At 32.0% G+C, this 144,179-nt stretch overlaps 4 protein-coding genes and 1 long non-coding RNA gene across 8 annotated transcripts in view; 4 read left to right on the forward strand and 1 right to left on the reverse strand.

The window, feature by feature from the left end:
* Nucleotides 1–21,551: 21,551 nt before the first annotated feature.
* Nucleotides 21,552–37,906, forward strand: LOC134232976 (protein Wnt-9a-like). The gene is made up of 4 exons (XM_062714967.1): nt 21,552–22,336; nt 26,435–26,712; nt 31,539–31,807; nt 36,806–37,906. The coding sequence occupies exons 1-4, from the start codon at nt 22,257–22,259 to the stop codon at nt 37,277–37,279; spliced, it is 1,101 nt and encodes a 366-aa protein (XP_062570951.1). The 5' UTR covers nt 21,552–22,256; the 3' UTR covers nt 37,280–37,906.
* Nucleotides 37,907–60,538: 22,632 nt separating this feature from the next.
* On the forward strand, nt 60,539–78,711 carry LOC134232979 (protein Wnt-1-like). Of its 2 annotated transcripts, XM_062714968.1 has the most exons (6): nt 60,541–62,724; nt 64,810–65,066; nt 72,376–72,641; nt 76,733–76,883; nt 77,153–77,176; nt 78,030–78,711. In XM_062714968.1, the coding sequence occupies exons 1-6, from the start codon at nt 62,630–62,632 to the stop codon at nt 78,371–78,373; spliced, it is 1,137 nt and encodes a 378-aa protein (XP_062570952.1). In that variant the 5' UTR covers nt 60,541–62,629; the 3' UTR covers nt 78,374–78,711. The 2 variants fall into 2 exon arrangements, with proteins under 2 accessions (XP_062570953.1, XP_062570952.1); XM_062714969.1 differs by lacking the exon at nt 77,153–77,176 and having other exon boundaries at nt 60,539–62,724.
* Nucleotides 78,712–90,368: 11,657 nt separating this feature from the next.
* Nucleotides 90,369–118,636, reverse strand: LOC134232987 (protein Wnt-6-like). 2 transcript variants are annotated; one of them, XM_062714982.1, is made up of 5 exons: nt 118,343–118,636; nt 101,112–101,953; nt 97,400–97,620; nt 94,118–94,392; nt 90,369–92,484 (listed from the first exon to the last, which is right to left on the reverse strand). In XM_062714982.1, exons 2-5 carry the CDS (start codon nt 101,189–101,191, stop codon nt 92,017–92,019), a joined length of 1,044 nt encoding a protein of 347 aa, XP_062570966.1. In that variant the 5' UTR covers nt 101,192–101,953; nt 118,343–118,636; the 3' UTR covers nt 90,369–92,016. The 2 variants fall into 2 exon arrangements, with proteins under 2 accessions (XP_062570966.1, XP_062570967.1); XM_062714983.1 differs by lacking the exon at nt 118,343–118,636 and adding an exon at nt 102,451–102,562.
* LOC134232988 (uncharacterized) lies at nt 96,667–104,977 on the forward strand. The gene is made up of 2 exons (XR_009984887.1): nt 96,667–96,869; nt 104,884–104,977. It is a non-coding gene; the product is annotated as an uncharacterized LOC134232988 (long non-coding RNA).
* Nucleotides 118,637–136,278: 17,642 nt separating the features above from the next.
* Nucleotides 136,279–144,179, forward strand: part of LOC134232986 (protein Wnt-10a-like) — a 17,224-nt gene continuing 9,323 nt past the window's right edge. The window contains exon 1 of one of the 2 annotated variants that reach the window (XM_062714981.1): nt 136,279–136,718. The gene's annotated coding sequence lies outside the window, so the exon portion shown is untranslated. The remainder of the gene's footprint in view (nt 136,719–144,179) is intronic. The other variant, XM_062714978.1, reaches the window with a different exon arrangement.

Below are 144,179 nucleotides of genomic sequence, written 5' to 3' on the forward strand. Positions count from 1 at the left end.
CTTGGAATACTTCTGTCACTCCCCACAACATAATGGCAGGATTCAAAGCATGTGGTATCTATCCTTTAAGCAAATCTGCTATACCTGATGAAGCATTCCTCACCAGTGTACCCTTTGACCAGCCTGTACCTGAGCCTACACCTCCTGATGTCACTTTCTCGTTGTCATCTACCATAGATTCTGAAGTAATTGTTACTGTACCACCTGTGACTTCTTCATCTTCAAGTCAGCAAATTTCGGACACAGCTTTGGCTTTCTCCTCAGCAGATCCTTTCCTGAGCTCTTCATCTTCGAACCCTCCTACAGATGCACCATCAGCTAGAGCAAGCTTTTCACACCCGACTGTGGCCAATGATGATTTTGGGACTGTGTTAGCAGAGGTCGCTCTTGAAAATGCTAACCCAGATCTGGTCACTCAAGGGGATTTCACTCTGGCATCTCAAGATGATCTGTTACATCTTGCAACGGTGTTAAACGTAGATCTTTCTTCCTTTGCGAAAAAATCAACAAAATATTTTCTCCAAAAGCCGACGCAAGTTCCAATGAGGATATTTCTAAGAAGAAAAAAAAGAAGCTAACATGTCATAGGTTACTAATATCAGATGATATTTTGAGGGAGAAAAAATGTGCCTTAGAGGAAAAAGAAAGAAAAGAAAAGAGGAGACAAAAAAGAGAAGAGAAAAAACAACAGAAAGAAAAACTAACCAAGAACAAAGAAAACAGAAAACCTAAAACAAAAAAAAGTCTTATATGTTGTGTGTGCATGCAAGAGAATGATATTGGGGAGAAAGGTGAACAGGTGGCATGGGTTCAGTGTGATAGCTGTGCATCTTGGGTGCACATTAAATGTGTACGATCTAGAATCTTGAATGTCTTAAATGAAAACAGAGCCTTCTTTTGTCCAAGATGTCAGTGGGATGAATGAATGAATGTTGTATTCCGAAAAAATTATTTTGCAAATTTTATTAAATTGAATTATCTTACAAATTTCACAAATATCTTTTCTTTCCTTTACTTACATTTATTTATTATTTCTATTAATATTTTTTTTTTCATTAATGTTTGATATTATTTTTTGGTAAATCATTAAACTCGTAGAAATAAAAACACATATAAGATTAGACAGGTTTAACTACATTAATTAGATAAGTACCCCTTAGGATATCCAATGTTAATGAATTCATAATTGGATGAAAAGGTAATTTAATTGGATACCTTGCAAAAATGTGGATTTCTCAAAAGCTTTTAGGAAATGATCCCCCATGTAATAAAAATACCGTTTTTGTTGTAGACCCTATTTGGTCATTTAAAAACCCCTTATTATTATTGTTTTAATTGTCAGAAAGTTATCAAATTAAATATTTCCTTGTACATTTACCAGCTGTCCATCCCAAACATAGAAAAAAATATGGATCCGCACTCAAAAGTCACAGTTTCCAAAACGAAAGTACAAATGCAGAGTTTATTTTTAAGTCAGCATGAACAGATATACTACAGTCAGGTCATTATGTTATTTTTTAAAAGTTTTTAAGTTATATTTACCTATCGTCTGAGGTTAGAACACCATGTGTCCGAAATTACAACGCCCGCGTCCGAAGTGACAACATGACAACCCCTTACGTTCTCTTGCCGTTTGTGTTCAGTCTGCCGAGGTAAACCGAAATGTATTCCGGAAATGTCATTCTATCGATTGATATGTCATATGTACCTATGACTAGGCTGAATGCCGAGGAAAACCACGTTACAGTGCAATCGCAACTTCTCGGGCCTTTCCGACTAGCGGAAAAAACGACCTCGAATGTACTAGGAAGACGCCATTACAACTCCCCCTTTTTACGATCTTTGAAATAAATGCATGGAGACCTTTCATCTGTGGAATATGGACTTCAACTTTATTCAATGTAATGATGTTACCTAAGACATACCATAGAAGGAACTTCTATCTCCGTCTACACTATATTTGAATAAACAGGAAGATGTAGGCCTATAAATTTTTAAAATCCGGTGATGTTAATACATTCGAGGTTGTTTTTCCGACCTCTGACGGAAAGACCCGAGATGATGCGATTGGTTACAGTGTTAACTGTCCGAAATATCAACACTTTCCCCTAGTGCATTGATTTTTGATTTCGATGAACGGTGTTGCCGTGGTTACTAAAAATAGAATTTTCTGTGACATTCCTTTAAAACGCTACTCCTCCTACAGTTTCCGTCTGATTTAAATATAACTTGGCACACAAGTAAACTACACTCAGATACTTTATATAGGGCATCAGTTTTTGATTTCGATGAACGGTGTTGACATGGTTGCTAAAAATAGAAATTTCTGTGAAATTCCTTTAAAATGCTCCTCCTCCTACAGTTTTGGTCTGATTTCAGTGTAACTTAGCACACAAGTACACTACACTAAGATACATAATCTGGTGCATCGGTTTTTGATTTCAATGAATGGTGTTGCCATGGTTATTAAAAATAGAATTTTCTGTGAAATTCCTGTAAAACGCTGTTCTTCCTACAATTTTCGTCTGATTTCAATATAACTTGGCACATAAGAAGACTATACTAAGATACATGATAGAGTGCATCGGATTTTGATTTCGATGAACGGTGTTGTCGTGGTTACTTAAAATAGAAATTTCTGTGAAATTCCTTTAAAATGCTACTCCTTCAACAGTTGTGGTCTGATTTCAATATTACTTGGCACACAAGAAGACCACACTGTGATACATAATTTAGTGCATCGGTTTTTGATTTCGATAAACGGTGTTGTCGTGGTTACTAAAATTATACATTTCTGTGAAATTCCTTTAAAACGCTACTCCTCCTACAATTTTGATCTGATGGCAATGCCTTTTTTTCTCATCCTTTGTTAAAAGTACAAACCAGTAGAGTACAGTCTCGACAGAGACTTCTGGTTTATCTTGAGCCATTGCAATTTGCCAAAACCTAAGGTGATGAGATACGATTTTTAGGTCACCTGAGTAGTAAACTCTGGTGACCTATTGGTATCTGTTTTCGTCCGTCGTCGTACGTCGTTCGTAACCTTTTGAACATTTTTAGCTTCTTCTCTGGAACCACTGAACCAATTCAACTAAATTTGGTATACAGCATCTATGGGAAGAGGGGAACAAAAATTGTGAATTTCATGGTCCCTGCCCCCCCCCCCCCCCCCGCTGGGGCCTGATGGGTGGGGCCAAAACCTCTAAAATTAATCTTTAAAAATCTTTTTCTTTACTCCTGGATATCATGCAGTCAAACTGTTGGCATGATTGTAATCAGCATTGAGTCCTCTACCAAAATTGTGAAATTCATGGCCCTTGGTCAGGGGTTCTGGTGTTAGGGTAGGGCTATATAGATCATATAGTAAAAGTGCATTATTTCTTTGAAGATTTTCTCCTCTGCTTTTGAGTATTAAACTAATAAACCAAGTACATAGTTATGATGACCAAGAGTGCCTCTTCGAAAATTGTGAATTTCATGGGCCCTGGGTCAGGGGCTCTGGTGTTAGGGCGGGTCTCTTTTGATTATATAGTCATGCATTAATTCTGGGTATTAAACAAATAAACTAAGTACATAGTTATGATGACAAAGAATGCCTCTTCGCTTCGAAAATTGGGAATTTCATGGCCCCTGGGTCAGGGGTTAGTGTGGGGCGTTTTTGATTATATAGTGAAAATACATTAATTCTTTGAAAATCTTCTTCTCTGCTCTTAGGTATTAAACAAACGAACCAAGTATATAGCTATGATGACCAAGAATGCCTCTTCGAAAATTGTGAATTTTATGGCCCCTGGGTCAGAGGCTCTGGTGTTAGGGCGCGTCTCTATTGATTATATAGTCATGCATTCATTCTTTTTAAAATCACCTCCCCTGCTCTTGGGTATAAAATAAACTAACTTGTCATACAGTTACTATGAGCAAGAGGTGCCTCAACCATATTTATGAATTGCATGGCCCCTAGATCAGGGGTTTTGGTGAAAAGGGAGGGGGGGGGCGTTTTTGATTATATAGTGAAAATACATTAATTCTTTAAAAATCTTCTTTGCTCCTCGATATTAAACAAACTAACTAAGTATATAGTTATGATGAGCAAGAAAGCTACTTCCAAAATTGTGAATTTTATGGCCCCTGGATAGGGGGTTGTGGTGTTAAGGCGGGGCTCTTTTGATTATATAGTGAAAATACATTGATTCGTTAACAATCATCTTCACTGCTCCTGGGTACTAAACCAATAAACTATGAACATAGTTGTGATGAGGAAGGCTTCCTCTTTCAAAATCGTAAATTTCATGGCCCCTGGGTCAGGTGTTCTGGTGTTAGGGCGGGGCACTTATGATTACAGAGTGAAAATGCATGAATTCTTTGAAAATCTTTTCCTTTGCTCCTAGGTATTATGTCGATGATATAAGTATATATATTTATGATGAAGAAAGGTGCATCTAGCAAAATAGTTAATTTCATGCCCCCTGGATCAGTGGTATCCGGGGGGGGGGGGGTGTTACATAGTCTGAAAATAAATTAATGCTTTGAAATCTGTTCTTTGGTATTAATAAAGCATTGTAATGAAATGAAGTTTATGTTAACATTTCCAAAATTTTGAAATATGTGGCCATAGGGTCAGTGGTTCCTATGGGGTCAGTTACACAATTGATTATAAAGTGGAAATGCATTTTCTCTTTGTTACTCTGACCTACCTGGGTATTAAGTAACTAGAGTAAGCATGCTAAGTATATAATTATGTTAAGCAATGGTGCCTCTTTTAAAATTGTGAATTTCATGGCCTCTGGTTCAAAACACAAACCAAATTCAATTGTTTGAAAGTTGTTACATGATACTCCCCATCAAGTGACCTATAAGGCCCGTGGGCCTCTTGTTGTTGTAGAACGTCATTTGATTGTTTAAAAGATTTCGTATTGTTATACCCCTACTAAACAGTCCCTATATTATTTCTTACTTTCTTATTCCAACAGTTCGACTGTTTTCCCCGACTGTCGGTCTAAGAACTTAAAAAGACCGTTCCCGCTAACGTCAAATGGCGCAATATTATTTCTTACTTTCTTACTCCAACAGTTCCGACTGTTTTCCCGACTGTCGGTCTAGGAACTGTTAAAAAGACCGTACCCGCTAACGTCAAATGGCGCTATACTGAGTTATTAGTGTTTATCTCAAAAGGATAAACCAGGTTATTTAAAGCAGTAATTTTTTGTGCACAATTTTCTAATGGGCAAAGGGCAGTAACTCTTATTATTAAGTCAATTGTAGTTTCCCTGTCGTGTTCCCCTTTTTCTATATTTGGTGAGCATGCGCGTTCAACTCTTCCTTTTTCTTCATCAACCCTCTGAGCAAAGGACACGAAATCCCTCCCACCCACCTCCAAAAAAATATTTAAATTCTAACAGTTATAAATTCTGAAAATGGTATTTTCTGCTTTTTCAATTTTTTTTTCAGCGTCATGACCAAGACTTATTCACAAGGGATGTCAGTGTCAGCGCCGATTGGTAACCATGTGACGATCTTTGCGTCTAATGGACAGTTTTCTGTCTACTTGACATGGCATAATTTTGCATAGAATACCGTCTCCGGGGGGTACTGTTGTCTCAAGACTCCTTGGATCCAGGTGGTATTTCTTTTGCCGTCTTATCTATATTTATGCTGCCATACAATTGTAATCGGCGCATATATTTGTGAATTATATATTAAAATGTATATTTAATAAAAGATCAGGACAAGCACGCCAAACACAATTAAATGTTTTTATTTCGAATGTTGTTGAGGCCAGGTTCATGGGATGGTGTTTCTTTTTAATTTTTAAGGTAAAAAAGGGTTGAATTTATAGTCACTAAATAACTTTAAATATGGTAAAGGAGTATAACAAAACAGTTGTTGACAGGAGTCTCGGGAAACAGTCAACTTGTTGGACCAGAGTGCAAACAGTTACCCAAGGCCTTGGGCAACAGCTTGCACTCCGGTCCAATAGATAGACTGTTTCCCTCTACCCCAGTCAACTGTAAACTATTGTATAACACAAGTCGCCATGCAAGTACAAGTACGTCAAAAACGAATATTACTCTGCTTAACGTGACATCAAAAATATTCTCAATGAAAATTCATTTTTGATTAATTTAATTATGTTTGTATTCTCGCCTTTCTTGGTTAATTTCCAAAAAGAACGCAAATTATTTCTGTACTATATAACCTGCTTTCGTATGGGGACAAAGCCCCTTGACAACCAGCTGAATCATCTGTATCCATGCAATCCTCTCATCATTTCCAGTCCTCGGGATTCTGCAAAATTCCAGATTTAATAATTAAATGCACCTTTAAATTCAAACAGTAACTCGATCTTACCACATGTTAACAAACATCATGGCTGCTAGGTCTTTAAATCATTTATTAACTCCCCTTGTTTCCGATCACCTCCGTTACTACGGCTGTATTATTGGGCGGCAAATTTGAACCCTTAAAGAAGCAACGCAATTTTACACCCACAGTTGTTTAATGATTTTAAAATTAAATTTTAAGGAATGGCTCGAATTCTTGGCCAAATTGTTCGAGTATAATCTGGTTTGGGTCAGTTTACGCTGTATTAACCGTTGTTGACCAAGAATTAGTCATTCCTTAAAGGGAATACTGTATTGTCTACACTGAATAATTTCAATAGCTACCCGAGTTATACTGACATAACTTTGGTTGGAACAGTTTACACGTTAATATATAAGCCACTCCACGGTTATAATGCGTAAACTGTCCCAGTCCATGTTAAACAGAATAACTTGAGTAGCTATTAAGTCGTTTTTACCGCGAGTATGTACGTCCGACATCTTCACCATCAAGTTTTGTTGTAGTGATAATTGTTACATCACACGAATTGTTATGTTTAAGTGGGGTCTGCCCACTAGTGCGAAGGTTCTCTAGTCCGGCGGCCCACTAGTCCGATTGAGAACCAGAAGTCTCTGTCGAGACTTTAGCTCTACTGGTTTGTACTTATAACAAATGATGAGAAAAGAAGCCATTGCCATCAGACCAAAACTGTAGAAGGAGTAGCGTTTTAAAGGAATTTCACAGACATTTCTATTTTTAGTAACAATGGCAACACCGTTCATCGAAATCAAAAACCCATGCACTATCTTATGTATCTTAGTGTAGTCTACTCGTGTGCAAAGTTATATTAAAATCAGACCAAAACTGTAGAAGGAGTAGCGTTTTAAAGGAATTTCACAGAAAATTCTATTTTTAGTAACCATGGCAACACCGTTTATCGAAATCTAAATTCGATGCACTATTTTATAAGGTCACCTGAGTAACTCAGGTGACCTATTGCTACATGTATCCGTTTTCGTCCGTCGTCGTGCGTCGTGTGTTAACATTTGAACATTTTCAGCTTCTTCTCTGCAACCACTCAACCAATTTCCACCAAATTTTACACAAAGCATTTATGGGTGAAGGGAAACAAAAATTGTGAATTTCATGGTCCCTACCCCCCTGGGGCCTGTGGGGTGGGGCCAAAACCACTAAAATTAATGCAATCTTTAAAAATCTTCTTCTTTACTCCTGGACATCAAGCAGTCAAACTGTTAGCATGAATGTAATGACCATTGAGTCCTCTACCAAAATTGTGAAATTCATGGCCCCAGGGTCAGGGGTTGTAGTGCTAGGGCGGGGCTCTATTGATTATATAGTGAAAATGCATTATTTCTTTAAAAATCTTCTTCTCTGCTACTGGGTATTAAATAAACTAACTAAAGACATAATTATGATGAGAAAGAATGCCTTTTGCAAAATTGTGAATTTCATGGCCCCAGGGTCAGGGGTTCTAGTGTAAGGGCGGGGCTCTATTGATTATATAGAGAAAATGCAGAATTTTTTTGAAAATCTTCTTCTCTGCTCCTGGGTATTCAAAGAATTAACTAAGTATATAGTTATGATGAGCAAGTATGCCTCTTCCAAAATTGTGAATTTTATGGCCCCAGGGTCAGGGGTTCTTGTGTTAGGGCGGGGCTCTATTGATTATATAGAGAAAATGCAGATATTGTTTGAAAATCTTCTTCCATGCTACTTGGTATTCAACGAATTAACTAAGTATATAGTTATGATGAGCAAGAATGCTTCTTCCAAAATTGTGAATTATATGGCCCCAGGGTCAGGGGTTCTGGTGTTAGGGTGCGGCAAACTATTGATTATATAGTGAAAGTACATTAATTCTTTGAAAATCTCCTTCTCTACTCCTGAGTATTGAATAAATTAACAAAGTATATAGTTATGATGAGGAAGAATGCCTCTTCCAAAATTGTGAATTTTTATGGCCCCAGGGTCAGGGGTTCTGGTGTTAGGTGGGGCTCTATTGATTATATAGAGAAAATACATTATTTCTTTAAAAATCTTCTTCTCTGTTCCTGAATGTTAAATAAACTCGGTAAGTACATAGTCATGATGAGGAAGAATGCCTTTGTGAATTTTATGGCCCCAGGGTCAGGGGTTCTATTGTTAGGGCGGGGCTCTATTGGTTTTAAAGAGAAAATGCAGATATTGTTTGAAAATCTTCTTCTCTGCTCCTGGGGATTAAGCAGATGAACTACCTATATAGCTATGATGAGCAAGGGCCATTCTTCCTGAATTGTGAATTTCCACACCCCTGGGTCAGGGGTACCATAGAGGGGGGTGGGGGCTCTACTTATATACTGGAAATGAATTAATTGATTGAAACCTTCTACTTTGTATTAATCAAATATTTTTGATAAGCAAGGGTGCCTTTTCCAAAATTGTGAAATGTGTGGACCAAGGGTCAGGGGTTCATGTATGGTAGTGGCACTATATTGATTATTGCTGAATATTACTGATTAGTCGAAATGCATTTTTTGTTCCCCTACTCTGTCTGTGGGTATTAAGTAACCAAACTAAACATGCTAAGTGTATAGTTACGATGTCTTTTTCAAAATTGTGAATGCCATGGTGTCTAGTTTAAAACATGAACCAATGTCGGTCATTGTAAAGTTGTTGCATGATGCTCAGGTGACCTATGAGGCCCATGGGCCTCTTGTGTATCTAAGTGTAGTCTATTTGTGTGCCAAGTTATATTGAAATCAGATCAAAACTGTAGGAGGAGCAGCGTTTTAAAGGAATTTCACATAAAGTTCTATTTTTAGTAACCATGGCAACACCGTTCATCGAAATCAAAATCCGATGCACTTATTCAGGTATCTCTATGTAGTCTTCTTGTGTGCCAAGTTATATTGAAATCAGACCAAAACTGTAGAAGGAGTAGCGTTTTAAAAGAATTTCACAGAAAATTCTATTTTTAGTAACCACGGCAACACCGTTCATCAAAATCATAATCCGATGCACTATTTTATGTATCTTAGTGTCTACTTGTGTGCTAAGTTATATTGAAATCAGACCAAAACTGTAGGAGGAGTAGCGTTTTGAAAAATTGTTTACAGACAGACGGACGGACAGACAGACAGACAGACGGACGACGGACACCTTACTATCGCACAAGCTCTTCTGAAAAGGTACGAACTTTGTTTTTACATATTATAACGAGGAGCACTAAGTATTGCGTTTTATGAAACATATAAGAAGAGGAAAACATTCGTTGATTATCATTATGAAATATTACACACTATGAAAACACATCGGGATCGGTAATCTACAATTGATGGTGTAGACGGAAAATATGCAGTAAAAACAGACTGCAATCTTTAGAGTGATCGGGAGGCCCGGGTTCGATTCTCGTTCGCGGCGCCGCGTCAAACCAAAAATGTAAACAAAGGGAGTGACTGTTCCTTCGCCAAGCGCTCGGCACTAGAAGTGAAAGTCACCGGTCTTTCGGATATGACCTTAAAACGTAGGTCCCGTGTCACGGTAGGCGTTGGCACGATAAAGAACCCTCACTGCCCAATGGCCCTGAGTGCCGAGTATAGATCTAAATTTGAAGCCCTTCACCGTCATACGGTGACGTCTCCGTATGAGTGAAAAATTCTTGAGAAGGACGTTAAACAATATACAATCAATCAATCAATCTTTAGAGGATTGTTGGAAGCACCGACACGTATTAAATAAAATGATAAATAGTGATTTCAAATATTTTTTATTTTATTATTCATTTGAGAGTTAGAGAACCATATTCTGTTTTATTGACAGATTCTGTTGCAGTCTTATATAATGTTCTGTTCTACACTATCCACAGATGCCATTTTTTTGCGGGCAAAATGCACGAACTGAAATACGTATAGTAAAGAAGGTGACCACGCTTAAGATTTATTTACATCTTTAATGAAGCTACAAAGCAGGCGACACATGCGTTCCTTGGAACACTCTAGTTCTTGTCATACTTACGGAGCAGTCACATTATTTCCTATCGACACCGATGACTTGGATGAATAACACAAAAAATCTTTTTTCTTTAGAAATCAGCAATATTTTTTCATAGATCTATATTCAGATAGGGGACGTGAGTAATGTTTGCAAGGCAAAGTGGCAGAATCTTATAAAATTGTGACTCAATGTTGAAAATGTGTTCAAAAGTATGAATTGCATAAAAACGACAAAATATCTAAGCAGCAAAGAATACTTAAGATTACTTTATATCTTACAGATTAATTATTTATATTATTTCCGTTCAAAAAATTTATATCAATCCACGCATCAAAATTTTGTTTGTGTTATGTATCCTTAATAGGTTAAATATTCACCTGTGGCTACAGTTTGATTTTAACCGTCGGCCGAAATTTTCAACACCCTTATTGTCCAACGACGGACGGCCGACTTAATAAACTGACCGCCGATGGTCGGAAGATGATCGAAGGTTGGTCGACGGATAACTGCAGTTGAAGAAATCGGCCACCGACGCATGAAAAATTATAACTTGAACCGATGGACACAAAATTGGTCGGCCGACAAAAAAATAAGTCAAAATCGGCCAAGATAAATTTGTGAAGAATCCCATTTTTGCTTCAAAACCCGTCGGCCGTTGGTCGTTTTGGAAATGTGACTGGGGTTTTACACAGACAATAATACCCGGGGTAAGTTTATGAAAGAATTTCAACTTCTCTGATGATTTCAATTGAATTGGGTATACACTGATCACCTGTGGTCAGATGTTCATGTGGAACCTCTTTCTTTTGTAATGGATCTTCCAATTACAATAAAGGAAAGCAAGACAATAGAAACGAATTTTGGATATGCTTTGATCCATTTTGTACAACCCGAGTTATTTCTCTTTGGGTAGTGTCTCGAATGTGTTGCCAAAAAAAATCATAATTTTGTCAACATTAAAAAATAATTAAAAATAGAGTGGGAGAGAAGAATTTGTATTGATTTGATAGTTTTTATGTTTTTTTAAATCTTATAATACAACTTATTTCATATATTGGGCCATCTTTAAAATAATGCTTGCTTGCCCTCTTCCGATTCCGGGTAAAATTATTTGGTCGGTAGATACATGAAGTTAAGTAATTTTTTCCAGAACATTTCGGCATATTTGTTGACGGAATACTAGTACGAGGAATAAAAAGAAATAATAAATTTTGTGTCCTGAAATGTATCAGTCGGTAGGGAGAGGGCAACCAAACTTTGAGAGCATTGAAGATTCATTTTATAAAAAGAATTGCTGAGGACTAAACTAAAGTCTGTAATAGAGGACATTTGTGATAAATTAATATTTTTTCCGATTTCATGAATTATTTCCTTGTAGAACAGTTATGTACACTTAATCAACGAACCTTCTGTTTCAAAAGAATTGCTCATTTATTCAACATAGTTACCTAACCTATTGATCACCCATATCTTGACTTTAAATCTAGAGAAAATTTTAACAGCGTTCACATCTTGTTTAATACATGTATAGTTTTTTCATATATACCTAATTGAAATTCTCTCAGTTTGCGTATCTTTTACCATGATGTTGAGAATGATCACAATTTTATAAAATACTTATATATTTTAACCTATTTTTAAAATACTTCCCCTTTAGTATGGATAGTTGAAGTTCGGGCGTTGTGTACCTTATTTTTATTTTATTGTCAGATTGGGGGGGGGGGGTCTCAAAACATCTGCATTTTAACCCGGTGCTTATTCTGAATTGCCAAAATTCCAGTTGATAGGAAAGCAGTCTAACTTTTCACCGTGATCAAATACATGGATGAAATAAAAAGGAGAAGATTTTACAATGATAACTTAGGATATTGAGTACAAGAAGAAGAAAAGATCATGGAAAGTAATATGATGTAGAAAAAACACACGAGAACTATATAAAAATCTCTCAGGGTTCTATTTATAAGGTTCGTGATTTGTCTGTAGATTCCGGTAGATTTTTTGAAGGTGATATTTTTTTAATTTGAAAAAAAAAAAAGTTTTTGATACAGGAAACGTTTCGCAAAATAGTAATCTGTTAATTTAGATTTCAATAAACATTCAGCACAAACATGTCTACAAAACATAACCTCATATATTTTAACTTGACATATTCTTGGACAGAATCTTCTGATTTTGATTTAAGAGGTTAATTCTAATTTTCTAACTTCGCCAAGGCTTTTGCTTGAACTGAATTTAAAAGAAACAGAAAAATTAATATGATACGACAAAGACAAGATCTTACGAAAAAGAAAAAAATCTATATATATAATTTCAAAAATTAAATTCGACGCAATAAATCCTTTGCCTTGTCTTATCATGCAAGAGAAGTGTTGTTAAATTTAAAGAAATGTTAAGGTTTTCCTTAAGTTTTTGTCGTTGTATGTTTTCTTGGGAAAAAGTATTTTAGTACGATTACTGTGTTTATTGACTAGTTCTCAATTGTACCTTCATTTGATCGAGATCATCAGTATTAGCTCTTTTCAACGTCGATTTATATATTTTAAATAAAGCGAAAAATAATGAAACATGAACATCCCAAAAAATTAAAGTCATTAATCTTAGGTATAGTACTTAATGTCCACTTTTATCATTATACAAACGTGTTGATCAAGATAATATCATTAATTAATAAAGTGCTTAGTTTTTTCGTAAACATTCTCTTCTGTGGAACCTTTGAGAAAAATCAAATGAATAACATTTAGTTACACAATTATCTTAAATCTCATTGTTTAGACGACCGTCAGATTAAATTCAAATTAATTGAGAACGTTTTCCTAAACAATGTGGTCCCCACCGAATTGATACATAAACATTTGACCAAACAATACTTAAGGAGCGACAAATATTTGTTGAAGGCAGAGTTGTATTGCATCCACCTTTCTGCTCGATGATGACTCGAGGCTCGACCTGTATTGTTGACCTTTTTCACTCCACAGGACAGTTAAAGGAAAGTTGGCAAATAAATAAATCCCCTGCAAGGATGAAAATAGTTCTTCACTCTGTAAAATTGTCACCACCTAGACCTTTTAGAGATTACCAAAACTGGATGTATAAACCTACAGAAATGTGTGTATTAAATAATTTCAGCAAGAGCATTATTTGGTATGAAATTTTTTGAAGTTGAAGAAAACACAATGCTTTTTCATCAATTGAAAAAGTCTTTTTCACCGCTCTGGTACAACGTATTCACAACGTATTTTCCTTTTTTTTCCCCCTTTTCTTTCTGAACCCGTAGCTCTTGGATTTTGACAATTGTTGAAAAAGATCAATTGTAATTTCTTCATCTATGAACAGATATGAAGTCATTTGAAGTTGTATTAAAAAGTACATGTACACCATCACTGTGTATTTCATAATTAAGAATAACATCTGTCGTCCGCGTGGCGCAGGGGTTACAGCGTTTGATCGAGGGTCGCGGTGCAAAGGAGTTGACCCTTATGTAGAATAATAACTTATATAGAAACAAGGAAGCAACTTTTTCACATATAAAAAAAAACCTTTTTCGTTTGGCATTACGTTCTGAAAGTAGGATGCGCACAATTACACTGAAAAGCCAAGAAATGCTTAAGAAAATCTCATTTCTGCTGTATTTTGATCTGTATTGTCTATAATACATATATGTAGGTCTATTAACCTGAGGCAGGGGCTTTGTGGAAGCTTTTAAAGCGATACAAAAATAATCTTTCTGCGGTTTTTTTGGTAATTTAGAAGCGTTAAAGTTTATTTGTGGATTCATCAATAGATTCGATGTCCTGTTAATTCGACTTCTATAAACATTTTCCATGTGAGGAAATGACACCAAACGGATGTGTCTTGTCGATTTCAGCGTGTCGCCGAAAAACGATAACTCGTGAATGAAACTTAAACCGCGCCTAATTTCATTGGGCAATTGATTACCATTGTCTTGCGTTGAACAAGTGTTTTCCTTTTTCAGGACAATTATCACACAACTACTTCGGTTTGTTTTTACCTCGTGAATTTCGTAAGAATAAATGTTTATTCATTTCAGGCCAAACTTTTACATTTATATCCGAAAGGTGAAATAAAAACCGCTTTTCAAGCAATGTCCTTCAGACCGGAAGTATCGTAGGAGTCTTGCACTTTGGGAAATTTATAAATGACACTGAGGCAGAAAGAGTTCCAACTTTTGCTATACTTGAACTTTCGCAAAACTTGTTCGAAAGAAAAGACAAATTCATAATGACGTTACACTAAGGTAATATGATACACTTTCATTCTAAAGCTTTTGATACTGGTCTGCATATCAATTGCAGCGAAGAATCTGCAAGATCTAATCTCGTAGGAATCAATTAAGCCTCTGTCTTCCCGAAACAAACGATTAAAGAAATTTAACCTCTTCGCCATGAGGCCCAATTAAAATTCAAATAGAATACTAGAAAGCATGTAGGACCGAAATTCGAGGGATTAAAGAAATGAAAGCAACTTTTGAAGAATTTTGTCCGTGGTCCTCATACTTATCAGCTAATTATCAAAATTGTTAATCAAAGAGATCGTATGTTATTAACATCTTTGACGTGATTTCTTCGTTGGAGACGAGTTTTTATTTATTCATCAAGGTTATAGGACAAATGCTCAAATTAGTACCGAAATACAGTGAATCATTGTAGTACTCAAAATCAGAGGATACCGGTCTTTAACACAATGTTAATCTTTTTTGAAACTGCAGCTCCCACTTAAAAATATACAAACTTTTTTGTTTCAGAAGATTATAAAAAAATTATACAGTAACACGCACAAAAAAATTTGCTTTCCTTGTTTTTGTTTTCTTTTTTACACAACTACTCTTCTTTTTATTAAATTAAGGTTGACTATCACTATAATTCAAATATTTTACGTGGCGAGTGTAATGAAGGATGATATTAGGTATATATCACTGCAACTGAAACTGGTTTGTAAGTATAAATAAGTAAATGAATTACAACGTTCTAGGTTCTTGACACTAAAATCGAGGGTCCGCCGCCCCATAACGTAAACTTGGTGCCTAGTGCCTTGTCATTTTCTACTTCCATACTGACATACATGATAAATCTGAATAGGTTCCGAAAGGTTTTGATACATACTCATTCAGTGTTTTCTTCGGCTCATTTGTTTCGACGACGAAAGTCAGAAAGTCGCACGCGAGAAATGCAACTGTTTTGAAATCAACATGCTTGCGGATGGGAGGGAGGAAGTTTTTTCCCCAATTGTAACTCCCACGTTTTGTGATTAGCAAGGATAGGAAAAATATTACCAATGATCGAATAAAAAATCATTTGCAAGTTTATATAATACATTGCACATCTATAAATTTTATTACGGTTAAAATAAATTGAGAAAAAAGTTTTAACATGAATATATTCTTCATGGTTTCGTTTACTTTATTTTAAGTGAAGTTAGTAATTTGAAAAAAAGAAAAACATATTCACACATGCAAAACTACAATTAGCATTCTTCACAATCAAAATTGCAGTTATTTCAGTGAATTCTTGTGAGGCCCGAAATCAGATAAAAAATATTTGGACGTGAGAATATTCAATTGTTATCACTGTATTTGTGTAGAAGAAATTAAAGGAATTCTTCAAATCCAAGATGTTTTATAGAATTGGCTTGTGACTTCAGTAGGGAGTAAAATTCCATAAAGATATGATCTTAATGGATCTTGTTTGAAAAAGATAATTAACATTTTTATACTCTAAAAACTTTTATCCCAATTAGAAATTTTATTTTAAATTCAAACTTCCAATCTTTTCGTTATCCAATAAAATAAACATCAAATGACAGAATTCCATTGCTCCAAAAATGTTCTCCACCTGCATGTCTTAGATGCTCAACCAAAAGTTGGAAATTTTCTCATTTAACCTCATTTAACTTGGTGGATGAGCCTTTGATTAAATTGATCATCGTTTTCATAAAGATATCGATTTTCACACTAAATAGATAGGTATAGCATGATAGTTCAATATTACTTGTACTTGCAAAGACGAATAGTCGAAACAGCGTGTAGGAGTTACCTAATTTGTTATCGAAAGAGGGTTGAACATTTTAATTAAGTTTACAAAGGACTGAACGTAATGTATCCATGTTAAGTCGGAGGCCTTCAATTAGCTTCTGAACTACACCGCTGTAAATCTTCTCACGTAATGGCCAGCCCACATTTTCTCGACACCAAAAACCGAGTCATTGATGTTTTCTATTGATATATTATTAAGTGCAACAAGTGGCCAATATTTAGAAGTGGACCCAAGAATAGCAGAATCTGATGTCTTTCTAACGTTAGCAATTCACTGCAAAACAAAACTTTTTAGTAGCCATTCTCTTTTGAAGTATAAAAAAAGAACTATAAATTGTAGAAATGAAACATTATACTTTTGATGAAATTGGGGCAAATGTCACAATATTGCAAATACGGAAAAAACTTCAAAAAAGTATCTCCTGAGTACGAACAAATTAATTATAAAAAATGTTTTGTTTTTTTTTAAATAAAAACTTACAACAAGGAAAAATATTTCAGACGTACACACAAACAAGAGTGGGGAAGACAAAATTAATATCTTTTTATCCATTTTTCCTTATTCCATAGGATATAATTGTGTCATTTTATGTACCATTTTATAGATTAACTGAACAAGAATTTCATGTACAAATATAGATATTGTCAGTCGAGAACAACAAGAGAACATCTACTGCATTATTTCAGTCTACAGTCAGGAATAGTTGAAAGAAAAGTTGCATAAAGACTCTTCAATCCTAAAGGGAGCAACCCAGAAACTCGGGGATTGAACCAAGGGCAGATAAATCAGAACGGCATACCTCCTGCTCATACTTTGCTGGAGGTGTTGAGGAGTGATTTTTCAGCTGTCAAGGAGAGTGAGATACAATCTATGACAGTTTTGTCTCGGTACAAAAAGAACCGTTCATAAACTTCCTATAAATATAGTCTCTCCCTCAGCATTTTATCTCAATTTCAGAGTTATTATAGGGAATACCCACTTTTTCGGTTTAACACTTCTAAAACCTGGTACACTGTGTCACAAAAGATTCCCGTAAAATGCATTCCTTTGGTAATAAATGCCTCCAACTTCGTCCCCCATCTGTTTAAAATAAACGAGCTATTTATGTTAGAAGAAAAATAAAAGTCACACGAATACATTTGAAAGGTATTTATTGACTTCTTTGCCATTGAAACATGTCTTTCTTACAGAGCAGTTATTTTCGTATAACTTTATGCCAATTATCAAGGTCTCAGAGCTAACACGAGGTATCTGAAATGAAATAGAAGGAAATGTTCGTTTGAATTAAAAAGTCAAAATCTACTTTGATTCTTACCAATGTCGAAAAGAACCCAGCATCTCATCCATAGACTTCCTCATAAAGAAGGGGTTAAAATTCATTATTTCTTGGACTCACTTTCGATTACAAGAATGACACATAAAAAAATAACTATACATTGAGTATATATTTTGTTCCTTGGGAAGTATTCGACAATGACTGTTAATCAAAAAATGAGCATGCTAATAACAGTAAAAAAAAATTACTAGTGACTATAAATAATTTTAACTGTTTTTTTATGTGCAGATATCATAAATTCCCTCACAACACTACAATACAGTAGAACTTTGGCATCTTGAACACTGATATCTCGTATACCATGGGTATATAGCATTAATCCAAAGTCCGTATTTTTGGACTTTGCTTTGTCCTTGATATCTCAATTTTCCAGATATCTTCAACTGTTTATCAGTTAACATATTCCTTATACATATGCCGATACTTTTTTATGTTCCTGAAATGATACCTCTATGGCTAAAATAATCAATGGTTAAATGGTAGCAATTCTAAAGGTTAGAGCCAAATGTAACCGTTTCATATTACATGTTTACCCTGAATGATAAGTATACAAACGAATTTATTGATGTTTTTGTTTGTTTTTAAGTTTTAGTTCTCTCTTCCGATTTTTCTGTTGGAAGCAAATCTCAGGGATTGATCAATATCTGAAGGTTCAATCAAATATATAAATGTATATTATGCAATATGATAAGTTCATTCCGTCGGCCCTATATTTAGAAAAAAGATAAAATTAACAAGGAGCAGTTCGATCTACATAATTCCTGTACCTCAAGTGCTCGTGTATGGCAAGTCACGACGTGAAAATTACTGAAGTACCGCTGTAGGCGGAAGGAAGATAAGATGTGTAGGTTCTGATTTGTCTTTTGTCGAAATAATACATGTGCACTTATTTATAATATGTTTCTCTTGTTCTTTCTTCAGTTTTTCTTACTAAATTCATAATTTTTCTTGCTAAATATTAAAAGTAGGTAAAAGTTAATAGCTGTATTAATGTGTAGATATTTATATTGTGAAATTTGAAATAATTATTTTTTTGTTAAATATATAATAATGAGTCATTTGATTTAATTCCGATTGAAAAGTATAATTTTCAGACACGCTCAGATTCAGTTTAAATTTAAGAATCGTTAACGTAGGTGTGTTTTAGTTCTCATATGAAGGTCAGTTGAGGTCAGCAAACAACACAACTAAACTGTCCTGTAACATCTTGTAGTGATGACGTATCGAACATGTTACTGAAGCGATGCACATTTCATGGCGACAGAAACAGATGTCGATGATGTTTCTACACCTTAGCAGCAGACAAGCAACGGTCGATATTGTAACGCAAATTTTAAATGGGGTCATGATCTCCTGCTTTGGGGTCAAGGGTTAAATGATTTTTTTAAGTCAAGGCTATTCTGTTTTACTAAGTTAACGTTAATTTGATGCGTGTTTCGTCTAGGTGGGAACAAATTTAAATGAATCACATACACCTTAGAACAATAAACCCATTAATTAACTTTTACTTCTATTTTTTTAGTTCGAATGTAGTACATTAAATTATCTACTTGTTAAGTAGTATAAATTCAATATTTAATAATTTGCATGTATTTACTAAAAATAAAATGAAGTATTTTTTTTTCATTTATTTCAAATTTTAATAATATATAATCACTATGAATAAAATGTAGTATTTTTGAAAAAAAATATATTTCAAATTTTATTTAAAATAATGCATTAAAACATTACTGATGATGTTTTCATAACCGATTTCAAATTATTCCAAATTAATCTGTGATCGGAAATTGAGTAATTAGAAATATATTTACAAACCATTCTTCATATTCATCGTATCTGAATGAACCGCATTCGGCATAATTAGAATTTTACATGTAACCACGATTGGAATGTACATAGATTTGATCATTTCGTCGTTTTACACTTCTGCGTGTATTAAACCTTCCCTTTTTTACGTTCTCACTAAAAATACTCCATTAATTGATTAGATATTTACTCGTTACGGAATTGATCAACGATACAACAAGAATGCGCCCACAGCAACTTCGGAAGGAAAGCTGTGTACACCACGTACATTTTTTTGTCGTGTGTTTGAATTATATTTGTTGGGACAGGAAGAAAAAAAAAACTGTGTGAAAATCAACCTATATCCATCGTTTTCTTTCGGAAATGTCGGAATTCCGATTATATAAAATGGTTGAAGGTCTCTGTGTATCATTCAGAGATTTTTCTTAATTTGTCGTGTCATAATCCTTCATTTAAAAGAAATACATGCATACTTCGGGTCGTAAACTTTAGAAAACGGTTCCAAATGCACCGTTGTTAATATATGTTAATATAGAATGTTAAGTCTATCAGAAAATAGAAATTGGTAGCACCATTATCATGTTAGAATTGTATTCACCTTGTATACAGAATCAAAATACATTTTCTTCGTAGTTTCTTGAGCAAGTGCAATCCATCATTCCAAATGTTGAGATATTCCGTAACATCAGAAATTATTAAAAATGATTTTATAGACCTCCAAAATAATTTTACAAGACAAATGGAAAAATAAACGAAACATAATATATTTACTGCAGACCATAAAACCGTCATTCTTGTAATAAGTCACAGAAGGTTATGATAAAATTCCTTTTTCAACACCTAATAAAACCGTGTGTCTGCAAATGAATTATGATTTAATTTCAGACGACCGAAATATGAATTAACACAGGAACAGACGAGAGATATTAAATACAACGTTTATCGCAGAAAAACATAGACTTGTCAGCGGTTGCACTAATTACCCATAAAGCAGTATATTGTTTCTCTGAAATTGTTTTGACACAAAATATTTTGCTAATTCACCTTGTCGCCATTGATAGGAAAACAAAGGTCGGGATAAGTGAAAATATTTTCATGATCTGTAACTCGTACGATCATTGCGCTATACACTAAATAATTGAAGAAAATGTTTATAAAATACTCCATAACTCAAATCAATGTTAAATTATGTTTTGTTGATTGAAGTTATGCTTTTTTTTTCGATACAGATCTCTTCTGCATAGTATTGTTATTTCTTTCAATTTTATACCGCATTTCCAATACATTTGTGGGAAAGAAAACTCTTTCCCAAAAAGTCCTTTTATCACCTGGAGAGTTAGGTGGGGACTGCATGATCCCTATTTAATGACAAATTCATGTTGAATGCGGGAGGATTTCGCGAAGAGAAAAGTAAATGAATTGCCGTATAATGTATTGATCAGCGCGGAATTTAGCATCTAAACAGAAATTAATGATGGGTCAGCGCATAGATCATTATACGGTCAATGGAGGCGTTTTGGGGACAATATCAGCATGACATAATGCGGTTACACTATCTCCCTCCAACATATTTATCATAGCTTTCTTTAACTGCCCTAGCATTGTCTTCAAGGGCTATCTCAGGGGCTGTCCTTTTATTTTGTCGCAGTGTGCGGCTGGGTCCATTTAGAAATTTTAGGAATTGAATTGGCTACATTGAGGCACAATTAATCTATTTTATCGTTTATTTATGGATTAAAGTGTTTCCATATCTGTCACGAAAATCGGATTATTTTTCATGTAAAGTCGGAGGAATCACACCTTTGCTGAGTTTGTCCCGCTGGGCAGCCCGTCTTTAGAGGATAAAGGGTCGGGAAACAAAAAAAATCAACTAAAAGTATTTTTTCTAATAAGAATTGTATTTGAAGGGGCGTTTTTAGGAAGGGAATCACGAATATATTTTTTCGTACATCGTTTACAAATCTATGTGTCAGTCATATGGTTTTTGCCGGAGGAAAGCAATGTCTACGTAACAAGTGCGCAAGACACATAGATAATGGTGATACATAAATGAAAACACGTTGAGGATTACGAAAAATAGCTATTACTTCAAATTCAATCAGACCTACGAATTTGTTGAAATGCTGCATATTTTGAATCAGATCGAGTCTCCAAAATAATTTACCAAACGACAAAAAGGCACAATAACTGACGTCGTAACATAAAAGTGAACGATTAGAGAGTATATTCAGCACTATACACATACACCTTCTGTTTTTATCTATGAGCAATCGAAGAAGGTGTCCAGTAAACGGCGAGCGTCGGGTTATGGGAGTAATGCGCTAACTACTGCTGCATAAATTTTCTCCCAGTGTATTTTGTACTTTTTGGCTCGCGTGCCATCCTTCAGATCTCTCATCGTCTGCCAGTGACACTACGGAAACTTCTTGCAGGATGCTGACGAAAGGAACCAGATTATTTTAGACCACTGGTCGCGCGTCATATAATTGCATAATTACCTAATTGGTAGATTGAATTTCATTGGTAGTATTTGTGAGAAAAACTTTTCAGATTCCAATTTTATTTCACTTTGTGATTCTTCGTTTTGGACAACTGATTCTAATCGGAGTACTTTAAAGGAAAAAAAACACTTGGTGCTGATTTGTTGAAGTCAAAATTGGTCAATTTCTAGTAGGAGTTAAAAGGAATTGCCTGGAATATGAATGAACATTCGGACTTTTTCTTCGAAAAAAGATGCATGCATGTGAAAAATGCCAAATTTTAAGCCCGTAACTTTGGGGATCATCAGTTTTGTGCTCTTCGGAATTTCCTCATCTGTTGCTTACTTTGGGTGAGTAATATTTAGTCATGCAGTTTTAAAATCATTTTATAAAATATAAAGTTTATATAATTTATTTATCTTTTAAAAAATGAAATTAATTTATAATTGTTAAGCATTTTAGCATCAGGAAATTGTCGAAAACGTGATTGTTTTGTTAGTTATGAGAAGAAAATTGGCTCTCTCAAGATGAAAAACCACGTGGATGTTTCACTGCCTCTCGAATTTTCTCTAATGCACAAGTATAAAGAACAAACATGCGGTCGACAAGAAATAGTTCTCAACTAAACAGATGATTAAATAATTACTGAGGATGCAAAAAAAAACTTGAATTAAATTGAACCTTAATTAAGCTTTGCAAGATATCTTCCCCTGTAATTTGTTTCCTCTTGGATTTGAAATATCATGGAGGGGAAATACGGCACAGAAACTTTCGTTTAAATGGAAACAAATGGCTAACAGCCGTGAGCAGACTCAATTATCTAACTACTATTACGGGATTTAACACGACAAAGATATACTATTTTCAGATCTATTGGAAAAATATCTTAAATAGGGTACTCGAATTTCTTTACTTTATGTCAACCCGCCCGGAATAAGTACTTTTCATTCAAAAGAAAATACATTTATAGAAAAAAATCTCTTTGAGGTCCAGACGATCAGTACTTAAAAAAAAAACTTTGAAAGAATATTTTACAGCGATCTAAGAAGATGATGTTAAAAAAACAAATCACTTTTAAATCTTGTTTAATATTTTAATCACGGCTACTTCAATAGATAAGAGCCCATGAAACAACTGTGCCCGTAATGATTTTCTCTTTAAGAAGTCCAGATTCTTAGCTTCTGAACCTCTTGGTTGTTCATCGTCAATTATCGGCTATTAAATCACAGATAAGCCGCAATTACACATAACTATAAACCAGCAAAAAAGGGTTGCAATGAAGTGCACGGCAATAAGACGAAAATACGCCAAAGAATTATTGTACAACTGTTCATCAGGCTATAACTTCTAAAGACTTGATCCTTAAAATAAAGGCGCGTCCATTAAGATGTGATCTTGACTTTATCAATATTGAGGAAAGAACGTCAAATCTCTTTGAGTACGAGAGGAAATTCTCTTTGAGCGAGAGATGAATGGACATCATGTATTCTATAATATCTTCTTTACGCAACTGTTACCAGCATGGGGAATGTCATTGAATGCTATGATCACCCTTTCCGCCAACACAATCTTGCAGCGTTTAGCCGTATACTCTTGCTAGTCCTAGCACTGATGAAGCCTGGCAGTTATAGAGCAAAATCGGAATACTAAAAGCCAACATACTTTCCTCGAGTTGCCAATTCCACATTTATCGCAGGAATCGGCCTTTACCTACCGAATCTAAGAGATAATGTAATGATGGCTTCAGACGGTTTCTGTAAATTTTTTTTGTGATTAAACAACATCCTGCAGTTCTATATATTATACAAGAGTTCGTAATCGACTTCCAAAAATTTCGATTAATTACCTGTTTAATATCATATTTTATAGAGTTTTTTAGTGAAATTATTTTTTTAAATTTCTTCAAGGTGCAATACATGTGTTTTTGTTGACTGGTTCATTTATTTTAAAAAGTGACTAATTTTATGTAAATTTCTTAATTGGTCTGGATTTATCAAGACAATTAATTAAATCTGCAACATATACAGATATAAATGGCCCTGTCATTGGATCGAGTGCAAGATGACCTACGATAATGTAGAAATACGTGCTATATTCACATGTAAAATTTGAGTATGAACGAAACCAATTTCTTCACATGTAATGAAACCATTAAAAGACAATATATGTATATATTTTTATAAACTATCATAAGTCTTGTATTAAAATACTTCACACCCTTAAAGCTAAAATTAGCGCTTTCTTAATAAACGTCCTTTAGGATGTGCTTTGAAATTTGTTTTGACACAAATTTTGTGCACTTCTTTTGGCTTTCAGCAATAAATGACGATATCAAGTTTGTCATTCTCAAAAAAGCTCTGTCACCTCATCCCTTGTCTACAAAGAAACTTAGTGATTCACAGGGGCATCTTCTTTTGGTGGGGGTCAAACCAAGGGGAGATAATGACTGCCTCCCACACAGGATTTTAACCCCCAGGTCTTGCCATCTGGCACTTTATTAAGATTCACTTATGCGGTAATTAATTAATTGCAACCACCGACGCAAAGATTTTTTTTCCTTCAAAATATGCACATCAGTGGTAGGAGATAAGATAAACCAGATGTTTAAAAAACATTTCTGTTGTTTCATTTTTTTTTTCGAAAATGCAAACTAATTAATTCAGAAATTAATTTAGAACTCCCTTTTTCATTACAAAAAGAAAAACCTTGTAATATTTCACAAAAAAGTTTACGTATCAGATTAATGTATAATACAGGTTCAGCTTAGCCATACAATGTATATACATGTATATATTTACTCACATAGAGCATAATATTAAATATCATCGCACTCACTAACAGAAAATTACGGCATTAAACCAATTATGATGCGTTGAAACACTGTGCCTGTAAAATAGGGGTTGTTTAAATTTTTTTAAGTTAATAGATTAATTTTAACTTCATGACAAACCACTAAATATTTACCAAAATAGTATTGATGCAAATTTATTTCTTGTACTTAAGGAGACCGAATGGCTGCAGAAATGACCAAAAATTGGTAAACAACTATTTGACAGGAATGAAAATTTCCGTTAATAACTATTTCTTGTTAAGATTACAAATCTTTTCAATGAACTACATGCCCATTTATAAATATGCGGTTAACCTTCAAAATATTCTTAGATTAATGGCTATGTCCAAAGTGGTTGTAATTGGTTTTCTTATCATTCAAGTCTTTTGTTCCAAATGCGAACAATGGATAAGAACATGTGTAGAGGAAATTCAGCCGTTTGAAATCCATTTTCTTTGATTTCCGACAACCAGAACTCGGTCATTGCTTCACATTGACCTAACAGTGACCTTGGCGACCTCATTTTTAAAAAAAAATTCAATCAGAGTAAATTGAAGGTATTGGATAAGATAATACGAACTCCATGATTTTTATAAACAATAGTGTCGGAGTTAGAGGGGACAGGGACCCCCCTTTATAAGAATATGTTCAAAAGATCGTTTTTGTTTTTATGTCATTTATTATGCATAAAGTATAGCTTACATAAGTCATTAAACTGTTCTGTAAAACTCCTAAAACCTGGCGCTTCCCTACACCCCGAACCTACCCTTGTACATGTATTTACCTTCAATTCACTGGGGACCTTAACGTGTCCCCACACCTGTCGTCCCCTCTCCTCTTTTAAAGAATCCTTGATCATCCACTGATCATTTTTTCCTAATTTATTTAATTTGCATATGTTTGATTTGTTTCAATTATTCACACATCTTACTACGAATCCTTTATTACTAAAAATCAATTCTTTCAATCAAACTCCCGCATTTTATATTTAAAATTTCATCTATTGTTATATTACTGTTTAAATAACATTTCTCAGCTCTAATAGGTGTCCTTAAGACTTGTCCAAATATTCTTTTTGTGCCCAGCGACTTTTATTCATTAAGCAAATCAGTAATAATTCTTGTCAAAAATTTTTATCACTTCATTCGTCAGCATTGACTTATATACCTGTGTAACAAAGGCTAATAAACAGGAATAACACGATTAATGGGTTTATTCGATAGAGAAGTGTAAAACTATCAATTAGTTTCACAGCAAACAATGTCTTTTTACTGTATCGGTTATGGAAATTAAACAGAGTAATATTATTAGTACGTTTCAAAGGAGCTCATAACTCTAAATCGCTTCACGGTCTCCCGTCCCAATCTTTCAGAACGGGTTTACGTAGTAATTTAGCTATATTTAGAAATGCATGTACGTTTAGATGCAGAGCATCAGTTTCCAAACAAAATTCAAACGTTGTACTGTAATAAAAATAATATTTATAAAATGTGACCATTTTCATATTAAAAGTCCATGAATAATTGACAATTAAGGTTAACATCATATACATGTATTTACATTTGATAAACAGATCATACTGAGTTGTTAATTATGATTTGTTAATATTTACTTATAGGTTAACGTCAACTGAAGTGTTAACCCTAACTCTGGATCACCCAGCATTCCGTGACAATCGTATCCCCGGAGTCTCTCGAACTTTTTCGCCGTCAAAGTTATGTGAAATGATGAAGCTGTATCGAAAACAAAAGAAAATGTGTCGAAGAGGACGAGGGACTGCGCATGTGCTAATGGAAGCTATTCATACTTCCGTTCTTGAATGCCAGTACCAATTTCAGCATGAACGATGGAATTGCTCCATAGATGAGCCCTACAGACAAAACATGTTGAAGAAAGGTATTTTAACCTGTCATTTCCTTGATTATATGCTTATGCTTATATATTAGATTAGGAATTTTGTCAGATGGCAATTAAATAAGCATCAACGTTAACGCTAGGTTAAATTTGCGAAATTACATGTACTTTGCAAAAAAAAAATCCTTCCTTACCTTTTTTATCACTAATAAATAAGTAATCGTTGTACTTAAAATTCTTAAGGTTTTTGGTGGTCTGTTTATCGCTTTATAACGAACGACTATGAAACTAAAACAATAGCATTATTTTATCATATTTTAAGAATAAAAAAAAATACATTAAGACATGCATGTCATTCAAACAAAGCACCTCTCTCTCCCCCTCTCTCTGTGAAAAAAATTTAAATCTACTTATAAGATGTTACAAAACATTTGAAAATTTCTTTAAATAAGGTCAGCTGTACAGATAACCTTGACCTTGAGTTACAACCAATTGTCAGATTAGAAAACCAAATACTGTGTAGTTGTGAATTAGAGAAAACGCCTATCAACCTACTATTATAGAATTAATAATTTCTATAAAAAGCACGATGATTTAAAGTTTTTTGCGTTAGAAGATAATTTGCTTAACCCCAAAAGTCAATTGGCAGTTAATTTGCTGCCTTTGAAATGACAAAGTATTAGGCATGATTGATATGCGGTGGTTGGAGTTAAATACTGGAGTACTTCAGTATTAAGGACAAGTTCTTATATTTCATTCATATATCAATAAAAAGGGGTTGTAGATTCTCTTTATAAAAGAGCTCTATCAACATTGCTAAAAAGTCGTGTCAAAATCTGTTCTTTACCATTTTTTGACAAAGGATATCATTTTACTGATATTTTAATTAATGTATTTTTAAGTCATTAACAAAAGTAAGAGTGCTTTGGTTCTTTTGATTTTAGGCTTATGGAAAAAACCTATCATTTTCTAAATATATGAATTTCAATAAAACCAAATTATATCTTTATCACAATGATGTTTGATATATAGCGTATATTTGAAGAAATTGTCTAACATTTAACGAAAACTGATTTTATCGCTATGTCACTATCAAAGCGTTTGTTCGATGCAGACCACAGACTCACAAAAAAGGAGAAAAATTGAGTTATCATTCGTTTTGCAAAGAATTTCTGTTTGGCAAATGAGATGCGATAAAAAAGCAATGAAAGCGTTTGATAGCCTGGACATTTGTTGTCCTACACTTATCACATTGGTGAAAAAGCATCCATTACTATCGAACGATGTTTTGTATGTGATCTATCACAAAGTAATAGATTATAATCAATGATGATCGATAACAGCGGGAAATTCGTCCCGAGGAGTCCCGATAATCCAAGACGCAGACGGTCACAGCATTCGAGTCGCTTAGGTTGTTTGCTCATGTGGCAAACTTCAAACGATAAATATCACGATGTAACCATGTCTAAGATTTACTCGGATTTAAATCAGGAACTTGGCGACATTTTTAAGGACACATACATTTCACACCATACCCAACCAGATTAGGTAATCTTCAATGCTAAGTTATTGGACATTCTTAGGTTGTGACGATAAATGTGCTCCACTTGGTCTTGTACTGAATACTTAAGACGTATTTTCTTTCAGTATGCATTAAAAAGCATAAATTTAACAGTATTCTTGGCTTAAATGCATTAAATGATGAAAAAGTGAAGATTTTAAAGAATTTTTTGATTACATATCTTCGCTTTCAAATGGGCTGCACACCTGTTATAGGTAAATATGAACTATGCGCTCATGTTTTAGAAACGATTTTCCTGTTTGTATTCAAAGAAAATCGGTTACATTTTTTTGGGCAAGAAATTATTGATTCCGTTTCTATTTTAGAGGAACAACGTACTGTTGAGTTATTATTGAAAGTCTTTACAAATGTGTCAATTTTTTTAAACACCAATCTGAAAAATGTATAGCAGATTTTTTTTTTATTGGCTGGTAAAGGAACCCATTTAATGACCAAAAGTTCTTATTCAATATATGCCCTTTGTGTACTCAACACTCAAACAGGTCATGTTAATTACGGAAGCAGTTTATATGTTTTACAATATTTAATCAATTATGTACTCGTTTCATCTTGCATATCGTAACTGACTTGGTTCTACCAAGCAATTGAAACTAGATCTTTGGAATTAAATTCATTTTGGAAGAAAAAACAGGAAATTAGATTCTCTCATTAACAAGGTCTTGATCACTCATAAAACTGTTGTTTAATATTTTCTTCTTCTATGATAAAGATTACAGGACAATTTGATAAAGTAACTGAAAACCACATAAATAATATTTTATAGACTTGTGTTGCGGATTATTAGGCTATAAACTAACGCCACATAAAAACCTATAGCCATAAAATAACCTAAAAAATAAATGTCCAACCTGTTACAATTTACATCGAGAAGTGCAATTCATGATTACAAAAAAGTGTTAGTGATTATCAAAAACTTGTACGCCATATTTTTTATGCGATTGTTCTTTCCTCGCACACATATACAAACCCATAACACGTGATTTAGGTGAATACTACTCTTTAAGTTCACAATGCCTTAAATCGACGGACAACCTTTAAGCATTTTGGTAGAACATCATTTCTCTTTTGACAGATGTCATGTTACGAAATAGAATTCTTCCACGCGACACAAGTTTTCTGTAGACAGTTAGTTGTTGGAGAAACATTAACCTCGTAACCTTTTGTTTTCTTGGTAGCAGATTCTACATTTTTAGCCATGTTTATCGTAAAAAACAGGACTAGTAGGTGGACTACTGACTAGAATTATATATGTGGTTACTTCTTTATCCCTGTCAAATTCTCTGCCTTGAAGTAACTTATTTTATTTGAAAAAAAAAAACCGTATATTTTTATTTAAGATCCTCAGGAAAGTGTCTGAATTTTTTAAAAAAAAAAAACTTTTTTATGTAGTCAACTCAATCAGAAAATCGATGTGTCTATTTTGAATTACATTCATATCTGGATGAGTATACGAGTAAAAGCATGTAATATTGGATATGTACAGTTGCATGAAAAAAGTTCCTGTTTATTTTAAGTGTCAGAGAAATAAATTGTCATGATTATCTTTTTTTCCAGACAAATTCAACTATCGTTAACACAAACAATCTCTACTTCTTAAAACAGCACCCTAAAAACAAAACTAATTCGCATCATTAAAACATCCTCTTAGTACATAAACACAATATTGACAAATTTGTCATCCACTAGCTTTTCATGTTGAGTGGACAAACAGCTTTATAGGAATGTCCGATACCCACTACCGGCCCCCTTGGTGTTAATTATTAAACACTACCTGTATTATCATCCCTGGTATTTACGGATGAGAACAACAAAATGACATGCACTGTGGGAAAAGCAAACGTACCTGGATTCGATTCCATCATGAGGTCCCTCTGGAATCTTCACAGGTCATCAAAGGTCAAATCAATTGTTTACCCAAATTGCACTTTTAATTTTTTTTATTCCTAAAATATATAGATGGAGAACCAACTTTGTGAATTAAAAATAAACTCTTGATTCACACTTTAAGACTTAGTGTTTATAATGTTCGTTTGAATTTTTTAAAACAATGATATAAAGAAAATGCTTACATACAATTTTCCGCCTAAAATCAAAAGAGCTTGTGAGAGATACAAGAAGACGTTTTATAAGAATTAAACATAAAAGTCAAATGCAAGATTTTTTTCCTATTGAATCCGACACTTATGTAGTTTACTAAAAGAGAAATTAAGTTATTTTCGTAAGGATCAAGGAAACACATTGTCGTTCAAGGTAATCTGAACTCTCTTGGAAGATTTCAAGATTTTTGTATATTTAAATAAATGCTCCACATATTTCAACTTCTAAACATTTGTAAATACAGTATACACACGCTGACGATCGAGCAGGTGATGTAACAGCTAGACTGTTTTAACTTGAGATATACCATTCATTTCAAAGATGTTCCGATAAGAATAATTTCAAAATTGTATCATTTTTATGAGCTATATATAATTTCTGTGTAACGAAATTTCACCACAAATTCTCTCCATCGATTTATAACTAATACCAATTATAATGTCACCCCTTAAATCAGAATATTAAGTAAATATGCTACATATTCATTTAAAATCTTATTCTTAATATCTTGAACATTTTGTTTAGTTGACATTTTATATGCATAAACACTTTGTAACTGTTTAAAAGCCTTAATTCATGAGTGAGAATTGGTCCAGTGTGCAAACTCAAATCGTCATTTTATGTCTCAATTTCTACACCATTACTTTTCCCGATCAAAGAATGTCTCATCCTTCGGGGTGGTCGTACAAGGATGAAATTAATTCAAATTTACAGACTCATCGAAATCTCGTTAGCATAAATTGTAGTCCAAACTTAAATAGGAGTTATTGTTGATACCTTTTATAACACTACATTGGCGCAAGGATACAGGTCTAATTACTCCAGGATTACTGCGCGTCACCTCCCACCAGCAGAAAGCAGGTGGCAACGGGATGGTGAGATACTAACAGCAATTTACGCAAAAAGAAACCGCATTTTTTACTTTCAAGTGCCCCATTAAAATACTGCAAAATACCTGAGCAAGATACCAAAATTACAATTTAATGAATGTTTTTCGAACTCCCTCGAATTGCATTCGAAGCCACCACCTTGATAAACATTTCGAATCAAATTGGCTCGCAATTAAGAAAAAATAACCTTTTTTCTATTGCAAATGTAATGAAGTTAAAAAGTATTGAATTTTGATTTGATTTTTGGAAAATTTTGTGAGTTAATATCTAGATATCTTTATTTTTAATCAACTTTTCAGGTTACAAAGAAACGTCATTCCTTTACGCAGTGTCGTCTGCAAGTCTCGTGCACACGTTTGCGCGAGGCTGTCGGAGTGGACAAATAGACAGATGTACATGCGACGAATCCAAACATTTGAATAATGTAGAAGCTTGGAAGTGGGGAGGTTGTGGTGATAATATCAAATTTGCTCTTAAATTCACAAGACGATTTCTCCGACGAGCAAAGACACGAGGCAAAGATGTAGCTGCAAAAGTTAACCAACATAATAGCCGTGTTGGAATAAAGGTAGGCTTTCAACATCCCGGATGTAATAATTTGTCTGTGTAACTACAATTCAACAAACAACTTCAACAAACTGTAAACAGTATATAATTCAAACTTTAGAATTCGTTATCTTGAGGGCACTGTTTTTCTTTTAAAACATAAACTCATATCCCAGTTGTATTTTCCAGTGATGTATTTGCACCCTATACAAAAGCTAAGCATGCTCATAGATACCAACTTGTCAGCACAAATACATTGATCATTCAGATTTACCAACAAAAGCCTTTAAAGCTACTTCTCTTATCAAAACCACTTAATACCGACCGACAGGACAAGATAACTGTGTGTATTCACTGAAGATCACATTCAACAGTAATTGTGTATATCATGTTGTTGAGAACAACCCCTTGTTTCCCCTTAACCTATACACTGATCAGGGATTGGGAGATACAGAAAGTCATAACTTGTAGTTTAATAATGGCCAAACAATGTTGTTGGGTGCGGATTTTGTCCGTTTGTCCATTTGCTTTGCTTCCAACCTTTGAATCTGTTGTATTTACTTAATATCTACTTTGAGAGATAAGATTTATTGAAAGTTTAAAAAAATCTTAAGTAAAACAAAATGTAGTTTCATCAATCAAGTCAACTTTTTCTTCACCTATATATCGTACAAGCATCTTGAAGTTTTGCAAGCCAAAGAACAAATGCTTTAACCGCCACTGAAATTGGAATACTTATCTTTGAAATCAGTGTGTTACACAGTGTTGTCCGCATTTCACAAGGAAATGGCAAGTTCAGGGGTAACAAATGTAGAAAAGTTATTTCAGGTGAAATTCTTTTTCTCTACTTTAGAGACTGAAGGTCTTTTAACTTAACTCACTTCGATGAACTTTGAAATTTACAGATCACATGCTCAATTACCTGCACGAGGATGCGTTGTTATTCTGTTTACCTATGTACTTTCTACTGTTTTGGCTAACTTAAACGAGGAGCGAGAAATGTAAGGCGAATGTCAGAAAAAAAATTAGAACAAATGATCTAGCGGTCACCAGCTGGTGAATGTCCAGACAACTCAAAACGAGGCTGAGCAGTATCGTTTGTCTCTATTAGTTCTACACCTTAAAAAAAATTAGTGGGGGGCCAGGTGCCATGTTTATTTGATAGTCATTTGGATGTTTATAGAAAATCACGATTTTGGCAGTTTGTAATATCATCTGTCCCTGAACCTGGGCTATGTTTTTTTCACAAACTGTTCTATTATTCCGAGGACACCATTTATCCGGAACATCGCTTATGGTCTTGGAGATTGTATTCGACAATCGATTGCAGAATCGATAATCTTGCGATGAAGTTTTCCAATTTAAGGATCGTTAACATACTATTAAGAGAGATAACTCTTACTAGTAATTGATAATGGAAAAAATTAACCATTCCTTCGTTCAAGTTTTTTTTTTTGAACAATTTTCCTCTGTAAGATGCTCAAATTGTTTGCATACATGTAGTTATAAAATATAAATCTTTTTGGAAGCTTTTAACCAACAACATGTTTGAAAACAAAGAGCTATCTTAGTATAAATTTCAATATATTTTAAAAAATTCTCAAACAACATACTGTTTTTAAAATTGATTATCAGATTCATAGTACATTTATGCCTATCCATAAAAATGTTATGGAGAATAGGACAACAAATAAGTTCAGTTTGTTTTATGTCCCTTTGGAGAATTTTTCACTAATGTGAAGACACTACTACTTACTCTACAGCACCAAACGTTATAAAAGGCCAGTAACGATATTAGCTGCCGCTAAATAATTTCTAGGTAACCTTGACTTCATTTGAACCAAGATCATGATTTCTCTGCCAAATGTATAATCGCATTTCATCAATCAATGAAATTTGTACGCGCGTTGAAAATATAGACCACCCTATTCATTTTAATAGGCTACAATAATGTACATATGCTATTCGAACACTTCGTAGTGGTGGGTCCTAAGATTTTTGCCCCTCTTCAAAGAGCTTGATACAAAGTAACTTGACTGTTTGACATTTCAAAAGGCAATTTTTCTAATGAATTCCATGTTATTTGCACTATTTGCCATGATAATGTCGTACTGGTGTGAACCTGCTACTCGATTTAAGGTTGGTTTGACTTTATGTCACTATTTGGGCTTGAGAAAGCCGCACAGACAAATAGAAAAACTGGGATTAAATGTTCATTAATCTGTGTCAGTTTATATGAAAATGTTAATTGAGATATTTTGTTGAAGATTTTTTTTATTATAAAGAATGCATTAAATATGATGAGTAGCTTTTAAACCCAGAAAATGTTATTTGTCATATTCATAAGTTTATTTTGATGACTGTGGGGAGTATATCATTTTGACTTAAAAGAAATTCCTAGGATGGTTTCTCAAAAAAAATGACATTATTTAATAATTTTGAATATTCCTTAACATTGAAACAATTTGTTAAAAACAACAACAACAAAAACCCCTTCTAAAGTTCGAATTTTTCTTCCTTTCAAAAAACCTTCCTGTGGCTATTTTTAATATAAATAATGTTTTAAAATTTTCAGAATAGGTCTTATATAAATACCAATATTTTGAGTTACTTCTTGCATGACTTAATTAGTTTTGTTTTCTTTGTACAGTGTAGGAAATAGATTAATTTTATATGTAACATTTACTTATATATATTTTGAACATTCAACCCCAGTTGCAAGTTCTTTGACTTTGACATAGACATACACAAGCTGACATAAACACAGACAGAGAAGATTAATATGTTAACAGACTTGATTAATATACTATTACCTGGATTGTTTAAAAAATATAAACTTCATTAATTCTTTTTACTTTTGTAAAACATTTTTGATTGTTGAAATACCCAGCTTCTACTGGTTTGTACTTATAGCAAAGGAAGAGGAAAGTACTTAAGCAGTTGGGAATTGAAAATTTGCACAGGCAAAAAAGAGAATAATGATCCTTGAATAAGTCTCTTTATGTTCTTAGTGTAGTCTACTTGCAAGCCACATTATATTATAATCAGACTAAAACTGTATTTGAAGTAGCAAATTTGAGAGTAACAGAAATTGCTATCTTTATCAACCAAGGTAATAATGCATTGAAGTCAAAAACACAGTCTACTTGAGTGCCAAGTTATATTGAAATCATACCAAAACTGTAGGAGGAATAGCATTTTGAAAGAATTTCACAGAAATTTCTATTTTTGGTAACAACGCCAACACCGTTCTCGAAATCAAAAACCGATATACAGAATATATCTTATTACCTACTTGTGTGCCAAGTTATATTGAAATTAAATTTGTAGTAGCAGAGAATTTCAAAGAAATTTCTATTTTTAGTAACAACGCCAACATCATTCGTTGAAATCAAAAACCGATACACAGAATTATTCTACTTGTGTGCCAAGTTATATTGAAGTCAGACCAAAACTGTAGGAGGAGTAGCATTTTGAAAGAATTTCACAGAAATTTCTATTTTTAGTAACAACGCCAACACCGTTCGTCGAAATCAAAAACCGATACACAGAATTATGTATCTTAGTGTAATCTACTTATATGCCAAGTTATATTGAAATCAGATCAAAACTGTAGGAGGAGTAGCATTTTGAAAAATTGTTTGAGCTCTTCTGGTCTCTGAATAAAAACACGTTGTAGATGTTATGCATACATGTACAATCATTCTTTTCATGACTTCCTTCCCAAGATATTTTAGTCATCCAAATAGCCTTTGTTTTGTTCGTTTAACGTCCCTTCACGATATGGAGACGTCACCACTTAACGGTGGAAGGCGGCAAATTTCGACCTGTACTCTGTACTTATTGCCTTTGAGCAGTAAGGGATTTTTGTGTCAGCACCTACTGTGATGCTGAACCTCAGTTTAAACAAAGAACTGATCTCCATGTCTAAAACTGAGATTCGAACCAGCGAGGTATGGATCAACTCCTTACTCCAGACGAACGCTAGATAACCGATCGCCGAGTGGGCGGAATATGGTCTTTCAAACGACATCATGACTATTGCGTTGTCAATCAAGTCCTCTTCGATTGTATTGCATATGGTACATTTGTGTTTCTAATTGGTAACGGCATTGGAATAATTTATTATGTAATGCGTGGATATATCGATGACATCTACAATTACTCTTGATTCACGGATCCTTGGCTTTGTTTAAATCATTGCCTTGACTCATATCGTTCATGTAATCCAAATGTTTCTTTTTTCGTATTTTACAGATATATGTGTTATTGAAAGAAAAATTAAGAAATTGATTAAAATTAAAAATAATTCATATAGAAGTCGCATGCAGGGCATCTCTAGAGCGTCTGCTTTAGAACTGCGGAGTAAGGAGTTGATTCTTACGTGGCAGGTTCGAAACCCACTGCGGGAAGTGGAGACTGGTCCTTTGATGACACCGTTTAAATCTCGTGCCGCAGTAGGTGCTGGCACAAAAAAGATTTTACCGCTCAATGGCTTTGAGCATATATGTAGGTCTAACTTTGAAGCCCTCTATCGGCAAGGGGTAAATCGGCAGACTCCGCTACGCTACACTCCATACAAACCTCGACGTTAGTGTGCGAAGTACGAGCCACCCGAGGAGCTCCGCGTGGCAAGTGATATGTAAAAGAGTGAAAATTTTCGAGAAGGGCGTTAAACAACAACTAAAATTCACATGTAACAATTTTCATAATTTTTTGGCCTTTGATAATTAGAACAAATCTTAAAATTGATTTGCGCTTTTATCGTGGTCTATTGTATCATTCATAAATTGTTGCAGAGAGTTTAAGGAAACCCATGAAATATGATCTCTTTAAAAGCAGATTAATCCAGAGTGTTTGATTTCTTTTGTATTTCGAAAAAAATCATTTTGAAAGGTCGTTTCCTCATTTGATGATGTATGAAAAATTGGGAAGATTCTGTAAGAGTTCTAAAGTAACTCTTCTAAGGGTTAAATTCATTTTGGTTCAATTACTCATTAATTGTGTTATTTTTTTGTAGGTTGTGAAAAGTCACGTAGAAACTAAATGCAAATGTCATGGTGTGTCCGGAACTTGCACTGTAAAGACATGCTGGCGCCAGTTAGCCCCCTTTCACGAAATAGGACAAGTTTTAAAACGGAAGTACGATCAAGCGTACAAAGTGGACACTAACACAAACAATGCTAATGGCAAGTTTTCTTTATCCATAAGAAGAGACGAATCCACTGTAGATCCAAAAAATTCCACACCTAGATCTGTAGACATGGTTTATATAGAAAGTTCTCCAAGTTTCTGCAGCAAAAGCAGTTTTTCCAAAGGAACGACGGGTCGTGAATGCAATAAAAATTCTACATGTCATTCATTATGTTGTGGGCGTGGTTATAATGTCATGACCCGGAAGACGTATGAAAGGTGTCAGTGTCAAGTTGTTTGGTGCTGCAAGTTTAATTGCAAAAGATGCCTGACAGATCAAGAGGTATATACTTGCAAATAAACGCTGACTGCAGGAATAATGATACATTGCTTTGAATTTCTGGATGTCAAACAAACTCAAACCTGTGATAGATGGCTATGTGATAGATAGCTCTCAGTATATTTCATGCTGAAATCTTGAATCCAAAAATCTTACCGAATTTTATGATTTCTAATGATTATGTATTTTTTTTTCATGTTGTATAGTTGCATTAATATTAATATTATCGTTATATTTTTATTGACTACAATTGTGAAAAATGAATCTCATCTATTGTTTGTTACGTGTACTTGCTTTTAGATCAGTGTACCTTTTGCTTTAAGTATAGTTATTTTGTATTTATATTTCACCATCATATCAAAAATGTGAAGTTAACATAGCTTTTTTCCATTTTAACAAAATCGAATTAGAGCTCATTTTAAATCAATGAAAACTGTTTTTGTTGTTTGTATGTTTAAAAATGAATAAATGCTTTAGATTTGAATGTATCCCCAAAGATTAAGTTAAGATTGTTAATTTTTTTAACTCGTATTATTAGAAAATGAGGATAAAAGTAAATTATGCAGCTATTATACAGTATATCAAATTTTTTTTAGAGTACCCCTTTTCACCAAGTTTAGTCTTTTAAGCAATTTGCTATCATACAGCATTTTTATACCATATATAACTTACATTAACTTCAGTGTACATGCAAAAGACTGAATTCAAAGAATTTAGTTAGGATTATATAAGAAAATAATTTTTACTTTAAAGAAAATCAAATTTCAGTTTTGTATACAATATATGTAAGAAACACAAAATACACTAATCAAAATGCAAAAAATTAGCAAATTTTACTATTTTTATAGGTATTACAAAATATGACGTACACATTGGGGAGAAAATCATGTTTTTTTTTTGTTTTGTTTAAAGCTCAGAATATAATTAAAAAACAATCATCTGTAATTTCTTAATGTTGTTTAATTTTAAAAATCAAACGAAAAAAGTTGCATTACAGTCGGCCCCCTTAAGCAATTTGCTATCATACAGCATTGTTTCTATCTACGGTAAAGACTGAATTCAAAGAAATAGTTGAATAAGTAATACTTAGAAAATATCACCCACAAAACATTATAAAATAAAATTTGCCTAGTAAATTCTTATTGTATAAGAATTATTGAATGTACATTTTATTTTGATTAGGTCAATATTTATTTACCTGAAAGTGTTAAGTGTTGTTAAGCACTCTTTTAAGAATTGTCAATTAATAAAATGTAAGAAACAGATGTAGATGTATGTATATGTATTTTTCATGATTATACATATGTTGCTGCTTATTTATAAGATGAATCTTGAACAATGGACCATGTCTAATTTGTTAACACTGTTCTCTTTGTAAAATGTGATTGGAATTTTTTGTTTGTTTGTTTGGAAAAGCTTTGGACAAAGTACTATTGTACAGATCATTAACTAATAAAACTGGTTTTACTGTTTTCATAATATGCTTGCATTTATTTTGCATATACAATGTAGATTGGCAAATTTTGAGATTCAATCATTATCAAGTTATCAACTCTAAAATTCATTTAGCATTCCAGTTATTGTTACATATTTGTATGCTTTTTAGTCATATAGAATGAACAGAAGGGTTGGGAATTGTTATTCAAAATTCATTAAAAAGGGGGAAAAAGTTTAATAAGGAAATTCATGCATGTATTTTGTACTTGAGCTGATCTCTGTAGCCTCATAATTTTTTTGGCACACATCGTCTTAAATTATGATAAAACTCAGCTCATTGCCATAGCTTACACCAAAAACAGATCAAAACAAATTGCGGTTGCTTTTGTGTCGATCTTGGTTGTCATGGTAACAGCTAGAAATTTTTAAATCTTTTTAATAAAGCTTTATTAAGACTTAGAAACATTTAGAAACACTTTACTAAGACTTCTCTAAGAAAAAATAAGTATACCTTGTTGGCATTTTCCTATGAAGAAATTATTAGAATAAGAATCTAAGTTAGTGGTAACCATGAAGGATATGGTGATAACGAACAGTATTCAATCTCAAAGTCCATAAAACAATACAAAATAAGAGCAGAGCAAACACGGACCTCCGAAACATCAGAGGTGGGATCAGGTGCCATGGAGGAGTAAGCATCCCCTGCTGACCGGTCACCCGCTGTGTGCTCCTTGTCATAATCAGGAAATAACGGAAAATCGTCAATTCAGTGTACAAATAATGGACTAACAATAAGTATGAAAAACGTCAGTCAGCATTTGACTCAATGATAAATTGTATTTGCTGACAAGGTCATTGTATCGACCATAGAACTTACGAAATGATGACTTTAAACGAGACGGCTGATATTCTTGTTTCATCAATCTGCTTGTCAATAATTTACCTCGTTTTAGAAATTGTTCATACGTAGAGCAAACTCTTGCGTATCGAATTAACTGAGATATATACACTCCGTATGCAGGTGACGAAGGTATATTGCTGCATAAGTAAGGGAAGCTGATGATAGAAAAAAAGTCATCACGTTTATCATATAGCTTGGTTGTTAGATTACCATTAATGTCTTTTTCAAGTAAAATGTCCAAGTATGAAACAGATGTGTCAGACTCTGTGGTATCTTTCATCTCCAGCTCACCAGGATACATCGTATCGACGAAGGGATACATTTTGACATTCTAAATGCTTTAAAAGCTAAATATTCTTAGTATTCACTTATGAAAGGTTATATATAAATAAATTCAATTATTAAGAAGTAAAATAAGAAAAAATATTTGACTTTACATATAAAAATATATTAATGTTACATCTGTGTTCTAAAAATAACTAAATAGTTGTCATGGTAACACATTGTATCCACACAAAATTTGTTTTGATTAATGTTGCTTTCTTAAAGAAAAAAGCACATACGTCACAAATGCTCCTTCAGACCTTGATACATTAGAAAAAATCTGGTTTTGATAATACACAGTGGTGTTACCATGGTAACAACATACCAATTTATAGCAAAAATTGTTGATGCCTTAAAGATTTAGTTCCTTTTTTATTAGCATGTTAAATATTTGACTAACCTAATATTTTACAAGTTTTACTCAGACAAAAGTTGAATATCATATATCACTTCATATAACACTATCATATAACTTTTATGAAAAATACCACTGTAGCTGAGGTTAATGATTCAGTTCAGCTAACTTCAAAAACTGTTGAACCCAAAGTGAAAGCCTTTGTCATCCAGAATGAGACTGTGTGGCAATCGAAATTGAAAGTCATGTTAGTTGTTTAAAAACAGTGAAAAATGTCCATCAAAAAACAAAACAAAACTTATCCTAGGAAACACAAATTTTTGTACAGTTTTATTTTCTTATAAATCCAATCTAAAATTGCTTTTAATCAATGACTTCATTAAAAAAATAATTTCTTTCAAATACTTTGCTTTAAAAAAAAAGGTATGTAATTAAAGTTAATTCCCCAACTAATTTCAATCATGCATTTTCGATATGGTGTTGTTTTTTTTTTTTTCATCACGACAGGGGATGATTCATTAAAATATTAAGTAAATTTCAAGCTGATTTCCAAAATTCATCGAATTGAGGTCTACATAATTTTACAGGAAATACACATAACTTTCAGTATACTTATAGAATAAGAAATATAAATGATCTAAACTCTAATGGCTTAATACATCCTTTTATTTTGTGAATTTTTGTTGGAAACAATTACTTTATTTGATTTCTCAAGTGCAAATGAAATTGAAAACAGATAGAATGATTTATTTATTCTCAAGTTTATGACTATAACAGATATCAAATTTTTGGAAAACGTTTGATATTTTGTAAAGATCATAATGTTTGTTCGAAATTCAAAAGAAACAGGATGTCGTTTATTTACCAATGTTTGTGTTTCCTTAAAATTCGAAGTGGATCTGCTTTGCTGGAAAAATCCCTTTAATAAACTTAATTAGTTCTCTCATTCGGCTCCTGGTACATCTAAACAAGTGTTATCTTTTGTTATGGACAACACATTAGAAGTTGGAGCTTGTAAAAATGGCTGCCAAAATTTTGTTTATAGTTTTCACCTTCAGTATATGAACTCGAAAAACTTGATGATAGATGAGGAAAATAGGTTTTTATGAAACTGTTCAAACATTCTCGATTTTCGGATAAAAAACAAGAAAGAAAGTTTACTTTGTAATTGATTAAACATTACAAAAAATACTTTGATGAACTTGCTGAATTTGTCAAAAAACAGAGGCATTATGACACTCATACAATAACAATTGTCTATTATATATTTTATCAAGTGCAACCAATGGAGAGTTGCTCTTTAAAGAGCCAAGACTACTTTCGTCTATGATTCTTCAAACACTGGAAAAATAAAATCAAGGAATAAAGTATGTACGTGTTCGTATACCAGTAAGTGATTTCTACGATACATAAATGAGAAAGAGCAAGGAATATTGAATAATTCCTTAAAATGTTAACATTTGATTCACAATTTTACGGAGGCCTTTCCAGACATACCACCAAAGTTCTGACAGACATTAATTTCATAAAAATGACAAGATATTAATTTTTCATATTTATTTTGAAATCTTTACAGTCATTTAATGACAATGTTCTGTGTTTTCTTGGCATTTACGATTGTGTTCTCTGGAAGCCTGCACTTTAAAACATCCGTTTATGGTATCTTCAGTTACTTTTTTCAGAGAATTCCTATTCCGTGACGTTTTGGTTCCCTCTGGTACACCCCTCTGGTACACACCTTTTAAATCTTAATTTAGTATGTCAATGTACGGAATTGGTAATAAATTTTTGAATTTTGAACATTTTATAGTTATTTTTTAGAACAATTTTTTCTTTATAAATTTTACGACCATTGTTCTTTCTTTAACTCAAGAATATACTGTTTAAACCTAAACAAATATAATTTCTAAGAAATAGAACTATGAAAAAAAAGAGCTGAGTAAAAATAATGAAAAATCACCTCCTGCCGTAATGATGATTACATCTCACCGTTTTTATACAGAGAACTAGAAAAAGTTGATGATTATGGTATATATAAACAATTACATAGTGAGTGTTATTAGTTATGACAAGCAATGTTCGTCTGACTTAGCAAGGTGAAGGAATGGGTAAATAAAACAATCCGAAGTAAATCTTCTCCGTGGTAATTATGACCAGCATCATCAAATGATACCCAGGGAAAATGTCAAAAGTTCTCATCCATGACTCAGTTGCAAAACATTCGATATGGTTATATAATTTTGTTTTTAGAAGACCACTGAATGATATACAGTGTAGATTCAGGTATAATACCTGAAGAAGTACATGTTCTAACTTTGAATATTTCAAATCTGAAGAGAATTAGTCGATGAAAAAATATTGTTGATAAATATACGTATTGGCTTATATGTAAGTACAGAGAAACGTTAAACAATGATAATCAATCATTTTGATTTGCTCAATTTGCTTAAGAAACATTTCAAGAAAAAAAATGTATGGTTTCTTTTGATAAAAAAAAAAAAAAATTGAATCAAAATTAAAATTATGCTTTAATCTTCAAAGAATATCTGACATAACCTTGATGGATATTGATTTAATTTGACGTGTATTATAAAGAAAATATCTTTGAAAAAAAATTCCAGAAAATAATCTATTCAAGTTTTTAATTCGAGAAATTTTCAGAATGTCTTGCTTTAATAAAAAACATTAAATCTTAAGTTGTAAAAATATGAAATTTGTTACAAATGTTCCATGTTCTTCGCGTCTTTATCACTGTGAACTACAAAAACGAAGCAGGCGAAAGAAATTGTTGATAAATGAAATTTTGACAGCTACAGTCGACATTCACGCCGTGGCCTAATTTGTTAAATGTAGCGAATCTTTGAAGATGCATGGCCCTCATTTTTTAAATCTGCCACCAACATAGTGTTTCTGCATGTATTCATCTCGGAATCAGTTGTGTAGTTTTTTCCTTTTCTTAACACTGTTTTTCCAGTGAGAACTTGAATTTTAAAAGAGTCTTTTTCTTCAATACAGGTGCCGTAATCGATATCCACTCTTTTGTAATCCATTATTGGTTTCTCCCTTTTCAAACTTTTCTTTTAGATAGGATTGAAATAGCACTCTATATTAAGATAGGGAAGGTAAATACATTTTTCTCTCATTTGCGTTTTAAAAAAATGACACTGTCTTTGGTATAGAGTCAATAAATGTTAATAAGAATGATTAATGCATTTGACTCTTCTATTCCATGTTATTACAAGTACATATTTTAAATACTTTTTTTTTTATTTTTCCCGAATTTTCAAGGAACAAATATATGCATGAAACAAGCAAATAATTTTTATATCATAAAAGCCCAGATGAATACATGTACATGTATACAGTGATAGAACTTAACAAATGTATTAAAAACGTTGCAAACCAAACAATCATAATATATATTTATTTATGCATATGTAGGAAACATGCTGGTAATTAAGCTCTCAGACTGATATTTTTGCATGCATATGCTAACAGGGATCAAAGAAGAAAAATTTTATTATTCGAGCTACTATTGAAGATTTTTTTATGGAATGAAATAAAAATAAAGTGTCTTATGTTTAACAAACGTATTTTTGGACTTGGAGGGCTTCATCCTGATAGTAACAATAGCAGCAGAGTCAAAGATCTACAAATCAACATCGTATTATTTGCGCATTAGACGATCAAGATATAATGCAGACCATCTTTTCTTTGCATTTTCTTTCACCATGTCACGTTTTTTGATATTTTACTTTGAGTATTTGAATTGACAAATACTCAATTCCATATCAGAAACTCCATCAATAAAGTTGGTTTTTTAAATGTCATCTTCATTGTTTTTACTCCTGGAGTCACCGGCAACTCTGTAAAAACCGATTCATATTAGCAACTGGTAACAAATGAAGATGTTTTTTTATTGAGCAAAACTCATTGCGAGCTTACACGTTTGAGTATAGCCTTTCCCCTGCCTAGTCACTGCTGTTTAAGACGATTCCGAAGTTGTCATGAAACATACAGCTATCAAAGACACAAATTCAAAGAATCTTGGCAAGTCTTCTGGAATGTGTCTAACGGGACCTCTTAACGAATTAATCACTGACAGTACACTAATGAAGCCATGTACTCCATGGAATCATCATAAAAATAGTCAGAGTTATAGAAGCAGTAATATATTTCTATTCAAAGTGTCCAATACTGTAATGCAAATTAGGTTAACACACTGAAAAGAAACTTCAGATGCTGAACACTTAACATGGTTACACATACATATAACAGTGATATATCTATAGGACTTCTGAAACGTTGTTAAAGGCATTTTCATATATTAAAAATAAACCTACACTGATAAAAATTCTGAATATTCAATTTTCAATGGGAAAATGACAAACAATATATATGTACAAATAACATTTATGTTGTGACTGCAAATGATCATGAAACGGCAAAAATATGAGCTTAAAAATGCACAGAACAAATCTTTATATTCATGTATATACGTACTAGGATACAAAACACATACTTCTTTTCCACTATATACATGTACATATACGCAGTTTAAAAAAGAAATACTTTATGCATGCAAAGAAATTCTGCGTTTTGATTGAACCAGAATCTAGCGTTCCAATGGCATGCCCCACATGGGTATCCAAAAGTTTGGAGCATGTGTCACGTAATATAAAAGACACAGCCCATCCACAAATGTTGAGACAAATTCTAATAAAAACAGTGGAATAGGTGTCTGTCCTTCCCTGACTAATATTTCTCCCCTTCTTATCAACGACATACATGTAACAATGTTTCTAAAAAAGATGGAACACCACGTCGCGTATGATCTGATTCTATGGATGATGAAAGGGGAGACTATATTTCAGTCGACGTTTGGATGGGATAAGATACATTGGAATGCAATATCTTCAGTGTTCATCTCGTGTATTTCAAACGCATTGTTAAAGAGGATTAGCGACTTTTGAAGAAAAGTGCCGTCTAGGTGTTGGTGTCAGGGAATGTATTTTACATTACTCATTCTCTAAGCTGTTAGTTTTGTATAATCCACTGACCAAATATGTACACTTTAATACATTTTCAAATCTTAAACTTAGTTTTAATTCCATTGTTTATTAAACATACAATTAAGGACCAACATAAAACATTTCACTGCAACAAAATAAATATGTAATAAGCTTGCATGGAAAAAACTGGAATCCAAGTATATCAATACTGTTAATATTTCAAACCTCCTTTAAGGATATATAACCCAACCTTTTACATATATTAACAATATTTCTCATAGATTAACATTTAAAATGGTAACCTGAATAATATTTACCAAGTAATATGGGAGAATTTCATAAGATTTTATCATAAGGTTAAAAATTTGCGCAAAATTTTGTATAGAAATAAATAGAAAGCAAAACAAAGTCTCATATCTAAGCACCAATTTAAGGAATTCCTACAATTTCTTATTTTTCAGGGATTTATTATTGATGTCATTTCAAATCAAAATCAGTCAAAAAATATATACATGTATCATTCCATGCATCAATTTGTTGTTTGTATTAAGTTCCCTTAATTAAGATAATTTTTCTCATTATACATTTTGGAAGTATATCAATATCTTGAATATTTTCAAACTCAATGCTTTCCTGAATTTCTGATTTGAATGCATTTACGTTTTTTTAGTGGATACTTAATCGAATAGTTACATACGTAAATGGTGTCGATTAAACCAAATCTCTAAAAGTAAATCACTCATACGATAGTTTCAAGAACATATATAGCTTATCTTAGGCCTAAAATTAACCAGAAATCTCTGACAAGACTTTAGCTTTACCAGTTTTAACTTATAACAAATGAGAGAAAAAAATGGCACTTTGACTTAAATCTTTGCAACAGCAATATAGTAATGATCCTTGATTTATTCTCTTTTTGTGGAAAAAAAATATTGCTAATAGAAAAAAGTGTAGGAGGAGTAGCCTAAAGAATTTAACATTTTATTTTATTTTAGTAACTATGAGTAACCATAGCAACATAATTCATCAAAATTTAAAAAAAAAATCGTAAAGTCAATTACGTATCTACATAAGGCTACTTGAAGTCATAGTAAAATATTTAAAATCAGACTACATGTAAAACGTAGGATGAGAAGAGAAGCATTTTGAATGCATTTTCCAGAAAGTTCTCTATTACTTAAACAATACATCACTGTTCAAAAATCGAAACCAATAAAAATTTATGTATCTTAATGTATCTTAACTCGTGTGCCAAATTATATTTAATCGGACCAAAGCTGTAGGGGAAGTACGTTTAGAAAGTAATTCACAGAATTGCATATTTTTAGTAACCAAGGCAACATTTTTTATTGAAATATAAAAACGTATAAACAGCATTGTGTATAGTATTATTGAAATTAAATTATTTAAAAACTGTAGGAGGAGTAGCATTTTGAAAAATGGTTCACAGATAGACACCTTAATATCGCATTAACTCTTCTAGTCTCTAACCCGTAGAGCTAAAAAAAAAAAAAGAATTGTGGCAATGTACATATTATTGAGCAACTGCAAAATACTAGTACATTAGACCTTTTTGCACTTAGATGCAAACATTTTATTTTAATCACTTTGATCTCAATTATATTTTAGTGGTTTGAAATGATTTATTGGCGTGAAATTTAATAAATGGGACCAGGCAAAAGTTCCTCAAAAGTTAACATACCCTTTCCCTTACAAGTGAATTATTATCAATCATTTTTTACAAATTTTGGTGAAAGTTTAAAAATGATATAGCACAAAAATTTACAACAATCAGAGGATCAAATAACCTATAAAATACCTATATCAGTTACACACAAACTGAATGGAAATCATTAAAAAATAAGTATTGCATCAATCAAAACACGACATATAGATATTTTTGTGTGCGGGAGTACAATATTATTTAAATATATCATTTATGTTAACTTTTTGGCTTCTGTATATTTTCTACATAAAAAAAGATGTAATATTTATGTACTCGACACTCTTTCGCAGTAGCAAAAGAGACTAATTTTTTTTTTACATACATGTATGTTACGGTCATTATAAAAGCACAAGTTTGTGCCTAGGCCTTGTATGTTATATATACATACTTATCTCGTACATTTATCTAATCTTAATCTACATGTAGTTCTGTTTTATGTAAGATAGTTTTTTTTTAAATTTAGAATTGAATAGATAAGTTTCAAAAGCACTGTTCAAGTGTGACATTACTGAACGGAAAAAATATATTCCAGGTATTCAAAATTTCCCCCCAAAATATCAATTTCATGATTTTTCTTTTTTTTATTTTACCATATATCATTTTAATAAATTCAATGCTAAACGGTAAGAAATAAAGTTTAATTTAAAAAAAATAACAAAAGTTGAGGCAAGTGAGAAATTTTTCTATATTGGTCAAATATTATGCAAGTTAATTTATGTTGACTCATTTTATTTGCAAATCATGTTAAGATTAGTATAAAATTGGTCTTAAAAATATCATTGACAACTTGCATTTAATATCTGTAGCAGACAAATCACGTGTCAGTGCTTAGGAATAGTAGTGTTTTTAGCATTTTAGATCATCGTTTGCCTTGAGGAGTAAATTTAAAGGCATCGTAAGTTATCCAGCCAATAAACATTGCCAACAAACAAGTTCAAGAAAGACAACTACTTTACGACTTCATTATTTATAACTGTTTACCTTTCTTGTTCTCCAATTATCATAAGATTTGTAATAAAAGCAAGAAAAAGTGTTATGGGCTTTTTTTGTATGCTAAATCAAGATAATACCTCATATTCCATTCTTTTCATCTTAGGAAAACAAAATAAACACGAGTACAAAAAAGAAAAGACGCGAACATAAAGAGAAACATCTTCATCTGAACAACTTCTTTCCTTTGATACGAAGCCTCTTTGAAAAAACAATAAAACGACCGATATATGCTCTACTTTTAGGAAAATGAGAAGTTGTAACTGTATAAAAGAAACATAAGGTTCCTTTTATTACTAATCTGCCAATCCTCTATTTCTTTGGAAAGAAAAAATATCTTATTTTTTATCAATAAATAATCAATTTTCATCCTAGTGGAAGATATAATTTATCACATATATTAAAAAAGTGACAATTTATATAAAGTATCTTTTGACAGATTGATGATTGTTTAACGTCCCTCTCGAGAATTATTCATTCATATGGAGACGCCACCACTTGCCGATGGAATGCTGCAAATTTTGTCCTATACTCGGTACTAAGGGCCGTTGAGCAGGAAGGGATCTTTTTCGTGCCAGCACCTACTGCGACACGGACCTCGGTTTATACGTTCTCATCCGAAGGACCGGTCACCAAGTCCCACAGTGGGATTTGAACCCACGACGTAAGGATCAACTCCTTACTTCGCGACTCTAAAGCAGACGCTCTAAACATTGCTCCACGCGGGCGACAAATATCTTTAGAAAGAGAGCATACAACTTGTCAAAATTATAGAACATCTCAGTACGTGTTCATGTTTAATGACACACAACTATATATGTCATAATTGAAGAGGCACGTGTAATTACCTGTAGGAGTTATTCATACGTCGCGCGTTCGAATCCACTGCAGGATGTTGAGACCGGTTCTTATGAGAAGTCCGTATTAACTGTGTCGCAGAAGGTGCTACAAGTAGCATGAAAAAGATATCTCACTGCTAATTTACCTTAAGTGTCGAATACAAATTTGCAGTTTTCCAACGCTGCACGTAGTGGCATCTCTATACTGGTGAAACATTCTTGAAAGGACGTTTAAAAACAAAAATAATCGTAAAAGCACCTAAAAGAAATACTTTTCTTATCTTGAAGCTCTTTTTACATGTTAACAGGCATAGAAAGAAAGAAGATGAAACAACATGTCATAATTTGTCAGTCGAAATAAAATTTTCATGATAAAGTTGTAAATTAAACTCAATTTTTATTTTGTACCTGAAGTTTGAGGTATGAAAATTAATTTAAAGCATTCAAAGCAGTTTTAAAAATTAAATCCATATTTTCTGGATTTAAAAGTTAAGCTTATCCTCAAATGTGAGATGATAAAATTAATTAATATGTACCTGTATTCCATCTGCATATAATTTTGTATTGACATGAAAAATTTCGACTAAAAGTTTCTTTAAAAAGTATGAAAATAACATTCAACTATTTATAAAAAAAAGAAATTAATATTTTATTGCCGTGTTGATTAATTCTATTTATTCAAACATCGCAATAACGGCTTATAAAGCGATTAAAAATGATACAGATTCGTAAGAGAAAAGGAAGGGTTTAAAACATAAAGTAGAAATTTTATCAATTTATTTCATTTAAAATGTAAAATGCATTATTTATTAGCAAAGTACAGCAGTGAATCTTTCTTTCTATATAATATCTGTCGCAAAGTGCGTAATGTTGAGATAGGAATATGTTAATTCTCAATATTCCCGCGGATGCCTTTACAAATTCTTGTTAAAAAATAATCACGACTTGAAGATTTACAAATTGTAGAAACAGAAGTCTCATTTACAGAAAAAGGACTGTTGAATTTAAGATTAAGGGACCAATGATTAAAATCTGAAATGTGATATGACTAACTTAAAAATTCATTTTATTGCAATTTTCTTATCTAATTTGGTACGTGAAAATATTTCATCATTTTATCAGTAAATAAAACATATCGTATAAAAGTGGATGACTGGATTAGTATTGTATATTGGACATACTTAAGTTATGACTTGTGTATTAAATTTTTTAATTTGTATAAATTTGCACTGCATCAATTGTTATCTATAAGGTTCAAAATTCCACCTTTTTGTAGTCATCCTTATTAATATATAGAACCTTTAGTAAATTCTAATTACATTCTGAAACTTGGAATTAGAAATTCAAATCAATGCGGGTACACTTATTAGATAACTTTTATAGACATGACTTAAATTGTTATTTATGATTTTGAAGGGAAAAATGTTTGCATCATCTTCTTAAGAAAAATGCTGAGAAAAAAAATTGAAAACAAAAATTTTAAATATTCCATTGACTGGCTGAGAAACACCCTTTTTCATTTTGAAATTTAAATCTATATTCCTTGTAAGGAAGAACATGTTACATCCTACGTGATTGATAGAGAAATAAGTGAATTGAAATTAGAAAATTAAACTGAATGTAAAATCTGCATGGTGATTAACAAAACTTTGATCTACAATTATGAAATGTATGTTGACTATTTATTTTGAATGATTAATTCTGTTTGTTTGCTTTTCGTCCCATGCGGGAATTTTTCACTTCATTTTGTGACGACACAACTAAGAGTTTCAAACTTAGACCTATATTCGGCACTCATGGTTATTGAGCGGTAAAGGATATTTTTCGTGCCAGCACATACTGCGACAATTAAGGGACTTCGGTTTAAACTGTCTTGTCTGAAGTACAGGTCTCAACTTCCGCAGTTAAGTCGAACTTGCGCCGCAAGGATGAACACCTTAATTTGCGACTCTAGAGCAAAAGCACTAACCACTGCGCCATGCGGGCGAAAATTCATTCGTAGTTCAAACAAAATAGTTTTTTGTTTCATCAAATGAAACATACATTTATCAGTGTCCTATAAATGTTACGAAAAAAAAAATTACAACCTTACTTATCAGTTGAATATACATTTATTACACACTTAGTAATAAGTATAGGATTTTTGCATATGCGATATGCCTGACGTCACAATAGCCGTATCAGCCCTGCAGGGCTGATATCACACCCTCGTTGAAACCACAAAACAGTACTTGTGATCATACACAATTTTTTGGTGGGTTCATATTCTCTTAATTTTAACTTCTTGAAAATAAGGATAATCTAATTTACAAATAATAGATTAATTTTAAATTACGGATCGAGTGCATTGAATAGAAGTAGTAACAAACCCAAACCGTATGAGAAAATAGATTATGCACATGTATGTAAGAAGTTCATACATGATTATGTACTTATTTTCTTCTCAACTTAATGCGTGCTGTATTTTATTACTAAGTATGTAATAAACATAATAATACATACCCTTTTCCACATCACATCATGTATCAGCCCGAGACACCAATATCAGCCAGAGGCCGAGGCCCTCTGGCTGATATTGGTGTCTCGGGCTGATACAGGATGTGATATGGAAAAGGGTATTATTAGTTACATAGTCTTTTAGTGACAGGGTATGGGATGATACCTGGTTAGTAAATTTCATACCTGGCGAGGCGGAGCTGAGTTAGTAAATTTCATACCTGGCGAGGCGGAGCCGAGTCAGGTATGAAATTTACTAACCAGGTATCATCCCATACCCTGTCACTAAAAGACTATGTAACGAATTTACCCCACCGATGAAACATTTACGTTTTATCTGTGGTTTATAAATGATTTTCTCTGCTAAATGCTTCATCACGCTTATACTGTGCCTTTTATGACGTCACGTCATGTTTGTTACGTAATACATCGACCGGGTATAGATTTACAACTGACCGGGCGACCGAGTATAAGTAATCCAACGCTTTCACGTGACAGACTTTAACCAATCGTAAGCCAGGATTTCACGGAAAAATCAACAGAGGTGGGGTAAGTAATATTCTCTATGTATGTACATACATGTATGTATTGTCACCTCACCTGTCCTCTTCGTGCCCGCTGGCACATAAGGCCCCAATACACAGTCTCCACCTTCCTCTGTCTTTGGCTGCTGCTCTCACTGACGCCCAGCTTTTCCGTCCCAGTTAAAGCCTCTCTTGCTCCGTGGTCCTCCTCCAAGTTGTTTTTTGACGGCCTACTTTTCTCTTTCCTTCTGGATGCCACTTCAATACAGTGGTACATATCCTGTTGTTACCCATCCGAAGTACATGGCCAATCCAATTCCATTTCCTGAGGGGTATTATTCATTTGCTCCAGCTGTCTTTGTTCTATGATGGAGTTCTTCGTTTGAAATTTTCTCAGTGCACCTTACTCTCAGGATCTTTCTAAGGCAAGGTGTTTAAGGTGTCTGGAAGGTGTCCATTTTCCTCTCGTCTCTCTCCATCGTTTTCCATGTTTCACTTCCGTACATTAGAACTGACAGGACCAAGCTGTTAAATAAGTTAACTTTTGTTCAGATGGAAAATTTTACTAGCTCCAGATTTTTCTGAGCCTTCCAAACTGAGACTTAGCTTTTCCCAGTCTGTTAGTAATGTCCTCGTCAGATCCTCCCTTTGTTGTTATCACACCTCCAAGGTAAGTAAATGTTTCTACATCCTCCAGGTCTTGCCCGTCAATCTTGACTGCCTCTTTTATGTCAGTGCTGAGCTTCATCACTTTGGCTTCTTTTCAATATTTATTCTGCGGTCAGTTTTTCTAGCAATTTCATCAAGTCTTTGTGTCTTTTGCTGAATGTCTTGAAATTTTTAGGAAAGTAAGGCAAGATTATCTGCGAAGTCTAGATCTTTTGAGTTTTGTTGTGAAATTCCACCTTATTCCTGTTGGTTCTCTTTCTGTAGTTTTTTTTCATTACGTAATCTATAACCAACAGAAATAGGAATCCAGACACAGTGCAACCCTGCTTCATTCCTGTTGTTACCCGGAACCAGTATGTTTCTTCTCTTTCTTCTAGGACTGCACATTGGAATGATTCATATAGGAGTTTCACCATTCTGAACAGTTTGTCATGATAGACCAAAGGTTGTCTCTGTGAATGGAATCAAATGCCTTTTCAAAATCGACATAATTTACAAACAACGTTGAATACCATTTGGTACATTTTCTATGTTACGTAGTGTAAATGGCTGTTCTGTTGTACTCCTCCCTCTTCTGAAGCCGGCTTGTTTCTTGTATCTACGCTTAATACTTCACACCTTTATCACTTGCATACGGAGTTTACACATCTCAATTGATTCGATACACAAGAGTATGATCTTCGTATAAACAGTTTCTAAAACGAAGTACATGTCAATTATTTATAAACAAGTTGATGAAACAAGAAAATCGGCAGTCTCCATTAAAATCATTATTTCGCAAGTTCTATGGTCGATACAATGACCTTGTCAGCAAATACAATTTATCATTGAGTCAAATGCTGACTTGCGTTTTTCATACTTATTGTTGATCTATTATTTATACGCTGTATTGACGACGGATTTTGGATTTTTCCATCATTTCCCGATCATGACAAGGAGCACACGGCGGGTGTGACAGGTCGGCAGGGGATGCTCACTCCTCCATGTCACCTGATCCCAACACTGATGTTTTGGATGTCTGTGTTTTCTCTGCTCCTATTGTACATGGTTTTATGGACTTTTGATTTTGATCGTAGCATTTTTGTTTTCTCCATATGTTTCATTTAACTCCACAATTATAATTTTCTAATCAAAAATTTTACCGATTTACATTATTTATACTGACTGTACGCGTTTCCTCTACATCTGTCCATTTTTGAATAAAATTGTTGTAAAAAAAAATCATGATAACGTTTGTTGTTGCAAAACCATATAAATTGTAAATCGACTAGAATTTTAAGCAAATTTCATGCGATCCTGTACACAAGTGCATATAAGTCAGCATGTTTTCACTCTTATTTAAGTAAAAACGTTCTTTTGATTTAAAGGAGATGGGTGAACTTAACGTGCAAAAAACCCACAAGCTTCAGATAAATAAAATCATATTCAAATTGTGATTTTATAGTGTTTAGAGTAAAGTTCTCATCACTGAATTTTGTAAAATCATGATAAACAAAAAGTTTTGAGGAAAATTTTTCGCTAAAACTTATTCTTTTATAAAGAAAAAAAATGTGATATCCATTGGGTTCGAACCCTGGCAATAAAAATTATTTAAGGAAATACGCTAAAACGCTACACAAGTCTGATGAATTGTGCATTTAAATCATGTTTGTGATATGACCATTGAAAACTTAAACTCGAAAAGTTATGTCATCTTATATTTTTAAGGTATAGTGGGTCTTGCTCCATAATTTTGGAAACCAAAATATGTATGTTTTTATGCCAACTTTGAGGGTTACCTTTTGGAGAGAAGACCCACTCATAACGAAAAATAGTGTTTTGAAAAAAACGTGTGTGTATAAACATAGGCAAATAACTTCAATTTTCATGAGATTTTTGCAAGTTGTAGAGGTTTTACATAAAGTATACTCTAATGTTAGGTGAAATATTAAGGAAAATTTTGATAAAATTGAGATTTAATTTTTCACCTTCATGTTTGTCGCACTATGGGCTTATCTCTCGTCATGTTCACCCATCTCCTTTGTAAAATAAACTCTTTTCTTGTCCGAGAGTTTCATTTTAAAACAACTTCATTTTAAACCGGTGTTTAGAATGCATGTTTCTCAACAAAAAAAAGCCAATTAAAACCGTTTAAGAAACACTGATACTCTGATAAGAGAGATAACTCTTAATGACACAAATGTCTATTATTCCTTTATAAATTTGTCAAGTTTAAGTGCCTTTTTTGTCAAATTTTGCCCGCAAGCCATGCTATAGTTGTTTGTATTTTATGCAGCATATATATTTTCTATGGAAAATCATAAAAGTTAAAGAAAAATTTCATATGAGTGAGCAGAGGGTTTATGAACCTTAATTCCAGGTATAAAATTTCTTCAAAAATCGTTTAATTATATTATCTTATTTGCAAGCATGAAAATTGATTGATTGTTGTTAAACGCCTCCTCGAGAATTTGTCACTCACATGGAGACGCCACCTTTTGCCGGTGGAGAGCTGCAAAGTTTTATCCTATATACTCGGCAAACAAGGCCATTGAGCAGTTACGGATATATTTGCGTGCGACATGGGACTCAGCCGGTTTGTATGGTTTCATCCGAAAGCATAAAGAAGATAGAAAATGTTCAAGCATAAAGGGGGCCTAAAACCAGGGAAACTTTATGAAAGTATATTGTATGGTACTTTCAAGGTTAATGATTTAGATATAATGATCCTAGATTTTGATCACAATGGCCAAAGCTTTAGAAAAGAATAGTTACATGGAATACTTCTTTTTAGCATTAAATTTAAAACTAATTATAATTATCTTAATTTAAATTAAATGTACTTGTTTAACTTTACATTTACATGTAACGCAAAAAAAATACACATGCCTCAAAATCTACACTTTCCGACACGATTTCCTACAAGTTTCCGGACTTGCTACAAAGAGAAAATATGTCAAGCATTACTCTGGATGAGCTGAATACTCGGGAATCTGAAATTTTTCTACCTCTTTTGATTATATATGTAATTTATATGGTCATTGGAACACTTGGGAATGGAATGGTTCTATTTGTTCATCCAAAGCTGAAACACTCCGAAGGACGATATTTCATCCCGTGTCTCGCCGTAGTCAACCTTGCATCTAGTCTCATCGGATCCTGTTTTTCCATTATGTTAATTATGTTTCGAGTTAATTTTTACTCTCAGAGTATGTGTCGTTTTGGATGGTATATTGTTACTTTAACACAGACCTTTGCTTCATTCACTCTAGTAATTATTGCAGCAGACCATTATCGACGGATTTGCAAACCCCACTCAAAACAGATGACCAAAAGAATAAGGATATGTGTTCTTTTGTCGGCATTTTTCTTGGCTGATATTTTAGCCATTCCACTACCGTTTCAATACAAAGTGGCAGAAATTTACAAATCGGAGTACAATTTGACAACATACTCATGTCACAGAAGTGCAAGCAGTAATCCTACCGGGGATTCCCTATACGCCAGTGTTCTTATGTTTGCAGGATGTTGCAGTACTGCCGCAATATTTGTTTTGTATTGTAAAGTTGGACATGATTTGCGCAGATTTGTCGAAAGGCGAGAACAAAATGAAATTTCAATGATCAGTTTGGACAGTAAGGCCAAAGGAGGGATTGACAACAAAGGATTTGAAGAACATTCATCTACAACCAATACAACGGCGCCATCTAGCGACGCACAGACGAAAAGGGCCGAAATAGAGACTGGAAAGAAAGTTGTGAATCATCGTAAACATGTATTGACTCACTTTGTGAAAATGTTTATCATGATTTCTTTGAATTACTTGCTAACATTAATCCCTTCAGCAGTAATTGTTCTACATCAGAGTATTTCGATCACATTTTGGAGTTCACTTAGTGATGCCGCGGAAGTTGGTCTTACCTTCTTCTCTACTTTATACATAGCTCATAATATAATTAATCCCTTCATATTCGCCTTCATGGATCATGAATTCCGAGCAAAACTTCGATATATTGTTGCTCGCGTAAAATGTAGACAATAGTTCAAAAATTGCATTTAAAACATTCTTAAATTTTGTCCAACTTTTGATTCTGAATGCACATGTAACACTTTTCTACATACAGATGTAATAATCATATTAAGGGAAATACAAACTAATGCTCGATGTTTGTTTTGTAAATGTCCTTCAAAAATATTTAGACACTAGAAAAAATTGTTTGTTTTTTAACGACCCTTTCACAATAATTATTAAGACGCGACTATCTGTACTAGGAACTCCGAGACTTTTAGCACTAGGGGATCCTTTATTTTTTTTTTTTGCCATCACCTATTGCGACAGGGGAACTCGGTTTACACGGTATCATCTGAAGGACCGATCTCCACGTCTCGCAGTTAAACCTGCTTCCCCTGCGACTTAAGAGCAAACACTCCAACCACTGTACCACGCGGGCGACCACTACATGTAGCAAAGATATTACGATGCAACCCATAAAATCATTTTATGATGTAGTCCGAAATATTTGACGTATTCCAGGCTCTTTTTTCGATTTTGATATATTAAGTGTCAGGAGAATGTCAGAACGGGCGCCATGCATTACGAAAAAGGGAAATTGCCGCCTCGAACCGAGTTGATTTTAGATACTTGCGAACCGAATTAAATTTCAAAGTCACAAGTTATCAAACGTACAATACTTTTTTCACTTACTAGTATGTTTTTTGAAGTTAATTTATAAAAGTATACAATCCGTTGACAACATTTTATCAGATTGTCAATATTTGTCTTCATTTCGTGCATTTTAAAATCTTGCAAGTCCTAGAACGAAATGTGGAGTGATCTTTTCTTTTCATCGACATTGGTAAGTACTAGAGGCATTTTTATCTTTGGTTGGAAATGGTGAAATTTCCAGTTTTCGTTATGGCTCCGGTTCTGACGTGTAAACTAAAATATTAAAATCGTTAAAAATGCCTGGAAAACGTGAGATTTTTCGGACTTTGTATGATGAGGCAAAAACAACAATAATAAACGTGCTAACAAAAGACAAGGATCTACCATGTAGATGTTTGATTATAACATTTGTGATCAAAATGTTAGATGAGGCTGAGAGAAAACATCTACAGGTAGATTCAAAAAAATTCTGATAGAGATTTATAAATATGAATATTTTAATATATCACAATTTATTTCAAGCAGTCATGAATATTCAGCATACATATTGTGACCAATGTTTTGTTAGATTTATAACGTATCCTAAGATTTCCTTCAACAGAGAAGATATTGAAGGTTAAATAAGCAATGACAAACATTATCTAATCACTTGTTCGCGAGGAATAAATAAGATGTTGCGTGGATTGTCTAATTAGTGACTGACATCCGGCGAAATGTTAAACTGGAGGACATATTTTATACAATCGGATGGTATATCTTAGACTGATTAAAAAATATCTTGCATCTTAATGAGTTACGTCACTGTCAAATTTGACAAAAGACGATCCAACCGATAGGGGGCATGGTCTATTTTACTGTCTGAATTACTCCTGCCCAAAGTCGGTAAACAAATTTTAACAGACACTTAGTAAATTGTTCAAAGACCCGTGCCATTTTTAAATGAAAGTTAATTTTTTTCTTTGATTTAATTTATGAACATGGTAACAAAAAGATCTAAGGATATCGAATCCTTTTAATATCGATGTGGGAAAGGAAGTTTTATAGTTTTTACACAACGCTATAGAATTATAATTTGAAATAAAATAAATTCTTAATTAAATTTTGGACATGGGAACATTTTTTACTAGAGATTAAACGGGAAAGGTGACGTAAACACTACCGCGTGCAGTTACTTCAATGACATTTTTCTTACATTTACGTTTGGCTGTTACGCCAAATTAACTTTAGGTGTTAAAAGTGTTAATTTGTTTGGGAATAAAGAAAAAACTTCCACATTGCAAAAATTAAATTTAAATGCTGCACATCGATGACATGCAAAATTTGAACGACTCACTGGCTGTGAATATGAAATATGCAACAAAATCTGCTTAATATGTGTATTAAGTTTCAATCAATAAACAACATCTTGTTTTGTTTAAGTAATACATGTATGTATTATCAAATATCCCAAACAAAGCTTGAAAGAGAGAGAGAGGAAACCAACATCCTCTGGAAAAATGTTAATTTTTTAAACAAGTTTTAATTTCTTCTGCGGTGAAAAAAGATATTCATCACATTGTACTTACTCCCTTAGAAAATATTTAAATCGAAGTATTTACAATATTATAAAGTCATAAATGATCTGTCATTTTTTTTCTTCCGTAAAAATTTCTGAAACGTTAGTCAGACTCAGACTATTGGTGTACAATGTGCATTTGCACTCTTTGTCAGGTCTATTATATAATTATCTAAAAAATATATTTATGATGAAAATTCATTGAATTTCAATAACAATTTTTTTTTTGACGAAATGAAAAAAAAAATCACAAATCAGCTGCTTAAATTAATCCACAATAAAAGTGCAACTAAATAACATCAAATTAAACAATATGTATATACATGTATATATACGTATCAATTAAAAAAAAATGAAAATAATAAGCATTTTTATTGAATGGAACCAAATTCGAAAATTTCATAACTTTCTATGGTTGATTTTATTTCAATTAAGTTTTAAAAATAAAGCATGAAAAAAGTAAGACAAAGGAAATGTTGGGGACTACAATATAATGAATTCCTCTATTTCATCTACATGTAAATGTATTTATTTTAATTCATAAGAATAATTATATATGTTAAACATAAGATTATTTTTGTAATAAAATTATGTAGGTTCTATACGTAATGTCACAGATGTTATAAATCTTTTAATTATTTGAAATAAACACTCTTTCTAAATAGACACACTTCAAGGATATCTGATTACGTAAACTATCGAGGTTGACATTACCTAATTGACACAGTTCTTGTAAGTGTGGGGGTAAATTGTAAGCTTGATTTGTTAATTAGCAAAGATATATTAAATAAATCGTGTTATGATTTTTATCAAATTAGGGCTCTGTTTCGCTCTGAAAGCTGATAAAATCCTTGTAAACATAAGTTTAAATATATATTTAAAGTACTTATAGAATACGATACTCTAAATAATAGCAATTCAATCCACTCGAGTTCCCACAAACTGACCAAGATTAGCCAGTTTCTAAGAGGGCAAGGAATATGCACGTGACAACAAAGAAAATGATCTATTAATGTAATTAACTTGTTATCTCTTTAAAATGTTTGTGAAAGAAAGACGTTCAGCTTTTGGAACAAGACGAGCGAATACGATATCAATGGATTACGTCAAACATATTTCTCGTCGAAGTTGAACTAGTACAGAAAAATGGTAAACTTTGGGTCTTGTAAAGATAACCGCCAATAGGGTAACCACGGAAAAGACTTTCACAGCCGCCATAAGTATTATCATGAAACTTCAACAACTTCCGTATTCTTTGGATGCGTTTTATCATGGCATCGGTCCTCTTGTAAACCGGCTTCCGGCATATGGGAGAGCTTTTGTAATCGGTGGCTCACTTCAACTACATAGATAAGATATAAGTAGTATCTATTTTGTATATCTGAATTTCCAAACCGTCACTCCGACGCAACAGTTGTCTTCTGGGGTAATACGGAGTCTGAAAATAGCTCGCCTACACGCTGGAGGAAAGACCAAAAGGAAAGAAAATCGCAGGATGTAATTTTTTTCCTAAAAACATATTTAATATCCCGGAGAATAATGTTGCTTGAGTTTATCAGATCATACGTATACGACTAAAACACTAGTTTATTTGAGTTTTACGAGCCAAAAAAACCCACCCTTTTAGTGTATCATGCACAACCGACAGCGAGATATTATCGCTGAAATTGAAACTATATAAAAATGCTTACACCTTTTTTCGAACACGTACTTCTTTGGAAGGAAACAAATAGGGTTCTGTGCATATAACAAACGATACCAAAGTCTACATTCGTAGTTGTTAAAATTAAATGCTAAATGGAGTGATACTCTTAACGAAGAAAAGAGCAAAAAGCTTATTAAAAAAAGTCCCGACCTTGTAAAATGATTCGTGGTTAAGTTACAGTTTAAACTCCTTGTCTTTTTTCAGTAGTAGCACGGGCAATTCATTCAGGAAAATTTCGAAGGTCAGAGGTTCTTACTGAAAATGCTTAGAGATCGTAATTATTCAATCCAATCCGAAAAAAATAATACTGTTGAAACGACAAGACAGTCTCACAACTGTTTGAAAGACATAAACATACTTGTGGTTTAATTAAAGACCGAAGATGTCTTGAAATCGAATATACGTAAAAGGAACTGAGATGGACAAATAAGTGTAGAGCCGACGCACTTAACAGTTGCTTGGAAGGCAAGGGTCTATCTTTATTTGTCATCGAAATGAACTTTAACCTAAATCGGATTTATCATATTTAAAATTCGTTCAAATGTGATATGATGATTTCTTCAGATGTTCTTTGACTTGGGATTTTCGGCTTATGGTCAGTATTGTTGTTTTCCGGTGAATCAGATATTAAATTAAATTGTGAAATGATCACTAATTTGGATTGATTTAAATGTGTTCACTTCCATTTATTTGTGACACAGGAGGAAGAATATGTAGGAGAAAATATTTCTTCTACAAGCAACATTACTGTATAGAGAATCTAACCACAGGAAATGCCTGACTGCCATCACAAATAAAATGACCAAAAAATTTAACTCGTCGTTGATGGAAAATAAGAGTGTAAATTAATTCTTCCATTTTAGTGGAAAGCCATAAAGGGAAAATTGGCAACTAGGTGGTATTGGGACCCACGCAGAATTAACGCTTAAGATTGACTTTCCTACATTTAAACAGTAATAAAATTCGTCCACCATTACACTAAGGGTGGGTAGAAAAATTAGTGAGAGAAATCGTACTTTCAGATTATCAGATAGGAAATCAATTTTACCTATTCAACGGTGATAAAAGATTTAAGAGGCTAAATTTAATAGCCAGTAAGAACCACTAATTTGTGAAAAGAACTGACCAAAAGCACATGTCATCACTATTGAAAAGCAATGGTCAGAATTTCACTGAAGTGTAACGGAAAGAGATATAAAAATCAGTCATAATGTTTAATGAAGAATCTCCTATCTGATTAAATTTGACTTTCCTTGTGACATTACTGTCGAATTAGTCACATGGTTGACTAGTCTCCCATAGCTCTTCTGCTCTTTTAAGACATTTATCAACTGTATCTAAAAAGAGTTCCAGTGATTGGTGGTTGAAATGATAAAATTATCCCGAAAACTATATTTTAAAGCCTAATTTGTGATAATTTGCCAGTTTTACCACGCGTGGATGGAATTCATTACAACATTTCACTGCCTTTTCACTTTTTACGGTATGTTTGCAAAATCGGTTCGGTTGATGAGGTACAAGAAACACACAACTGACATTTGACTCCAGAGCACGATTTTTGTACATTTCTGGGTATTTATTGAGAGCCTTGCCGTCTGTCACCAAAAGTATGCCTGATGTTGAGTTGTTTTCTGTCAGAAGTATTTTTGGATAGAGGATACATCCACGCTTGATTTCATATTAATAACGCAATAATCAAAATAAGATTTAAAAATATACAATGAGATAAGTTGACAACATTCTGGAGGAAAAGTTTTGTGTGTCATCTTGTTGGTTACTCGAGAGTCGCAAAGTCAAAATCAATTGACATTTTTGGTGATTTTGATAACTGGAATCTTTGTTACCCTGAAAATTTATAGGAAAGTTTGACCATTCAATTGGATACACTGAGTGATGTAACAAGTTGTACACTTTGATGTTGATCGTCTGCAACAGTTTAGAAGTAAACAAGAAGACCCGAGACCAATAAAACAAAATTAAGGAGAAAACTCTTTTAAAATTTTCAAATTGCATCACCTGTTTGCAACAGGAAATTGGGAAATGCAGCACGAGAGATGATCCAGAGCCAAAAATTCTTTTAAAAATGAAGATTCCAAAATAGGAAGAAGAAATTTAAACAAAAGAAGGAGAAATGGTAGAACAATTCATAGGAATGAAAGAAAACTGTTATTCTAAATCTAACACCACGTGACTATGATGCGGAATCTGAGCTGTTTTCTGGTCATGTTAGTTTTGCTTATTTTGTATGGAGAGGGAAAGAAGACCAAATTAAAAGGAATCCGATGGTGGTAAGTTTTTTTTTTTTTAAAAATTAAATAATTAATAATTAGAATTAAATTATGAAAGTCAAATAAGATGTCCAGTTAGAAATATTTTTTTTTTGGATATTATTTCTATGTAATACTAGAAAAATGATATGGGTTTTTTTTTCTCTTCAAAATATAGAATTGAGAACCCCGCATTACGCATTTATCAACTATCTTGAAATGTTAAATTTTGCATCAATCCTAAATGAACATGGAGATATACAATGCTGATTTATCTTTATCTCGGCCTTTCATGAAGTAAGATGTAGAACAAATTAATACTCATTTTTGAGAAATTTAGAAAAATAATCATAAACAATTTCCTTCTATGAAAAAAGGAACATAGAAAAGCACAATAATAATCAGTTTTGATATGCTTTAAAAATTTCTTTGGGAATAAAATAACTTGTAAATTATATTGTATTAAAAGCTTAATTATTTATCAAAATCGTTGCAAGCGACAAATTTTTGGTAAAACACTTCGTGAATTATCATGCAAAAGCCGATATTATTACTACGGTTAAGGAATTGTGAATAAATGATATAAGAAAAATAATTAAGTCTGCTGAATTTTAAATCCATTACGAACATTTTTACTCATTTACTATCTCCCAAAAAGCAGGTTTATCTGAGTTTGGAATGCAGAATAAAGGAATTCTAGATATTGGAGACAAAGGGAATAATTAGTCTTTAAAAGGTGTCTCGGTGTTGAAAAATCCCACTTGGCCCATCTTAAGAATGCAGGGGTCACGCCCCTACGTCCCTCGATCCCCCATGCCCACTGCTTCCCTCCTTTTATGTTTTAATACACATGCACTGAGATACCTAATCAACACACCTGTTGTCGTGTGAAAATTATGCCACTTATCGGTAAAAATGAATGATTTTTTTGCTATCTTTCATGCATTAAAACAGAAATCAAACAAAGATTTAAATATCTTATCAGTGCAAAACTACATGGTTATTGACACATGCAAAATACTACATATAGAAACCTTTTTTTAAGCCTTTCTGTCCAGATTTTTAATTGGTATTGGAAGGCCCTCAGAAATATCCATAGACTTCACAACATATCCAGAATGAAAAAAAACCCACAAATTTTAAACCACTCTTCAGAAAATTTACACGATACTTATATAATGTCTATTTCACAGAAAAACTAGCCATGGGTTAAGAGTACAATCCAGAAATTATTTTTTACATATTTTTAATGTCTGAAAAATGTTTGTTCTCGGTCGAAACCACGAAGATTCTGGGGGTGGACGGGGGATTGCGCATCATTTTATTGATAAATATCATATTATCATTCAAATAAAAAAACTTCAAAAATAAATATTGTCTTTTGATGGTGTCTAAACATTACTGAACTGCTCATTCGAAGAGAACCTGGAAGCCCTGCTTTAAGATCGCGGTTCCTGTGTACAATTAGCTTCACTCCAAAGATAAAAGGAAGAACACGGGGTCCTTTTAACATAATCTACATTTCGTAAGTCAAGATTAAAAGAAATATCTCCTTTTATATTTGTACACATCTAAAAGATTGATTTTAAATGTTACTCTAACGATTTCTAAGTAGAGAGTATAAAGGCAAGTTAGTCGTTTGATCTGACGAATTTGGTGTGAAACAACTGATCCTCGTGTTCGAAAGGATTCATGGTTTTTCATCCGATCATGAAAAATACGCTCCCAAATTTATAGAATTGAACTTTTGTATTTTCTTGATTAAAGGCTCAATTGTGGTTTTTGCACAACACATGGATCAAACGTTGGCCATTTAGAAAAAAAGGCGAAAGTTTTAAAAAGATCAAATAACTTTGATTATCTTTAATTATTATTATTTCACAAATTATCCTGTTCAATCGAAATGCTTCAAAATTTGAAAGGTTCATTCACTTGTGAAAGTTAATTCAAAAATATATTCCAGTTCATAATGCTTTTTCTTTAAGCAATTTCAAATCAAAGTTGGACAGTATTTTTTAATTGCTTATTTACATGGTTTTTTTTTTTTTAAAATAGATATTTCTTAAATGAAGACTTATTGATTTATTTCTCTGTTTTTTTTTTCAGGACACTTGCAAATATTGGAAAACCATCGAATGACTTAAGATCAAATACACAGCTTTATAACAGTCCAAGTCTTTTACCATTAACAAAAAAGCAACGAAAACTTGTGACAAAAAATCCAGGAACAATTTTAGCTTTAACTAATGGAGCCAGAATGGCAATTGACGAATGCAAGTTTCAGTTTCGAAACAGGCGTTGGAATTGTCCAACGCAAGATGTGGGGAATGGTGGACCAATCTTTGGAAAAATTTTAGAGAAAGGTTTGTACTTTCGTTCGGGAAACTACGATGTGGATATGTTTTATATTCAAATACAGAAATAGAAGCTCCAATAATGAGCATGGTATAATTGAATTCCCCCCCCCCAAACAGATCAAGTCTATCAGGTACAAGAAAGTTCTTTTCAACCAGATTATGAAGAAAGAAAATTTGTAAACCACACACATAACTCTTTAAAAAAAGACATGCAGAATTTTTTCCGGTGTATCAAATAGGCAGACTTTTCCTGACTTACAGGTAGTTATGGGATCATTTTGATGCCATTTATATATATAGTAATATACATGAGCTGCTTTCATAGAATCCAGCAAACGCATTGTGAATATCTTAATGTTGTTAACAGTATCAGCGGATGCTTTCTTCTATTGGCACGTGATCCCACTTCTATTGTATTCAAAGGTTGGTGTTTGCTCTTCTCAAAATTTAATTACTTCAATGAACTTTCAAGTCTTTCTATTTCATTATTTAAAATGTGTCTTGTGAAAGCAATCTATATTTTTAATATACAAACAAGGGTTTTGAAAATAACGCTAACTTGTGTATTTGACACAATCAAGATCCCTTCGAATTTTTGATGACATGTGATCGAGTGGCGATAAACAGGAGGCTTGAGGGGAATAGTTTGTAGTGGCGAGGGATCATATCACGAAAACTGTGAACTGACGCGCCTTCCGGCTAACATCACATCTAGTAATCTATGCTCGAAACACAAAATTGTTCATGCGATTAATACTCTGTGTGATATCAATAGGAAGATGCGCTAGGGTCTTCATTATTTTTTACTGAAAAATTTACCTACTGCATCCGAAACTAATAATCATTATTAAGTATTTTCAAGTGATGATCTAGTCAACATTTAATTTCCTCAAAGGAATGTGCAAAAACATCGTCAATTCTTTCATTATTTTCCTCTTTCTTTTGCTCTGGTCCAGAGGATCTGAATCAAAATGAAATAGACCAGAGAATGTGTTTGTTAGAGATATGAAAATTATCGACAATAAATATATAATTTGTTGTGGCAGTTTGGCTCTAAAATATTTGCAAAATATTTTCAAAACTGGTGTCAAAAATCAATGCCTTATAATGATTTAGAGTCAAATATGTTGATGGCATATTGATATGAGTAATATATGGGGAATGATACACAGTGATACAAAGTTTGATTGGATTTGGATATGAACCCCTGCACGTCAACAATTTCTTGATTTAAATCAAAAAAGTACATCCAACCCTACTCATGTGTTAAAATTTTATTCACATTACTAATGTATCACATATTTTTAAATTGTAAAGTAATTCAATTAAAAAAAGAAGTTTTACAGATGATTATCGAAGTTTTATGAGATATTTCAAAATATCGTATCGCAATGTGAAATATCGATATAGCAATATACTTAAATTAAGGAATTTTGTCATTAAATATCACAGAAGTTGTTTTTGTGGGAACATTTTAACTCAAATGAAATCAACACAATTATCATAGTTAGGTACATTCTGCATGTAAATTAAAGAAGCCATTTTTACAGCAATACGAAATCTCGGGCCAATACCCAGCCCTACATGTAAGTCACTTATGGAAGTACAGCCATAATGGTTCTGTTAAAGCATCATTCCACAAATAAACAGGCACATGTATTCTTCATAGTAATATTTTTTTCCTTTTTCCATCAAATATTTTTTTTACCTAATCAAAATAAAAGAATATTATTAATTTCTCAATTGTTTGGTAAGGATTTTTATCACTTAAAAGATGACCTAGGTCATCAGATATATTAATTACTTATTTTCATGGTGGCTTGTCCAAATCTGGCACATAACAATCTGTTAAAACCTAAAAATAGTTTTAACGCGGAATCGGTCAACATCTTGCACGACTGTAATTTATGAAGTACCCCTAATTGTTTTCCATGTTTTATTGCAATACGTAACAGATAACCTTATGTAATTATATTTTAAAAACCAGAGAATCAGATAAGTTAGGCAATTAATCTAGATGCTAAATCTAAACCTTATTTCTTTATGTAAATTTTTTTAAATGTACTTGTATTTAAATATAAAATAAATTGAAAATAATGAAAAGGTGAACTTTTGAATTTTTGGTTTATATTTGAAATAAAAGATTTCCATAATTGAAAAAAAAAATTGGAATTGCATGTAGGCTGGGTCATATATTTCCTTGTAATAAGAAATACACCTGACTTAAATACACAACATTTCTCAATCAAGTACAATTGAAGTTTATCTTTTCATGACAGCATGCGACCCCCGGTGGTACATTTTATGAGAGCGAAGAATCGAACTTTATTTGATTAGTTTGAAATGAAAGGTTTCGTCTCACTGAAATGCTTAAATTTCATTTATTTCATTCTTTAAACTGAACAGCTTGTTACAAATCAAGTAACGTTACAAATATGAAGCAAATAATATCAATTTACGAGGAGACCTGTCGAAAGCCCATTCATAAAATCCTCGTTTAATATGCAAATACGAGATTAAGGTAAACTTGTATCCAGACAAGATTTTTTCTTTATGAGTATGTAAATTTTCTCACAATACGACCCATTCTTACTTGGTATATACATATGCAATAAAGCTGACTACAGTACACGCCTTAGCGCCAATTGGGTTGGGGGAAATGATTAAATTGCAATAACTTTACTTTTTGACGATTGTTTGGATCTCCATTAAACATGAAAATATGCACCTGAAATATAATTTCAACATTTGAGAAATGTTAAAATGATACATTCCATAAGAATTTGAGGTCCTGGGAGAAAATGAACTCTTTATTAATGAATAGCCTAGAAAATTTACAGGAAAACATCAAATTTAGATTATTTTTTCCTTTCCTTTCGACGGTTTTATACCGAAGTCTCCTAAGAATTCCCATTGCTTAATATTTTATGATTTCGAATTGAATTTAATACTACGAAAAAATCTCTTTGTACAAAACTCAACGACTCAACTTGCGTGCTAAGGCCACACATGAAACAAACAAATTAGGAGATTAATAGTTAAATTGTATCATGTTCTTAAAAGTGAAATTAGTGGCCAAACACCATAATTAAGCCCGATCATGATTTATCGAAATCATGGTCTCTTTTGGGGGCACTTATGCCGATGATCACTTGTGGAGGCAAAACAGCGCTTTGTTCTGATGGGTAGAAATACTCAGATACCATCTTCAAGAAAATCTATCACCAAGAATATTTCAGAAGATGAAAAGGACCATATGACTAAAGACTTCCTTTTATTTGCCAATAACACGCTACTTTAGAAGTCCTTGATCGAACCAATTGAAAATCGGTGTCACTCACATACAAGCTACAGATAAAATAATTGAAAATATATGATGACCCTTCTGAAATAGATACAGGTATTTTACACAGCAATCAGTTGGGTCATCGGTGGGTGCACACATATTACTTTTAAACAAATAAAAGTATTCAAGCTACTGTGTTGTGTTTCAGGAACCATGACATTTGTTTAAATCGAGTATACAACCCATTGCTATTTGATTACAGGAGTTAAGAAACAATTAAGATATATCCCCTTTAGGGGCGCGGTGTTCTTCGATCTTGTTTTCAATGAACATGATTTAAGGCCGAGTTTATATTTCAAATTCATGCTTTTAACATGAAAAAAAATGTGATAAAGATGAAATATCTTCTCATCACATTTACTTTGTTATTTGGCGATTATAAACCTTTAATGAAAAAGAAAACACAGCGGAAAAACTTTATGGATGACTTGCAAGTGTTACTCTTTTTTTCACACCTGTATATTTTATAAAAGCCCAGGTGTTGAAATGCACAAATTGACATTGTTGGAGTGCATTTGAACGCCTTCATTTCCAGCTAAGTTTTGATAATGGGTCCCCAAATTGTTCGGTCTTTCTTTGTTTCTCAATTCCGCATGTAATAACTCTGTGGAATGTGCATTCACAGAATCCTATTTGTCTTCCGTTTTTTTCAATCTCCAGGGTAAAGTTGACAGTCCAAAACTATCTGCGACTTTGCTTCTCCACGTGGGTTCAATTATAACAAATTCACAGCAAAGAAATCAAAGATTTCCCCCAGTTAAGTAACACCTGGCTTTACAGATTGTTCAGATAGGTTTATTGCAATATGCTTTTAATATTTCATATTGGTATGAATAGGTTTAATGGAATACGAATTTGAAATGCGAATTTCAGTTTGATATTGTAAAGACATAAATAATTTTAAAAATCTTAAAGAGGGAGGAAGTTTCAAAATGCCTTTTAACATATTGCACACATATTTATACGAATACCGGTAATTCAATATTCGGAGAATTCTGTGAAAGGAGAAACAAAATTATAACATTTATTCAATTCAATTATAACAGAGCAACAAAACTTAACAATTACATCTTCCGCGCAGACTCTGAAGTGATTGTTCCGGCGATTTACGACTGTTCACCCTCCGCTAATTGCATCATATTACAACTTCTAATGGTAGTCTTTAAAACAAGAAAGCAGTATCTGGTAATGTCGTTGGGTGTACATTCCCTTGGCCCCCATCATTAGCTTATAACACAATAACCGAGACGTTAGGTCATTGATAAATACTTTCATTACAGGTTGGGAAGCGGCATTTAGGGTACTTGGGTGGTATATTACTATCATTATCTTTATCTGTTTTGATGGTTTGAAGGACTGTCAAAATGAATCATTTCTTCACTCTTAGACAAAATGACTTTTAGTCATCGCTTAACTATACATGTTTAAATGATCGTAACACCTGTTGCTGCCTACTTATTTAAATCAGTTAAAACGTTAATTTTACTCCACAAAAATGAATTGCCTTGAAGATTTTAACCATGATATTTTGTATTTCCATGTAAGACACAGTAATTGAAGGAAGCATTTAAAATTCCAGAGCTAAAATTGAGATACATGCTAGGGCTATGAACGGGGATCAGATGTTTCAAGTAGGTTAACTCTGATCTTGTAGTAAAATGTATTTAATTTATTTGTGTTTGAAGTTTTAGAGCTGAAGACCCCCTAGCCCCTCCCTTCTCTGCATCAATGTGTTTGGTATATTAAAAGAAGTTATCTGTTTAATATTTTATTATCTTTTCTTGATATTAAGCACTTTGAAAGTTGAGAAATTCAGTATATTTAACTACGTGTTCACATTGATTATCTGAACATTGTTAATTTTAATTAGATTTGATGTTCCTGTTTATTTTCTCTATATTCAAGTGTAAGAAGCACTGACCAAAACCATAAATAATTTGGTTATTATTCAAAACACAGTTTACTTAACTCATACATTTAAAATTTATTTTATATTAATGTAAATAATGACAAATCGCTTTTCTCCTAGTTATTTGGTCAAATTTACCTTGTTCATTTCGAAAAATAATCTACATGTAGGTTTGAATGACTACCTAATTGTGACTTTGGTCATTTAAAGTGGATCCATTGTACTGACCGGAGCATATCGAATTTGACCATCTTTTGGTCATCTTTGGCAGATGTCTGGTCGTAAAAGTTTTACAAACTGTTAATGGAATGTATAAAATTCGCCATCTTTTCTGATTGAATTCGTGAATTCCGTAAGTGACCTTTGTCAAAAGTTTTAAAATAAAAATGTCTTCAATCAGATTTCGTGCCACCCATTAGTTTGACAGTTAATGGAACCATCTCGTTACATTTTTTAGTAGTTTTTTCGCTTTTCCATTTTTGACACACAAACGTCTGGGGAAAAGGGTTCATCAAAATCTATATGTGTCTGGAATACAAAATGCACCGAAATATTGACAGTTGTCGTACGAATTTTTTCACCGTAAGATCGTAAATAATGATGACAGTAAACCAAGTAGAACCAGATTTTCGATAAAAATAAAGACCCATAGGCGAAATAGATCAATCTCGCCATTTTATGTACAATACATAATTCAGATATCAGTGAAAGTTTTCGCTCTTCTCTAAGGTGAATTGACACTTGGTATGTAGGGGCCGTTTGTCTACCAACCACAGTACCAATAAAAAAATTCAACGCAGAATGAATCAATGTATACATGTAATATATTAAAATACATGTATAAAATATTACGCTTTAAAATGTCTGTACTCATATTTATTTCTTAAGATGTGAACAAACTCTTTACATGAAACTACATGAAATGTACATTGTACATGTAAACCTCGCAATATGATTGTATACTAGTAGTATAACAGTACGTAGCTCATTAAATTGGTATTATTTTCATAACATAGTGAGTTCCAAACAATATTCTTCAATTTTTATATTTGCATCTTTAATCAAATTTTTTTCTTGACAACGTGTATATTTGTAAAGATAATGATCCCGAAAGGCCAATCAGCAGTCTTAAGAACTGTGTTCTCTATTAATTCATACCTACAACTGTGTATCACAATCTTTGACTTTTTGACCCAAGAAGTAATAGGCTTCTCTTCTGTAATTTGATTGAAAAGTCACGTGCCACTTACGTTCCCTAACGTGGTTTTTACTGTAGTTTTACTGCAGTTTCTGACAAATAAAACAATTTTTTTTTCAGTTTCATGATTACTTAATCTATTAGAGCATGTTTGATTTTTTTTCAGTTTCACCTATAATCTAAAAGCATGTTTGAGACAAGTTGGAAATGTTAGTCTATTTGTTTTGTCCACAAAACTGTTTCGAGGACATCCTAACTTTGATCGTGAACTATGACCCATTGATCTTTAAATAATAAGAAACATATAATGCTTCGTCTTACTTTACAGCAAATTTGATACTAAGAAGTGAAAACATTATGAAGGACATACGTTAGAATACAAACACTCAGGACCACATGGCTTTCTTTTAAATTGATATAAAGATACACCATACATCTTTTTTTTTTAAAAGAAGGGCGTTCATTCGATATAGATGGCATAGCCAGCATGCAGTATTATTAACTATGTTTTAAAAACTGTTACTTTAATGTGTTACTAGTATATTGTACATGTATGTTTTAAATTGCCTGTAATTTCTTGCTTTCTTTTTGAGGGAAAATACACATCTAGCAATATATTAAAGATATTTTTTCAACGGTACATCTACTTTCAAACTTATAGATAGTTCAAATTACATTGATTGATACTGTGAAATATGAATATGCATACTAGGGAAGGAAAGGGTGTTATAAAATTTTTTATATAATTATGAATCATGATCAAATATGGAGCTTGAAAAGACATGGATGGATTTTGTAACTCGGATATCATATATAAACAATTTTAAGACAGCATATAATTATATCTTTTTTGTTTTTTCAGGCAATCGAGAGACTGCTTTCATATATGCAATCACTAGTGCTGCAGTTACCCATTCTATTGCCCGTGCTTGCGCGGAAGGGAGCATATACACGTGTTCATGTGACTATAACCTCAATCAACAAAGTGGAAAAGACTGGGAGTGGGGAGGGTGTAGTGATAATGCCAAATTTGGTCATCGGTTTTCTCGGAAATTTGTGGACGTTTTAGAAAAAGGCCGAGATTTCCGATACATGATGAATTTGCATAACAACGAAGCAGGTCGAGTGGTGAGCTGACAAGTTTTGCTTTCTTTAGCATGGACCATAGATGTGGCATTTCATTTAAAAATATCATTTAAAATAAAAAAAACACTTTTAAGTTATCATGAATTTCATAGACATATGCTTTCAGAAAATTCCAGCAGTATAGTCACACGAGAGAACGATTTTGAATTCTTGTACAGCAATCCTTGACATTTACTTAGCTTCACTTGGTCATAAACCAAAAGAGCGTATTGCGATAGTACTTGGCAACTATTGTCCATTTGATCAGCTGTACTCTTTCTATAATTTTTTTTCAGAAACATACTCCTCCTTCCTTGCATGTTGATCCGATTTCAAAAAAAAACAAAACAAAAAAAAAACACACACACAAGAAGACTTTATAATATAAAAAAAATTAAACACAAGACTTTATAATATACATTATTATACTTCTGTTAAAATATGTCCTATATAAAGTTCAGAAGGTAAAATAACTATCTTTTAGAGTTCACGCATAGCAAAGCTATACCCCGGGGTATAATTTTTGCTATCCACCTTCGGAAAAGTTTCATGCAATATTTGCCGCCAGTATTGATTTCCAGCGATAAATATAAATATCATAATGACTTTCATTATGACGTCATAGGTTTTGCAGTATTTTCTTACTCCGAAAAAGAAATTTCAAAAATTATAATACATCAACAACTTATCCACTGTTTGTGAGTGGGATAAATTCAAACCCTTCTACACGGGCAAGTACGGGTTTTCTAAGTCACAAACAGTGGAAATTTTATGTACGATGGTTTACTATTTCAACGATACATGTAGGTATTGCTATTGTCACTCAAAATATCATTTTAATGATAGGTATTGTCATAGTTTAATACTCACATCCTTTTTCTGAAATTCATTCTACACGTACTCCTAAGTAAATTTTATGCCGGACTTTCATGAAACTTAGTACACATATAGAGTACAGCGGTAATTAAGTTATAACGAAGGAAAATATCTGTATCTTCCAAAACATTGCCCTTTGTACTAAATTGGACCCATTTCAATAAATCTTGGCAAACAATTAGACTACTACAAAGCAGTAAATTTTGTTAAGATGAATTAGAAAATTTCACCATAAATGATGAAAATATAAATTGCAGGAAGTAGAAAAACATTATTCCTCCTAAAGTTAAACTAGAAATACAATGAGATACAAAATGCTGTAAATTTTTAACTAAAAAGTACCTCAAGTCAAAATACGAATGTCCAAATCCATTTTAATGATCTAGTTTATAAATCATGAAACGTTACCTCTGTTTTAAAGCTAATTTTTTTTCTATGTTCATCTTTTTTTCTCTTATATATCAAGATAAGAAATAATTTAATTCATAAATTATTTAAACGGGAATATAGATAATTGCTTTACTTGGTTTTGTGAGGTCATGATTGCAAGAAAATGTCATACATCTCCATGTATTTCATTTGAATGGTTAGAAAATTTTAAGAAACGTTTTTTCTCTCTCTCAATAACAACAGGTGTCTAAACTTTATAAAAGAAATTTATATTGATTTACAACTTAAAGAGTTTTTAAACATTTCCTAAATTAACACCTGCATGTTAAGGGAGAAAAGAAAATGGCAAAAAAGCAATGCAACAACTAATCTATGGTATAGATTTTAATTTACTCTTTAGAAATATTTGTAATAAAAGGGAATTAAATGTTAACATATACACATCCACTGACTATTAAGCTAAATAAACATTAAAAATACATGTAATTTTCGTGAAATTGATAGAATTTTTTTTCTCAATAAAATGGACACGGTTTTATGCACTAAACACGAGAGAAAATTGATATGTATCGAATTTTCGCAAAATATTCATTAATTGAACGTTTTTATTGCCTGACAATGCGTTCGGAGGTATTATTCCTATTGTTATACCGTAACTGGCAGATCACCCGCTAGTTTATCGTAACATGGCCTACCCTTAATTATACATCTCTGTCAGCGGCCTAGGAATTTGATACCCCATTTAAAAAGGGGATAACATAGGTGCTGAAGATGTAAATAACATGTTTCTGTTCAGCTGTTAAATATCACGCGAGGTTCATCTTCGGAAGATGGTTTAATTTTTTATACTAAATGCCACACAAAGTTTAGTTTGTAGACCCTCTCCCCCCTTATGAGAAGTTCTTTTTGAGAAAAGGACTAATCAGATTTTAATATGACATTTTAATATTCTTTAATCAATTTTTTGAATTAAAAAAAAATGTAGACCCTGTCATAAATTACATGAAGAATTATATAAATATTTAAATTCAATTTCTATCAACGAACAATCCCCTGTTTTCTCCATTGATAAATGAATATTTCCCATATCAAGCCAAATTGCGGACCAATCATTTAATATCGAGTGAGAGGAATATTTTTAAGATAATTAAATTTGATTACTACCCAGGAAATAAAATACATTTTAACCTTTTCACCCACGAAAAAGATTATTTCTAACTGAAATAGATCCGATTTTAATCTTTCAGCGGTTATCAAAAATATCAAGTCTTAAGAACGAGCTTTTACAAATCATGCTTTCAAACTTTCAAATTTAAGCTTGGAAGGAGATAAATTTAAAAATAGATTTGAAATGTCATCTAACTAATAGCTATCTTTATCATCAGGTCCTCTTCAACAGACAGTTAAATCGTATTGACGATGTTTGTGAACGAAAATCCATTATCTTGATAGGGGTAGTCGTAAGGTATATTGTGAAAATGATATTTAAACAGGCGTTTGAACAAATTAAATTATTTAAAGGAATTTTTGCTTTTATGGATAGGTTGAAGTATAAAGAGGCATTTTACTGTACCAGATATGCATTTAATGATAGAAAACATGGTCTTAAAAGTTAGTTTAACTGGGGCTTAGTCACTCATCCACTATTTGGGGGAATTTGTAAAGAATTTCTCACGTAAATGTGGAAAAAGTAATGAAATTTAGACAGCTTAATTTAAACTGATAAATGACAAGAGGGAATATTTTATGAGCGATTCGTAGATACCCAGGTGGGATTTTATGGGAATGGATAAGATGGCAGTTCGTTATTTCTGTAAAATAACGATTTATCGATGTGCAACGCCTGACTTCCCATTTATATCTTATTTACCAATTTGTAAATATGGCGCAGAAGTAATTATATTTAAATGATGGACTCTTGAGCTGATAAACATCGCATACTATTAACCTTACTTGTCCCCTATAAACCTTAAATTGAAATATTTTAATTTAAAAATTTAAATAATGAAAACATATGATTTATGGAAATTCTATTGTCGTGTGTCATTTGCGAAGTAAATTCTTTATTCCAAACAATTTTTTAGGACCGATTTTTTTTTATTTGAATATATTTTATTGCAAAAATATACTATGGGATTGGATTCTAAACTCTCCCTACATGAAATATAAAAAAAATGAATTAGACGTGTCTATTAATTAGTATTTTATTATGAAAATTCGGTTTATATGATTGGATTGGACATCGGGCATGGCTTATGCTTATAGTACTCTCCAAACGTGTGGAACAGTTTGTACAGAATAAATTAGCTCACAACTTAGAAATCTATATATACTGCTACAATATTGTCTATAAACATTATAAATATAAGACCAATCAACTAATGTATCGATTTGATTGTTCTTAATTGTAAAGATCAATTTGAAAATTTGTATTGAGATAAAGAATATAAAATACATGTATTTTTCATTTCTTTAAAATCATAATATTTTACTGTTGAGGATACACTCGAGTTTTTGTAAAAATATTTCCCAATATTACCATAAAAATTTTCTTGCTATATTGAGAAATATAATTTACATTTATGCATACAGTTGAAATATTGATTTCTGCAGAATAAAATGTGCAGCATTTTCCACATATCAGAATGATTAAGAGAGTGCTCTACTTGGTTCTACTACTAAAATACCAATGTTCCCCCTACAAAAAAAAAAATACTAGGAAGGTTCAGTCTTTCAGTCACACAAAAAAATCTCCCCAAACTGAAGTGAAAGCCCTATAAATAAAAGGCATGGATTTTCTACTCACAAAGTTTTTTCTGTCTTTGTAGCATGTTTCTAAAGAGTTGAAGAGGGAGTGCAAATGTCACGGTATGTCCGGAAGTTGTACAATAAAAACCTGTTGGATGCGACTTCCTTCTTTCCGAGATGTTGGGAACAGACTAAAAGACAGATTTGATGGAGCCTCGCAGGTTATTTCAGGTAATATCTATTGTCCACATTAGCCGATTTGAACATTAATCATACATGCACTGCTATGTCTTACAAATTGATGTACGGGATTGTTATGCATTTACAATTCACCAAATAAAACATATAAATCAAAAATGTATAAAGATGAAGAAAAGTTGAGTACTAAAAAAAGCTTTTGAAGGAAAAGAAGTTTTTTTTAACAATCTTCAACAGTACTTAATTATAACAAAGACTGAGAAACAATATTTATACGATATTTATTATCTAAATTTTGCCAGGAAATGATGGAAGCCGCATTTTAGGTTCGTATTGCATGGGTGTTACCATGGTTGTTCTGTGTAATTGTCAACTCTGTGTGCATAGCTTGCTAGTATGTGGGAAATCTACATATATGTTATATATTTGTGTTAAGATTGGAATCAGAACATTAATCATATAGCTTCTCCATATCATTGATTATATGATATTTTAAAAACTACTTATAATTGACTCCTGGATTTGGCTATATTGTGACTTAAACATACATGTACTTCTATATAAATACTTTATGACAAGTCTTTAATTTGTATATGTGATAGGTGTTTTTTAAGTGCTGAGATTTAACAAGAAATATGCTTAATTAAAAATCACATAAAATCTGTAAAATTCAAAATAAAATTGTACAAAATACCCCTGCAGTTGTTAATGCTACACTGTTACGTCTTGGCACAATATATTCATATATTTCATACAAAATGTGCACGTACAGTTTGTTATTATTCATGTAAGTCTTTCTATGTATTCAGATTCTGTTCTGCATGCTTAATTAATAACATGTATTAAAGGCTGTGTCGCTTTCACTCCCAAACAAACTTTGTAATCTCTCTTTATATGTAACATTTGATCTTTCTTCTGAATCGGTTCTCTGCTAAGCAAAAAGGAAATGTCTTTCAAATAACTATGATGTTCAGAATCTGAAAAAAATATTTAAAGTTAACAAACGCTTTTTTTTTTACATTTGAAATTATGATAGTTCATAAGCTCACTAATACCTCGGCGTACAAATTCTTTATTGCATACATGAAAGAATGAATACAAATTTTGTTTGCCGAGTGAAAACAAAGTTTAATAATCAAAAGTAACATTTGACTTGAAATATTTTTTTCTCTTTTCCAGGAAACAGACCAAATGGTGGTAGAAAAAGGAAAAGGTACAAGTCGTTCCATTTTGCTCCAGTTAATCCAAATCACAAGAAGCCTGGAAGACGAGATCTCGTCTACTTCGAATCCTCTCCTACATACTGTGAGAAAGATCCTTCTATAGACTTTCCTGGAACATATGGTCGCGAGTGTAACGCGTCATCCATAGGGATTGACGGATGTGACCTCCTGTGTTGTGGAAGAGGGTATATTTCAAAAACTTACACGGTTCGTGAGAGGTGTAGTTGTATATTTCGTTGGTGTTGTGACGTAGAGTGTGAAATTTGCACTCGGACTAAAGTGCAACACACATGCAAATAGTATGTACGTTCAATATTTATCGACTTACCTGGAATAACATTGATATATGTGAACAGTTCAGCAGAACATTGCTTCTTTGAAATATGAGAATCTAATGAATTGTGCTTATGTTTTTTATGATTAGTATATACATGTATAAATATTGACTTGAAGTACAGTACTGTACTTTCATTGATCCTTTTTTATTTATGACGTCATTAAATGACCATATAGGTGCTATATTTCATCATTTCTAATTTAAAGCAGTGTTTTGCATATACCATATTAAAAACACGAAAAAATACATGTATTTACATACCTTTTATCTTTTGTAAAATTGTTTATTAGTATTAGTTGTGTTTTCTGACTTCGTGGTTGGCCATTAAGTTAAATACATGTATATGCCTATTTCTTTATTGCCAGTATTGTATATGTTACATATATTTGGACAGTTAACTTCTGAATTCTACATTTTTATCATTTAAAACTCATTTCATTCTGTTTATTATTGCAAAGTTTCATAAAAAAGAATGCTTTGTGGACGATATATGACTGTACAATGTTTTATACATCATTTTTTAGACATTAAACTTCATTTTTTTGTAAAAAAAAAATCTCTAAATTTCTGTTCTAATAAACTTTAAAAATGTTGCTGTTTTTTTTTTATTTCAAAAGGTCTCGTATTAAATTCAGTGTCTTCCGTATACTGCATTGTAAACAAGAAACGCTACAATGTCTTAATATTTAAATCAATTATGTTATCTCCAATTACTTACCAAGAAGAAAGAAAAAAATACACGAAAAAATGTAATAAAAAAAAAAATAATAATAATAAGATAAAATAAATTTTATTAAATACCATAAAAATAATAAAACCCTAAACGCCTAGAATGAAATCTTACATAATGATGAGTACCGCGAGCTGTTACATGTACAACACCTTGAAGAAGAGAAAATTCGAACTACTACACAAAATAGGAGCAGAGCAAACACGGACCTCCAAAATGTTAAGTGGGATTAGGTGCCATGGAGGAGTGAACATTCCGTGCCGACCGGTTACTTTTTTCACCTTAAAGATTTTGAACAAATTCTGCTTCATACGAATACAAAACAAGCCTGCTAATTAATAACGGAGCGCAATTGTTACCCATAGGAATTCCAATAGATTGTTCGAAGACCTGATCTAAAAAAACGTTAGATATTATCAATGAAACACCAGAGCATCTTTTTGATAACTACTCCAGAGTACTTGTATGTACAATCAAATTATTCTTAACAAAGTAATTTTGCAAATTACCAATGACAAGGTAAGTAAATTTACGAGTTCCATTTTCATTGAAAAAAAAAAGTTGTCAATGATATCAATAAGCCCGGACTTTAATTATATCGTGGGGGAGTGGTTGTGTATAAAGTTAAAAAGTCGTAATTTTTAAGCTGTTGATTTTGATAAAATTCTAAGATTTTAAATGTTCCAAAGGTTCCTTGGAATTTTTCAGTATCCACATCTGATTTGCAGCACTTCAAGAATAAACTGTTGCACAGTACTCTTGGATTTCTCCTTCAGTACTGTTTATATCTTAGTGACAAGGAAAGAAAGAGGCTTGGTAGAACACTACAGGACCCCGATATGTGTCTTTGTTTGTAAGGATTTTTATAAAGTTTCGGAATTCAATATACTAGTAGATATGATTATTCAAATTCATTTTGGTTGTTGGAAATATTAAAAATCTACGTCAGGAAATCCAACAAAAATACTCCCAGTTTATTTTCTAAGTAAGACATTCTTCAAATCGCATTTCAGTGAGTTCGATGAACCCTACCTCCACTTGATTCCTTAACTTAAAAAAATCCTTACAAACAAATATACATTGCTGTGTCCAGCAAATGCTTTATCAAGCTTCTTACAAAAAACTGTCATATAAGAGAAACTTCAGACTTACTATGCTACAACATAGTATAGATGAAGTCTAATCAGATGTGGATCCTCAAAAAACTCTAAGCAATACTTAAACTTTAAAATCGCCATAGTCTATACATGTAACAACACTTTCATACAACAATTCCTAGCGATACTCTTTTGATATCATAGAAAACTGCTTCATCAGTAAAAATTAAGTCTTAAAGTTTTACATCCTGTAATTGGTCAACAGCAAAATTAATATTTCGTTAAAAATCCTTTTGCCGTACACACAAGTACTCTGAAGCTGATATTGAAGGGATTCTGGAGTTCTTCGTTCACAACATTTATGTAGTCTCCGACTACTAGTAATCCTCGAAAACCAAGTTTTCCAACAAACTGTTTGAATTCCGTTTTTTTTTTCTTATTCCTTTGAAGCTGAATTTATAAATGGAATTCTACACGAGAAGAAAAAAAAACCCCACTTGCATCAATTTGGATTTTAATTCGACATTCAGATACATCGATGATATTTGATCGATTCACAATAGTTATTTACATTCAAATTTCGCCACGAAATATCACAGTGAACTTCAAATTAATGCAAGACACCACAGAGTCTGCAACACCTGTTTTACATATATACGTATTTGGATGTTTGACTGATTAAAGATGATAAGCGCCAACTAAGATCTAAATTGTATGGGAAATGAAATTACTATTTTGTAAAAAAAAAGTTCGTTACTTATCATATGTAGTTTTATTCCACTATCATCTGAGTATGGGGTTTTTGTCTCCCTACGTATTCGCAACACAAGAGCTTGAGCGGTGTACCATCATTTTTAGAAGCGAGACATGCTACTCATTGATAATCTAATGTTCCAGGGATTTCAACAACCTCGTTTTTAGTAGGCATTTCTAATTAAATTCTACAATCGTTAAAAGGATCTTATTAGCAAATATGATGAAATATATGGAGATAACAACAGTATTCAAGCTCAAAAGTCCAGCAAACAATATAAAATAGGAGAAGAGCAAACACGAACCTCCGAAACATCAGAGGTGGGATCAGGTGCCATGGAGGAATCCCCTGCCGACCGGTCACACCCGCCGTGTGCTCCTTGTCATAAACGGGAAAAAACGGAAAGGCCGTCGTCAATTCACTGTGTAAATAATGGACTAATAATTAGTATGAAAAACGCCAGTCAGCATTTAACTCAATGATAAATTGTATTTGCTGACAAGGTCATTATATCTATCGACCATAGAACATACGAAATGATGACTTTAATCGAAACTGCTTATATTCTAGTTTCATCAATTTGTTTGTCAATCTTTTAACTCAAGCTCCCCGGGATATATCGTATCGACATAAGAATAGAAATATGACATATGATTTTTTTTTTAATTTCTTCTTTATAAAGAAAACTGGGAACTATGGGTATAAATTGGATTATCACTTGTAGACTTCTTATATACAATTTATATATAATGAGCTTTGCAAACGGATACAATGCTGTTGTCTGTTACCTGCTTTGTTAGTAGGGACCAGTACGTACTAATCATGTAATCTATGTAATTCTTTTTTCACTAGTGAATAATTTTGAACAAAAAGTGTATACTTAAATTTTTTGGGAAAAATATTCGCTCTTATAGATTTCATAAAGGAAATACAACTAATATTCATGTTTTTGACGTCACGGCCGGTCTATACCTTAAGAATAAAGAGGCGAATCTAAGCTGATAATATTAGAATCTTCAACTGCCCTAACCCGAACGGTTGGACTCTCAACATATTTATCAAGAAGTCGGTGATTTACATGGTTTTGTATATATAATTAAAAGAATTTCTTGGACAGACACGAATCAAAGTCATTGGACTGTATATGCTATTGACCAGAGTGTCATGAGTATTTTGGATTAACACACAAAGATACAGCACAACAGCTCATAAAAAATAAGAAAAATCACATGTACGTTCTATTTGAGGAATTTAAGTTTAATACAGGACCCACTGGCATAAGCATAGTGTTAAGTTAATAAGCATACTGTTAAGTTAGAGTTATCTAACATTGCTCATTTGACGACCCAGAAAATTATTCCATTACCTTGAAATGCTGAGACAGAGAAACCATTCTTACATCATAAGAGAAAGAGAGAGAGTTATTTACATACCGTATTACTTGTATTCCTACACAGCTCTTGATAAGGCAATTTTAAAACATGAATTTGAATATTTCAATGTGAAATGAATCTTATATTTTAATTTTATAATATTATTTCTCGTCTCTGAAAAATTATGTTCATCATGCTGATTTTTGATTTAAGTCTATGATTACATAAAATGGTTTGGTGGACTAAATGTGTTATGAATTTTTTTCTAATTACATGTATGCTTAATTCTACAGACACTTTCAAATTTGTAGTTAAGTCTTGACCAGACAATATAATTTTGATTTCTATTCTTTTTTCATTTTCTTTTTATTTTTCTCCCATTTCATTTTCTGATTTTGTATATTATATATACTTATACCTCTGACCTGATTATATATATGCTGTAAATATTTCTCTTTGTCCTCATGTACCATGTATTCAAAATGGTGTTGAGTGAATAAATGAACTTGAAGATCTTTCTAAAGGCTATACATAAAGACGATTAAATTATAATGTTCGTAATTTCATTTATTGTAAAAATTGTTGAGGATATGTGGTACATGTTGTGTATATCTATTTATATGTTTTTCTTTCAAATTGGACCCTTTTAAGTCCAGTTGAGCCTCAAGGCTCTATTATCTTCGTTAAGTTTGATATTATTTTAAAAATTTTTCGAATTAATTATAGTAAACGTTTATTTTATCACACCAAAAAAAGTCAATTTCAAAAAAGCAACATCACATCCTGTACATGCATTAATTTGAAAGTGTTTATTTATAGATAGTTAACATACCACCAGTATTAATTTTATAGATAATTTACATAGCATCAGTATGGATTTTTTGACATCCATGAATATTTTGTACACTTATGATAATTAGATATGAATTTTCTGTGAATTAGTAAAATTACAGAATTAATTTTTTCGAAATAATATTCTGAAATCTGCTAACGAAATTATTCTAATATGAATACAAAAAAAAAATCGTTTTTTTTTTTCAGTTGTATTATTCTACGTCTCTATTGTAAGTAAAACCGAATCCCTTCCAGCATAAGAAGACCTACAAATAAAAATCCCAAAAAGGATTATATAACACATAATAATGCCTCCGATTTCCAAACTTAATTAGCTATTGATTTTATATAAAAATCTCTGATACCAGCTGTATCCCTTCCGTAATATTATTTACTTCAAATAGTCTTTTGTTGGCTGGCATCTTTTCCATTAATCGCACTGCCTTGTATCATTGAGTTAGATTTGACGAGGTTAATCGTTCCGTGCCAGACAGTTATTTGTATTATGCATGCATCGTAATTTATATAAATTGATTAGACAATCGATCGCCCACATGCAGTAGTCTCGGTTTTATGTTTCTGAACCCCTCTTTCAATATGTTGTGACGCTGTGAAAAAGGTCATTGACTTGAGCATGGCCTAGTGCTCAAGAGAAGCGACAGTTCGGTTAAGGCACGCGAGCTGCGTTCAAACGCCTATTCGATAGCTGTGTTGGTAACCGAGATATTTGTCCAACTGCCTGAGAGAAGCAAGGGTTGGTTTAGATACTGAAGTCAATTTTGATCTTTTGTATATCAACAAGCGCACGATTTTGATTTGATAGATCTTTAGAGGTCAGGAAATCGTTGATACATCAGGTGTCAAGAGACCATGAAACCACAGGTCGAATATTGGTTTGCTCCCTCGTATTTTTACTTTCCTATTACATTTGTTGCCGTAAAGTGGTCTAATAGTGAAAAAAGCCTATCGAAAAGATCCTGGGTTGGTATTAGGATATGGAGGACAGGGTTGTTGTTGTTGTTCGGTAGCATGTGACCTGATACATTGTTGGTGGTTCACCTGTTCAGAAGTCTTGGTCTGGTCTGTCGCATTGTGTTTCCTTTGTTTCAGTAGTGATTAACATCGAATTAGTAGTCCGTTGTGGCAGTTGTGTTGTCGTAAATCCATGCAGAACAACTACCCCGGGTCTTAGAACAAAACGTCAGAAAAATATATAACAGGAAGCTCCCTTTAAAACCGGTACTGACTGTAGTTTTGTAAAATTTTGATTTTTTTAATTAAAAAAAATAACTACGCCTTGCCCCAGTGCAAAATGGAGGATTAGTTCCAGTCAATTTCACAATGTAGGTGTACATGACCAAAATAAAAGCATACTCAAATACTCACAATAGTACATGTAATTATTTTTTACTCCTGATATTTGTTCTTGGGCATTCTGTGAAGAGATTGTCATTTGAGGACTAGAATGGTAAACTCGTGATGAAGAAATCGTTTATAACCTACGAAAATAGTAACTGAAAGGGATTAGGCATAATCCTTCTATTCTGGCTTGATGTTTATGTTGGTTAATCGGTACCTGCAGCCATCCAACAGATTAGTGGCATGCTAGAAATGGTGGACTTGAGGGTACAATTTCACATGCAGTACATTTAGTTTAACAACATTTGCAGGGGCGCGATGAAAATATATAACATAATAAAAAAAGAAGTTTTTGATTATATTGTAGCTTTACTGGTCTCTATGTATAACAGAGGAAAAGTAGCACTTGGATTTGAAACTTTGCACGGGCAGCAATTAATAGAATTATGTATCTTTGTGTAGTCTACTTGTGTGCCAAGTTACATTGAAATCAGACCAAAACTGTAGGAGGAGTCGTGTTTTAAAGGAATTTCACAGAAAGTTCTATATTTAGTAGCCATGGCAACACCGTTCATCGAAATCATTATGCATCCTAGTGTAGTCTACTTGTGTGCCAAGTAATATTGAAATCAGACCCAAACTGTAGGAGGAGTAGCATTTTGAAAAATTCTTTACAGACAGACGGACAGACAGCAAGACAGACAGACAGACGGATGACGGACACCTTACTATCGCATAAGCTCTTCTGGTCTCGGACCAGTAGAACTAAAAACCAGAAGTCTCTGTCGAGACTGTAGCTCTACTGGTTTATACTTAAAACAAAGGAAGAGAAAAGTAGTAGTTGTGACTTGAGAATTCAAAACAGGAATCAATAGAAAAATGATCCTTGACACTCAACAAAATAAAAACTGATGCACAGAATTATGTATCTTAGTGTAGTCTACTTGTGTGCCACGTTATATTAAAATCGGACCAAAACTAAAGGAGGAGTAGCATTTGAAAGAATTTCACAGAAATTTCTATTTTTAGCAACCATGGCAACACTGTTCATCAAAATCAAAAACCGATGCACATAATTATGTATCTTAGTGTAGTCTACTTGTGTGCCACATTATATTGAAATCAGAACAAAACTGGTGGACGAGTAGTATTTAAAATAAAATTTCACAGAAATTTCTATTTTTAGTAACCATGGCAACACTGTTCATCGAAATCAAAAACCGTTGCATAGAATTATGTATCTTAGTGTAGTCTACTTGTGTGCCAAGTTATATTGAAATCGGACCAAAACTGTAAGAGGAGTAGCATTTTGAAAGAAGTTCACAGAAATTTCTATTTTTAGTAACCATGACAACACCATACACCGAAATCAAAAACCGATGCACAGAATTATGTATCTTAGTGTAGTCTACTTGTTTGCCAAGTTATATTGAAATCGGACCAAAACTGTAAGAGGAGTAGCATTTTGAAAGAAGTTCACAGAAATTTCTATTTTTAGTAACCATGGCAACACCATACATCGAAATCAAAAACCGATGCACAGAATTATGTATCTTAGTGTAGTCTACTTGTGTGCCAAGTTATATTGAAATCGGACCAAAATTGTAAGAGGAGTAGCAATTTGAAAGAAGTTCACAGAAATTTATATTTTTAGTAACCATGGCAACACCGATCATCGAAATCAAAAACCGATGCACAGAATTATGTATCTTAGTGTAGTCTACTTGTGTGCCAAGTTATATTGAAATCGGACCAAAACTCTAATAGGAGTAGCATTTTGAAAAATTGTTTACAGACAGACAGACAGACAGACGGACGGACGACGGACGCATTACTATCGCATAAGCTCTTCTGGTCTCTGACCAGTAGAGCTAAAAACCAGACAAATTTTTATGGCTGAAAAATTAACTTGAATTTACGGAGAAAGTGTTGTGGCAATAGATTGGATTAAAACGTTAAACCAAGATCTCACACAGTTGTTTCATGCTTAATTTCACAATATCAAGGGGCGATTGAACGTTAGTAGATTAAAACTATACAGAAAATTGCATGTTCTCACACCCTTGTGAAGATAAATGCAGCATACATGTGAAATAAACCCTTTTCTAAGAGCCTTATGAAGCTGATCAACGCTATATTTTCCTTCTTTATGTTGCTTTGTTCCGTTTTGTTCATTGTTTTGTTAGCTCACCTGAGCTGAATCCATCCTTGGGTGAAAATTCAAGATTTTTTCAGATAAAGGACATTTTCTTTCAAGGATGGATAATTAAACCGTGAAAATTTGGTAACAATTTTAAAACTTTCTCAAGAACCACCGGGCAAAAATTTGAACATTAAGTGAAATTTTCTTTTTATAATGTAAATTCAATTTGATCAAAATTATGCCCTCACCTTCTCCTGGAGGGGCACATATTGGATGGAGAATCAAAGTTTTACATAGGAATATTGGGGGAAATTCTAACAATACAAATCAGGAGCAGAGCAAACACGGTCTCTAACCATCTGAGGCGAGATCAGGTGCCATGGAGGAGTGAGCATCTTCCGTCGATCAGTCATACCCCGGTACGCATGTCATGATCGAGAAAAAAAACGGAAAAAATTATAGACAACGTCAACCAGCATTTGACTTAATGATAGACTGTATTTGGTGACAAGATCATTGTCAAAATATTTGCAAAATGCTATAATTGATTTTCGTGTTTCATAACTTGTTTTTAGGAATTGTTCGTACATAGTGCATGTTCTTGTGTATCAATTTATCTGAGAGATACAAACCCCAATTGCAGGTGATAAGGGATATTGGTACATAAGTGTGGGAAGTTGACAATTGAAAAATCACAATTATCATAAAGCTTTGTTGTTAAGTTACCAATAACAACCCTTTCAACTAAAATATCTATATAAAACAGATGTAGTAACCTTATAACCAAGCTTTATGATAACTTGATGATTTCATCTTTTCAACTATCAAATTCTCTGACTTAAGTCGCAATACAACCTTATCACCTGCGTATGAAGTTTATATGTCACAGTTGATCCGATAAGCAGGAACATGCTCTCTGTATGAACAATGTATAAAACGAGGCAACCTACAGGTATTAACATACAAGTTGATGAAAGAATATCAAGTCTCATTGGAGGTCATCCTTTCGCAAGTATTTTTTTTTTTTGCCGATACAATAATCTTGTCAGCAATTACAACTAATCATTGAGTCAAATGCTTACTGATGTTTTTCATTCTAAAAGTAAGACCATAATTCACACTCAGACTTGTCTACGTTTTCTTTCAGTTTTACAGATCATGACAGAGAGCCCAGAGCGGTTGATCATTTCTCCACATGAGCCCACCTCTGGTGTTTTAGAGGTATGTGTTTTCTCTGCCCCTGATATCGTATTGTTTAAAATGGACTTTTGAGTTTAAAACTGTTCGTTATCGCCATTTATTTTATTACACAGTGTCATAAAATTATATATTCAAGAAAATCTCATTACCTGTAACTTTTCAAAAACGTTATTGTTTATTCCTTAATTGATGTTTCGAATAAGTCATACAAGTACTTCAGTTTATGCGTTTGTAAAGTCAGACCATTTCGAAGTTTTTTATGCTAAGCGTCTGCGCACGGATAAGTTTTGAGGTTATGAAATTAAAAACAAACACAAATTAAAATCAACAAATCTTTGACATGCATTTAACTATTTTAGCGTTCGGCATCTAAAAAAGTGAAGTGGTATACAAAAGTGTTTTTTAATAAAATATTTTGTTACAATGCAGGGAAACGTCTCAAATAATGATGAGTAAGTCTAACTTTTGTTCATAAAATGTTTTTTCTTCTTTTGGATTGTGTATTTTTCCCGGATAAAAAGACAGGTTTTCGAGTTTAGGGTGGACTCTAAACAACGAAAAAAACTTTTCTTAGAAATGGCCTATTTGATTGTCTTAATATACATTCAGTGGTATTTCGTAGGCCACATGTTTGACTTCTGAATATGGATTTCTTTAAAAGGAACTTTAGTCCTTATTGCATATAAGATTTTCATAACCTTCAACCTTTATGCACCATTCAAAAGACAAATCAAGACATCGCAACTATAATCTAAATCACTGTGCGTCCATCCAGATGTCAATTTGAAATTGACTTTTGCTGCCATCATGACTTCCTGCTTCTAAAGCAGATAATCTCAATAACTGATTTTCTGCTTATTTATTTAATTAAACACGTCTGCAGATTCGCATCTTAAAGAATTTCAGCGTTATTAACCGACTATTAAACCTTGAATTTCCCAGTTTGACTCCGCCTTTGAGGAAAGAAATGTTTACCACAAACTAACATCAGTATTTAATATTCGTTAGAAACTCCGCATCAAGCTCAGGGCAATCTATTTCATATTGTGGCGACACTAATTACCGGTAAGGATCCATGTATTTTTACGCAAAACTATGGACCTAAGCCAGAATGGAAATGAAATTTATCCTGTCAAATACAAATTATGTTTCTTTTTCCAGTTCTGTTCATTTACAGCAGGAGAGTATTATCTTCACTGAAATATCTTCCTGTCAATTTTTTTTTACAAAGTGAGTTGCCCCCGCAACAAGTAATTCCCAGATCTCATGGTGGTTTTACGAAATCATGATATGGAAACGTTACTACGATTATTGACTTAAATTTTAGACATTTATGTGTAGCACCTTAAGCAAAATGAATCCTGAAAGTTTTGTTCCGTGATAAAAGATTAATTTACATCCGAAGCAATTTTCAAATCTCTTTGAAAAAGACCAAATGCTAATCCTCGCTCCCCAGTTTTCTTGTATTATGAGAGATATACTATGAAAAAAGTATATTTCTTCTTTGATGCTAGTCTCAATTGTCACATGCATGTCCTTTCATATCTATGTTCCTTGATTTAGAAGTTTTAGTATGTTGACACAAGGCACCCAACCAGCGAATATAAACTCCATGAACATTGAATAATGTCCGGAAGGTTTGTTTTAGAATAATGTTCAATTGCACGATTATTTAACAGATGGTGAAAAATAAAATCTCAAAAATGGACTCAACCCAGGGCCTCTAGCGTGCTTTAAGCACTGAGTTATTGAGACCAATATTGAATTGACTGACTTTCACACACTTGTTAACCCGGTAAAAAGTTGTTTAATTAAAAACAAATCCAAGCGATGAACATACACTCTTTCATAAACCGAAGTATTTTTTAAAAGTTAGAAAATGTGGAACTTACTTTTTAGATGAATTTTATTATTTCTGTGTTTATTTTTTTTAATTTACTTTGACTTTGTTCCAGCGTCTTTAATTGTCCTAGTGAATCCTTCTTTCCAAATAACAGTAAGACACGATTTCAAAAATCTGTTTAATGTTGTCCATCTAGTTTATTTTTTGTGATCAAATTTGAAGAATATGGCAAATATCACTATACATTTAAAATAAATTAAAATCTGATCTGGTTTATATTTCAAGATGTACCTGGGACTCGAAAGTTAACAGTTTGTGTCATTTTGCGTTTAACGCAAGTTTTATTGTAGAAAAACAATTTCACAGGAAGTAATTTCTATAAAGTATATATAAACACATGAAACAATACAACAGAAATATCCAGTAACTAAATTACATGACAATAATACAGTGAATAATAATGAACATAATTGACATTTTATGTCTAAAACCTAAACTTCTACATTTCTGGAACCCAAATTTTAAGTCTTGAAAAATTCAAATTGAATTATTAAGTAGCTTAAACTCTCATTTATATTGCTAAAGTTATATTTCCATAAGTTGTTGATATCGTGAAAGAAAACTATCTTTGTTTTGAAAATATATCATTATGCAAAATGCCCATTTTAAAAGACTATTTGACATTTTTTTCAGAAAAAAATAATACAAAAAAATCTTTGTTGATACAAAAGATAGCAAAAAAAAAAAACAAACAAAAAAACGTTCATTGCTTTTGATGTGTTAGCTTGAAAGCAATGTAAAGTAAAAGGAAAGAAACGTGGTTCTTAATAATGGCAGTTTATCAAGTTTAAGTTGTGAAATAAATAGACTACCTACAATTTTTTTTTAAAAATGTGGCATTTGAAACAATACATTAAATTGTCAAATAGTTATACAATACTGCAAACACGAACTTTCTGTTAACATTTCTAACATTGTATCCCCTTCTCATCTCCACTAACCTTTAAAGTAACCCCTGTATATTTGAAAATAAAATGCTCCAGCAAAGAATGTTTCTAATTTCCTTATTAATGCTGTTTATCTTGAATGCTTTGTTGTGGACTTTTTTTCACTCTTAATTCTGCATAATGAACTTAATATATACTATATATTCATGCACAAGGCTCATTTGCTTTTTTCAAAACATCTATATGTAACTCCAATATTTATAATTATAATGTTTATTGCTAATGCTGATCCTGTTCAAGCCATTATTGACTGAATGCTGATGGAAGCTTAAAGCATCATTTGCTAAATAAGAAACTGATCAAACTAGGCTATTACTGTAATAATCAACATTTGAACAATGTTCATGTTAAAAGATGAAAAAAGAAATACCACTGCTTACAATATTTAAGATATTGTTCAATAATGAATAATTCCTAAGTAAATTAAACTTGTATCTGACTATAAGGCACTAGTATTCTGAGTTATAGTAACATAAAAATCAAATGCATGTACATGTACATATTGCTTAATCTTTTAATCTTTTGATCTTGTAAGGAAGAGTATTCATTTCATAATTTTTCATAAAGATTCTGTTTCTTTAAAATAAATATAATTTGGAAAAAGGGGAAAAGACAACATTAGTTGAAGACGTTTTAAAATAAAGTAGAAAAAATGCTAAGCAAGGTACATGTCAATGATTTCCTATCTTACATATGAAAAACAACAAACGTTTAAATATATGACATAAAAGAAGCCTTCTTTAAACTCCTTTGTACCCTATATACTTTATAAGCAACATACAAAATAAAGTTATGATATGTAAATAAAACAGTAATTAATTTAAATAAATATATTTACAATTTCAGAACATAACCCTCTAGAACTGACAAAATATTCAGTCAGATCTTGTAAATATTTCAATACTGTAACATCTAATTGAAGCTTATTTTAATCAAGAAATATTCTATAACGCATATGTACAATATCGTAATGATAAAATATGGATACAATGATCATAAATACTGAACGGCCTTGAAGTGAATATGCAGACACTTCAATGGATACAAATGTATATTAGTTGTAATCTTTCTCTTTTTACAATTCTCCAATTCAAGAGCAATTTACTGTGTTTGCAACTTTTCAACAACAACAAAATGTACACGTTCATTTACACAAAACACTTTCATTCCAACCTAATTTTTAAAAAAATCCCCAAATTTCTTTGTTTTGGCATGTAAAATGGCCTCCATAGTTAAATAACAAACGCTCCTTTAAACACAGGAGAGCTATAGACATCTGTGTATAGTCTTTTCTTGTACGCATGTTTCACATTGCACATCACAACACCAGATGAATCTACATTTGCAATTTCCTTTCAGGGTCACTTTTTCTGTTTTGTATCCTCGATTACAACAAAGTAGGTCACATCCTCCTACTTCCATAGACTTAGGATCGCAAAGTCGTCCTTTAGTTCCTAAGGATCCCCACTTCCTGTTTTTACGACAAAACCTTGTATCTGGGGCATTCTCCGAGTAAACAAGGTCTTCGCGAGAAGGAGGCTTAATTGTTTTAGATTTAGTTTCCAAGGCTTTGCCATCATTAGAGATTTCTACTTGAATTGCACCATCAAATTCCTCTTTAAGTCTATCACCAACACTTCGAAACGGTGGCATTTTCCGCCAACACGTCTTTAGTGCACATGAACCGGACAACCCGTGACACTTACACACATCCCTTGTATATTTTTTAACAGCCTACAACAGAAAAAAATGTGCTTTATGAGATAACAAAATTATAACATTTCTAGAATACGTATTTTGTCAGTTACTTAAAAGCAGTGTCAAAAATAGCTCTCAACTGCACTTTTCTATAAACTATTTTTAAAAAGTAATGCCAGGCATATATTTTTATGGAAATTCAATTACATGAAATGTTATTTGTTATCTATTGACACCAGGAGGTGTAATATTTTCGTGAGTGTATTTTACATTTGAATATTTGAATCATTTCATAACAATAGTATGCACTACTCCTCCTTTCTACGTGACAAATATAAGATATTATTCAGAATTTTTCTATTTTTATTGTTACTAAATATGCAAGTTAAAATATGGACCATATATTCTTTTCAATACCGAGGACTTATAATTATTCGGAATCCCAATTTTATTTGAACAAATTGTCCATTACTCAAAGGAAACAAATATTCCCACAATGAACCCCTTTCATGCGTTAGAAGTCGTAAGTTTTTGTCGAATCTTGGGCCAAATTTCATATTTTATCCGAAATATCCTTATTTCACCACAAAAATGTTTCATTCATTGAAAATTCATCGACAAAAGAGCATTTATCTTTGATCGTTAATCCTTGCTCTCAAATTATCTTTGTTGAATATACAAGTGACAAATTGACAGACTATTAGATAAAATTAATAGGAATTTTCACTGGTCAAGAGGTACTCGAAATAATAGTAATAGCAATCTCTTTCATGCTTCAAGAGGGTTTGATCTAAACATGAGAAGGGTTTACATCATCTAGCTAACTATAAGTGTTGACAATAAACACAGATAGAAAGTTCCTCTGTGAGTGCCCTTGAATGGTGGAAATATAAACGTGATTTGGTAAATTCTGGACCCTTTATGTGTGTGAAGTATGAATTCGATACATGTAAATTTTTACTCGGTTTGTCATCCAGAAAATGAATTTGTTTGAAATGACAGCAGCCTCTTCTAAGACTGGTACGAAACGTTGTTTGACTATTGAGAGGGTGTGCCGAAAGACACTGATCTATGTCTTAATAATACTTTGTAAAACAAATGCTGCATTAAGTACCCGTCAAACAGTTCTTTGATCTATTCAATAAGCTCTAGATGTGTTCCGATGATAAATCGTTACTGGCCAATTACTTAAATTACCCAAAATCAATATGTGATTCAACTTACGGAGGCAGATCTGAAGAGGCATTGAGACCTTGCAATAGAAGTTTTATTGACATAATTTAATTTCGTTTTTGACAATTGTGCCCGGAAGCTAGAGTTTGGCTGCGATTTTGATTGCAATATGAGCCTTATTTAGAAGTTTTATTGAATTGTTGTGCGGTTAATGTTTCAACAAAGATAAGATAAAATATAAAAGGGAAACTGCATCGTTCCTGTAGAATAAACTAGGTTACCTTTAAACAATATACAATTCCAAATGCAGTGTGAGTACCTCTTCAATTAGTTCAAAATTTAAACTACATAAGTCTTCAAAACCATGTCACATTGTCTCTGTTATTTCAATATGAGATAAAGTTTCTAAATAAGGGGGAAAGAGGCTGATTAAGAATGCACCTTAAAATGTTGAAATATGGAAAAAAGATAATCCATTGTCTGTATATATACCCACCAGTCTCCCGGCCTCGTTGTTGTGTAACTGTATTCTTGTTGTCAGGTCCCCTCGACGTTTTCGCTTGCGAGCGTCCATGAAGTCTTTAGATTTTCGATACCCAAAGTCTACATTATCATTACAGCCTCCCCAAACCCAGTCGCCGTCCGTATTAATGTCTTGAACTTTATTATCACAAGAACATTGCATGAGTTTGCCCATCGCACAGGCCTCCGTTACAGCAAATGTGACTCCGGCAGCGGTTATTGCATAAACAAACGCTGATTCTCTGGTATCTGTTTAACAGAGAGAAAGGAAAAAAGAAATCATTGTATTGCAAAGATAATAGATGGAAATGTTCTCTTTTGAAGGTATTTGGAAAGTTTTTGGGTGTGTTTCATTGGAAATTGCGATAAAAATGCCATTTGAAAAAAAATATCAAAAAACTTTGTTAGCAGATCAGAACCATAATAATAATAATGTATCGGAAATTACGATAGTATACCCCACCTTGAATTTGAATCTGTTTTATCTTGTTTAACTCAGTTCAAGATATAAACTCTGTTTTGTCTATGTGGTCTTACAAAAACAATAAGCACAGTTGCCGAAATGAATTATTTCAAGGCGTTTATTTTACACAAGTGAGGAAATATTTTGAAATTTCACATGAAAAGTGTGTCGAAAATTTTTCAAAAAAGATGGCCGCATATTGACTATGATCATGAATATGTGTATAATTATATACATGTATATTATACTTCTATGTTATTCTTAAAATAACAAGCAGTGCATGTACAAATATTCCTTTTTTAACGTACTTTTTAATATCAGTGTCTAATTTTAAATATATTCTGCAAATAGTTTTGCCCATTAAAATTAAAAAAAAAACAACTTTTTTATGGTATATAAACCTTCTATCAATTGAAACTGCTGTTCCTTTTTTCAGATATACATATGAAAGAATCTAGATGTTTTTTACGACAGAATCTGGTTTGTGTTAGCTTTTTTTTAACCTCTTCTCGTTTCAGATCTTTTATTATCTTCATGTAAAACTTTAAGTTATTAGCATAAAGTGATGATTAACTCCAACAAATGGAAATCATTACTTTTTCAAAACAGAATGATGTTTGAATTACTAATATTATTTTTATTTCCATACCATTACAAATGCACGTAAATGCAAAGTGTGATTTTTAAAATATCATTCAAAGTAGTTTATTTTTCATGCATATCATGAGATGAAAATTGGATGTAAAAGATAATTTATATCATGCTGACTAAATTGTGTTCAGTTTTATCGAATGACTTTAAATTCAATTAAGATCTGTTAATATGAAATAAATAAAGTTTATTATATTGTATATATTTTCACACCTCGAAATGACTTTATTCAATCCAGTGAAATCAACTACTCATTTACCAAAACTACTTGCAATAATTATTAATGAAATAAAGTAATCTATCTCCAACGTCAATTGAAACGATAAAAAGTGGGAGCAGAGCAAATATGGATCCCTAAAATCATCAGAATTGAAATAAGATGTCATGGAGGAGAAAGCATCCCCTGTCGACCGGTCACGACCACTGTATGCTCCTTTTCATGATCGGGAAAATCCCTACCGTACACAATCCAGCGTAACAATTAGTATGAAAATCATCAGTCAGTAATCGACATAATGACCGATTGTGAAAATGTACATGTATTGCATATAAAATTCGTTTTTTGGAGTTGTTCGCATAAAAAATTTCTTTTAAGACAAATTCAGTTTTCTTTTGTGCGAACAGATGAATGTTTTTGACAAGTTTTCCCCTGCAAGCAATCTTAACTTTTAAAAAAATTATCTCGAAATATTCATGGATACAAAATCTATTTCTTCAATACTCTCTTAACAACTAAAAAATCTCTATCCTTTCAGATAAAGCAGTTTAAAACCGTATTTTGACGATTAATGACATTTCACCATTCTCCTGACATTAAAATAAAGTATGCAAAAACGAATTTACAAGACTCAAAGAGATACAATTTTCATCTGCATAACATTTTTATTATTGTTTTAACAGTTTCCTCAATTCATGAATAAGCCAGATCAGTACCGTCGTTTTTTGCAAATTTTCCTTGATACGTTAATGTTCTTGACCCCTTTGTACTTCATTTATCTTACTTCTTCCTATTAATACACTCAGTTGGTCTTGAGAATATCTTTAAATATAATGTTTCTTGTAAAACAGTGTACTTACAAGTTAGAACAATTTTATTTCAATTGCAGAAGCCTCCTCTCTTTAAACGTTTGAGGAAACTAGCTTATCAAATGAGATTCCCAAAAAACTGTTTCTCTTTAGCTTGTTTGTTTTATGATCTAACTTATCTTCAAAGTGTAAAAAGCATATGCTGCTTTATAATTCAAGCTCTGTAAACTTGCCTCACAGAAACATTAAGTTTCTATTATGCAGGAATCCTTTGAAGTGCTATATTATCAGTGGCACAACATCATTTAAGACTGCCTGCCAGCACATATTCCAAGAGTGGGTTTCCTTTGATCTTAAAAACAGGGGTGAAAGGTGGGGAAAAAAGCAAAGGAAAGATCTTACACAAAATAAGAAATATCAGAGCTCTACACAGCATAGCACCACAAAGAAAAAGGGGAGATTTATTATTTTAAACGAAAAAACTGAAGATCGCACACGTCACAAAATTTTGGTAACTGGTTAATATAACATGTGCTCTTTTTTGAATGTTCTTTGTTGGAAAGTTTGGATTTAAAGTTTTCTCACTGTAAGTATAGATATTTATGCAGAAAATATATTCTCTTGGGTTTAAGAGATATGTGCTTTTTTATATTTTGGAATCGTTGCATGCAATGTACAGTAATTTTTATGATTTTTGGACATTTTTTTTTCTCTTGTATTAGGTCCATGACACAAACAGAAATGAACTTTTGAATATAAACATCGAGCATTTTGTCTTTAAGTATACCTTAAAGCTAACATAAAAAATGGTACGGATACAAATAACAGAATGTTTCCGATTAACGTTGTATATTCCTTCCAGTTATACAAACACAAACTTTGATTATTTTCCCATGATATTTTATGTTGCATGAAAATGTGAAACAAATGTTAATTATGAGATACTGTAGTTCGTTTTTTGTAACCTTGGATGATATCAAAATTGTATTATAATGTTTGCCTGAAAGGTATTAACCTTTTATCCTGTCTTATGAATCGGCCATTAAAATACTAGATCAGAAATAATATGGTCTGTATAGTATTGATTATTTTCATAACTGAACAGTAAATTCATACCTGTTTTAAGAACTCTTGAAAGCATTCTTCTAGATGTCGTACAATTCCATTTTCTGTTTCTGAACTGGTATTGGCATTCGCCCAGCGCTAGCTTGGCCCCATTTGCTACTTCTTCTACGATTTCAATTTCTTTTCGACATATTTCTCTTTGTTTTCCCGCTAATCTTCGACTTTTTCGACAAATGCTGTTTGGGTCCATAACCAAGGGACTACCTACCGCCCTAAAGAAATCAAAAATAACAAGGCATGAAAAAATATATATCTGCAAAATATTTAATTTGAATGCAATTTCATAAAGTACATGTATCTATCTATTCAAAATTTCTTTGTAAGCTTTCATAACCACTTCTTATAAGTATTACCAGAAATGTATACAATTTACTTCGTAATTATTAATAATATCCTATCAACCCATCTGCAATAAAAAAAAATATCAAGGCATTCAATTATTTGTAAATTTTCGATAAGTTGCAAAAATCTACATTACACTATCATATACATCATAAATATTCATAAGGCATTTGACAGCTGTGATAATGAGATGCATAATCTGATATCGTCTGCGTCTGCTGAATATAAACGCGTGTATTTCATGAGGAAGATAAAATAGTTGTAAGCTGTTGCAAAGCTCTCAATGGGCGGAGTGATATTTGAACTAAGCACAAATCTTTCACCACTTTTTTAACCAAATTACAAAATGGTTTTGAGAGAAATATAAACAAGTATATATTTTTTTGGTGTTTTTTACGTAAAAGGTCGATAATAAATTAAGACTTCAAAGAAAACATGATAACGTAACTGTGAAATTTAATATTTCTTGATATGAGTAATTAAAAATAATTATATCCGTGTGTTAGCAAATGTTTTTAAAATACACATATTATCTAATTATTAATTATGAATGAATTTTTTCCCAAATTTATTCCAGAAAACAAATATTCACCAATTATATAAGACCTAAAACATATGAATTTTATTTATTTTACAGATTTACTTGTCCGCATTAAAAATTAGAAAAAAATAGTAAAATATAAAAGTTTTTGTTGTTGTGATTTTAGAAATTTCAATGCCAAATTGTATACAAATTGTCAGACCATATATAAACAAGTTCTCTTGCTGTAATTTCAAAATTCTTATTTCATTTCAAGATGTAATAGCCATATATAGCTAATATATATTACTGTATATGTTTTATATATTATTTACTTTATAATAAAGAAAAAGATGTAGTGACCTTAAATCAAGGTTTTTAAACATGTAGTTTTATTTTTAGAAACATTTTAAGCTAGAGACGAATATTCTACCATTAAATAAATGATATTAAAATGTAAATATCTAAAAAGGCAATTCTTTTAAATTGTAAGATTAACTTGTTAAGCTTGTCTTACACAAAACTGAAGTACATGCAATGTCTACAGGATCAATGAAGAAATATATCTCATCAGATATATTATATGATCATGTAATCAAAATATAACTTAATAACTAAATTCATTATACCTTGACCTCAGTTAATAACGAAGTCCACCTTTGTCGTACAGGGTTTCATTTTTCTAATTATCCTGCTAGTTTACTTGTTCCAGAAAATGATTTACCCAAAGGGAAAGTTTTATAAACCAATATGGTTTTTAATCACATCAGTAATTTGTTTGAAAAGTGACATATATTGGTTGTTCGACTTTTTTTTTCATGAATCACGTTAATTTTAATTCTATATTTAGAGATTTCTCGTTGAATTATTTTTCAATATTGCACCCACTTGACTTCCTATAATATTTTTTGATCAAAGAACTCTGTATTGATATTGCACTTATTTTATACAGTTAATATATATTAATAGCCTTTTGAATTTTGATTTGTCCGATACCCTTTAGGAAATTCTACTCTATCAATCTCTCATTCAGTGCAATTCGACTATGCAAAATTGTTAGCACCTCTCCTCGGGGAAGTCGGACAGACGCGAGAAAATGACTGTTATGTCTAGAATCAAGGTTATCTCCCCGAGTGAGGAGGGAAAACGCAAATTTCAATTACCGTCAAAAGCCTTACTATCTTCCGCAGTGTTCTGAAGGTGTTCTACTAAGAATTACCTTTCTTTATTATTTTTATGTATTACAGTGTGTATATTGATAAAAATATATAAAATAACACTACTCTTTAAGTTTTTAAGATCTGTGAAATTTTTTTTAAAGCTTAACTTGGCCAAAAATACTTTTCTAAGAATCCCTTACATCAACATTATTATTTTAAATTGAGATCAAATTTAGTAGTTATTAAGATTTTATTTTTGGAACTATTGTGGTTTAATTATGGATTTTTGTTATGTAGATTTTCTTTTTTCTTTGAAAAAAATGATTTTATTCTTTTTGTTAAGATAAAGATTATGTCAGTCTGTTTTGCACTGTTGATAAAACATAGAAAAAGAATTAAAAATATTTTTGCTGCATGTTAATTTAAACCTTGCTTTACACTACATGTATTTATTTTTTTGCAACTATTACTCCACTTGCTTTCAAATATATCAAGATTGTTTTGAAAATGGAGAAAATATACTATAATATTTAAAATGATGCTTACATTTCAAAAAGTTTATATCATCCAGCAATACATTTTTGGTTTGTTTTATTATGAATATTTTAAAGACGTTCAAATTCAGGATATAAAAAAATATCAATGATATGATTGTATTAGATTTCTTTACACATTGAAATGTAATAAACGAAATGTTTTCTTTTAATTTTACTCATTTTAATTAAAAATATTCCAAAAGGAAGTTAAAAGTGTTTTTTTTAAAATATCGTTTAGGATTTTTTGTTGTTGTTTCTGAAACAGTCACTTAATTCTTAATCATTTTTTGAAGAAAAAATATCTGCATTGAAGGCAAATTTTCTCTCTTCATTTTATTTTAATATTTGTTCCATTATCATTATAATCAAGGTGGTATAAATTTACCTTGGCTACCCAAGAAATCGATTTCACTTTCTCACTTTTGTTGCTAATATTCTTTGACTACCAAGCGTATCTTCCTATCTATTTTTAAAAATCAGCCACCCATGTATCATTAAGAAAGCACAATGTGCGAGAAAGCTGAACATTTCATTTCAATATTTCATGTTGTACAATGCCTTTAAAAATGTTTTCAATTATAAGTGACATGTTGATGGTTTGATTGTGTCTGTTAGATTCTCGTTAGAATTTGGTTATTGGGTGCAGAGGAATAACATGTATGACAAGCCATATTTCTGGGGGAAATTTTAACTACAGGCCTTAATACTTAATCCATCTTCTTTTTAGCCTATACCAGTGTCCCATCAATCACAAATTTCAACAGTGTAAATATCTCAAAAATGACATTTTATTTTCAAAACATTATTCTTTGATTTTTCCTAATCCTTTTCCTGAAAATTCAACATTATAAAAAAAAATTGGATGATATTAATTTCATATATGATTTTCTAGTTTTACATCCAAAACTTTATAGAAAGATGGTTGATATATCTTTTTTCACATTTGAATTTCTAGTCTTACATGGGGCAAATATTATTTATGCTATCCATTCATGATCATACAACCTGTATTGCTACTCTGATAAAATAAAATTTAAGATTACATCCTATTATGAGAAGACGTATACTGTTAACACATGTAATTACATCACGTAGCACTCAGTCATTTTAAAAATATCAAAGCATTATTTATTCTTCATACTTACCACCATAGGCCAATGCTATTAACCGGAAACATGAGATAAAAATACAGTAGTACTAACAGTCCCTGCACTTGCATGGTCATTTACAGTAATTAGTTCCAACGTCAGACAATTCTTCGAAAATTGTCGATGCTGAGGCTCGTTTAATAAACTTTTATTTTTCTTGGCAATAATCTTTGACTTCAGCAGGTTTCCAATTAAATATCCCGAGGATGTTCTGGGGCCAATATGATTGTCTTTATCAAATGAAAACTATCTTATTTTTTCTCAGTATCGAATGAATTTTTCTTCCCCGACGATGAACTTAAGAAACCACCGATGTCGGTTCTATAATTTACGTAACAACTTGGAATATCCCCGGAATAAATATGTCTACAGGTCTTTCAGTAATATTTACAAATATGCAGTATCATGTAGATATGTTTAAATTTCAATCAAGCAGACTGACTTTCGAAATGTAAACAATGGTAACTGCACTTCCGGAAAAAAATTGTCAATCATACACATTTTTTTTAACATTTACACATTCATTATGTGAAATTCATCGTGGCAAATCTTGGACGCAACGCACTCCAGTTTCTGGCGAAATGTCAGCTTCATCACAACGCGTTTCGTATCAGACTTCCTCTAAAAATAATTGTTGAAAAATCACCATTAAACTGTTCCCCATATTGATAGGATCGTCATCTTTTTTTTAATGTGGTTCACATAATTAGATGCCTAAAGAACTCCTTTTTCATGTGGTCTTCCCTACTCGATATTCATTGATGCATGTTGCTCCTGCGTGGAGTTTTTGTGACATATTCCTGTCTGCCTACTAGAAATCCTCATATTATATGATTACCCTGAAAGATTAAGAAAAGTTGTATCACAGAACATAAGTTTCATATATTTTTTCGCTGAAAACAATTTCAAAGACCACTTGTAACCATGCCATCTGTGAAATATCCCCCTTTTAGACACATTTTATTGAAATCTACTGCTTTAAAGCTGAACTTGGGGTGGTAAAACGATTTCCAAACAAACATTAGTTTTTTCGTTACATTTAACTGTCTCTTTTAAGTTACTGACCCACGAAATCCATCTCACCATGATTGCAGACCTATTCTTAACAATGCGATGATCCCGTCTGTGTGTTCTTATTGAAAAAGGTCAAACTGTAAAGCTTTTAAGGGTCTTTTAAAGTTGATTAAAACAATCAACAGGGGATTTATATGCTAGTTACCCGAAACATGAAACTAAAAGAGGTACAACACATCTGTCAGGATCTGATACCCACCTTTTACACGCGTTCAAAAGAATAAAGCAACCACATCATTTTACATATGTAAATTAGTCTTACCTCAATTTTGTCACCTTTTTTCGTACCGATCCTTTTAAGAATTAAAATGAAAATAAACTCCCACTTTTTCTTTAGATTTCTTTCCTGATTTGCACAAATAGTTGCACAAACCAAAGGATAAAAAACAATGATCGGAGATGACTTGGTTTACAGAACAGTTGTCCTCGCTTGAACGTCTAGTTTTCACCTCTTGATATCTGTCAAGCGTCAAAACCACCCAGTTTAAGGTCTTTGAAGTTCTTGCATTTTTTGATTAATGTTATTTTACAGGGTATTTTGCACTTCTTCAATGGAATTGATTAGAGTTCTTTTTAAACAATTCTTAATGCTTCAGATAGTTCGAGGAGTTTATCGTCATCTGAAACTCTCATAAAAGTAGAATCAAACACACGAGTTAGAAAACCTTTCATCAGAAAATATTTACATACACTTTTTCATTTTGTCCCAAAAGTTAATAAAAAGGTCATTAAATTTCTTAAGCAATCCTTCGAACAAGAAAACCCACTGGTGTGAAAAACAAGCTTCGATATTAGATTTATTCAAAAAGTAACAAAATTCCAGTGAATAAATTCAGCAGAAATATTCGATGTTTTCTGTGTTTTTCTCAGGTGTAAAACCAGCCCTGAGGTTAAATATTCAAAACTGATATCTATAATCATAATTTTCTTGATCCACTGTATGTCCCCAGAGAACAAAATTTATATATATTTTTTAACAGCACTGTATCTGAATTATCTCAGGGCACAACAGAGGCTAAAGAACGATGTCACTGAAGTTCTACTCACCTTTTTCCTAATGTTTATGATGTGTGGTTGTAACGATTGTCTTTTTAGTGGTGGAAATTTATGGAAGCTTTTTCTTTTTATAATAAGTATATTTTATGTTAATAAAAATAAAATGAAATATAAATATTTATAGCTAAAGTTGATATTCTAGAATTCTCTGGATGCTTCTTTTTGGCACACCCCCTTTGGAGCCTCAGTTTGGACACCTGTATTTAAAATCAGATTGGCTTACGATTCAATTAGTTTGATCTGCTATCAGAAATACACTTGAATTAAAAGACACTTTTTCCCTAAATTAATTGATGAAACTAATACTTTTGATACGTATTGAAGAAGTTTAAGTGAAAATAAACACTTTAAATCGCATTAAATTGAGGAAAGTCTCTACAACTTCTTCATAAGTAAACTTTAATTATCGTTTAATCGAGGGCCTTAAAAAGTGACCATCATATGAAAGAGACCTCGTACCTGTGTACTATATATCAAGTCAATATCAAAATTTTGAATCGATGTTGCCTATTTACTACTTATTCCATTCATTGATCAGAAGCAGCACTCTTTACACTAACACATCTTAGCGTCTTATGGTTTAGGTGTATTTGTCAAAGTATTAGGCCACTTGTCAATTGAACAACAAGGTACATAACTTACTGAAATCTTACTTAGATTTGAAAAATCGAGACTGTTTAGGCTATTTATTAAAATTCATTTTGGGGATTCATAGTTCTTTGTACTTTCCAGGAATTATAAGATGAATGAAATATATGCTGGAAAACAGAAAATCCATATAGAAACGTAAAGTTAATAATATAGAGATATGTTTTCTCAAAGAACATGTAATGAAGAAGACTAAGGTCTCACCTGTATTTAGTTTTCTATTTCCATTTACTCGAATTTGTGGACATATATATTCCAATAACTTCCACATCTCTTAATAATTTAACAAATGGAAGACAAAATAAGAAGATATAGATGTATATGTCTTTTACACAATTTGAAACATCCTTCACGAATTATGAGAAGATAAAAAGTTGTTAGGATCGGGAAGGTATCACGTTCTGTGTACAAAAAGATAAATTTAACAGTAAACAATCGCCCCGTTTGAAGATGTGCGGGTGCTATAAGAAAAGACCCAAGTATTCAGATAAGCATCTAAACGGTGTCCAAATCATTACCCCTCAACAGATTTTCCCACGTCTTTCGAGACAGACAACACTTTATTGCAACAAGTACCCCTGAACTAGCCTATATTTACTATTCTAATCAGTAATGAACGAAACCAGAATTATATCTTTTTTTTTTTGAATTTCAGAAAAACCCAGCATCTATTATCGTATTGCATGCTAGTTGTTTGAAGATGTAATATGTTATATTAGGTTACACCCAAGGTGGAAAACAGCATGTAAGGTGCAAAACACAACAAAGTCATATTGAAATAATTTTGTTTTACATTATGAGATCACCTGTTAAATTGAAACATGATGTATATTGTCTGCAAACCATCCTATGACGTCATTTTGAATCACTGTTTCATTGTTGCCGTCTCGTTTCCTATTGTTCAAACACCTTTCAAATATCATTAACACATTTAAGTGTGTTTTAAGACATAATTATGGTTTTTTCTCTTCTACTCCTCTTTTTATTTCAGGGTTGTAAATTGGCATTGTAGAAGTGTGGGGACGACATGAATTCAGCATGAACTCTGTATAGTTTTTACATAATTAAAGGAAAATAGAAAGTGATTAGTCTTTTTATGATTATTTTTAAGTATTGCACCGATGATTATTTTAAGTAATAAAAGAATTGAAATAATTTTGCCAAAATACAGAGCTGATGTTTGGAATTTTTTCATCATTCATCCTAATCCTTGTAATAAAATTTCTTCAAAGACTCCTACTTTGAAAATTCATGATATAGAAAATATTGTACAAAGACACATAAGGCATAAGGGCCTCATATGAAGGAAAACTTAGTGTTAAAAAGATTATTTTCTCTGGTGTTTTCAAGGTTTTAATGAGGGCTTGGCTATGTAAATTTCTATCCATTATTTATTGCATGTAATATTATTAGTGATTTTTTAAAAGGTTATCTAAAAAATAAGACAATAGAATTAAAAAAAAGTTTATTATTATTATTAGTTAAAATGAGATGGAGAGTAGGCAGAAATGTAGTCAGCACTCTTCATTCAGAAATTTGATATGAACTCAACAATTTAGACTGAATCTCTAGAACTGTTAAAGATACATGTTTCTCATTTTAATCCTTTTTTTCTGTATTTCAAAATATCACTATTTCAAAAACCATAAATTTGCTTACAAAAACTGTTTAACCTCTGCATATTTACCAAACATTGGTTAACCGTCTTGAAATTTGGTAACATCAGATTTGTGCATTTATCATTACTTTATATCAACATTAAAACACTATCAATCAACAGTTTTAACGCTTGGAAAAAAGTAAATATTTAAAAGGATAAGGAGTATTGAAATTTTAAGATCGTATTTGGGTGGTCCTTCATGGTCAAGAAATACATAAACTCCAAGACATGAATTGATTTTTTTTTAAATTATTCATTCACACATCTTTTACAACTTTTAAATAACTCAGTGTCTTTTGCCATCCGTTTTCTCCAAGAGATTTACAACTAGCTCAATATTGAATCTATACATTTCATATTATCATATCTTAAAATAAAAAGCTGCTAAAAAACAGTTGCTGATGCAAAACCTACTCCATAGACCATCTTCAAAATAAATAATTAACTTTTGAGAGAAAAATCTTTTAATTCTTTTATATATTGCAACATATAGCTGCTATAAGTATATGTTTGGTCTCATTTTTTTAAAGTAAAGAATATGTGTCAAATATCAATTTAATCCTGTAAGATTTAATTAGTAAGTACAAAATCAGTCGAATCAATTTTCGATATTCATATGACAAAGGCGGACGATTTGTTTTTCAATTTATCTTCAAAGTATCTTTTTTAAAGTCAAATCATTACAACTTTGAAAAACATAGACTACATGTACTTTTTTTTAAAATTTGTATTAGTCAACCCATGGTATTTTAAAATGCAAATTACTCGAAAGTAATAAAATATTTATGACCAGATTTAATTTATGATAATAATGTTCAAACTTTATTGTTACATCATTTTTTCTATATTAAAGATCTTCTCGTGAAAAAAATGATTACATATATTTCAGAACAGTTCCATTTATGTTCCTAGTACTCCGAAAGACAAATAAAATGTACGATTCCAGTATTTAGAAACGGACTATATTTCCAGTTTTCAAAATACACGTGTATGGTTATGTCAATACATACATTCAAATTTGTTAATTGATTAATTATTAAGTATTGATTTGTTCTTAATGATAAATAAGAAGCTGATAGCCATTTGACTTTTTTCCGTCAGGTTATATAGATACTTGCATATATTTATAAGATATTTATAATTGTCTTTCTAAATTTATATTACGACTCGTTACCTTCCGTAAAAAAAAAATTTCTACAAAATATACATGTAATCAACACTGAATAGACCGCAGGAGCGCTTCTTTGAAATATATGTACCAAAAACCTTTATCTGAATCCGTTTTGTCATTGACTAGTGAATAACATTTAATAACCTTTTCCCAACAGTACTACAGTACAGTCCCATCCAAGATCATTGTCAGCTGTAAGTGTTGAAGAATAACGAGAAATATATATGGAAATAACGAACAGTATTCAAGCTGAAAGGTGCATTAAACTATATAAAATAGGAGCAGCGCAAACACGGGCCTCCGAAACATCAGAGGTTATATTAGGTGGCATGGATACGGATATGAAATATTTTGTTTAAACCCACAATGAATATATACATTGCATTTTTTTGTTCCTTGACATTTTCGTTGATGTTACTTTATAAGACCTATATTATTTCGATGAGTTTTGTTGTTATGGGAAGGTTGACTTCACATTGTCAAGTCTTATATAGATATACGAAGACATATTTGCTTGAATAATGGTTAACTAGGCCAAAACTGATCAGCATTGAAGAACCAAGAAAAAAAAATCTATATATAAAATAGATTTTTGATTTCGAATCTTCCCAATAAGAAAACGTCATGGTTCAAATGAGAGAAAATGTAAAATACTTTGATAGAAGACCAAATAATACTCAGATAGGGAAAGTCCTTAGTGCACCTGGACAAATGTGTTAAAGCAAAAGGTCGTATAATGCAAAATGCGTATACTTTAGCATACCTGATGCACATTGTCAGATGCTTATTAATTGAATAATTCGTTCAAAATTATCAGAATATTTAAAAGGTTTGATTTACTGGATAACATAATTTTTTATGTATTTAAACTCATTTGAGGAATCTTGAGAGTTTTGCACTGTTTCAAATTAATCTTTTTCGCTTTCTAAGATTTATTTTACTAGATATATCTTTTTTCCCTTTATATAATTAAATAATTTAACTAGTGCTTATTGTAACGGGGACCGTTACAGATGTTCCCCAAACGCTCCCCAACTCCCTTTTATAATCATATTCCCTGTAGGCGTAATTAAATAAGACAAACTCTATGCATTTACTTTAACACGTTTACCAAGAAGTGTACCATGTTCATTCAAATTTTATTATTGCACACTTGCGCATGTGAATGCATGTGCGTAATGACCATATCATATTGTCTACACAATCTATATATTTTAATATGCTAAATATAATCCAAAAGTATACAAAAAACGGTCATTCAAGTGTATTTTTGATTTTACCCATTTCACGTGCACGCACGTGCATACATGAGCATGATGACCATACCTTCTTGTAAAAGTCCATTACATCTATCTATGTTCTAAATCCCACCCCGTTTGGTTGAAAACCAAGGGAGTTATACCTGTTTAAAGTTTCAGCCAATCAGATTGCAGCGCATGTACACGCACATGTATGCATGTGCATAGTGACCATACCTTCTTGTAGAAGTCCAGTATATATATCTATGTTCCAGATCCCATCCTGTTTGGTTGAAAACCAAGGGAGTTATGGCTGTTTAAAGTTTCAGCCAATCAGATTGCAGCGCACGTACACGAACGTGTATGCCTGTGCATGGTGACCTTACCTTCTTGTAGAAGTCGATTATATATATCTATGTTCCAAATCTTATCCTGTTTGGTTGAAAACCAAGCGAGTTATAGCAATTTAAAGTTTCAGCCAATCAGATTGCAGCGCACGTGCATGCACGTGTTTTCATGATAATTGCTATATACCATGTTGTAGGATATCCTTATGCATGGCTATGTTCAAAATTTCAAAGGATTTCGTCAAAAAACAAGAAAGATATAGAGACTTTAGTTTCAGCCAATCAGATCAAAGCGCACGTGCATGCGCGTGAGATCTTGCTATTTTGACCATGTCATCTTGTCTATAGTAGTAATATATCTTTACACTATGAGTTTCAAAGCATTTCATCAAAAGATAGAAAAGTTAAGGCAATATACATTATATTGGTTATTTCACATGATGCACGTGCGCGCTCTTGCAAGCACGTGCGCACAAAATGACCTTGATTCCGCAAATCTACATAACATGTCTACTGACCCTAAAAAGGTTTTACCTACATCGGATCAACAGTTTACAAGATCACTCCCGGACAAAAAAGTACCCAGGAAGAAGAAGAAGAAGAAGAAAAATAATAATAATAATAAGAAACAGAGTAAAAACAATATGTTCCCCAACTTCGTTTGGGGAACATAATTAGGTTCTGCTAAATTTTCTTGAAATTCGTTTTCAACACTAAAATACAATGCATGAAACATATGAAGATAACGAACAGTATTCAAACTCAATAGTCCATAAAACAATGCAAAATTCAGTGGTAGACCAGTGCCATGGAGGATGTAGTTTGAAAAATCGGTCACATTTGTCGTGTGCTCATGTATATCGACCATAGAACTTAAAAAATGGAATAAACCGACTGTCAATTCTTGTGTATTAATACTTGGACTAAAAATTAGTTTTGAAAAACGTAGAGCATGCTCAGCATTTGACTCAATGATAAATTGTATGTTGATGAGGTATATTGCTCATAAGTAAGGGAATTGGACCATAGAAAAGTTAGACAACGTTTATCATAGAACTTGTTGTTAAATTACCTTTAAGCGAGACTGCTGAAATTCTTGTTTCATTAGCTTGTTTCAGTTTGTTTGTCAAAAATTTTATTATTTTGAAAATTGTTCACACATTGAATACACACTATATGACAATGTTTTTTTTAAAAGACAATACGCTGAAAATTAAGTTGACAACTCAGCCTGATATGTAGGTGATAAAGAGCAGCGTATATTGCTGCACCAAGTCCAGAGGGAATTAATAGACTGAGATCTACTAGACCAAACAAATGTTAGTCAAGCATTGTTTATCATAGAGGTTGGAATTGTTAAAAATTTATTATCAATTTTATGGAATGATTAAAAACTATGACCCATACTGTATTGCTGGGTAATAATTGTACAATTACACGGAACAAAGATTCTTAAAAGGGGATTAATATGATTTATTAAATCTTGTTCACATGCGATGTCCATTTGAAAGTTCTCATGTGACCTTAACAAAAATTAGATCAAGGTAAAAGAAATTGAAATGTACACATCTAAGGTTGGTACAAAATACTTTACACGCATATCCAATTTTTTTTTTACATAAATTTTCGATACAATGACCTTGTCAGCAAATGAAATTTATCATTGACAAATGCTGACTTATGTTTTTCATGATAATTATTAGGTCATTATAAACAAACAAAATTGTCGGCGAATTTTTCTATAATTATTTTCCGATGATAACAAGGAGCACACAGTGGGTGTGTCTGGTCGGCAAGGAATGCTCACTCCTCCATGGCAATTGATCCCATTTCTGATTTTTGGAAGGTCCGTGTTTGCTCTACTCCAATTTGTTATTGTTTAATGGGCTTCTGAGCTTTCATACTACTCCTTATCTCCATATATTTTAGATAAAACTGAGTGTCTTTTTGATAAAACTACGTCATAAAACTTTGAAAATGTAATGACATAGGATTCTAAAATAAATAATTTATAGATGCTATACCTTTGATTTAAACCATAAGCTTGCTTCTTTTTTAATACAGATATTTCGATAAAAATAAAAAATAACCACAAATAAGACTAAGAAAACATTTGGTATTGCAACAAGAGGTCGAATGACCAACAGATTTTTTTCTTGTTTTACAAGTGTTGGATCATTATTAAGCAAAAAAAAAAAAAAAAAAAAGAATAATAATACACTTGTCAATACAAATATTTTTATTTCAACAACAGAAAGAGATAAAGACTAAAAACATATAATTTACCTTCCATCTATCAGTAAGAGTTTTCTTTAAGAGTCTCCAATATACGATCTAAATAAAGAAAGTCTTCATTAAAGAGCCTGGAATAATGCTATTTGATATAAATTCTGATGAACCATTGTAGACAAGAAATACGTTAGCTATCGATATCCATTTATAATTAGCTACTTATAATACTGCCTCTGTTGGACAATGTAACTGCAAATTGCTGGACGTGCGTTTTTATTCCGACGTCGACTTACAGTTTCATAGATTTTACTAGAAAAGTTAAAATACGTGGATTGGTGTAAAGACATTTGCAAATGTATTTGTTGAAGATATTTTTCAAATCGCATTTATTAAGTTTAACAAGTCTATGTTATTTTTTTGGTTTAAATACTCAAAAACACTAAATGAAATGAAACAGACTTTTGAAATTAAGTAGAATAAAATAATACATGTACATGTATGTTCTTTATCATCTGTAATTTACAGCCGCTTATTTTCAACTGGGTTAAAATGTCGTTATTTGAGAAATGTACTGAAAATTTATTTCTAGTTCTTTTTTATCTTGATTTCGTAAAGGAGATTTGTTGGACCTCTCATGCTTAAACAAGTTATGATAATTCGTGATTAATAATTAGTGATTTCACACTATCCATCTTTTTCATTCCAATCCAATAACCTTTAAAACCAAGACAACAAGGGACGTCAGTATATATATTAAGTTTAGAATGCATTTATATTTGTTACCGTTTCAAAAAAAATATTTAAGAATTAGAAATTCCAATCTGTATATTGCAAATCTGATTTGAAAATAAAACGTTAAAATTAGTTCATCTTATGAGAAAAATTGCTTGCCCTCTCCCGACGGACTTGATAAAAATGGCCTGATTCAATTTTTGAGGAAACAATTTTTTTTTATACATTTCAGAATATAGATTTAAGGTAGTCCGATCCTCAGGTTGATAAAATAAGCAGTTAAGTAATCAAAAATACTCATAAAAATATCTCTGAATCCACAAAGTTATGTAAATTTATCCACAGTATTTCTTTAAAGTTAAGTATTAAAGTTTATCATATTATATAGGGAAAATTGTCAAATCTCCAATATTTTTGCAGAAAAAGCGAATTGGAATATCAGCAATGCATTTTCTAATTGCAAATTGATCAACAAATATATTTTAGGTTAAAAAACAATAGGTATTCAGAGAAATTGTCATGGTTTTTATACTTATTTGATATTTGTTGTCTTCTATTTCCTTCGTGCATTCTATAATACATGGTGTAAAAAGCTTTTACTATCATTGCAAGACACTACAAATCACTTCTTATTTCATATTATGCTAGTAAGCATTTGTATCTAAGGCTGGATTCAAGAAAATCTTATTTCTTTAAAACTGTATTAATTTTTTTCCCTTTTATAGGGTACAAATGTCAACTTTTTATAGACCTTTTCTAAGACTTCCAAAAACTTTGAATCGTATAAAGATGAATAAAATGAAAATTGTTGCATGAAAAAATTTCATTTTCAAGCTTCATATTGATGCATTTTAAATTAAATATTGATTTTTGGAGTTATCCTTCCTGGCTGAGGATCGGATATCTTTAAAAAGATTCAGAAGTGATGTGGACATTTTTTGGGCAGAAGAATTCTTAACTTTCCTACCGAGCCATGTTTTTTTCATTTTTATTCGGGAGAGGGCAAACAAACATTATTTCAGAAATAGGTTCAATCACTCACAATTTGAATTACATCTAAAATTCATGCTCTCAGGGAAAGATTTTGAACTTTTTTCTTATAAAAATAATCATTTCCTCTTCATAAAAATTTACTTAGAGTATTACAAGTAGTCTTGTGGTGTACAATCTTTAAAATAAAAAGCAACTGCTTTTCTAATCAGAATTAATAAAATAAGTATATCAAACCTTTCAGGGCAGTAGAAAGTTTAAAATATGCCTTATACATCTTAATTCATTAAAATAAGTATCGACATTTTCTATACTAATGACAGTTATTAAACGTAACACTTCGAGAAAGACCTATACAAGGAAAATCTCGAGAAGCAAAAAAGTATAACTGTAAAATAAGTATTCCAAAATATCTTATTACAAATTTGAAAATCTACAATGATATAAATACATGTATTTTGATACCATGATAACCAGGTGTTTTTTGAAAATTGTTTTCGTTATTAGAGAATTTAACTGTGAAGTTCTAACACTCTGTCTACAGGAGGTAGCAACTTCTGTGATTAAAACAAAATTTTGAAATTATGACGTTAAAATCATTCTAAAGTTTCAGACTTTTATCAGTTTCTCACGGATAATAATAATAAGGTTAAATTTTACTACTGTGTGTCGCTAAAGCTAGTGATTTGTACGAGGAATGTTCATTCAATAATTTTGTTCAAAATATACATTGGAATTTAGCAACTTCTTTTATTTTAACAATATATTTCTTGCTTTCAATTGAAGATCTTTCATTATTATTTTAAGGACGTACGATACAGATAAACTTAAAAAAAAAAGAATCATGGAAAAAACAACTAAAGCAATGTTTATTGGAGAAAAATGAGAACATTTATTTTTCAATGTTCTTTTCTTATTCAAAGTTTCTCGATGAGTTCCTGTGTAAAAATATTTTAAAAAGAAATATGTAAGTTGATCACAAACAGCACAAAATTGTAACATCATATTAAAAGTGTTTGGCAATATTTTAGCGATTTGGTATATGCATCACATACAACCAAATAAAGTCAATGAATTTACACCAACCCTTGTGTTTTTTTAGTTTCATTTGCCTATAAGAGTAAATCTTTAAAAAAGAATACTGTCATGAGAATTAGTCATTCAAGAACACGAAATCGACATTGTGGCTCTTCCTTAAAATCTTTTTTAGGAAATAAAAATAACGAAAAGACTTTCCTCTGCGACAGTCATTCCATGACGAGCTGTTGATATCTTAATTAGTTTTATCGGCGCATTATCACCATTCTACATGAGGCACCTATTGCGAAGTGCAAGTCACTTAAAATTCCGAGTTGTGTCACTCGCTATTCCTACATAGCTTTTTTTCTTGCCAGCCTAACTGCATCGTAATAATATCATGGAAATAATTAATAAATCGTATTGCATAACAAGGAATGAGCCATAAAGCCTAATGAACGGGTGTGTATTCCACGCTATGTATCTATCTGTTACAAGGAAAGTCCATTAGATGCACCAATTGCTCCAGAACTATGCTGCAAGTTTAAAAGGTGTTCCAGACTAAGTATCTCTTATATTATAGTCAAATTAGAAGGTTAGACTGGAACTCAGTATTTCGAAATCCTGTACTCAAGAGATATGCATAACTTACTCATAATTTAGAGGAGTTACTTAGTATATAGAACAATGAATATTATCCTAATAGAAATATGTATAGAAATCACTACTGTTTGACTGTTGCTACAATATCTACAATAAAATTCCTTATTGTATAACAATTGTTTATAAAAGGACATAACATAAAATACATTTGTTCATTTATGTAGAAAATGATGAATAATGACTATGGTATATCTTGTATAAACAAATTCTTTTAGATATATGAACAGGGAATGATAACTTGTCAATGACACATACTGTTCTTTCAATAAAATTGTTAGAGTTGAAATAAATATGAAGATGACTAATAGTATTCAAGCTCACAAGTCCATTTAACAATAGAAGTCGGGAACAGAGCAAAACAAACCTCTTAAACATCAGAGGTGGTATCAAGTGCCATGGAGGGGTAAGCATCCCCTGTCAATCGGTCACTATCCCCCCTCCCCCCGACATGATCAAGAAAAACGAAATGATCAAGAAAAACGAAAACAAATCCAGACAATTCAGTAAGTCAACAATTTCCTAACGCGTAATTTGGAAAATGTCAGTAAGCATTTATTTAACTTAATGATAGATTGTATTTTCTGACAAGATCAGTGTATCTACCATAGAACTTCCGAGATGATGACTTTTAACTAGGCTGTGGATATTTTTTTGTTTCATTAACTTTTTAATCAATAGGTCGTATCGAACGTATCGGATTAACTGAGAAATATTTACCCCATACTCAGGTAATAAGTGTATATTGCAAAATAAGTCAGGGAAGTTGACCATTGATGAGTTAAAATCATCCGTTTTATCAGTAAGCTTTGTTGTAAGGTCACAAATAACATTTTCCCTAGTAAATGATCCAAATATGAAACAGATATGTCCGTCTCTGGGATATTCTTTATTTCATGCTCACTGGGAAATATCGAGTCAACATGTGAATGAGAGTAACAATTGTTACATGTGATTGATAATATGTCGTCGATATATCTCATTGTCGAGTTGGAGGTCAAAATAAGTATTATCCATTTCTCATGTAAGTGTAAGATTTTGAATCCATGATTCCGAAAATAGGTCTGCTAATAACGGGGTACAAGTGGTGCCCATTGGAATTATGACAATAACCTACAAGACCTTAACCCACATTACGTATATATTGTCGATCAGAAACTCAAATTTTTTTAAAATCTTGATATCAACTTCAGAGTACTTGTGTATACAATCAGAACAATTTTTAAACAAAATAATTTTGCGATTGACGATAGATAAGGTTTTTCAATTTACGAAATGCATTATTATTGGAATAAGGAGCTGTCAATGACGTTAAATAAACTGGACATTAATTTTTCATAGGAAATGACTGTACCAATGAAATATGCAGAGGAATTACGAGGAGTTTTCAAGCTCAAAAGTCCATTTAAAGTTAAAAAAGAACAAGCAGAGTAAATAGGATCCACAACATCAAAAGTGGGAATAGATTCTGACTCGTCACACCCGCCATGTGCTCCTTGTCATAGTTGGAACATAATGGACAAATCCGTCGGCAATTCAGTACGTAAATAATGGCTGAACAATTAAGACAGTATTTGACTCAGTGTTAGATTAGAGAAAAGTAGTAACTTTTGATTTATATATATAGATATTTTTTGATTTATTCTAAAAGACTCATAAGAATTTTGAACATCTACATACATGTATAAGGATGTCTAACACTTCTGGTATATATACATGTAGGTTGTCTAATACTCTTGAAGTTTCTCCTTCACTGCTGTTGATATTTTTAGACTATTTAGGGAGGAGTAAAGAAAGAGGTTTGATAAAACATGTTCTGGAACCCCCTTTAATGTTTGCTTGTAAGGACTTTTAAGAAATCTAGGAATTTAATATAAGGATTTTAATAAAATTTATTTTGGTTGCTGGAGAAATTAATGATATATATTTAAAACTGATCATGACAAATGAATTTCGAATGTTACCATTCACTTTAATCACACTTTTCAATCCTACGTTTTCTATAAAATGAAAGTAATAATTACTTTTTGTAAAACATGACATATAAATATACCGTTCTTTTTGGATAAACAAGATTTAATTTAAACAATATTTTATTCACAGATGTTGTCGTGAATAGGATTGGGCAGCAGGCGCAGCCTATTTTAGCCCTCTCCCTACAAGATAAACAAGATATTGACCATGGGATTTTAAGTTCTTTGAGATATAAAATGGGAAATTATGACGATGACATTTTTATTTATGATAAAAAGAGTATTAACTGTGCATCACATGCATGCACATGTAAATATATTTCAATGTTATTTTGAATGTAAAACCGGTAAATGAATGACAGAATTTGAATATAAAAAAATTTCAAGCCCATGACAAAAATTAAGCGTTTTGAATGTAGAAATGATAAATGATAGCAAAAATATAAATGTATAGTTCTTCTGGCTTAAACATTAAATAAAAAAATGTTTTATCTGAATATATATCTATCTTTTATTTCCCAGAGTTCATTATCCTGAAAGCTAGAAATTAAGCGCAGAAAAAAATGTTTTATTTTATTTCTTAAACAATCGAACTGTTAATTAATGCTTAATGCAACTTTTAAACCCATTAATTATTTTTAAAAATTATATACTCTTATTTGTTCGTTGGGTCTTTTTTTAAAATACATACATTTATGTATTCTGCTCAAGACTAAAGTTCCTTGTATCTTGAAAGCGTTATCAACCCCAGACCTATAAATGGCATACTTTTAACATATACATTACTAAATTGAAAATGATCATTTATTAAGAAAAAAATTAAATAATAATGATCTGAAATTGCTTGTCACGTTTCCATGCAACTTTTTCTTAATTATATATAAATATTTAATGGGAGAAAATGTCAAAATTAACTTGAAATGACAAATATGCATAAATTGTTTCAATCAATTGACACTTTCATTTCACATAAATGTAAAATCTTTTAGTTTTGTTAGGATATTTAAAACTTTTCAAATTCTGAGCGACTGGTTGATACAAATTTTCAAAATATAGCATTTATGACATTTCAATGAAAAACGATGCAAAGAGAAACAGCTGGTTCACTAAAATAGGAAATATACAAAAATATCAAGATGTATCTACACGTCATATCAATTTAACTGGATACAAATAATATGAGTAGAATAACACGTATACACATATTCTTCCATTCATAAATTCTCAGTTTGAATATAACAGGCGATTTGATAAAGCAATGTTTTCTTTTTCCATAAGTGCTTGGTTTGATAAATGACTCTGCGTAAGACAAGCCTCCTTTGCATCCTCGCAAAATATTTCCAAGTTTTAACCTCAAATCTTCTTGTTTGGAGAAACAGAGACTAGCATCAAAAAGATCGTCATGCGGAGATCGGGCCTAATTGCTCGTTTGCAGGGGACGTTAGCTAACAACACAAATACCTAGAAGCTCGTATTTTTCACTCGTCGCTGTCCGATTAACATAGCAGAAGACCAAGCTGTCGGCCTGGGTACCGGTGTTTGCGGAATGTCGAATGTTTGACCGGGGGAATTCAGAGTTGCGATCAGTGCATCATTCAGATAACGGGGTGTTAAAACCTATGTCAAGTGACCTCTGAAAGGTTGTCCTGGGGTCCTCCCCATCTGTCTGGGATTATTTGAGTAATTAAAGTGTATACAACTCCGGGTACATTGACGGAGGTATGCCGCTCATGCTGGTGTTGGGGGATAAATATGACATCCAGGCATTTGTACACATGCATCTGATCTCCAAACAGGAGCTAGGCCCACATCTCTTCCAACTTGCATACGTGACAATTTTTAAAGACATATTTGTAGCAAGGCTGCTTATTTATAAAACCATACCACTTCAAATATACTCATTCATGGTTTTCTTTAATGGGTAGCAAATTGATAAGAAAATGGAAGTATGAATCATGGTAGGCATGTACATAGTCTAGTCTAAGTCTGACTTTTCTGCCCTGACTACTTTTTTCTACGGACATTCAACTCTTTATCGGGTCTCGTACATGTAATATCGTCTAATACAAGTTTATGACTGGTTAAGAGCAACACAATAATCCTTCTTGCAACAAAACTCCCTGTTTGGTTATTATTTCCATAACACCACCAGAGGCAGGGTTATTCTTAGTGTATATAAAAAATTATATGAATGAATCGAGATTGGAAACAAGTGTATTTTTTTTTTAGAATAGAACGTTAACTGTCGTAAAGTCAGGGTAGATGTAGCTTTTAGAGAAAAGAATAATTTTCAGCCATGACTAAAATGGCTTAGTATTGTTTGACTTTCTTTAAAATGATAACAGAAATATAATTTTAATGAATAACTTATTGCACTTCGTCATACTATTCTTATCTTATCAAAAGTTATCTTTTGAATTAAAGGCTTACCTGATTTGTCCAAGTAACAGTCATCTAGTTGTATGCATGTGCCTTCTCCAAAGTCACTTTATGTACCCCTTTTCCTCTAATTCTTAACAGATTTTACTCAAATTTCCATGACTTCTGTCTTGATGATCAATGATCTTTATCATTAAAATTCGTAAATTTTCGGGCAAAATCAAACATCTTTAAGGTGACATTACCACGTGTTGTGACACTTCTTAACTTTCAATCTCTTAGTTGTTTTCTGAGTTAAGTAAACTTGGACCCTTAAAGTTAAGACAGTTCACTAAGAATCTGAAACAACTTGCTTCCCATCGTGTTTGATCTTAAACTGAAGAAGGTTCTTTTTCTCAATTTTGTTCTTTGATATATGTTCACACTGCGAGGGGGTATCTCGGTCATTCGTTTCAGAAATTGGCTGGCCTCGCAAATCTTGAATTAAGTCAAATTTTCTAATAGAGATTATATAACCAGAAGAGGTGGGGGAAAGGGTGTATCTGCTCTCACGTTAAATAAATACAGCTTGTTCAATTTAGCAAATGAATTACATATTTCACTTAAATTATGATTACAAGCCGAGATATAACATCCATATTTCTTTTATTTTTCTGTCGAAAAAATGTCCATGGTGTGATTTTATAACAACATCAACTTACTGACAACAGAAAGATATATCTGCAGTATGTTAATTTTAGCAGGGATTAGTTTGATTCTTATTATGATATCGTGGAACATTTTATAAAACATTATTGGTATTCAAAAGCTGTACAAAATAATTTCATGCCAACTGCTTGTTACTCCTTACAAAAAACGTACATTAATAAATCTGTCAAGAAGGTTATAAACTTTGCAGGTCTACTGATGAAGGAATGTGTTGTACAATGTTAATTCTGTCGAAAAGTACATTGGAAATTTTCAGATCGTGCCAAATGCTCCTTATTTATGACAGAGAGAACTCAACCGAAATAACAGAAGACAAAACAGAGGTCTCGGGTTTTCTCGGAAGAAACGATAGGAAATCAAAAATGTTGTTTCATACGAAAGAAATTCAAAATATAGTTAAAGCAGCAGGTAATACTCTTTGATAAATGGGGCGGAAAAACATTGCTCTTGAAAAAAGTTTGCCGTTAGGTTCAAATTTCTCAGTTTTTTTCTGACACAATACCTCAACATAAGTCTTCATCAAGTTAAAGATACCTAAAATAACCCAATATTCTTTTAAGCAGCAGGCAATCCATGTGCTTACTAGGAAATGGTCCAATGCGGTTCCATTTTTGAGTTATCATTTCTTACAAATACATTTTTTCCCCAGAAATACATGTAGGAAGATAAGTTCAGTATGTATCTTGCTTTTAAGACACCATGGCCTAATATATAGAACTATTGCTACAGAATCGCGGAGTAGGGTGTTTTGAGCCTTGTGTTGCGGATTCGAATCCCGCAGCTGGACTTGGAGACCCTCCTTTGGATGAGACTGCATAACCGAGGTGTTTTGTCCCAGAAGATACTAGCACAACAAAGACTCTTCATTGCTCAATGACCCCGAGTGTCGAGTAAAGGTTCACATTTGCCGTCCTTCGCCTGCAAGTGGCGGCGTCTCTAAATGAGCGAAATATTCTATCGAGAGGGACGATATAACAAAATAAACAACATAAAAATACAACAATCAAACTTTGTGCGCTCTAAATGTTAATTACTCATAATAATAATATTAATGTTTGGAAGAGATCAGACTATTCAATGTGTTTACTTGTAGATGAGCAATTTTGTTTGAACACTATCCTTTTAGATAATCAAAACTAATATTTTTCTCCCCTTTTAAGTTATAGTACTGGGAACAATTGTATTCCTCAATAAGTCTTGTGTATTACAAAAGAAAACGCAAAACACGTTATAATTGTGCTATACCTGTCCACAATAAGGTTGTTTGACCGATGTCAAAGCTTGGCATTAGCGTACAAAACTACACGCCTATAACATGGTTTAAAGCAAACAAATACTGCCTAATCCTTTTTCGCCACGACTTACGTATTGATTTTCGTGACATATGGATTTTTTATTGTAAGGACATGGATATCTTATCTTTTTACTAAGTTCTTAGAAAAGCAAAAGGATACAACTGTGAAAATGCAGACAATTTTACCAAATCGACACGTTCTTTTTTTGTTTGCATATTTTGCAAATCTCTATATATATTTAAAATTTGTTTCCTTTTCCTGAAAAATAAAAAAATCATGGTTTTTTTTAAAATTGAATTTCGAATTATTCTCATAAGAAATAAAAAAGTAATAAAACTTAATTAATTGATTGTCATTTAGCGTAATTATTCATTTTTTAAAAATGTTTTCGCCGGTTTCTTCATTTGTTTTTTTGTGTCATATAGCGTCCGCGTGCGATCAGTGACAAATGAAACTGGTTTTTGTAACTGTACGACCATTTGAGAAAAAAAACGCAACACATCAATATGTTTTGAGTATATTGTATATAATCTCTAGGTGAATTTTTTAATTTTGCTAAATTTCTCCACAATAATTGTTTACAGTAATTTATATTAGTGTACAAAACTAAGCATTTAACATTGTTTAAAGCAAACAAATACTGCTTAATTTCTTCGCCACGATTAAAGCATTGATTTTTGTGAGATCAAATTTTTTATTTGTAAGGACACATTTTTATGACAAAAAAGGATTGTGTTTTCTGACCCTCTTGGCTTGTGTGTTTTTATGAATTAAACCGATTCCTTTTCCTGTGAAAAAATATGAGGATGGGCTTATAAGAAATAAAAAAGTTGAAGACAACGAATGGCCTTATCCATCTAAAACCAAAACACACAAACAATACAAATATGTGAACAAATAAGTCAAGGCATAAAACATGGAATCCTAAATATTCCAAAAGTTGGATCAAGAACCTAAGAGGAGGAAGTCCATACCCGCAGTTAGCCCTAATCATTAGTCACTTAGACGGAATAGTTAGTTTTAAATTTTTTCATAAAAACAAAGACCTTACAATTGATATTAAAACGGCAAACAATATTAAAAGCCAATGATACATATAGGTTATCTTAACTAACTTGATCTTTGCAACAATCATAGGATTTTCAAAATGCTAACTTTAAACGGGGTTGTTAAAATTCCTGATACATCAACTATTCTCTCAGTAGCCAGTCTCGGTTAAGATATTGACCATGCTCTTAGGTGTCGAATGGGGGGGAGGGGGGTACATAAACCACAAATGCAGGTGAAAGTGAAATATTACTACATTTATATGGAAATTTGAAGATGGAAAGACAGAACAACATGTAAGCATGAGACAGATGTGGCAAATTCTGTAGTGTCTCGAATTTTGAGTTCATTGGGTTATATCGAGTCAACCTATGTGAGGATATGTTTATTGTTTATAAACGTCGTCAAGTTGTGGTTATAGCATGTGCTTCTGATGTAAAAGTGTTTTGAAAAAAAAAATGTTTCATAGAAATAATAAAAAGGGGCAAACCAGTGTGTCGGTCAATTAAAACCTTTCTAACCTGTATATATGGAGTTTATGGCTCTTGTTTGATTAGATCAAACAAGAACATACTAAAGCAAGTTAAGCTATTGACAAACAAATTGATAAAACAAGAAAATCAACATTCTCGTAAAAAAAAATTCAAAGTTTAGCAAATTACATGTTCGATTTTATGGCCTTGTCAACAAAAGACATTTGAAGCAAATTGCTTCATGTAATTATCTATACACTGAATTCTCTATGGATTTTCCGTTTGCCAAGGAGACACTCGGCGGCTTTAACCGATCGACAAGAGGTGCTTACTCCTCGATTTCGCCTGATCCTCACCCTGCTGTATTATGAAGTTGGTGTTTGATTTTCTCATATATGTGTTGTTTCAGTGGACTTTTCAGCTTGATCACTTTTTCTAATCATCATATCATTTGACTCCAAATTCGGGTCTAAATGTTGTAAATAATGAACGAAGAAGAGTAACTCGGTTTAAACATTTATAACATATTAAATTAAAAGCCATGATTAAGGTTAGGACACGTAATGGAATGAATAGATCGGTAAATATGTTTTGGTTGTATATATCAACAAAAATATTAAGAAAATGAAAACTCCTGGGATGTAAAATATTTTCTCTTTTTTTCCAGCCACTTGCGGTAATATATGAAAATATTGAGAAAGTTTGAATGAAAATAATACTTTTTAACGAGTTATTGTAATTACTTACGAAACATAATTAGTTGGCCGTTATTTTCTTAATTTTGAAAAAAATAGTTTGTATTATCTGTCCTTAAGCTTGACAACTAAAACACCATCAGCTTCTTGGAAGCAATGTCGTATATAATGGGTACTTCATGTATTCCTTTTATGAAAACGATTGAAGAATAAAGACACTTCAAACACATCAATAATATCAAAAATTGCAGATAAGTGTAGTTTTTTTTAGTAAAGTAAGAACATAAAATACAATTTCAAGGCAAAAGAGAAGTTGGCTACATTACATTCAAGGCAAATGAGAAGTTGGCTAAACTACATGTAATTTAATAAAAAGTTCACCTACCCCTGACTTTTATGGGTATGAAATATTCAATTACTAGTAACAAGATGAAATAAACACCATTCATTTGTTATGTGTTTCTTTCAGGTCTGAATCTGATAAATAAAAAAAAAAAGTAATATATTTTATATCTATCGAATCAACGACAAAAACTTTCTCTCTGGCTAAAGATTGTCAAATTTTATTTCCTGGAATTTAACGTAAAATTGTTGATAAAAGATGAAGAAAAATGCAAATCACTAGTTTTGATATCTAAACGACGAAAAAAAGGATATACGTTGGCATCTGATAACTTAAAATTTGAAAGCCTTCCATTAATCATTCTTGTCAGTCAAATTGCAAATATCTGTATTTTAAAATCGTCATGGAATAATGCTACTTCTATTGCATTTTAGCGCTTTATTGAAGCCATTTATCTCGAAAATATTTTGAGCGGGGGTTTACTGGGGGGATTTGGTAAATACGTTTGTGGGGTTCGTGTGCTTATTGATGAAATCGTATTAACCTTTCCGATTTCCCCCCTACATATTCTTCTATATACCAATAAGAAGAATCGATCCTCCCTGGTCTTCAGGTAATCGCTGAACCGAACAAGATGAAGTTGGATATCAGTTTATCAATCTACTTTGGAATTCATTTTGGAGCTCTTTCCTTGTATTATTTGCCGCAGTTATTGTAATTAGTAGTATAAACTTTATCGCCGAGGAAATCTCAACTTGTGGCATAAAAAGGGGATGTAGAATACTGAGAAGATATGCAAAGGGATTATAATGTCGTTCATATTCCGGAGCAAACAGCCCGTCAATATGTTTTACTGCGTAAATTGCTAGCTTGCGGCCAGATCGTTGATTTAATTTGTGATTTTAATTACTTGTGTGGTTAACGGTACCAAGGGGAGCCAGTGTGTATTGCCAAAAAATTAACAAGTTTTTGTGATAACATTTTTAATGGCTGAAACATGTCTTTCTTTTTTTTTCAGGTAAAATAGGAAGCTGTTTCACTATTTAAAGCATAATTCTAAGCGAGTCGATGGACTAAATCCCTTTGGGCTAGTTGGATGGAAAATGTCAGGCTTTAACATAAGCTTGTAAAAGTACATGCATGCTTTAAAACTTTTCTCGTACTATCAGTTCTAATGTTTTCAGAAGCAACAAACTGAGTTGTCTGTCATAAAATTTAGATACAATGTTTCTTTTTTAAAAGAATAAATTGATGAATTTCACATCTTTCTTTCTTCGTCGATGTTAAAACAAGTACTTGAAATTGCAGTATACCGATAGGACCACACTGCTGAGGGACAATACACGGATAACAAAGTGAAGGATAACATCGACAAAGGAGCCAGGAGAGAGAGAGAGAGAGAGAGAAAGAGCACTGCAATATCGAAATAGAATAAAAATGTAAAAGATTAGAGCGAGGGAAAATTCGCACTAATGTAACATTGACCTCGTGTTCTCTCACTCTCTCTCTCTTTCCCTCAAGTTATCATTCTCCTGTTATAGCTGGGTGGACCTATTGGTACAATAAAATGTACCTTCGAAAAATCAGTTCTTGCAAAACTCTCAAACTAAAGTTAGAAATCCGGTTACCATTTCGATTTTCCTGATACCTGAAGAATATTAGATATATCTTCTCTTAAAACCATCATGCTTAAACGAGAAAGTAAAGAAAAGAAAAGAAATTTAAAGGGTAAAGCCAGAGAGTTTGAATGAAAAGAACCCCTGCTTTGAAAAAAGTGAATACAACATTCCATAGAAAGCGGAAACATAATATCTGTCAAAGTAGACTTGGTGATATATGGATTTAATTTTTTTTTAAGAATATCATTATAGATTTACTTATGCATACCTCATTTTTTAAAGTTTATATTTATATTTTTCTTCCCTTAGCGTAATCCATAGAAATAAAATAATAACGAATTATCAATGCACTTTGAATTTTTTATATGCAAACTTAGCTCTCGGGGTGCTTTGTTCCCTCATATTTCATTTTATGCAAATTTTAATTCATTTTTCTTTCAAAAATATAATAATTGAGATTCATAAATCAAGATAATAATCCAAAAATGAAACCTATTATGTTATAAAACATTACACCTGTGGTTTGAGGGTAGAAATAACATTATTAAGAAATTTAAGTGCAAATACATGAAACTTATTTGTAGATTGTGTTACACAAGAAATAACGGAATCGCCACCCACTTCCTTTATCAAATATATAAAAACAAGTACATTTAATTAATAAAACATACAGATAAGTATGGTAATTTTAACAATTAAACAGATATTTTGAGAGATTTATTTTAATTTTGAAAAATTGGGGAGATATGACCTATTATAGTTTTCACCCAGACTCTATCAGTATTTCATGAAGTACAATAGCACCTTTTAAAATATTCACTGGTGAATATTCACAGGTAAAATCTAAAATAGATTAATTCTTCCGTTTATTTTCATAATATTTCTTTTACTTTTTTCTAAATATGTCAAAATTTTTATCCTGGATTTAAAGTACAGAATGGCTGGTACAAAATACTCGTCATTATATGTATCATAGAATGTTAATTAAAATTTCTTTGAAAGATAAAAATTAGCAACCAAATCTTATGTAAATATATCCTACTGAATTTTCAAACTGGTCTTGTACATTTCAAAAGATATGGAGAAGAGAATCAGTTATCATGGTCATATGTCCATTGAGACAATACAGAACCGGAGCACAACAAACAAAGTCCTCAAAAACATCAGAAGTGGGATCATATGACACGGTGGAATAAACATCTCCAGTCCACCGGGCACACCCGCCGTGTGTTCCTTGTTATGATCGGGAAAATGAGAAAATCTATAGATAATTTAGTGTGTTAATAACTGAATATTTGATTGTAATTGCTGCTAAGGTCATGGCATCGACAATGTAACTTGCAAAATGATAAATTTAAACGAAAATGTTGATATTCTTTTTTTCATCATCTTGTTTGTCAATAACTAGCTTCGTTTGAGAAATTGTATATCGAATCAACTAGGAAACATATTATAAACTCCATACCCATACGAAGGTCGAATCAACTAGGAGACATATAAACTCCATACCCATACGTAGGTCGAATCAACTAGGAGACATATAAACTCCATACCCATACGCAGGTGATAAATGTATATTGCTACATAAGTTAAAGAAGTTGGCGCTAGAAAAGTTAAAGCCATCACGTTTATCATATATTTTGATGTTAGGTTATCATTTTCGTTCATTTATTCCAAGTTCACTTGGATATACAAAGTCGACATAGAAATGAAAGTAACTACAGTTAATTGAAAATAGTTCGAAATATCTAATGGTGGGGTTGAAGGCCATAACAAGTGATGTACTCATCTCATGTTTTATAATAAATTTGGTTTCATTTGAAAACAAAAATGGGTCTACTTATAGCGCAATTAGCACTAAAAGAAATTTTAACAGATTGTTGGAAAATAAAAACTACATTGATATTTTCAATCAGAATCATGAAAGTTTCCTAAGAAAGAATCTTGAAAAAAAAAAAACCCATTTTAAATAGATCAAGATAATAAGAAAAATAAATCAGGATCCATCAAAGATTTTTTTCAAACAAAATTTGCTCTTAGACTACGTGTACACGTAGCTATATAATTCGATTCGAGCACAATTTTAGGCAATACGACAAAATCTAGCAAATGCTGATATTTAGTGGGTGAAGACTATAGGGGTTGGATGACTTGTTCCGATCAAGGTTTCGGTGGCGAAAGATTTGAATGGTGTCGGTTATCTTGGAACGATGCCCAAAGAGATCCCAATAATTTTTTTTATACATGAGTAAAGATCCCATAATATATCCTAATAAAAGTTATGTTGTCTGAAAACATCATTCCAAAAAAGGATGAGATACTGTGTATTAGCGATGCTTATATAGAGAATAATACATACCCTTTTCCATATCACATCCTGTATCAGCCCTTCGGCCCTCTGGCTGATATTGGTGTCTCGGGCTGATACAGGATGTGATATGGAAAAGGGTATGTATTAATATGTTTATTACATACTTAGTAATAAAATACAGCATACATTAATTTGAGAAGAAAATAAGTAAATATCTATGCATGGACTTCTTATATACTTGATATGGTCTATCGCTCATACGATTTGGGTTTGTTTCTACTTCTATTTCAATGCACTCGATCCGTAATTTGAAAATACTCTATTACATGTATTTGTAAATTAAGATAACCTTATTTTCAAAAAGTTAAAATTAAGAGAATATGAACCTACCAAAAATTGTGTATGATCACAAGTACTGTTTTTGTGGTTTAATTTACTGAGGGTGTGATTTTGACGTCACAATAGCCGTATCAGCCCTGCAGGGCTGATATGGATTTGCGGGGCTGATATAGGTTATCAGCCCTGCAAATCCATATCAGCCCTGCAGGGTTGATATGGCTATTGTGACGTCAGCCATATCGCATATGCAAAAAACCTGTATTTATTACTAAGTGTGTAATAAATTTAAATAGTTCAAATAAATTAAATACATGTTTTTTTTATCGTTGTCAGACAAAGTTTATTCAGGGAAAAGAAGCAGCATATTAAACTGCTCAGAACCAAATATACGATGATGTTCTCTTTCTCTAATTTGAACAAATTTTATAAGCAAGGTTTCAAATAAACTTCTAGTATTGTACAATGTACCTGATATTTTTTTGGAAAGCAAGCCGAAAGTAAAATCCTCTCTCTCTCTTCAAATCCAACAAGTTAGAGTTTGTAGATGACAAATAATTATTGTACAGTCTTACGGAGTTGGAATTTAGAGAGTTTCTAAGAATTTTTAGAGGGATTTTTCTGTTTGCCAGGTCGGGACAATGAACTCACAACGAATGTAATCGGTGGACAGGGGATGCCTTATATTACAACTCTCAGGCACCTGATCCTACCTCGATGTATTTGGAGGTCCGTGTTTCCTCTGCACCCTATTTGTATTGTTTGAAAGGATTTCATATCTTGATACCTGTCTTATTTAAGTATTTAAACAAAAAAAAAAAAAAAAACAAAGCAGAAAGTGTGCTGACTTATAACAGGATATCTCACAAAGTAGGGTTCCCCCTGATGGAAAGAGTGAAGAAAACGAAATTTAATTGATCTCAATGAATCTCAAACAATATAAAATTGTGAAGAGGGTATAAACAAGGACACCTGACCCCAGGATCATGAAACAGACTTAGACTTAAGTCAGTTTTTCAAACTGCTGTAAGACATTTATTATTTACTGAATCAATCTCTAATTTTGCAGATAACAACTCTTCTATTAAAAAATTTGTAAAAAAGTTTGATTTCGGTCTGTTTCACTCTGGCAATGTTTTAGTACAAACAGAAAGATTTTGACTTAAGCTTAAGATGTTTCATGATCCTGGGACCTGGAAACTCCAGAGATGGGACCATGTGCCAAGGAAGAGTAAGCATCCCCTGTTGACCGGTCAAACCCGCCGTGATTTCTATGTCTCAATAATGAACAGAATTAAACTGTTTACTGTTTAGGCAAGTACTTGTACATGAAGTTTTGTGCACTATTTTTTTAAACAATGTACTTAGAATAAAAATTATAAATGTAAGTGGTGAAATGCATTGATTGTAAATTTTAAGACCTACATTCTAGTCTGAAATTTGTATTTATTAACAAATACGACTTCTAACCAAAAAAAAGATTAAAATAAAAGTGAAAGGGTACAGTAAACTACTCATTACAAAACACATAAAATAAAATTGAAAGGGTATTCAAGAAATACAAGAATTTGAAGCTCGACAAAGAGAATTTAGACTCTCTCTCTTTGAATACATTGAGGTACCAGTTTCAATGAACTTTAGTATATTACGATAAGACAAACAAAACAACCTGATATATTATGAAAAGTGATACGATGTCAAATATTTATGAGTTTTGAGCGTGGTTTTATCAAGCTCCGCCAGCCAGGTAAAAGGACATTTGAATTGATAAAGTTGCTCGTCATTTGCAGTAAACGTTGAAGATTGACAATAGATTCCAAAGGACTACTTAAAGGAAGAAACTCTTCGCATTTTCTACAAATAAAATTAAAACTTTAAAATTTGATTGTATCAAACATAACAATTTGTGATATTCGTACTTATAAATATTTATAACTATTAACTAATACTGTGAACTCAGTTCGAGTTCTAATCTTGGGGAAACGATTCATTCTGGGTTTTGAATAAATATCAGATAAAGATGTGCTTTTAATTATTTGGTAGAGTCACTCAAAATATAATTAAATAAATTGTGAGGAGATTTTTGTGCACTTTGGTGTAGAGATATCGATATTTTCCCGTAAATTTGAAAAGATATGAAGGTAAAGTTTATATCATTACGTTGTTCATGAAAAAGATTACCCATCCTTGGAATTTCATACAAAAAATAGAGATTAACAAACATCTAAAGAAATAATATATTTGAAAGTATTCAAATTAAATTGTTTTCAAATACTTTTGAGAAGAAATACGCCAAGCCAATTTATGCTCAATTTAGATCTTCCGTATTATCCCGCACGCATCAGTTTCTTACAAGTATTTCAAATATTGCATTTGGATAAAATAATTAGGCAAATTAAACAAAATATACCAATGCCAATTCGGCTAATGTTTCTTTGGTTCTAGATGCCCTATCTTCTCAGGAACTAATTTACCCCCGTCTTTTACTTAATGTTGCTAAATAGATCAGATATCATTCCGCCATCAAGGACATTTTCATCATATCGTTAATTACAAGACTATATTAACGGCAAAATTTATAAGTACATTAGCTCAAATCTTATAACAATTAATTCTTTGGGTATCTAGAATTATTTTGGGATAAGCGGAAAAAATTCGATTTTAGCGAACAAACTAGATGATGCTTAGAATTTCAGAGATGGTTAGTTTTAAGAATCACAAACTAGTATACACTTTTAATTCAAATTGTTTTGAGTTTGACTTGTCTCAGTTTAAGGCTTTGCTGCCTATTAAAAAAAAACGAAAATCATGTGTCCCAAAATAAGGCTATATTTTCATTGTTTTGTGTCATAACATTTTAAAAGCTAAACTAATGTTACAGTACGACAAGTAACTCCGGACACGACATTGTCCATACTTTAAACTACAATTTCTGTGATATCCAAATATAATTTCAGCAATTTGTGGGATTTCCTAGAAGTATATATCGCATGGTCGTACGTTGAACTCACAAACAGCTCATTAAAAAAAAAGGATATGAAATCCTCAATGTCAGAACACCATGACAGAATAGTGGGATTTTTAGTCCAGATCCAGACAACTATCCCACCTTTCTCTCATGGAAGAAAATGTTTCATTGACAGTATCCGTGGGATTAATCCTATCTAAACAAATTTGTGGGAGAAATATCCCTTCTAACCTAAGTGTAACATTTTATTCTATAAACTTAATACATTTCAAAATTTCCATTCTTTAATGGATTATAGTTACATACAGTATACGGAAGCCATTATAGGCCTCTGTTAAACAGTACTACTACCATAATATATTTATACTCTTTCTCAAGGAACTAAACTTAGGTACCGAAAATCTAAAAAAAAAATTCTGATTAAACATTCACATTTTACATATACTTTGTATAATTACTAATGAAATCAACGTAACATATGGCTAAAGAAATAAGAAAAAAACTTACCGCACGCCACAGGATCAGCCTTTTCCTTCTTTGATGCAAATAGATTATTGCTTACAAGACACCGACAAAGAGATTTCGTTATAAAAAAGAGCAAAATTAGGAAACTTCAAATAAACTGGGGGGCTTGAACTCCTAGTCTCTTATTCATCTTAGTAACGGTTGGGTTTTGTTTGCTTATAGCCGATAAAATTTATGAAATTAAATGTTCTTCTGATACAAATAATAGTTCTTGTACTTTTTGGTGATAATTTACTTCTACAAATTTGTTTTAATTAGAACTCTTAAATGATTTAAATGATACTTAAAAAGATCTTAAGTCAAGATCTTGCTTAATTATTTAATCCAATGTCTGAATTTTTGTACATTTTTATCTAGTTTTTAAACGAGCACTTGTGTTCACCAATCATATTAATTTCTAAAGGAGACTCGGTACTTATCCTATGTCTAAATAACTTACCAAATGGTTGTTTTTAATTGCAGATTCTGAATCACTTTTTTTTTGGTAAGACATGAGGGTTATTCGTATGATATTAAGACAATGAGTTTATTTTCCTTTCTAATGGATATATTTTGGTGCTAATTCGCCTATACCATTAATTAACACAAACAATAAATTTAAGGAAGAACTTTTTCAACCGTTTTTCTCAGTGATTCGATGTAAGGATTATCCGGTGCACTCATAAAATCAGATAATAAAATAGTAAATATTAAGTACTTAGTACTGGTGTACCCTTTGTTGATGAGAAAATGATATTTAAAAAAATTAATTTGATTTTTTTCTTATGCAAGTTTGATAAATTGAGACCAGATACAGAAAGATTTCTACTCAAAAGTAAAAATAAAAAAATTCAGAGATATTTTTATAAAGGTATAAAAATAATTCTTGTCGCACACAAAAATATAAATATGATTGTATTCATGATCTTAGCTGTTAAAGTACTAAAGTTATAATAAATTTTTGTTTACATTACTACATTTTGTTATCCTTTCTATCAAATAAGATCTTCAAATTAATTATAGCCTAAGTTCTTTTTCTTTTTTGTTCTTCTTTGAAATTTGTCCTCTTTGAATTATCTCTTTCCTGTGTTATTTTTCATATTGTCTTTTACTAGTGTAAAATTTTCATTGCCAATGTATTCATTAAATTAAAATAATTGAACGACTTAATTACGACAAAGTAAAGTATGTCGTATAATACCGTATTCTATTTAAATACATGTAGGTTTATAATGAATAGTAACTATATTCTCTTTCACTAATTAATAATTTTCAATTCCTAATGTATAACTCTTTTATTCATTGGCAATTGAAATGTATTATTTAGTGAAAAATACAGTTTCTTGTCTACATTACGAGATTTTCATTGAGAAAAACATTGTAATTTTTATTTTGTAGGGATTATGCCGTTACATTATGACTATTGCATATATTCAATTGATAAATAGATAATATGTCATTACTGGCTTTTTTCCCCTTTAATTCCTGACTTTAATTTATAATATTTTCCTTGACCTGGGAAAAAAGCAGGGCGCCCAAAAATATTTAATTGTGTAGTTGGTCATTTTTAGTTTCCATTTGGAATCTTGTTTATATTTATTCAGGAGGTCCTATATATACGAGTAAAGTTCAAGGTTTCTTATAGAATAAATGAATTAAGGTGATTTCATCGTATGTTCAAAATATAATTATCCAAAAATATAATTGTTTGACCTAGATTGAAATTTTGAATGGAATAAACTTAACTATACTCCGTTTTCCTTTTTTTTTTTTTTTAAAGAATTGTTATGTAGTTTTTCTTTGGCAGAAAATACAAAAAGAAGTGTAACATTAACTTTGGGCCCGACATTGACCAGACTTTCCATAACCCTTTTTAATTGTGATGTCCAGAAATAAATTAGAGCACTTGAAGAGATTTCCTAGCATTATCACAGGATTTCATGATGACAATAAGTCCCTTTCTCCCATACATAGCTAAACATGCAATACATCTCACAGAATACAATATTGATATCCCACTCATCATTATTCTGGGATATATTCCATGTTTTGCAATTTATGGGAGAAGACGACTCATTGTCAATATCCGTAGGATTTAACCCATTGGAACAAACGAGGGAGTAAAATTTTCATTGGGAAAATATCCCATCTGCCTTTTTTCTCCCATGGTAGAAAAAGCGGACTTAAAGTTATTATGAAGACTTAAAATCCTACCATTCTCCCATGAGATGTCATGATCTTTTCTATACATGAATGATCACTCTAAAAAAAGTTTTACTTGTTGTTTTTAAAATAAGATATTAGATTGAGAAAAACTAGTAATTATTAGTAATCCATTTAGTCAGAATAGCAAGTAAATGACTATCATGGTTAGTAATTGTAAACATAATTAGTAATAAGGATGAATTCATTTACTTATAAAATGTTTTACTAAATATCAATAGAGTTACTTAAATTATAGGAATTGTATTACTTTAAGTTAGTAAATGAACTACTCATTTTTGTTAAATTATTATTACTTAATTCAGAGATAATATGCTTTCTTTTTACTAAATTTTATGAATTATTACTAAGTAAATGTAATTCTGAAATTAATTAAAATCTAGAATATTATTACTTAAAAGAATACTAAGTAAATTAAATACTTATCATATTTACTAAAATCGACATTATTTACTAGAAACACTGCAAGGTACCGACCCTCTGACATGTGAGTACTACTCACAGATTTCTTTATCAGAGTTCCCTAATTGGGCCCTCTGAATGGTGAAATAGAAGAAATCTACTTATGATGGAAACAATTATACTTTCCATTTCTTTTGCCAATTTCTTTGTAACTGTTTTATTATATATAACAATAAAACATTTGATTCCAACTTCGAAAGCCTAAAAATTGAATAAGTTGTATTTTTTTAAGGACCATTTTAAAAATGGTTAAACATTTCAAGTACTTAATATCGCACTTTTATTAGTGTGACTTTTTTTTCACATGAAGGTATATTTAGATGAAAGATAACTCCTCCTCACAGACAATTAGTGATAAGACTACCATATTTAAGTAATTACTGATCTGAATTCTCCTTGATTTAGTAAATAAATTTTTGTTTTAAGTAAATCAATTAAATACAATTCAAACATGCAAGATGTGTTTGTGAAACACCTATGCCACTGTATGGCAACATAGCAAAGGTTAAACTTTTCTTAAATGCAAATTTAATTATTGGGATTTCTTGATATCTCCAAGGTCAAAAGGTCAAGGTTATTGGTATCTAATGAAAGGTCTTGCTACAAAAAAATACATATGTGAAATATGGAAACACTTGCCTCAACCCTTCAGAAGTTATGGTCAAGGTTGCCAATTTTGAAATGTAGGTCAAACTCCAAGGTCAAGGACAAAGGGACAGAGTTGGTGGTACCCAAAGAAAGGTCTTGTCACAAGGATGAACTATGTTAAGTATGAATGCACTAACCCCAATCCTTTTAAAGTTACAGTCAAGGTTTGCTTTTTAAAAGTGGGTCAAACTCCAAGGTCAAGGTCAAAGTTCTTGGTATCCTATAAATGGTCTTCTTAAAATGATTACATATATGTAAGTATGAAAGCACATTTCCTTACCGTTAAAAAGTAATGGCCAAGGTTAAAGTTTTTTCCCAAGGATGGAAATCTCCAGGGTCAAGGTCAAAATTTCATAGTTGTTGGTATTCAATGAAAGTTCTTTCAACAAAAAATATACATGTGAAGTATAAATGTCCTGGTATTTACTGTTTAAAAGATTTGGATAAAGAATAAGTTTGAATTTTTTGTGTATAAGGTCTTGTCACAAGGAATACACGTACGAAATATGAAAGTTATAGCTCCACTAAATCAAAAGTTATGGGCAAGGTTAAAGTTTCTGCGGATAAACAGAGAATCAGAGAGACAGCTAGACAGACAGACGGAAACGACAAAAACTATATACATGTACCCCCGAAACTTCGTTTACGGGGGCATTAAAATATTAATTATATAGTAAATAGTGGTAAAATGTAATTATTAAAGACCAAGTAAAGTTATTACTTATATACACAAATTTAAGTAAATATAAATTACTAAGTAAAACTTTTCAGTGTGTAAGTAAAACATTTTTTTAAAATACAAAAATCAAGTAAAACATTTGAATCTAGTAATTGACATATATTTCAGTAATTGATTTTAAATTTTAAGTAAATGCTTAGTAATTATCTATTACTTATCTTTGTATTTTCAAGTAAAAATTGACTACTAAGTAAAACTTTTTTAAGAGTGATATTATTTGCACTAAATTGTATTTTTGTGTAAATTAAACAATATGCACAGCTGTAATCAAATGATTACACGCACATAACAAATTGTCAGGTGAAATAGTTTCTTACATTGAGATTTTTCTCCAATGAATTTGTTCAAATGGGATAAATACCCTGGATTTTGACAATGAAACATGTTTTTCCATGGAAGAAAGTTTGGATACTTGTCTGGACTAAAAATCCTACCATGGGATTCTAAAGTTTAGGACTTTCTACCTTTTTAAAAAGAGATGCTTGTGAATTTAACATGAGACCCTTTGACGCTGCTGAGAAATTCAATCAATTGCTACAATACTTAATATCTGAACATCACAGATATGAAAGTAAAAAGTCTGGACAATGTCGTGTTCAGAGTCAAATGTCGCATTGTTTTTAAGAGTTACAAGTGATGTATGTACTTAATGTAAAGTCACATGAATATGTCCTAATAATTCAATTAACCATTATTATGCAATATGAATTAATATCTATACATCTCTTCAAACCAAATGTTTCCATGAAATTATAAATTTCTGTTTTCTTTAAATTTCTCGGTTTTCTTGTAAAATATGAAAACAAATTAAAAACTTACTCGAAGTTCGAAAACTACAATATTCCAGTACAAGTGCAAATTAAACTTAACATTCACAGTCTTTTTTCACCATGTGAAAATACCTTTGTTAAGCAGTTCAATTTTATTATTTATTGACAATTCAAAATTCTTTTAAAGACTACTCTTTATAGAAGTAGCTAAATATATTTTAAATATCGTGATAAGAAATATTGTTTTTCCTCGATGTTAATCCTTGTTTTACGGTAGGTTACTTAATTTCAAACTTAAGTAATAATATGGATTTAAAGACTCCAAGAGCAAAGAAAGATAATTCAATATGCACACGTCTTGCATATTGACCCAACAACCAAAAATTTATGTTTATCTTTTATGTAACTGTAAGAATCGGAATAATTGTAGCTGTCATTTAACTATTTGTAAAGATCAAAATATTACATATCTTTTCTATTAGTACCTTTGAAATAAGATGAAAATCACACAAAAACCTTTACAAGAATTAAATTGATAACTTTTACGTCTTTAATCAAACGAAAGTTTTACGATTGAATTGCGATTAAAATTTGATTGATCATTCAACCATATTACTAATGAATAAAAAAAAGTTTCTGGAACAAAAGTCAAATTTGTCCCCAAAAAGTTTTTTTTTTCAAATCAAAGGATCAAAATAGTGTAATTAAGAAAAGTATAAGAGAATCAACGTAAAGTTTATATCTCAATATCCTTGTATAGCCATAATGCCTTTAAAAGACGTAAGGAAGCATATCAGTGTCGCAAATCTCTCTCGGACAGTCGAAATCCCCTCCTTCTCCCAATACCCCATTTATCTACACAAAGATACGGAATAATTTGAATTCTTTTCTAATTTACTGACAACTACCCGTGATAATTTACCGCCGGATTTGCAATATTTAAACAGAATTTAAGCTTTTGGGGCCGATCCATGTTTGTCGAAAGATTTTGAAACAAATGATAACGCCGACTGCCCGCCTCAATTTGTGACGATCTTTCTTTGTTGCCCGAGGATCAAGGATAATTCTGAACAAGATCTCTGGAACGTTTTAGAGGAGTCCGTTGTATTTACATTTTACCCCGAGTACAATTGACTGCGACAAGCATTTTGAGCACTCTGACCCTCAGAAAGACGGTGATCTATCAACAAAATAGAGAAGTCTTCATTTGTGAGAACCGTAACCAACTCCTTGGATTAGACTGAATGATGTCGGTTTAGTAGATGGGTCAATTTCACACGTTCTAGGTAGGTGATCTGTCTTTTTTCCTTTAATTTATTGTACCTGCCTTTTAAGAATTTTTATTGAAGAACACAAGATTACAAGTCGCAGACAAGCAATTCAAAACATCAAAGCATGCATCATTATTATGTTAAGACTTTTAGTTAAATTGCAAAAACCCCATAGATAATATAGAATGGTTCAGTATGTAATATGCTGAACATCAAAAAACAAACAGCATAGGCATGTTTTGATTAACAAGCAATTAAACATTTTTTAATGTTCATTTTTAAAGTAAAAGTTATAGGAAAATAAATTTCTGGTTTGTTTATGACCTAAGCTACTGCAATAGGTCTATATTGCAATTGTATTGACGTATTGCGATCTTCCTGGATTTAAAAATCACCTTACATGTCGTAAATTACAAATAGGGTATCAATATTTAAAAGCCTCAAGTAAAACCGCAATATTTCTTTAATTTTTCAGAATTGAAAAATCAGTGGTTGGCAGCTATTTTTGCCCTGTATAAAGTCTGATTAATATTATTTTGATTTGATAAATTTCAAAATGTGAATTACTTTGTCCCAAATTTTCAAAAATGAATATTTTCTGTTTTCTTTTTATTTATTTTCAAGATCTGTATGCTATGATACTTAGTCATTATCTAAGACCGTCAATATCTCTCATTTTTTCTGCAAAGATGGAAAATATATAAACTGAGAGACAGCACAATGCAATGTTAAATTTGCAAATTTTCCTTGAAAAGGTTCAGTGAATTAAAGACTATATTACTATATTTAAAGACTAAATTATATTTTATTACTATATTTAAAGACTAATTTACAATATTTTTACTGTGGTTTTTTTTCATACAAATAAGCATATTTTTTTGAATACTAATTACATTCTGGTTCAGCTCCAAGAAATATAGCTTCAAGTATGTATGCCCGCGAGATTCAGTTGTTCCCGATTTGTATAAAATGCCATTTTTCGAAAGCCAAAACAAGAAAATAAATTACTAAAAACGAATAGGCAACACAATAAAATGTTTGATTTGGGCTACTTGTCTTGGACTGGTCATTTTTTAAAGCCTACTCAATATGGTAATGCAGGAAATACTTGGTCTTGGTTGAATATAGGTCAGAGCTACTTTGCCTGGATATAACGAAGCTGTGTGACTAGGGAAGAAAATGATAACAGACAATGGCTCTAGGCATCCAGACGACTCCGCCAGCTATAAAGTTTGACCAATCACAGCCAAACAATGACAACTAGAAATTTACGATGTTTTCGTAGATTAATGAATCACTAGCAGGCACTTAAAGATGGGCTTAATCTAAATTAAAGAACTGTTACTAACTAAACGTGAAATTCCTTTCTATTTTGCATGCTTCTTTATTGCATTTGATATGACGTCATAGAGTACAATGTGTATGCGATATGAGAGTTCCGTATATGATACGGATTTGTTTCATTGATATTGTATTCAATAAACCTCTATTTCCGCGGTTTTAGTTGTAAGACTTTGTCGTATATTTGCGATAACATTCAAAGAAGTTCCCAAAAATTGGAGTTTGGCACAATGAAAAAACGATAAGGATTTTTTCGGAAACGAGTATAATTCTTGAAACCAAATATTTTCTTACGTGTATTACAAAATTTCTTGGCACAAAACACAAGATAAATAATTGTTTAGAAGCATTTAATGAGGAACAGGTAAATTTGATTCTCCTGTAGCAGACAGTGGTTTCTTGCATCATAACGGATTCGTAATAATGACTAGCTCTACAAGTGGGTGTTCGCAGCTAATCAGACAGGTATTAGCTTCACCAGATTCTTCCCTTTTATCCTTTCTAAGACATTTCATCAATCACACCAAATCTGCCAAGATTTCTTTCAGAGGAAAAACACAATTGCAGTCCACTAATTATGATTGCCCTCAAATAGGCTACATTTTTGCAAAACTTGAATTTTGCTTTTTGCAGCAGAAAAACTTTTCCAGAAAATCCATTTTCTTTCAGCAATCTTGCCAGAGGAAAAAAGAGATCAAATAAATTATCTCAGAATTAAAGGAAAAGTTTTAAATGGCCCCTTGTTGGACAAACTTGGGTATCAAATTCAAATAATCCAAAAAACAAATTTACTTAGATTCACAAAGAGAACGGGCATCTAAAATTTGACAAACACTCTAGCTAAAGTTTGTAACTTGACTGCACCCTCCCAGGTGATTTTGGAATATCAATTTTGATGTTTTGTCCTGTCTGCTAATTGAAGAGGCTTGTCTTTGTAAACTAACTGTTGAGTTGGCTAATAGTAGACAAGGGTTATGACAATCAATAGAGGGATGCCTGTGATCTAAACGAAACCGACACCGGAATTTTTTTATTTAAACAAACTCCAACATTTCTGTTGATACTGATTTCGAATTTTAATAAATATAATATGGAGATGTCGATGACCTTTTATCCCAACGTTCCGGCATCCAACTTTTACCAAATATCGACTTACCAATTCAACAAGGTTACGTTGCCTAGTTGAATTGAATCACCCTGCTCGGATTCAAAGAAAACTATCAAGTGTTTCCTTAATTGCTTCGTACCCTAATCACTTGCACAATGAAGAGTGTTGCTCGGGAGTCTCAGTATTGGTTCGTGCAAGTCGATGAGGAAATTCGAGATTAAAATATCTAATGTAAATCACCAATGTATATATAGACCTTATGGCCGATGCATACAAAAATAGAACTACAAAACGTTTTTAGTCAGAAAGGCGTATCAATGTACTTGCGAGTAAATAAGGTTTGAATTCCTAAATTATGACGAAAATACTCGGTTAACTAGATAAATAGATGCCATCTGTTAAATCTGATGTACAATTAAAGAATCATTAGTTTAAAAAAGTTTTTGGTTTTGTCCTTTAACATTCAAAAAGAATAAGACGATTAATATTATAATTCTGTCATTAACATAACTTTCAATTATCACTTGTCCATTGGCTCAAGCCCGAAAAAGTTTGGGACTTTATAATGTAATATTTTTTACTATCCTTTTTTTTTTTTAAATTTCTCATATTGGCTGTAAATTTTTGCCTTTGTGCATTTATTTTATTTGCAGGTTTGGGCGCCTAATAATTGATTAATTTCATGAATCATTATTATTAGAGTAAAACAGAAAGGTTAATTTATAAATTTATTTTTGAAACCACCTAAAATAGATGTAAATGTGTGTATTAGCTTTGAAATCACTCTAAGCGTGTTTTAGCTACAGAACCGAAAATATTCATTTTTTTTCTCCCTTGAAATTAAGACCACACAAGATAAAGGAAGAGAAGTATTAAGAGATTTTTTTGTTCCATATAATGCTTCGTTATTTGGGATAATGGGATGAGCAAGGTGATTCATAGTCAATCCATGAATCTTATCTTACCCAGAGATCATTGCGATAATATTCAATAGAAGCCCGATCCCGACCTTTACTGGGTGCACTAAGAGAATTTAAGGTTGTGTCCGCTATTTTCACACACAACTAATTTTATACCAACATATCGATGGAGGTTTATCACCCGGAAAGACGTTCCTGAGAAAAAAAAATATCTAAAGGTTTGAATGGACAAATTCCAACAGTGTATACTGAAAGACAAATTTCCCTTTCTTGGATATTTATTGACATATGAAGACAAAAACTAATTATAAAATTTGTTAAGGGACATACATTTTTAATGAAAATTACAGAAAAAAAGTCATAAGTCAATGCTATTTGAAGAACTTTAACGCTCGATCAAATATTTTTCGATAACTTCCACTTTCTTCAAATAAAATATACAATTAAATTTACACATTTTTCTTAAAGATTTACAGAAAAAAAAATAACGATAATAAAGAGACCTCGAATATTTTTTTTTTTTACTTTTTCGGAAGAGTCAAATATTGAAAATAGGAAATATTAAATTGTTTCTTTGAAAAATGATTGTGGTTGATTTAAAAAAAAAATAATAACGATACCAGAAGTCTCTGTCGAGACTGTAGCTCTACTGGTTTGTACTTAGCATTTTAAAGGAATTTCACAGAAAATTCTATTTTTAGTAACCATGGCAACACTGTTCATTGAAATCAAAAACCGATGCACTATTCTATGTATCTTAGTGTAGTCTACTTGTGTGCCAAGTTATATTGAAATCAGACCAAAACTGTAGGAGGAGTAGCGTTTTAAAGGAATTTCACAGAAAATTCTATTTTTAGTAACCATGGCAACACCGTTCATTGAAATCAAAAATAGATGCACAGAATTACGTATCTTAGAGTAGTTAACTTGTGTGCCAAGTTATATTGAAATCAGACCAAAACTGTAGGAGGAGTAGCGTTTTAAAGGAATTTCACAGAAAATTCTATTTTTAGTAACCATGGCAACACCGTTCATTGAAATCAAAAACCGATGCACTATTCTATGTATCTTAGTGTAGTCTACTTGTGTGTCAAGTTATATTGAAATCAGACAAAAACTGTAGAAGGAGTAGCGTTTGAAAGGAATTTCACAGAAAATTCTATTTTTAGTAACCATGGCAACACCATTCATTGAAATCAAAAACCGATGCACTATTCTATGTATCTTAGTGTAGTCTACTTGTGTGCCAAGTTATATTGAAATCAGACAAAAACTGTAGAAGGAGTAGCGTTTCAAAGGAATTTCACAGAAAATTCTATTTTTAGTAACAATGGCAACACCGTTCAACGAAATTAAAAACCGATGCACTATTCTATGTATCTTAGTGTAGTCTACTTGTGTGCCAAGTTATATTGAAATCAGACCAAAACTGTAGAAGGAGTAGCATTTTAAAGGAATTTCAGAGAAAATTCTAATTTTAGTAACCATGGCAACACCGTTCATTGAAATTAAAAACCGATGCACTATTCTATGTATCTTACTGTAGTCTACTTGTGTGCCAAGTTATATTGAAATCAGACCAAAACTGTAGAAGGAGTAGCATTTTAAAGGAATTTCAGAGAAAATTCTATTTTTAGTAACCATGGCAACACCGTTCATCGAAATTAAAAACCGATGCACTATTCTATGTATTTTAGTGTAGTCTACTTGTGTGCCAAGTTATATTGAAATCAGACAAAAACTGTAGAAGGAGTAGCGTTTGAAAGGAATTTCACAGAAAATTCTATTTTTAGTAACCATGGCAACACCATTCATTGAAATCAAAAACCGATGCACTATTCTATGTATCTTAGTGTAGTCTACTTGTGTGCCAAGTTATATTGAAATCAGACAAAAACTGTAGAAGGAGTAGCGTTTCAAAGGAATTTCACAGAAAATTCTATTTTTAGTAACAATGGCAACACCGTTCAACGAAATTAAAAACCGATGCACTATTCTATGTATCTTAGTGTAGTCTAATTGTGTGCCAAGTTATATTGAAATCAGACCAAAACTGTAGAAGGAGTAGCATTTTAAAGGAATTTCAGAGAAAATTCTATTTTTAGTAACCATGGCAACACCGTTCATTGAAATTAAAAACCGATGCACTATTCTATGTATCTTACTGTAGTCTACTTGTGTGCCAAGTTATATTGAAATCAGACCAAAACTGTAGAAGGAGTAGCATTTTAAAGGAATTTCATAGAAAATTCTATTTTTAGTAACCATGGCAACACCGTTCATCGAAATTAAAAACCGATGCACTATTCTATGTATTTTAGTGTAGTCTACTTGTATGCCAAGTTATATTGAAATCAGTCCAAAACTGTAGGAGGAGTAGCGTTTTGAAAAATTGTTTACAGACAGACGGACAGACAGACGGACAGACAGACAGACAGACAGACAGACGGACGGACGCCGGACGCATTACTATCGCATAAGCTCTTCTGGTCTCTGACCAGTAGAGCTAATAAAGAGACCGAGAGTAATTTTTTTTTTACTTTTTCGGAAGAGTCAAATATTGGAAATAGGAAATATTAACTTGTTTCTTTAAAAAATGATTTTGGTTGATTTAAAAAAAATGAAACTTTAAGTGTCCGCCTCACAGTAGGTAACACTTAGATTTCCGTTTCATTGCGTGTTGTATTTACGGTCTCACAAAATATTACATTAACTTATATCAGCCGCAAGAAAAAACTGATACTAAGACTCAAAAGGATTTTTAGAAAAAAAATGTTTGTAAATTTGCCATTTATCATGGCTTAAATAGATGTCACAACAAAACACGCTAGATCGGAATACACACCCCTTTTTTCGAGCTTATCGTTTCATGTGGTTTATTTAATTCTATGATCTCGGGTGTTCTTTTAAGAATAAAAGTTTAAATCAGATGCAAGCACAATGTAATCTTGCTGTGAATTCATCATTGAGATATGCAGTCTCAATAAATTCAACAGACCAGAAATTTCACACTTGAGAATACCCTGTAATTTTTACTAACAAGGTAATGATGCTAGTGGTTTTTCGACAGGATTAAATACACGTTTAAACCAATTCCAAAAGAGTATGTTGTCAAAATCTTTCATCATTATGACATCACATTGTGCAACGAGGCAGAAGGTTTCCTTCACATATTCTGAAGAAAAATTCTACATTCCGTTGAGTCTTGTCTTAAAAAAAGTCTAATCAATAATACCAGTACATTAACCTTAAGTATGTTGAAATTTTAACCTTTGGTATGCTACAATCTGAATTTATCTGTACTATTGCAATGAAAAGGTTAAATGAACAGACAACTGTATTGTCATTCTAACTCATCATTTAAATCACTTTTATTGTTTAAAAACTAGAAGGTGTAAATAGGTTGTGTGTTTAAAGAAATAAACTCGACCCTCTGCTATTGTTTATCATTATTTCAAGATTAATATCGGTTTTTAACAGGTGCTCTTTTCTTGTCGTTCCCAGAGGTATGCCAAGGACCATATAAACACATTCACAAAATATTGTTCATATCCTTCAATATTGAGATCATTTGAGTAAGTGTTCATGCAAGTTCATGTAGTCTTGAAATTATAAGCAAGGTGATTTGTATTCCAATAGACTGAATCTAAAGAAAATGGCCAAGTTTTTCTAAAGTTTAATTTATTCTTTTACAATTTCAAAAATAAAAATGAAAAGAAACAAATAAAATAAAACCAATAATAAAAAAACAAATCTAATTCATAAATAAATAAACAAAGCAAACAAGCAAGGACTATATTGCGTTCCTGTTACTGAGAATTTAAGGCGCCATAATTTCCTCCATCGGGAAAACGTGCTATATCTTTTTCCATGCCATTCAAAACACACCCCCGTGTCTGTTTTAGTATTATTTTCTTCTGTTTGTAGTGATACAGTATCAAACGGAATAAATGAGTGAAAGTTCGTTTGTTGGTGCAGCGAGTATATAATAAATTTGTGGAGTGTGATTAGGAGCAAACTAGTACAAGAGCGAAAAGCTTTCATCGCAACGCACGTGTTTGCAACATGCGCGCGTTCTGGGGTTTCATCAAATAAATGTGTACTTCT

This window comes from Saccostrea cucullata, unplaced genomic scaffold (assembly GCF_032062105.1).
Source record: "Saccostrea cucullata isolate Sc308-1 unplaced genomic scaffold, CSIRO_AGI_Scuc_v1 ctg56, whole genome shotgun sequence".
NCBI lineage: Eukaryota > Metazoa > Mollusca > Bivalvia > Ostreida > Ostreidae > Saccostrea > Saccostrea cuccullata.

Excerpts from the sequence above, each read along its gene's own strand:
- LOC134232976 (XM_062714967.1), top strand. The coding sequence starts at position 22,257 with ATGCCAAATTTTAAGCCCGTAACTTTGGGGATCATCAGTTTTGTGCTC. Across the intron at positions 22,337-26,434 it reads TCATCTGTTGCTTACTTTGG|GTTAACGTCAACTGAAGTGT; the intron begins GTGAGTAATATT and ends ATTTACTTATAG. Across the intron at positions 31,808-36,805 it reads ATAGCCGTGTTGGAATAAAG|GTTGTGAAAAGTCACGTAGA; the intron begins GTAGGCTTTCAA and ends ATTTTTTTGTAG.
- LOC134232979 (XM_062714968.1), top strand. The coding sequence starts at position 62,630 with ATGATGCGGAATCTGAGCTGTTTTCTGGTCATGTTAGTTTTGCTTATT. Across the intron at positions 62,725-64,809 it reads TTAAAAGGAATCCGATGGTG|GACACTTGCAAATATTGGAA; the intron begins GTAAGTTTTTTT and ends TTTTTTTTTCAG. Across the intron at positions 77,177-78,029 it reads TGATGGAAGCCGCATTTTAG|GAAACAGACCAAATGGTGGT; the intron begins GTTCGTATTGCA and ends TCTCTTTTCCAG.
- LOC134232987 (XM_062714982.1), bottom strand. The coding sequence starts at position 101,191 with ATGACCATGCAAGTGCAGGGACTGTTAGTACTACTGTATTTTTATCTC. Across the intron at positions 97,621-101,111 it reads AATAGCATTGGCCTATGGTG|GGCGGTAGGTAGTCCCTTGG; the intron begins GTAAGTATGAAG and ends TGATTTCTTTAG. Across the intron at positions 92,485-94,117 it reads ACAACGAGGCCGGGAGACTG|GCTGTTAAAAAATATACAAG; the intron begins GTGGGTATATAT and ends TTTCTGTTGTAG.